This window comes from Girardinichthys multiradiatus, chromosome 11 (assembly GCF_021462225.1).
Source record: "Girardinichthys multiradiatus isolate DD_20200921_A chromosome 11, DD_fGirMul_XY1, whole genome shotgun sequence".
In the NCBI taxonomy this organism is placed as follows: Eukaryota; Metazoa; Chordata; class Actinopteri; order Cyprinodontiformes; family Goodeidae; genus Girardinichthys; species Girardinichthys multiradiatus.
This window is the reverse complement of record NC_061804.1, coordinates 1,000,771-1,115,762: the sequence shown is the minus strand read 5'-3', so window position 1 is coordinate 1,115,762 and position 114,992 is coordinate 1,000,771. Positions and strand designations below refer to the sequence as shown.

The 114,992-nt window shown below is 41.4% G+C and overlaps 5 protein-coding genes and 2 pseudogenes across 5 annotated transcripts; 4 read left to right on the top strand and 3 right to left on the bottom strand.

Annotated features, from left to right (window-relative positions):
• Nucleotides 1-12,141: 12,141 nt before the first annotated feature.
• On the top strand, nucleotides 12,142-17,981 carry serpinf2a (serpin peptidase inhibitor, clade F (alpha-2 antiplasmin, pigment epithelium derived factor), member 2a). Its single transcript, XM_047379431.1, has 9 exons — nucleotides 12,142-12,285; nucleotides 13,455-13,523; nucleotides 13,609-13,840; nucleotides 13,950-14,093; nucleotides 14,185-14,227; nucleotides 14,692-14,837; nucleotides 15,019-15,161; nucleotides 15,263-15,458; nucleotides 16,965-17,981. The coding sequence occupies exons 2-9, from the start codon at nucleotides 13,470-13,472 to the stop codon at nucleotides 17,474-17,476; spliced, it is 1,470 nt and encodes a 489-aa protein (XP_047235387.1). The 5' UTR covers nucleotides 12,142-12,285; nucleotides 13,455-13,469; the 3' UTR covers nucleotides 17,477-17,981.
• A 7,129-nt stretch (nucleotides 17,982-25,110) lies between these two features.
• Nucleotides 25,111-30,461, top strand: serpinf1 (serpin peptidase inhibitor, clade F (alpha-2 antiplasmin, pigment epithelium derived factor), member 1). The gene is made up of 8 exons (XM_047378361.1): nucleotides 25,111-25,207; nucleotides 26,683-26,743; nucleotides 27,503-27,698; nucleotides 28,109-28,264; nucleotides 28,580-28,783; nucleotides 29,352-29,491; nucleotides 29,571-29,781; nucleotides 29,959-30,461. Exons 2-8 carry the CDS (start codon nucleotides 26,684-26,686, stop codon nucleotides 30,207-30,209), a joined length of 1,218 nt encoding a protein of 405 aa, XP_047234317.1. The 5' UTR covers nucleotides 25,111-25,207; nucleotide 26,683; the 3' UTR covers nucleotides 30,210-30,461.
• A 6,079-nt stretch (nucleotides 30,462-36,540) lies between these two features.
• On the bottom strand, nucleotides 36,541-66,145 carry slco2b1 (solute carrier organic anion transporter family, member 2B1). Its single transcript, XM_047379094.1, has 15 exons — nucleotides 66,013-66,145; nucleotides 64,394-64,518; nucleotides 62,624-62,761; nucleotides 61,670-61,832; nucleotides 61,314-61,529; nucleotides 55,805-55,903; nucleotides 49,983-50,113; nucleotides 45,173-45,266; nucleotides 44,698-44,862; nucleotides 42,367-42,556; nucleotides 41,491-41,635; nucleotides 39,962-40,125; nucleotides 38,856-38,920; nucleotides 38,526-38,646; nucleotides 36,541-37,697 (listed from the first exon to the last, which is right to left on the bottom strand). The coding sequence occupies exons 2-15, from the start codon at nucleotides 64,478-64,480 to the stop codon at nucleotides 37,520-37,522; spliced, it is 1,956 nt and encodes a 651-aa protein (XP_047235050.1). The 5' UTR covers nucleotides 64,481-64,518; nucleotides 66,013-66,145; the 3' UTR covers nucleotides 36,541-37,519.
• A 9,551-nt stretch (nucleotides 66,146-75,696) lies between these two features.
• LOC124876069 lies at nucleotides 75,697-78,920 on the bottom strand (annotated as a pseudogene).
• LOC124876068 (olfactory receptor 146-like) lies at nucleotides 78,702-79,889 on the top strand. Its single transcript, XM_047378560.1, has 2 exons — nucleotides 78,702-78,800; nucleotides 78,908-79,889. The coding sequence occupies exon 2, from the start codon at nucleotides 78,918-78,920 to the stop codon at nucleotides 79,860-79,862; it is 945 nt and encodes a 314-aa protein (XP_047234516.1). The 5' UTR covers nucleotides 78,702-78,800; nucleotides 78,908-78,917; the 3' UTR covers nucleotides 79,863-79,889.
• Nucleotides 79,890-87,321: 7,432 nt separating this feature from the next.
• LOC124876766 lies at nucleotides 87,322-93,010 on the bottom strand (annotated as a pseudogene).
• A 7,045-nt stretch (nucleotides 93,011-100,055) lies between these two features.
• On the top strand, nucleotides 100,056-102,899 carry LOC124876645 (putative gustatory receptor clone PTE03). Its single transcript, XM_047379584.1, has one exon. The coding sequence runs from the start codon at nucleotides 101,041-101,043 to the stop codon at nucleotides 101,974-101,976; it is 936 nt and encodes a 311-aa protein (XP_047235540.1). The 5' UTR covers nucleotides 100,056-101,040; the 3' UTR covers nucleotides 101,977-102,899.
• Nucleotides 102,900-114,992: the final 12,093 nt, after the last annotated feature.

Sequence of the window (114,992 nt, the reverse complement as noted above, 5' to 3'; positions counted from 1 at the left end):
CCCACTATATTCTATGTTTTAGTTTTGTATTTCATAAAAATAAGAACAATGCTTTATTTATAATACTCTTGGTTTCCTCCCTATCCCCCCTCTGTTCCTAATATTCCTTTTAGACTGAATTATCTCCCATTCCGGCGCTACGTTTACTGGCGGTAAGGAGTGTGACGGCGCATGCGCGACACAAATCGACTAACTGTGCTCCACTAACCAGCCTGAGATCACGTGACACCAAGTCTCTGATATAAATTCGTATTCTCAAAGAAAATAAATCGTATTCATAAACTGTTATAGCATATTGTATTCATAAAGAATAACAACTGTAAACTTAAACTTTGTGTTTGTAATTTCTTGAAGCTGTAACATTTTATTTTGTATTCTTATAGAGAAAATATACAAAACCTCTTTTGGATTTTACGTATGCACAACTATTGACTAATATGCACACATTTCCATCTTTATATACACATTGTTTTTGACAGCGTTCTTACCCCATACAGGGCAGCCAGCACTTCAGTGCCTGAGTGTTTTGCCAATGTGGTAACTCCCTACCAGCCAAGCTACCGACTTTCTCTATCTCCTGAGGTGTTCTCTGGCTTCTTGTTTTGCTCCTTCCCAGGTTATTTTCTAGCCTTGGCTCCAGTTCCTGTGAACGTACCAAACCAAGTGCAACAAAACCTAAAAACCTTCCGGATCAAGAACCAGCTGACTGCCCTGGGTTCTCAACTCCTACCAGCTTCTTGTGAATCCTGCCCACCCTCCAGCAACCTCTCTGGCACAGCACCTAAAGGCTCACTCAAGGTGAAGCATCTCGTGGATTAGATTACTGAACCACTCCCTGGACCAAGCAGCAGCTCCTATCTTCCTCTTCAGGCTCTGAATAATCCCCTCCTCGAGCTGGACTCTTCTCCATCATCCGTAAGCATCGAGCTAACACTCAACATCAAACTTTCCACTCACAGTTGCCATCAATTCACCAAACCTCAATTTCTGTGCAGAGTGACCATTCCAGTTCCAGATCAGTTTACTATCTTCAAAATAAACTTGTTAAACTTCTCCGTCTCTTGAGTGTTCCTCTGCATGTGGGTCAAAAGGGTTAATAAAATGATGACAAAAATATGGAGAGTAAACATGACCAAAACAACCTGGAACATATGAGTTAACAGCACTTACTATTTAAATGTCAGCAAAAAATGACATTTAAAGAAAAATACGATTTTAAAAATGCTTGAAAAACCCTGAAGTAAAGAAATGTATCTGTCTCCATGCTTTGCTGTCTTGGCTTTAAAGTTCATGACCTCTTAGATGACTTTTATATTCATTTGAAACTTATAAACACTTATGCTTTAAATATTCCAGAGTTTTCTTTTATATAATAGGATTTAGCTGGCTGCGCTGTGGTGCAGTTGTTGGCACTGTTACCTTGCAGCAAGAAGGTCCTGGGTTTGAATCCCAGCTGGGGTCTTTCTGCATGGAGTTTGTATGTTCTGTCCATGAATGGATGGGTTGTCTCTGAGAACTCTGGTGTCCTCTCAGTTAACTGGACTCCTGTCCAGTGTGCACGCTGCAGCGACTCCATATGGATGGAGTTTGATGGATGGTTTTTTTCCCCAGAGGTAATCTTGTGAAGATTTATTTTCTTTGCTTTGGAGCCACAGTGATTTCCTTGCACTAATCGGCTCAATGCTGAAGTAATGTTAGTTACAGGCTTTTTTGCAGTAGTTCAGATGATCTAATTTGGCTCCCAGGCTGCAGTTTATCTTGTGCTGCCACCCAGTGGACACAATCTGGTGGTAATATTTCTTTATGGATTTATTTTTCAATCAGTACTATGGGGAATGAATATTTAGGTATTTTAAAGTTCTCGTATTTAAGTTGACTGTATGTTATCATTTGGTAGATCGGGAGCACCATGTGCAGAGGCGTGGTTGTCATTTGTCTTTACCTTCCTTCTCCACCCTCTTTCCATTCAGGTTCCTGATCAATAAAGGCCACTAATGTTTCAGGTTTTATTTCAAAGGCTTATGACAATAGAAAGCATGAACATTTCTCCTCATTGCTAGCTTCTCTTTACCGGCTACCTGTTCGTTTTAGAAGTAACTTTAAGGTTTTATTGATCACCTAGAAGACCCTGAATGGGCAACAGGCTCCTGTATACCTGTCTGACCTTCACAGCCCTATGACCCCTCCAGATCTCTTCAATCTTATGATTATTTGCTTCTAGTTGTCCAGAGGTCCAGGCTGGTCCACAGAGATGAGCTGGCCTTTTCTGTTGTGGCTCCTAAACTGTGAAACCAGCTCCCCTTCAGATCAGACAGGCTTCAACTCTAGTTCTTAAGTCTCTTCTACAAACACATTTGTACTTGCCTGCTTTTGTCTGGTCATGATTTTATCTGTTTTTAACTATTGCTGTAATTTATTGCTTTGTTGTGCAGAACTTTGACAAACAGCCATTGTTATTTAATGTGCTGATGTTGCTTTAACATTTCCTTCTAGTTTGCAGTAAAACCACTTCCACAACATGATGCTGCGCCGACCCCTGTGCTTTACTGTTGGGATGGTGATCTTCTATACATTTCTTCAAATGTAACGATGGTTGTTATATTTAAACACGTTGGTTTTAGTTTCAGACCACAGGACATGTGTCCAAAAATGAAGCTCTTCGTCCCTGAGCGAATTTACAAACTATAATCTGGCTTTTCTTGTTGCTTTTGGAGTAATGGCTTCTTCCTCTCTGAGTGGCCCTTTAGCCCAGAACACGTTTCCTTCCTGAACCATGATGGCTGGACATTCGCTCAATGTTTATACGAATATAAAATAGTTTAAACACATGAACATAGGATCAGGCATCCTAGACTGGACCTAAGGCTGGACCAGACATGTGGAGGTCCACATTTCTCCTGCTGATATCTTGGTGGATTTCTTTTCCATAATGTCACTCAAGGAAGCAGAGTGATTAAGTAGTTGCCTTAAAAAACATCGATAGGTGAGCCTTCCTGGTTACTTGTTCATTTCATAACTATGGTTGTTGCTTTTAAAGCTCTTCAGTCAACCCCCCTCTGAAATCTCTGACCTGATCCTACCTCACATCTCTGACCAAGCATTAAGATCTTTGATTTTAACCCCCTAGATCAATCCTTTCCAACATGAAGACATTTTATTTGCTTACATATCTTTATTATTTTAAAACGCGTTAACAGAACAACTATTGTAGACTTTTTAAACCAATGACACTTATTCTTAGTAAATGGTGGAGACCATTATGCAGACTTTACTGAAACTCAGAAAGTTATGTGAATAAGATTTGCATGATGAAAACTGTAGAATATTAACTATCTATGTGTGTAACCTGTGTGCAGATATAGGGGAGTCAAGCTTAGGGAGTGAAGCATAGAAAATGCAAGGTCATAAATTGGTGAACGATAAGGGAGAAAGGCCAGAGAGAGGGCAAGGTCGTAAATAGATGGACGATGAAAGAAGCAGAAAGAGGATGAGTTTGCCAGAAGGAAAGAACCAGAAGCACTCCTTATTTGGACCTAAGGAACGGTTATACTGTTGCTGGGGAGACATCCACAGACAGGATGATTGTGTATGTGTACTGCATAGCATCGAGGGGTATAAAATGTAATGTAACGCAGCCCCCAGTGAGACGACACACAGACGTTTCCAGGTACCAGTGTAAGTGTGATGTCTCCTCTCTGAATTCAGACTGGTTTTAATAAACTTGTGGAAACATACAACTGATCTCTGACTGAGGATTGTCCTTTAGGTGCCAAATAAAAAGAGTTGATGAGAGGTGAGGAGTAATGTAAGAGTTAACTGACAGCCAGTAAAGTTTTCCTACCTCGACAGTTGGTGCCGTGACCCGGATTTGGCACTAACTAAAGGATAATTAATTGACTACGAGGCGGACGTCGTTCTACAACACCACAGGGTCGACCCAAAAACAAAAGGTAAGGAGATCTATATTTATTCTCCTTTTGCCTGCTAATAATGTAGGTGGTGTTGAGGAATAGATATCTGTTTTCTCTTAAATTTACAGTCTTGATCAGTTTTGGGTAAAATATTTGTTGGTTGAAATAATGGATTACGGTAAAGAAATGATATATTGCATAAAAATATTTGTTGATTGACACAAGATAAATTTTAGCCGAGATACTTGAATGTTGAGGCTGTAACATACTTTTCACCGAAGATACTTAAATGGTGACGGTGTTGAAGTAAATAAGTTCCGGATTTGGCAATCCAAACTCAGTCCTGACGAGGATATTAGGGGTATTTAGGCTGGGGTTAGTAAGAGCCTCCCCGAGGGACTGAGGACGCCTCTAAGTGGCCAGGGATAGGACCCCGAGACCCTGAACTGGCAGGTGAGGGAAGACAGTTGAGATACTTAAATGATACTTAAAATCAGTATCCGCCCCCGTTGCAGTCCCTCAATTTGATTGGGACTCTAATCAGCATCCTAAAGAGCACATTAGTGCTGCAGTGGACATGAGGATGAGACACACAGGAGTTAATCCTAAGGGTGACGGGACAGGAATGGGACAGCTGTTTAAAAAGCCATATTAAAAGGAGTTCCTGTTGACATGTGTCAAAAGATGAAAAATAATCCTGATTTGCAGGGAACAGACTTCACAAAGTGGGAAAAACATTTAATTCACCATTTACATACAGCTCAGGAGGCAGAGAAAAAGAAAAGAGGAGAAAGAGCAGCTACAGAAACAGCTCCTTAAATTGCTGCTGCAAGAGGCCAAAGACAAATTAAATAAGAGAAAAAGTGATATAACTGAAAATGTAATGTTAGCTGCATCTCCAGCAGCACACACCCTACGTCTGTGACTAATCAGTGCCAAGGAGGAGGTTACCCCCTCCTCCACCCTATTTATTTAATAATTACAGGTACAGTGTCCCCGGTGGTGAAGGCGGATGGCATGTTGGTGGTCGGCTGGTCTGGTGGATGGTGTGGAGCACCCAGAGGACGGGGTGGAGCCAGCAGGGCACTGGGAGATGTTTGCTACAACTGTGCTGCGTGGGCACAGCAGATCCCATGTTGCCTGCAAAGGTGGGAGAGAACTGTCTGAATATTTTAGTGGACACTGGAGCTACTTATTCCACCATAACACAGCAACCTCCTAAACCACTGCTCTCTACCAAGACTGTTTCTCTGATGGGCTTCTCAGGGGCTGCATAAATTCTTCCTGTTCAGATTGGGACTCAGAGAATAACTCACCCTTTTGTGTGTTCACCCAGCACACCTGTTAATTTGCTGGGCAGAGACTTATTAGTGAAGCTGGGAGCATCAGTGCTGTGTGGTACTGATGGGTTAATGGTAACTTTTCCAGATGGTTCCTCTTTGGCATGTGGACAAATGCTTCAGCATGGACAATATTTTTACAGCCAGTTGAAGAGGAATATGCTGACATCTACTGGACACTGTTGACCACACCTTCTTCTCCAAGCAGCATCTTCTCAGTGTATCAGCTGTGGAAACCCTGGATTCAAAGTCTCTGCCCCTACACCTCTCCGCCTGACCCGCCCCATGTCACTCTGTTCTACAACCGTTGTCACACTGAATGGTACCAGATTTGTTTAATGAAACAGTAGAAGGTAGGACATGGTTTATTTCATCCAGAAATGCTTATGTGGCTCCTGAGGGTGTGGCTGCAGCAGTTGATTTAACAGATGACCAAGCAGAATAGTATTTACTGTCAGATGAAGCTGTTCCTCATGTTTCTCTTTCTTTGCATCCTGAGCATCAAGTTAAGGAATTGGGAGGAGTGGTAAAGCGCTCTCTGGCAGCTGGGAACTGGCAGGACACCTCAATCACCAACTTAAGGTATTCTAAGAGCACAGACACATACTGTATAAATGTACAGCTACTGATGAGGTTCTGTTGCAGCATGAGATGCTCATACATCATCCTGGAAGAGAAAAAGCAGATCATCCTAAAGCTGCAGCTCTTTTGCAGAGCCTATCTTATCAGTTATGGGCTGAAGGGCCCACAGATGTAGGATTAACCCCCTGCGCCCCAGTTTCTTTTCAGGTTGCATCTCCCTCGCTTATTTGGGTTCCACAGTATCCGCCCAGAAAATAAGCTCAGGAAGGCATCAGAGACATCTGCATAAACATGGATTCAAGGTTGAAAGACATGCTGTCATTTTTGGGCCTTACAGGCTACAGCAGGAACTACATCCCAGGTAACACCGATCTCACACAGCCCCTCAGAGACCTAGTCAGAGAACAGGGCATGTGAAATCTCAACAATGTCCTTAATTGGACACAGGAAGTGGAGGAAGCCTTTATTGTGTTAAAACAGCTTCGCTCCAACGCAGCAGAACTTACGCTCCCAGACTACACCACACCATTTTATTTGGATGTTTCTGTAACAAAACATGCAGTAAATGGAGTTTTGTTTCAGACAAAAAGGGGGAGAGAGGAATTGTTGAGAATTAAAATCATGTAATTTCATGTTATTAGTTTAGTTTGCATGTGAGAACATTAAACTGAGATTTAACATGAGTGAGCCTTGAAGAGAGATCACAGCAGGGGTCAGGGTGAAACAGGGGTTAGGTTCTCGGCAGCTGCAAGCTGTAAAAGCTGGCTGTAGGGACAATAAAGCAATAAATGTCAACTTTTGGTCGTGGTATAGATGCCACAAGGAAGCTTGGCTGATTGACAACACCAGAAGGAAAAAGGGACAGTCAGTAAGCTTTGAAGTCCACAGTATAAAGATGTACTGAAAACTTGTAATGACAGAAACATCTGGGTAAAGAAAGCCATGCTTTGCTGAAAATCCATCTCTCTCTGTAAGGGCCCTTATATAACTTCTCTCTCCTTTTGTAAATTCTCTCTTTTATATGTAATTTTCCTTCAATATGTTATTTTGTATATTCATTTTGCATTAGAAATCATTGGACTTATTATCTTCCAAATTAAACTTGTGTTAATCTTAATTTCCTGCTCTTCATCTGTTCTTTCTCACGACATCCGGACTGGGAGAGGTTGAGGCCACAAGAATATCAGTGATAGCATTATTTTACCTCAACAATTTATGCTGATGTACATTTCATTAATGATTGATAACATGGAAAAACACAACATGCAGCAGGGTTGGCTAAATTAATTCAAAAAACAGCTCACTTAGTGATGGGACACCCTCTGAATGTTTTAACAGTGTGGTGGCATATGTGAACTCTCAAAGTTTCACCATGACAGCTCTGAGACAACACAGGCTCAGCAAAAATCTTGGAGGCACCAACATAACCTTCACTCACAAGGGAATCAACGTGGCGAATGGAATAACACAGGAGGAACCACATCAATGTGAAGAGCTGGTTAGCAGGACAGAAAGAATAAGACCAGATTTAGAAGCCAGCCCCCTTGAGGGACCTCAGGTGAGACAGATGTTCACAGATGGTTGTTGTTTTAGGGATGATGCTGAAGGACTTAAGGCAGCATACCGGTGGTGGAAGACAGAGGAACTGACAGACGCACAATCAGCGCAGAAAGCAGACGTTTTGGCAGTAGTAGCTGCTCTGGAAATAGGAGCAGGACAGAAGGTTAATATCTACACAAATTCTGCATACGCTACAGGAGCGGAGTTCTATAAATCAGAAACACGGTTTAACTCCACATGAGCTGCAAACAGGGAGGCCATTTCCAGGCCCACAAACAAGGTTATAGTTTCTCACTGAGTGTGAACAATCTATGTCTCATCGTGATTATTACAGATCTCTCCACAGTCTTGTTACAGCTTTCTCCAAACAGATCCCAGCAGAACCAGAGACCAGGGTCGGAATTACTACATCAGAAGCCGAGTGGGTCCTCCTGAAAGTCATCAAAAGAAAGTGGTCAGAGCCAAGGTGGACCGGTCCATTCCAGGTCACAGAGAGGACAACCCATGCAGTCAGGCTGAAGGGCAAAGGCGCTACTTGGTATCACTGGAGCCAGTGTGCAGGAGCAGAACCACCTCAACGATCCCTTTCTCAGGTCCAGGAGGATCTGAGCGAAAACACAGGAAAAGATCATCTCACTTCTCTCACCCAAGAAGGGGCAGAATAATCCCCAGGTGAGAGAAATTAGCTCTAGGTCAGTCTGCACCTGAGAGCTGAAGAGGAGAAAGAACAGCAGAAGAAAAGGCAGAAGTGATTGAGTTTTTCTCACTGGGAGTGGTGGAGCTTCCCTCCCACCCCAGAAGACACTGTTTGGCAAACATTTAATATTTTACATTACATTTTGATGTTTCTGTATCTTTTTCAGGTTATGATTTAACTTTGTGTGGATGACAGGCATGTTTGGACACTGGAAGGGTTTGATAATGTCTTTAATGATTTCTATTGCAGTATTTGTAGCGATAATGGTGACCTGTGGATGTTGTTGTGTGCTATGCATTCGTTCTCTGATGGTGCGCCTCATCACCTCCACAATTGAGCAGAAGGATCCAAAGATAACGATGCCACTGTTGCATATTGACTATAACCAGGATGAGGACTCAGAGTGAATTCATGGACGCATAATAAGATGGATGCATGCTTTCTTAATGATTTTCTCTTTTACAGGTGGTACAGTAATATTTTTGCTTATTTCTACTTATTCTTAGAAGGACATTTTAGATTGTGAACTCTTTTATGAGAGTTCAAAAGGGGGATTGTAGAATATTAACTATCTATGTGTGTAACCTGTGTGCAGATATAGGGGAGTCAAGCTTAGGGAGTGAAGCATAGAAAATGCAAGGTCATAAATTGGTGAACGATAAGGGAGAAAGGCCAGAGAGAGGGCAAGGTCGTAAATAGATGGACGATGAAAGAAGCAGAAAGAGGATGAGTTTGCCAGAAGGAAAGAACCAGAAGCACTCCTTATTTGGACCTAAGGAACGGTTATACTGTTGCTGGGGAGACATCCACAGACAGGATGATTGTGTATGTGTACTGCATAGCATCGAGGGGTATAAAATGTAATGTAACGCAGCCCCCAGTGAGACGACACACAGACGTTTCCAGGTACCAGTTGTGGAGATATATTATGTGTGTGCATTAATTATTATTATGTTCATAACCAGTGTGTTATAAAATGTATAACCTGTGTGTGAGTATAAGACATTGTGGCCTGCAGAAGTGTTGTTGCACAAACTTGGCCTTGAGTGTGATGAAGTAGAGAAATAATGAAGAACTGGTGGGAAAAGGATGGGACAAGATTAACGGCTTGGTACTCCCTTCTCATATCAGCAGAAAAGCAGAGTGCAGGTGCAGGAAAAGTAAGCAGGACAATAGCTGTCCAAATATGGTAAGCCGGAAGAGTCTGTATGAAATCATATGTATGAAAAAAACTGTGGACAGGGTGCTGCCTATTTTCATGTGTGTTTCAATAAAAGCAATGGCCCCAATGAGAAGCTCTGAAGTCGTCTCGGTGTGTGTTGTGTTACCACATGACAGAGAGCTTCCCTGGTCCAGGTATCTGAATAACATACAGCTGTCTCCGTGTGATTTATTATAATGTCTTGTGAATTCTTTCAGCTTACGGTGAATAAACCAACACGCAGAACACCCCTTGGAGGGGTGTTTCAACACAGTGTAAGTGTGACGTCTCCTCTCTGAATTCAGATTGGTTTTAATAAACTTGTGGAAACGTACAACTGATCTCTGACTGAGGATTGTCCTTTAGGTGCCAAATAAAAAGAGTTGATGAGAGGTGAGGAGTAATGTAAGAGTTAACGGACGGCCAGTAAAGTTTTCCTACCTCAACAAAACTAAGCAGGTCACTGTTTGAGTCTCCTGCTGAACTGTTTTTAGTGTCTAATTTTCATTAAAACATGAAGAAGCTCGATAGTTTTGTTCTTTATGAACCAGTGATTGTCTAACAGGCCTACTTCATGAGTTTCTCCAGAGGATGAGCGGTCATGTTCTGGTCAGCAGTCTGTGCTGTCTTGTAGCTGCTGAACAAACTTGTTTTTTACTTTTCTTCCAATGTTCTGTCTGCCTGTGTTACTTTGGATTGATGTTCTTCAGTCTTTTGGGGTTTCCAGGATGATTGAGATGATGAAATGCAGAAAGAGGACGCTGTTTGTCTTTGAGCTGCTTTGTTGGGAGGTAAAGCTGGAACATGGCGGTTAGAACAAGACAAACATCCTCCCACTCGCTTAGCTCTGAATGTTTGTGAAAAGCCTTATGGTGCTCCAACAAAGTCAAACTGAGTGTAGAATAAGTTGGTGTTCAATGAATTATTCATGAAGGTTCTCTTCCGGCTGTATTCATTCATCTCTGCAAGTGATTTTAGAAAGTTCATATGTTACGTGAACAACTTTGACAGTAAGCTGACAGAAAAGGGGTGGAAAGGGGAAGAAATGCAACAAAAGTCGCCTGGACCAGGAGTGGAACCCGTGACGACTGCATTGAGGACTGAAGCCTTGGAAAATGGGTCGCCCATTTTAACGCTGTGCCACTGCTGCGCCCATGTGAACAAGTTTTAGCTGAAATCATCCATTACTTTATATGTGCTGCATATATAAAGGTTATCTTTGTCATTTTCTATTTATTCATTTTTGTTGTCAGACTTTGTTGTTGGATTTGTAGTTAACCTTCATTAGTTTAGCTTGTTGTTTGCTTTAGCTTAGTGTGGAAATATAAATGCATTATTATTAGTAGCTAAAACTAAGATATATTTGGGACTTTGCTGCTTATAGATTGATTATTTTTAAGAGTTTTTAGTTATGATAGTTAGAAAAACATAAGAGTAGCCTCTAGTATTATAGAGTCCAGTTTTTACACAATGAGTGTTTATTATTCAAGGTTAAAGGTTAAAGGTTGCAGGTGTTTTCTGTCTGTATCGTGAGAAGCTGGCAGTGGATTAGGGAGGCATGGTTCTCCTCTCACTGAAGATTCCTGAAGACGTGTGGGAAACATTTCTTTAATTAAATGATGAAATATATCTCTGTTTCTTTGATATTGTTGCTGGGGAGACATCCAGAGACAGAAATGATTGTGTATGTGTACTGCATAGCAGCGTGGGGTATAAAATGTAATGTAACGCAGCCCCCAGTGAGACGACACACAGACGTTTCCAGGTACCAGTGTAAGTGTGATGTCTCCTCTCTGAATTCAGACTGGTTTTAATAAACTTGTGGAAACTACAACTGATCTCTGACTGAGGATTGTCCTTTGGGTGCCAAATAAAAAGAGTTGATGAGAGGTGAGGAGTAATGTAAGAGTTAACGGACGGCCAGTAAAGTTTTCCTATCTCGCCATTAGCCAGCATGCTTAGCTTAGTTTGTGGTTTAAGCTGTAACATGCTTTTTTGTATCCTTATATGGATGTTTTGGGTTCTGAGTTTCCAGTCGGAAAACAGCTGAAGTTGGATTTCCAGCATGGACATTCAGTGAATATCTCTCCAACACACTGGCTGCTGCACATGTAAACACAGTGAGAGTAAAACTTAGGTTTTTTTTTACAGTTTTTATCATTAAATCAGTCACACACAAGGTACTGTCCAACATTTGTTAGTAAAAAAGTCAAATGTTATTGTTTGAACATAAAAAATTCAGAAAAACACACAATTACTTTGTACTCTGAGTTAGCCTTGTTGCTATGCACAACCTTACTGGTTTTCTGACTTGTAACTGGGACACAGGTCTGTTGGGTTAGACCTGTTCCGAGTTCTGATTGCTCAGGTTTGTAATGTACTTTTAAAATAAAATTTATCTTTGTTGTTTTATTATTCAGCACCAAGTTACCTGTTATGTTTTCTTTTTTTAGTCTTTCGACCAATATTTTATTTTAAATTGTCTCTTTTTAGCCAGTTTCGACTTTGATGCTTATGTTTTTCTAGTGAATATTCACTAACGGATTTTAGTTTTAGTTTTATTTATTGAGATATTTTCCCACTCTGTGGAATACTGTGTTATTATATAGTTTATACATACTTGGGATTTCCACCATGCTAAATTCAGCTAGAGTTATCAAACCAGAGTTTAGAGTTGAATTCAGACTGACTGCTCAATAAAATACTAGCCAGAACAAAGATGATATGCTGGGAGTAAATTATTGAATTTAATTAGATCTGGTTTCTCCCTGTAGATCATTTGGTAAACTTTACCTTCATCATTTGATTTTAACGTATAGCAGTGACCACAGGCTAAGCTACAATCCAGTCAGAGTTAATTATTAACCACTAACATGGGGGTGGCAGTTGTTGGGTCCGCACACTACACTGAACAGCCTGCAGAAAACTGACCACATCTGGATTTACTTTTTTTTATTCTCTGTTTTTAGTCTCCTCTTCTCAAACTAAGTCCAGGTGAGTTTGGATCAGCTTTTATTTCATCAGAACTTTGTCTGATTTGTTGTTTTGGGAAAAACATTTGTGCTTTTAAAGTCCTGTTTCTAAAGATTTATGGTGAGTGTTATACATTTTGCCACAGTGGAATATCCGTTTCTGGGTGCAGAATATGATCATTAAGGTTAACCGTAACTGTTATATAGTGTTTGTGTATTCGTGCTCAGTTCAGTGTTTTCTGAGTTGTGTTTATTCAGCATATTGCAGTTCAGCCAAAAAGGTTCTGAAACATTAACCTTTAGTCTCCTGGTAAACACAGCGGCCATATTAACCATCCACTGGATCCAACATGGACCAATTCATCTAGGCTGTGGACAAAGTGGATATTTACACCATCAGTAGTTATAAACACTTTGGTGTAAAACAGGATGTTTGGAAACCCCCTGGTTGTTCTCAAATCTAATATGACAAGACCGAATAGAACTTTAGAGAAAAAGTGGGGATGGACTTTTGTATGAACCCAAAACTTTCAACCTAGGAGTCCTTATCGTTACATAATTGTTACCCACGTGGGTTTTTGTGCTATATAGATTCATTACACCCTCTGATATAATTCAAGAGTTAGGTTCTGTTAATTTTCATGATTATGGTTTACAGTTATGGAAAATCTAAATCACAGTTTTTCACAAAAACATTACATCAGACCGATAGAAAAAGATCCTACTGTGCTATGCAGAAGACTGCTGACCTTACAGGTTTCCAGCACACAGTATTTTAAAGAAAAGTTTAGTGGAAGGAAAATATCTGCACAATCAACATAGATAACTGGTTCTGTAAGAGGATTGTAAAATAAAGCCCATTCAAGACTTGAGGGAGATTCACAAGGTGTGACCTGCACCTGGAGTCAGAGATTCAAGAACCACCACACACAGACAGATTCAGGGCATGGTGGATAGATGCATGGATGGATGGACGGACGGATGGATGGTTGGATGGATTTCTGGTGTTCATTTGCTAAAAGATAATAATATTTTTGATGATATTCTGATTTATTATGAAGCAGCTGTACTATGATAAACAATTAGAAAACCTCCTAAAGGAATCTGAATGCTCTTTCATGAAAAAGATTAGATTTGTAAAATCTACCCCTTTACTCAATGTTCAGTCATGGTTGGTTTCTCTGTTTTCAGGCTGGACTTCTGGAAATGAAGCTGTGCGTTCTTCTACTGCTGCTGTGTCTCAGTCGCCTGGGACTGACTGTAAGAAAACTCGCCTTCTTGTGACGTTCCTTTCATTAACGTCTGGTAGTCTGTAAGTGAATCCTGTCTATGAATGTGTTTTCAGGAAGAACCCACTACAGCAGCTCCTGAAGTCTCTGTGGTCACAGAGGAAGAAGAGGAGAAAAATGTTCCTAACTGTGGGAGAACATTCAGCCACGAGGAACACAGGGTGATAGGGGGCATTATAGAGCAGTTGGGGTTGAAGATTCTGGAGAAGCTCCCTATCAGCTCACAGCAGCCCAATGTCATCCTCTCCCCTCTCAGCCTGGCTTTTGCCCTTGCTCACCTCAGCTTAGGTTCAGCAATATTATCCAGATGATTTAATTCAGATTTAAACTGAATTATAATGCTGCTGATTATTGCTACTATGCTAACATAGTTCATTTACTTACATGGTTTTTTCAGGTTCCCGCAACGAAACAGAGAAGCTTCTCCTGCAGAGTCTTCATGCCCACAACTTGCCATGCTTTCATCATGTCCTGGGAAGCTTTCTACCTCATTTAACCCACACGTCACTGGAGGTGGCAGCACGCATGTACTTGAGGCCAGGTATGAGAACATGAGTGTTGGTTTGCCACATCAGCAGAAGCCTCAAACATATACTTACTCGTGTTTTTTTCTTTCCTCTTTCTGGCCTCAGGATTTGAAGTGAAGTTGTCGTTTGTTGAGGAATCTCTGGCCAGGTATCGGCTGTATTTGGGAAACAAACCCAGACCACCTTAGAACGATAATATAAGAGGAAACTGAAGTTCTTATCTGCTCCTATATGTTTTTACTCAAGCTTCAGACAAACTGCATCAATCTTTGCCATGAAATATATCCTGTCCTTAAAATTAATTCATCACTCCGGTCAATGTAATGTCTAGTTTGATGCATTAGGAACTATTAGGTATCTGCTCCCTGTAAGGGATGGGTTAAATGCAGAGGACAAATTTCGTTGTAATGTACATGTGCAATGACCAATAAAGATGGTTATTATTATTATAATTAGATTTTGAATCAGTCCTTATCACGGTAAACAAACAGGCATGTTTTCTGTTGTCTGCTCCCTGCCAGATCGGTTCTTACATTTCCTTAAAAGCAAACTGTGCTTCTGTGTTCCAATTTAAAACTTCGAAAATCTTGTTGTGACTGTTTCACCATCCAGGTACCGGTCCAAGCCTTTTCCTCTGGTCTCAGTGGACGAGGTCAACCAATGGGTGGAGAACGTCACCAATGGGCACATCCCCAACTTCCTGGAGAGCATTCCACATGACGTGGTGTTAATGCTCATGAATGGTGTTTACTTCAAAGGTGAACCATTCCACCAAACACCCGATCAAAGGGGTCCTACAGGGCTTTGGGAGAGGAAGTTCTCTTGGTTTAAAAATCAAACCTCAGGAGTCGTATTTAGAAAGTAAAGTTAGGGAGCTTTCTGCAACTTGATTGTAGTTAAAAGTTTGTTTTTCCAATTTCCTCAATATGTGTTTGTCAGGTGAATGGAAGACCCAGTTTGACCCTCAGGTGACCTCAAAGGGAGTGTTTTACCTCGACAGCCAGAATTCAGTTTCAGTGGACATGATGAAGTCTGTCCAGTATCCTCTACGCCTGATGGACGACCCTCAGCTGCAGGCGCAGGTAACACAACTTTCATTAGTTATGAAGAAGTTTGGATTTCACTCAAATTTGAGTCTTGGAGATCCAAACAAAATGAGAAACAGTCTTTATGTCTCACCCAGGTTGCCAGCTTCCCCTTCAAAGGAAACACCAGCTTCCTAGTCGTCCTTCCCAGAGGAAATGTGTCATCCGTGCTTCCCAAATTAAATATCTCTGACCTCTTCAGTCGTCTACCTCAAGAAAAATCAATGCTGGTCAACTTACCCAAGGTGAAGCTCCAATATCGGCAGGAGCTCAAGGAGGCGCTGACCAGCATGGGTGAGGGCAGAAAGCCTCATGGCCACCTTATTGTTTAGTTAGAGAGGTAAACAGGTGTCGATGCCTGTTTGAGGATCTGAGTTTTAACTGAGGTTCTTCTGGTCAGCAGAGGTGTCAACACTCAGTTCTGAATCTATATCATGGTACAACCAATCATCTCTTATTTGTCCCAAAGCAGGAACATCTGCCTCAACAGAAGGTGAACAGACCAGATAGTAAAATGATTAATTCATCTAAATTATTAATCTGACGATATAATCATCTTTTTCCTCTTTGGCTGACTGAACATTGAAGTTTTCTTCAAACATCATGTTTCGATATTTACTACCAAGACCTTCACTGTCCAGATGATGTCCAGTTCTGGTCCTAAAGGTCTGGAGTTCTGCAGGTTTTAGACATGTCACTGCTTGAACACTGATTCAAATGAATGGATCATTAGCTGGGTCCTGCAGAACTTAGAGACAGAACCAGGACACATATGGGACATGCAGGTCACCGGCCAATGAGGACCAGAGTTGCCCACCTCCGTGACTGTGTAGGGACCGTTTATACATCAGTCAGGCATAACATTATGACCCCTAACAGGTGATTAAAGTTTCATTATTCCAGCTGTCAAAAGTGGGACATGTCCAGCAGCAAGTCAAGATTTTCTCTTCAAAGTTGATGTCTTAGAAGCAGGAAAAGTGTGCAGCATTAAGCTTTGAGTGGGTTTGACAAGGGCCAAGCTTTGATGCCTGGGTCACAGCTCCAACATTGGATTTAGTGTGGAGTGTTCCCGGTCTGCAACAGTCACGATTTCTAAAGTGATTCAAGGAAGGAACAGTGGTGAGCCATGGCTAGAGTCATAGCTGGCCAAGGCTCGGTGATGAACATGTGGAGATTGATTGTGCTCCGGGAGATGAGCTATGTTCGTTCTGACAGAAAGGTGTCAAAACACAATGCAATAGTTTGCTATGTAGCAACCTGCCCATGCTGACCCCTGACCTCTGCCAAAATAATTGACAATGAGCTTGTAAGCATCAGAACTAGACCATAAAGCAATGAAGGAAGGCATCTGGTCTGATGACTCTAGTTTTCTTTCATGTCACATGGACGATGGGTGCAAGTGCGTTGCTAGCCGAGAAACTCAGCCTGTCACCTTACAGGGCAGGTGTCACCCCAAAAGGTAACATTTATCACCTAGCTAAACATTTTTACAGCCTTTGATGGAAACTGTATTCCCTGAATGATGAGGTCCTCTAGCAGAATTATGCACATTATATATAAGACAACATATTATTTGGGAGGTGGTCATAATGTTATGGCATACTGGTGTAGAATGGACAGGAAAACATTGATCCAGTCTCTGAATACTGACAATCAGCTGGTAGTTGTCTGGTTTCCTACTACTGAGGATCTGGTGCAGAGCTATTTTAGTAACATGCAGAGTCTAGAGGATATGATTGGGGTCATTAGATTATTAAAATATTTACTGAGATTCTTTCTCCTGTTATCTCTGTCTGTCAGGCCTTGGTTCCCTGTTTTTGGGTCCGGACCTCTCTGGTATTTCTGACCAGCCCCTCAGGGTCTCGAGCGTCCGTCATGCCACCACCATGGAGCTCAGTGAAGAAGGTGTAGAAGCATCCGCCACCACTGTTGTGACCGCTATGCGCTCCATCTCCCTCTTCTCTGTAAACTCCCCTTTCCTGTTTGCCCTTGTTGATGACCTCTCTCTGGCCCCTCTTTTCATGGGCGTTGTCACAAACCCCGCCCCAAACAATGACCCCATGCCTAACGACGACCCCAACGGTAACAACACCATGAACGACCAACCTGCAACTGAGACAGCCACAAAAACAGACCTAAAGGTTGAGCACAACAAGTTGCCAGCAGGGGGCAGCACTGTTCATTCCTGCAGTGCCCCTGGTGGTGGAAAGGAGCAGTTGCAGCAGGTCAGTGAACAAGATGGCAGCAATAGTAAGCATCAGACACAAGCAGATGAACCCTGCTCCAAACCAGACAACTTTGTATCAGCCTGAAAAATTAATATTAAAGAAATTATGCAACATCTGTTCTGATAAAGCTCTTTGCTGACTTAGATTAGAGCACTGACACCAATGTCATTTTCTTAGGTCAATAGAACCAACAACTGGTTAGCTACTGTTACGAGATAAAAGACTGGATGACAAGTTCTACCTTGTAAACTTTCTAAAAGCTCACTTTTTAGCACTTCTGTATAACATTTGTTTAATTTCTCACTCTGTGAGACAGAAGATGGACTCATGAAGTGGTCCAAAAATATTGTAGTATTAGCAAAAAACACAATATCCTGCTTTTATACAGGTCAGTAAACAGATATTTTTTATGATTTACATTTTCTGTTTGTAGTATAGTTTGTTCCTAATTAAATCTCAAAAATAAAAAACAGCATCTGAGACAAATATTGTGCAGCACAGATTTTTTAACTGCTGAGGTTTTATCTACCATGTTCACGCTTTAACTGGATTATCAATAAATGTGAAATAAACTTACTGTTGGAAACAGGATTGGATAAATGTATCTGTGTAGAGCTGCAGCTTTCAGGATTCTACCTGCTTAAATTACACATAACCACAGAGATGGGCTCAATATGCATCAACTGTGAAGTCTTATGAAAACATAAATATCTGAAAATTACGTGGCAGCTGATTGGTCAGCCTTTTAACTCATTAATAAAATGATTTAAATGTTACACTTTTTGCTAAATTGAATAAGATTTGGTTTTATTCGTCTGGTCGACAAGAGGAAGATTGCAAATATTGGACCTTCGGTACCGGCCAATATAGACTCATTTATAATTGAAGTAAATAGTTTTTTCATAATTGTGGAGTGAAATGCACCTGCAGGTTTTAATTTCTTTTTATAAATTAAAATTTTAAAAATTTGACATGCTTTTGTATTCAACCCACTTTACTGCAATACCCCTAAATAAAATCCAGGGTAAATGACGACGTGATTGGTAGACAGACCCAGCCGTTGTTCAATGTGAGTTCTTGTGTTTCTCTACATGAAGAGTTTTGGTGTTTTCACCATCTTACAGTCTGGAGGTTCTTGTCTTCCGGTTCGCTGACAATGTTTTGGATGACTCTGTGTTTGGCTCCTACTAGTCCACAAATTCTGTCAGAATAATCCAGCTATGCACTGGACCCAGCAGGCAGAAGGATGATCTCACACCTCCTGAGTGTCTGAGCTGAGAGGCACCAGAAAACAAGCCAAGGACTACCAAGGTCAAGGTCGACTCTTCTGAGCTACTAGAGGGTGCGATTAACCCCCCGTCCATGGTGACTACAAGTCTGATCTATGTAACCCATCTTCCTAGTCCTGAGCAGAGACCCCCACATCACAACCACAGATGCTGCTAGCTTCAGGTGATTTGCAGGTGTTTTCTTTGATTATTTCAGTCCCATCACCACGTTTCCCACAGGTGGGTTCCCCAGGAAGGCAGCAGCAACCATGTTCCTCCAGACAGGAACAGCCATCATCCCCAGGACACCAGCCCTTGTGTCAAGCACCACCTGCTGCCTCTTCATCTCCAGCACAACCCTCTGCACCTCTTCAGCATCACAGATCCCAGTGCTGACATCATCTTCACATGGTTCCCATCATCTGAACCGCCACCCTCCTCTGTGTTCCCAGATTCAGCAGTGGTTGCTCCTTTACCCTCAGAGTCTGCATCCCCTTCAGCTTCAGCTCCAGCTTCATCAGAACAACTTTCTTCTCCTGTGCTACGCTCATCATCATCTTCACCATCTCAAGAGTCTTCCCTTCCTGTCACCTCACCATCTTCCTCTCCAGAACACCTCTTCAAAAGTCATTAGTCCAGATCCCTCGGTTCGTTAGTCATGTTCCCTGCATTGTCTCACATTCTGCTAATTAAGTCTTGCCTGCTCCTTTTTCAGGAATCGCCCCCTCTGGGTTTAAGCCCTCTGTTTTTTTTTGCTCGCTGCTTTATCTTGCTGTTGTTCTCTCTCTGGTCTCCAAGTTCAGTTTATTTTTTCAGCAAAGCTTATAGATTTTCTTTATGTGAATGTCTTCCCTTGGATTTCCTGTAAATCACTTTGGATTACCTTGTGTATGAGTGGTGCATTATAAATAAATGTGCCTTGCATGTTCCTCATGTGTTAGGTCATCATCCACTATACACCTGCCTTCAACCTGTTTGCATTTGGCTCTTTTCCTTCACAACCCTCCTTAAACATGACCGACAGTCTCCACAGTCTCCCCTGCAGGGATTGCTGGAGTTGGAGTAACTATCCGTTGGGCTATTTAAGGTTTTTTTTTTTAGTTTTCTAGTTAATCTGGTGTTCCCTGGTTTACTCAACAGTTTCCCTCAGAGCCTTGGGTTTGTCGTCTCACCCACAGCTGTTCCTCATCTGTTCGTTCGCTAACCAAAACTTCATAGTCAGATCCTATGTAGCCTTGTTTAGGTGCTATGTTCCTCCCTAAATCTGTTTTCATCATGTGCCTCCCATCCTGGCCTCTGGATTTGGGTCCTCGGGGAGACATATGCCCCTTTTCCTCTGGCTCGATTTGGCCCCACTCGACTCCACTCAAAGCGTTTCATTACTGTTTTTCCATGCTGGTACCTAGGTTTTTGATCCCTGCTCCTGAGCAGGTCCGACCGGGGCTAAGTAGGGACTACATGTGGTTGAACAGACTGCTGTTCACTGATTGGCCGTGGGAGGAGGACAAATGAGAAGGTTTTCCAAGAGGTAGTGCAGGGAGAAGACTTCAATAATATTAAGGACCACAGTGGCCGGAGCGGGCCAAACCCAAATATAATTTAACTGTGTATAAATCAGGCTGCATGGTGGCACAGTTGGTACCACTGTTGCCTTGCAGCAAGAAGGTCCTGGGTTTGACTCCTGAGCAGGGGTCTTTCTGCATGGAGTTTGCATGTTTTCCCTGTGCGTGCGTGGGTTCTCACTGGGTACACTGGCTTATATAAAGACTGTTAGTTTAATTGGTCTCTGTAAATTGCCCTTAGTGTGCATGGTTGTTTGTCTCTGTGTTGCCCTGCGATGGATTGGTGACCTGTCCAGGCTGTGCCCTGCCTCTCACCCCTAGACTGCTAGAGACCAGCTCCCCTGTGACCCACTACAGAAGAAGCTGTATAGAAGATGAATTAATCTTAAACCACACCTGAAGGGTGAAAGAAAAGAAAAAGGACACATCAGCTTTCTGACTTACATGTAGGTAGGGGGCGCTGTAATTAATGACATCCTAAGCCAGCTGAACACACATAAAATCAGCTGTTCAGACGCACAAACATTCCCCCAAAACACAAAACAAACCACCATGAAACAGCAGGTTTGGTTCTGACATTTATTGACGGTCCTTCAGAGAACCAGCGTCTGCAGGAGGAGGGAGCAGGCAGAGAGCAGCTGCCCGTAATCAGACTGCCTTCATCGGATCAAACTGGAGGAAGACCTGCTGAATCCATGGAGCACGAAGATCCAACATCCAACCCAAAATTAACTTCACTGCGGTCAGAAGTCTGTGGTTCTGGGCTTTAAAGTCCTGGTCCTCGTTGTTGTCATGGATGAGACAAGAACTTCCTCATTAGGCCCAAAATGTTACCTTCTTCAGGCAAACTTTGGAGCTTCAGCATCCAGACAGCAGCATTTCTCCTCTCTGCTTCTCCTGTCACCCCCCCCCCCCCCCCCCGCATCAGAACCCCTGAGCCTTGTTTTATACGTTCTGGATGCGCTGTGGTCCAGATAATCAAGAATCATCCGCATCATTTTATACATGAAAAACATAAATAAGGCATTCTTGCATATACATTAATACAAACGTTATTAGTATTTAGTTTCTATTTTCTATTTATTTTTTATCATTTCACCCAGATTACTTTAATGTGAATTAATGTAACACAGTAACAGTAATCGCAGCACTGCGCATTACACTGACAGCTGGAGGCTTCAGCCGTCAGCGCGTCCCACTGGGAGGAGGCACAGTTCCTCCAGCGCGTCCTTGCTGTCCCCTGTGCCTCCTCCCAGTGGGACGCGCCTGAAACACCTCCCTAGGCAAGCTGCGTGAAGCTGACACCCCACCCACTTGAAAAATTCCAGCAAATAGACAGAATGGTTAGTGCTTCGTTTGTGCCGTTGAAATTTTTGTTTGTGCTGTTTTGGTTTCTGAGATATTAAAGATTATTTTTTAGGTCATCCAGAGGTCACCATCCCCCCATTTTACTCCGAATTGAACCGGAGCGGGCTCATTTTTTAGTGCTTCGTTTGTGCCGTTAAAATTTTCGTTTGTGCTGTTTTGGTTTATGAGATATTAAAGAATATGTTTTTTTAGGTCATCCAGAGGTCACCATCCCCCCATTTTGCTCCAAATTGAACCGGAGTGGTCTACCTTTTTAATGCTGTTTGTGCCGCTTTTATGTACAAGCTATATAATTTTCTTTCAGGCGATCACTGATGACTTAAATCGATGACGTCTATGGCCTGCGCTGAACATCATCACCACAAAGCAAGCAGTTATTAATTTCGTGTTTTTCTTTCATCATGCAAGTTAAATTGTGTTTTTATCCGATGTTGTAATGGTCCAAGCACTGTGATTGAAGAAGCTTTGCTATTGCCCTGACAAAGAAATCTTTGACACGGTGTGACTTGTTTTTCAGGCAGTCCCACTGACAGATCATCTTTATGCAGTGTGCCACATCAACCCTGATAAAACAAGGAGGACGTTTTGCAGACTGGTTCCCAAGTAGCAAACGGAAGCATTCGTTAATGTATGTCTTCAGATCGGGGTAAGGAGTGAAGGCCTTCACCAGAGCACCAAGAATAGCCAGAGAAAAGTAACTCACGGCTTCCTTTGGTATAGCAGCACCTGTACGAAGCCATTCTGTCAGCCATGTTGCATTAATGTCGTGTCTCTCTGACAGCATTTGCACAACTGGGACTGAGCAGTTGTCCCCTGTCAGAACACCTTGATATAAGAAGATGTGGCCAGATGTACCATCTGGTCTCACCAGTCTTCTCACAACTGAGCCAGTTGCATCAAAGCAAACTACTGAGGGGCATTTTTTGGACAATGCCTTATACACATGTAGCTGTGTTTGACTCCAATAGTGGCAGAAGAACTTGTCTAGACCAATGTCTCTTATACTACCACTGTGAGGTGTGCTGACCTCCATACAGCTGGCTCCATCCTGCCCTCACACAGCTCTTTTGAAATCTGTGCACGAAGGTTTCCAGACATGAACCTCTTGGATTGCCCAGTGTGCAAGGAGATATCAGTGTCTTCGATGGACCACTGAAGCAGCATTGGGCTGTTGACTGTTGGCTCTCTAACACAAGTCATTTGAATATGGCCTTGACACTCTTTACAGAAGCCTTTGATATCTATATATTTGTTTGTGACAGTTGGATAAATTTTTGCTCTCTGGAACACAAATGTACATGTGCTTTTGATCTTTTTCCAAATCAGATGGTTAATTACATGACTCCAAGTGCCAGGCTTCAAAATCATATATTCCCTTTTGCCAGATGATGAAAACTTGTCATTATATTCCACTTTCTCAGGTACAAATTTGATCCATTCCTCAAAAGGAACTTCAAGCTGAAAACCTGAGCAGTCGTCTTGTCCAGGAGAAATGGAGCCAGAGTCAAACTCTGTGTCCACACTGCTCTCACGATCACTTTCCTGCTCACTGATCTCCAAACATGACCAGATGTTATGTCTGTTAGATTTTACAAAAGTGTACAGGGCTTTTGGAGACATCTTGTTTTCCAGCTGCTGACTTCATTCTGTCCAAATAGTGGCAGCTGGAGTGGCTATTTTCCCATTTAGAAGAACAGCCTCTTTTGAACTGCAGAGAACTGCAATAAGGGAATCCCTGTCTATTGATGGCTGTCGAGGCATCTAGTTAAAGAACGAAAAGGCTTTGATTAGCATTAATCAAAATATTATTCTGGCCTAAATAATCTCCCAGAAACCACAAAACATTGATATTTCAGCATTCTATCACAACTCAAAAACTCAGTTTAAATTGTTCTCTCAAATCTGTAAGCCATTTATGCTGTGTTGTAATTATAGTATGTTTTTATTTTATTTTAAATGTTGAATTTTTTACTACTACTTGTCTTGTGAATTTTCAATTGAAGTATCTGTTCAACTTTAAAAATGTGTCTTTGTGGAGTCTACTGATGTGCCTAAACATCGATGACTAAAAATGAATGGAATAGCTGCAAAATGAAGCCTTGCAGAATCTTTGTTTCAACATTTTTTAAAAGTCCGGACTTAAAATGTCATTGAATTGCAGGTTTACAGAAATATATATATGCAAGGCATGCAACCATGAATCCCTCTCTTCTAATCAGGGACTGGATTGCAGTGGCAACAGTGTTTTATCTAAAACCTCAACATTATTAGTTTACTTACCTTGAACAAATGTAGTAAAACGTTTAAATTACGGCCAAAACAAGGTCAGTGGTGGGGGTCAGTACGTGGGTGGATAAGAACACAATTTAACTTGCATGATGAAAGAAAAACACGAAATTAATAACTGCTTGCTTTATGGTGATGATGTTCAGCGCAGGCCATAGACATCATCGATTTAAGTCGTCAGTGATCGCCTGAAAGAAAGTTATATAGCTTGTACATAAAAGCGGCACAAACAGCATTAAAAAGGTAAACCACTCCGGTTCAATTTGGAGTAAAATGGGGGGATGGTGACCTCTGGATGACCTAAAAAATAATCTTTAATATCTCAGAAACCAAAACAGCACAAACAAAAATTTCAACGGCACAAACGAAGCACTAACCATTCTGTCTATTTGCTGGAATTTTTCAAGTGGGTGGGGTGTCAGCTTCACGCAGCTTGCCTAGGGAGGTGTCCAGAGGGCGTTAGAAACAAATGGAGACACCTCAGCTGACTCCTCTCAATGTGGAGGAGCAGCGGCTCTACTCCGAGCTCCTCACCCTATCTCTAAGGGAGTGCCCGGCCACCCTACGGAGGAAGCTCATTTCAGCCGCTTGTATCCGGGATCTCGTTCTTTCGGTCATGACCCAAAGTTCATGGCCATAGGTGAGGGTAGGAACGTAGACCGATAATTAAGAGCTTTGCCTTTCGGCTCAACTCTTTTCAGGGGATTCTGTGAGGATGCCAGACCGGCCGTAAAAGCCTGTTGCCGCTGTTTTTCCTCACAGAACCCCCTGGTTCCCTCCAGCATGCTGTCTTCTGGGCCTCAGCCACGAACTCAGCTCCGCCCTGCTGTCCCAGCGCCGCCCCACAGATAAAACTCCGCCCCCTCATTTGAATATAAGAAATAAAAAGAGCTTAAAATGAAAAAAGGGGTTTTAAAGTAAAAGTCACTGAAATACGTAAAGTAGCTTTACAAAATAAAAGTGTCACAAAATAAAACTGCATTATGAAATAAATAAATCAATAAATAAATAAAGTAAATTAAGTAAAATAAGTAAATAAAATAAGATGAAAATGTATTTTAACATAATTATTTTTGTTTTATTTCATGCGGATATTTATTAATAATTTATCAATAGCAGTATTTATTTATTGATTTACTTTTGAATGAAAATGCAGCTGCAGGGTCGCTAAAAGCGAGAGGATTGAAGTAAAATGTTTTTTATTCATTTAAAGCTTCCGGCCGTCCTGCGCGCCCCCGCGCTCTGTTTGCGCGCCGCTGTACGCGCGGCCCCGACAGTCTCTTCAGCAGCCAGACCGAGCAGCAGCGACGTGGACCGTCCGGAGCAGAGAGGTGAGTGAACTTCTGCCCCTTTTTTGGCGTTCTTCAGGAAAGTGTCCGCAGCTGGCTGGAAATGCACAAACTGGTTCTGTTACTGAGTGAAGTTCGGGCCGCGGTTCGGGCTGCACGTTAATCCAGAGCTGTCAGAAGAACACTCCATTAACATTTAGATACCTTTAACCCTCCTGCAGTCCTGGGTAAGCGGGAGGCGCCAGAAGGAACTGCATGCGGGGTCGCTGTGACCCCCGCAGGACCAAAATCTAGGGCCGATACATTCCAAGATCCAGATCCAGTATTCCTATTTCTCCTAAGAGTTCTCCTGAAAACCCACTTTCCATCTCAGTGCTGCGGTGCGGTGCCAAAAACCGCAGACAGCTGCAGTTGTTTTTCTACTGCACAGTTTATATAATGGCTCTGACTGGAACAGCAGCCCGGTCGGCTCTGTTCCAACTTTAACCATCAGAACCGCTCCTCTGAAAACACATATTCTATATCTTTATGTCTGGGACATCTGATGATTTTATGAACTTAATGTAACACTAAATACTGATTCCACATAAAGAAAAATATCTGACATGAAATAACTTCAGGATTTTCTGAGTGTAAAAACCAAAGAGAGTTTTTTCCTTTCAGTTAGTTTAGGAAAAACCAGACAGACAAACAAGCACGGTGGTGGAGGACTAATGATATGGGCTTGTTCCGCAGCAACAGTGAAAGTCAAAGTGAAGAGCAGGGAGCAGTGGAGAATCATCACTTAAATGAAGAAACACTGGAAAGAAGAGCGGCCTAAATCCGTCCTCGATGGCGTGGGATATGACTTAATTCAGACGATAAATCAGAACTTCAGGATGAAAACGGCTCGACCCAGAAGCTCATCTGAGAAGACCATGAGATGTTATTTGTTTGTTTCTTCCTTTTTTCCATTGGACTTCCAGTAAAACGTTTAGGAACCTTTGAGTCATTTTCTTCTTCCTCCACTGCTGATGTTTTTGTTGCGCTCGCTGAGCTTCAGGAGTTTTAAAGGAAATAGTCTGCTGGACGGCACCATCTGGGTTTCCCATCATTCCTGTGTGTGAGGTCTGAGGTTAGAGCTGCTGATGTTTTCCTGTGAAACCACAGGAAGATCCAGATGTGTGGAGAAGAAAGCAGTCATTGTGTGCAGACAGACGGAGGCAGAGCTGTAATCAGAGCTCCACTGAGGATCTGCAGGGACAGTTTGATTGGAGATGCGTCTGTTTGGATAACTTAGAGGCGTTCTCGTGTCTTTGGCTCTGAACGCCACTTTACAAACACTGAATGTTTTCAGTTCGTTTTCTCACTGAAGACAGATTTATATCCAGTAAAGTCCTGTGGTAGGAAGAATCACAGTTAAAACTCACCTCTTGAGCCTTAAAAAAACCCTGATATAAGAAGGACATAACAGGAAGTCTCATGGCTCTGCTCTCTGCACAGTGAAGGAGTTATGGTGTCTATCTGCTTGTTTTCAGGATGAAGCAGACAACTTTCCTGCTGGTGTTTACGGTCGTCCTGAGCTTCTGCTGGGCTCAGGTAACCACAGAACTTCTCCATGTGTCATGATGTTCTACGGGCTCCTGTTTCCTAATCTAACAAGGTTATGGAGCAAAGGTTCTTTTCATGGTTCTGATTTGGGCTGCACGGTGGTCCAGTGGTTTCTGCTGTCACCTTTCAGCAAGAACATCCTGGGTTCTAATCCAGGTCTGAGGTTTCTACATGGAGTTTGCATGTTCTTCTCGTGCATGTGGGGGTTTTCTCTGGATAAGTGGACCTTCTGCTACAGTCATGTTCTGCATGTTCCTTAGAGGTAGAGTGTGTGTTCTTGGTTGTGTGTCGACCTCGCCCGATGACTGCTGGAGAGATGCACCAGTCTGCCCCTGTGACCCTGCAAGGTATAGACCATGGATGAATGTTTCTGATTCCAGATGAGAAGACAGCGGCTTTTAATAGTTGAACTTCATCATTTAAAGAAAAACTGTGAGAACTCCACTGTTTCACTTATTCCGAACACTTTATAATTTAGTCAGCGGTTTTACACGATGCCCACTTTGCCTGGTGTGATCAGAAAAACCAGTATGAAGGGAGGAGTCCCAGGAGAACATCACCAGAAGTCAGTGTGATTTAGAGGTTTCTGAAGGTACTGAGATGTTCCTGCTCTCACTGCATTAACTGTGAGCTTTTCCTTCATTCAACAGCCGGTTGTCCTCCAGAAAACCCAGGATGGGTAGTCAGAGTTGGGGAGTAACGGTTTATGCCGGTCCATTTTGACAGTTATGTCTGGCCTCTCTCCAGTCAGACTCAGAAGGTGAGGAGGCAGGTGTGGAGGAGGAACACGTGGAGCTCTTCACCACACCCATGACGAAGATGGGCTCTGCCACCTCAGACTTCGGCTATAACCTTTTCCGGGCTCTGACAAGCCGGGAATCTTCAGCCAACATCTTCCTGTCGCCCATCAGCGTGTCGGCGGTCCTGACCCAGCTGTCCATGGGTGAGTGTTTACTGGATCTAACTGGGCTGAAACCAGCTTGCTTTGTCTGCTGTGAAGTGGACCAAGCAGTGTCGGAGAAGTGACTGTTCCTCATGCATCAGTTTAAAAAAGATGCTACAATGACAATAATATTAGCGACCTTTAACCTCTAACTGTCTTCTGTTCTAGAGCCCAAAATGTCCATCTGAATGTTTCCTCTCAGTTAGGAACCTTCAGTCGCAGTCATCTCATTCTCACTCTTGGCAGAAGCAATAGATGAGAGATTTATGATCTTACTGTGAAATTCTGGAGGCATGAATGTGACCTCAGTGGAAGAGCCATCAGTCTCCTCTGATGTTTTAGATTGTTCCTCCTCTGAAGCAGATGGACATCATAACCAGCAACCTTGCACTTCCCTTCCTGTCCTGCAGGGGGCTCTGAGAATGCCCAGAGGCAGCTGTACCGGGCTCTGAGGTATCACACCCTGCAGGACCCTCAGCTCCAGAACACCCTGAAGGACCTGCTGGCTTCAGTGAAGGCTTCGGGGAAAGGCCTGAGCACCGCTGCACGGCTCTATGTAACAAGACGTGAGTTCAGATTTAAAACCGGAGTTATCTAAAAATAAGGTTATCTTTACTAACCGAAAGAGTTCAGACTTCAGGAAAATCTTATAAAAAATAAAACATAACCTTATTCCTTATATGGAAATACACAAAGATCAGCTGAACATTAAGACCTCCTGAAGATTGTAAGTCCAACATCCATCCATCCATCCGTCTTACTGATCCTACTGATAGGTGCCATGACACTCACACCATCGTCTGCCGCTGGTCATAATGTTGGCGTAATGATACAGTGAAGGTATGCACATGGAGCAGGTCCATTAATCCTTTGGTTTTCAGGTCTTCGTCTGAAGCAGGACTTCTTCCAGCTGGTGGAGCAGCAGTTTGGGGTTCGTCCTAAAGCATTACTGGGAGGAGCCAAAGACATGAAGGAGGTCAATGATTGGGTGTCTCAGCAGACAGGCAGGAAGGTTCAGCAGTTCCTGACCAAAGCTCTCCCTCGTACCGCCGGCGTTAATGCTGTCAGTGCCACCTACTTCAAAGGTATCATCTGTTCATGGAGGTGAAGGAAAAGCTTGGTTTATTGTTGGTGACAGAGGTGGACATCCCTGCTACGACAGGCTGGAAAGGTTGTGACTTACATTCTGATGGCAGTGGCTGACCAAAGAAGTTCAGTACCAGTAAAATAGTCAGTGACCCAATCACTGGTCCATAAGACCAGTAATGGGGTGTAAAAGATTTGATTTTCAGTTAACTAGAATGGGCACCAGGGGGCATAAGTGGTGGTTCAGGAGTGAAACAACAGTGTTATGAGGAAGTCACCAAAGCATCTAACAGTGAGTCAAAAGGTTGCAAGCACTACCGGCTCTGCAGGCTGGAAGGAGGCTTGGTGGACACATTGTGGAGACAAGGCGTGATGTGCCCACCATGCGTCCATGATTGCCACAACATACGGATGTGATGGTTCCAACATCAGGCCGCTGAGATGGCTGTGTAGCCCACATGCTTTCAAATAAAATTAGGAAGGTCCAAAGTCTGAGTGAAGAAAAACATGGTCTGAACAAACTGAAGGAACCTGAACCTCAGTGAAGTCTCTGTTTTCTTTGAATAGGTGGATGGCTGACTCGCTTCAGTCAGAGTGGAGCTCAGGAGAACTTCCAGGTGGAAAATGGGGTTCCAGTCCGTGTTCCCATGATGCAACAGGATAACTACCCTGTAAAGATGGGCGTGGACTCAGACTTGAGCTGCACTGTGAGTGTGGTTCAGTTTGTGGCCAAAGGTCTGTTCTTTCCAGAGATCTCAGGAATGTTCTTGGCTTCCCCTCCTTCAGATCGCTCAGATCCAGATGCAGAACGAGGTCAGTATGTTCATCTTCCTGCCTGATGACGTGACGACCAATACGACTCTGCTGGAGGAGAGTCTGACAGCTGAGTTTGTTCAGGACCTCTCCATGGCGCTCCAACCTGCTCGGGTGTCCCTAACCCTGCCTATCCTGACGCTCAGTTACTCTACAGACCTGCTGCCACTGCTTAGCGACCTCGGTGAGTCTGATTATACTCAGAAAAGCATAAAAACATGTTTTATTTCAACTCAGTCACAGCCATGTCTTTACATCTGGCATTCTTGTCTAAAAATTAGATGCAAATGAGGAGCTATTCTCAGAACCGTCTTACAACCCCTCATCGATGACCTTTCATTCTCCTCATTCCTTCCTGCAGGCCTCTCTGAGTGGCTGGGCAACCAAGAACTGGAGAAGATCTCTGCTCAGCCAGCCAAACTGACCAGTCTTAATCATAAGGTTGTCATGGAGACCGTACCCGAAGGAATCCAGTACCCCAGCGCCACCTCGGTGCCCTCTCACCTGACATACCGGGTGGACCGGCCCTTTGTCTACCTGATCCGAGACGAACCGTCAGGAGCGCTGCTCTTCATCGGGAAGGTGGTTAACCCTAAAGACCTGACAATATAACACAAACACACACACACACACACACACACACACACACACACACACTCAGCAGGTCCTAGGAGGGGCTTCAGCTGTTTGTGGTGGCAGATGGTTGCGAGGATATTTGATTTTATTTTTCATGTTGAAACATGGTTGGATCATGCTAATCTGACAGAATACTCCTGAAATAATCCAAATAAGAAATATTTTGTAAGAAATCAAATATCGTCATTTGTTTCAATAACAATAAACTTGACAATGTACTCAAGCACACATTTCTTGTTGAGTTTCTTGAAGTTTGGAGCAGGATCTCACTTCTGTTCAGGTCTTTTAAAAGAGATTCTTAGCAACGATTTTCCTTTTTGGACAGTTGGACTCTTATGGACTGGACTGGAGCTTGGGGAATTTAGAAACTGTTTTAATTCTTTGGGCTCCTTGTTGTGTTTCAAGTATCTGAACTGCAGATGATTTGTAAGAAACACCAAAACATCTAGAGAGTGAGTGGTCCTGTCATACTGCATGAAGACCCTGCTGTGATCTGGACCAACTAAGGCTTTGCACAGTCTTGGTGTGGCTTGCGGTGGGCTGTTCTCTAGGTGAGTGTTTTGAGAATGCACAAGCAGCAGGTTCTGTTCTACTGGGGTTCTGCCAAGACTCCGCAGACAGCAGTTTCTCAGTACTTTTAAATAAATATGCTTTAAAAGCATTGCAACGTGTCACCGAAGAAACCTTCAGTCATGACCACAGTGGTCACCATGTAGCACACCTCCATCTCCACCAGAGGGCGACTGGCACCCAGTAAACTCAAACTGGACCAGTAGAAAGAACTGTTTTTGTTACTTCATGTAGTTTGTTTTTTTATCTTCACCATCATCTGTTTTTTGCAGCTAAAATAATAGAAATGATAGAAAACAGTTTTAGTGAGACATGTGGTCAAAATGTTTCCCGAAAGATTTAACAACCAAAAAAAGCATTTAGCAGATAAAAGAACAAAAACAAGTTCAAACAAAAGAAGAAAAATAGAGAAAAGTTTCCAGTGGATGGGCTCTACATGTAAACTTTATTTAAGGTTGCTAAACAACCATAATCAACACAGGCAATAAAAAAACACAGGATCAATTTCCTGGATGACCTGCATCATCAAAGCCAGTTGAACTCTTCCAGATCCCTGGACATTTTGTTTTAGGTCCGATTTAAATGTTATTTCTGCAGAACCTTTTCTTTATTGATGTGGTTGGGGGTGGTTTTGGAAGACAACATGGCATGAAGTGACATATGGGTTGCCATGGAGAATTACTTTGCAGAGTCATCCTGCTCCAGACCAGACTTAAAGCCAGATTTAATCGTGGAGTGTGGTTTTATTCTCTGCCTGTTTTCTACATGCATCTTCTCCAGGTGTTGTGTCCAGTCTGATGTCCTGCAGATGTGCACTCAGCAGAATTACACAAACCTGGCATCACTTTGCTCTCCTTGCACTTGATTCGGTCTTCTGCACAGACTCCAGATGCTCAGACAAGCCCAGTGTTCTTCTTTTCTTCCGAACTACTCAGTTCTACTTTGTGAAACAGCTTTAAAACACACCAGATGTTATTTCATCACTAATGTATCAGATTTGTTACCATGTCAGCGGTGGATGCTGTTCAGGTTGAGGTCACTGCCAAATTCACCAGACCAGAAGGAGTACAGAAAACCTGGAGCTTCATGGTCAGATGTGCTGTTTCCCTCCTGTTGGTGAACCAGCTGTGATACACAGAGACATCTGTCTAAAAAAATCCTTTCCTGTTGTTGCAGCTGACTGTCTCATGTCTCTGTGGTGAAAGTGACCTTTCCACTCAAACTCTGCTTCCTGTGTTTGAGCAACACAAGTCAAAGTCTTAAGTCGTATTCCTATTCCCAGGAAATGAACCTTTGGCCTGTTAAGCTGTTTCACACCAGCGGTTTCCTCTGATCAGTTGTTTCCACAGAGATGTTTCGTTTCTTTTTGGAGGAAACCAGCCAGAGAAGATCAACACAAGCACGGCGGTGGAGGAGTGATGGTTTGGGCTTGTTCTGCAGCCACAGGAGTTTGGAACCTTGCAGTCATTGAGTGGAGCATGGTCTTCTGTGATGACCAAAGTACTCCAGAGTCATCAACAGAATCATGACCATAAACACAACAGCATGTAAACATTAGAATGGCTGAGAAAGAAAAGAATCAAGGTATTCTAGTGGCCTAGTCAAAGTCCAGATCTGAACCTGATGGAAATCGGGCAGCTGGAAGAGGTTCTGCTGGTTCATTGAGTGGATTAAGTTTCTTTCATAGCCTTTCTATTTTTGACAAAAACAATATTATTAACTCATGTTTTGTCATTTTTTGATGTGGATGCTGAGTAGATGATGAACCATCCAGCCTAAAACGGCTCTGTGCTCCATGAAATAACTTCAATTAAATCCATGATGGCATCTTCTGCAGCCCAGATCCTGTTTTCTGAGTATGTGCTGATCCTGGATGTCCTCCTGTGGACTCATTAAGTGAGGTCAACCCAAACTCCCGGGCCTAGCCTTCAGTTATTAGCATACAGAAAATAGAAATATGGAAAATATTCAAACAACCTAGAAAACGTTTCTGTAAATAAGTTTCATTGATGTTTCTGATAAATTCTATCAGCTATTAAGGATAAATTATAATTGTTTTTCTGTAGGAAAAACTACAATAAAAACATTAAATTCAATATAATAAATAAAACATGTAGTGTGTAAGAAACTAAATAATAAAATAAACAGAAAGGTTGTGGTTAAATAAATCTACATTAACGGAATATTTTATTTTCATCATAAATATTTATTATTACTGAAAGTAAAAACTCAAACAACTTTTCAACGCTCATAATTTTTACGACCTTTCCATAAACACAGTTCTGAGTGAACGGATCAGCTGCAGTGAAAGTGACTGAGTCTCTGCATATTTGACAGGTGAGTGGTACCTGAGGAGAAGCAGCTCACGGGTCTGAACCTGCAGAACTGTTTCTTTAAACTGTCAGCCGGGTTTTTGCCTGAACCCGTCTGTCTCCCAGGAATGTTCTAACGTCATGCTGCGATGAACCGATCCGTTTATCTCTCAACAGGAAGACCTTCAGGCAGATTCAAAACGTTTGATTCTGAGAAGGTTTCAGCTGATTCTGATCCAATGAAGAGCAGTAAAAGCAACATGGAGACCGGAGGTGGAGGTTAATAATTAAATCAGACATGAGTAATAAAATTATTATTTAAATAAGTAATAAAATAACTCAGCTGGTCTAGATCTGCTGATATGATAAAGTTTAATATAATCCCACAGAAGCAGCAGAACAAAACCTCAGAACCAGCTTCTTTGGAACCAGCTTCTGGGGAACCAGCTTCTGAAGAACCAGCTTCTGAGGAACCAGCTTTTGGGGAACCAGCTTCTGGGGAACCAGCTTCTGAAGAACCAGCTTCTGGGGAACCAGCATCTGAGGAACCAGCTTCTAGGGAACCAGCTTCTGGGGAACCAGCTTCTGGGAAACCAGCTTCCAGAAATAAAATATTCATCAGTTCTGTTGAAAGTTTTTGGCTGAAAAGTTTCAAAACTTTCACCCAACAAACGCTCAGCAGAAGCAACAAATTCAAGCATGACTTCCTGAATCCGATCTTTAACCAAACTTTGACCACAGCTGATGTTGAACACCTGCTGCCTCTGTAGAGATCATCCCCACATCGAGTTCTCTCTGGTTTCATCTGAAGCATTTCACAGGAAAACTAAAGACCTTCTGTGGACATTGTGGAAGAACTCAATAAGCTGTAAAACCTCAGACTTCTAATGTTTAAATGAAACTTGATCCTTATGGGTTCAGAGTTGTAATCAGAACCACTCAGACCAGCTTGTGGTTTTTATGCTCTGGGCTCGGGGGCAGATTCATCGTCTCAGGCGGCTCCAGGAGAAGCCCGTGTAGTCAGACATCAGCCAGCAGACCAGGAGTCAAATAACACAGGTTTGCAGCAACAGTAAAAACCTTCCCTGCAGCACCTTCACCTTCAGCCAGAACTCCGTTTTCCACCTCATTTGGCAGTTCATTAGATTTAATGATTAGATTTAAACCAATGCTAGGCTGTTTTAAATCTTATCTGTCTGACAGATTCCAGTTTGTTCATGTAAATGATAAATCATCTTTAAACTCCAGGGTTAATTGTGGAGTACCACAGGGTTCAGTACTTGGGCCAATTCTCTTTACTATATATATGCTTCCAATAGGTCAAATTATCAGGCAGCATAGGATAAATGTTCACTGTTACGCTGATGATACTCAGCTTTACTTATCCATGAATCCTGATGAACCCAACCAGTTAGATAGACTACAAGCATGTCTTGAAGATATAAAAACTTGGATGACTTTAAATGTTCCGCTTCTAAATTCAGACAAGACAGAAGTTGTCGTCTTTGGACCGGAGTCTTTAAAAAAGAAACTTCTTAGTCAATCACTTAACCTGGATGGCATTAAATTGACCTCTGATAATAAAGTAAAAAACCTTGGTGTTAACTTTGACTAGGACATGTCATTTAAATCCCATATTAAACAGGTTTCTAGGATTTCCTTCTTTCATCTCCAGAACATTGCCAAAATTAGAAATATCCTGTCCAGGTGTGACGCTGAAAAACTAGTCCATGCATTTGTTACTTCAAGGCTGGACTATTGTAATTCTTTACTATCAGGATGTCCACAAAATGCAGTTAAAAGCCTTCAGCTGATTCAAAATGCTGCAGCAAGAGTTCTGATGAAAATTAAAAAGAGAGATCATATTTCTCCTATTTTAGCTTCCCTTCATTGGCTCCCTGTTAAATCCAGAATATAATTTAAAATTCTCCTCCTCACATATAAAGCCCTTAATGATCTAGCTCCATCATACATCAGAGATCTGATTGGTCCATATGTTCCTAACAGAGCACTTTGTTCTCAGACTGCAGGTTTACTGGTGGTTCCTAGAGTCTCTAGAAGTAGAATGGGAGGCAGATCCTTTAGTTATCAGGCTCCTCTCCTGTGGAACCAGCTCCCAGTTTTAGTCCGTGAGGCAGACACCCTGTCTACTTTTAAGGCTAGGCTTAAAACTTTCCTTTTTGATAAAGCTTATAGTTAGAGTGGCTTAGTTTATCCTGAGCTATCTCTGTAGTTATGCTGCAATAGGCTTAGGCTGCTGGAGGACATAATGACCACTTTCATTCTCTCTGCTACATTCTCCTACTACTCTCCAATTTTGCATTATTTGCTGTTATTTCGGCTTTTAACTTTATGTTCTCTCTTTTCTCTTCCTAGAAGCTACACCTGGCCTGGCTCTGTGTCTACCAGTGACACCTTTCTGGAGAGGAGAATCGTCAGAGCTTCTGCTGGCAACAACTTAATGCTCACCTTCTACAGATGATCCACATGGCTTCACATCTATCTGGGATCTTTCATGGCCGTGACAGTAATGATTTTCTAGGGATTCTGTCCCAGTGAAAGAATCAGAGATCAGGAGAGAAGAACCCAGCTTTGGACCTTAGATATTCCTCAGCTTCTCCCTGAGATCCAGTCCTGGCTGCTTTCAAGCTCTCTGCAGGAAAGAAGCTGTCAGCGATTTTGTCTCAGCCTGAATGGGTCACATTAAACAGGCTGCAGCTTGGATTTAACATCATTCAATCATCATGAGGAGGTTTGGTGAAGATCATTCTGACCTGCAGAAGTGAAATCTGTTCTGGTTCTCAGCACATCTTGTTTCTGAAGTGGATCCATGAAGCTGATTCCACTAAATACATGCAGATAGAAACACAACCAGCAAGTCCAGAACATTTGAGGTTTCTCTCTGATCAGAGTCAGACAGAACCTTCATCCAGTTCTGTTAAACCTTTGAATGTGAAGCATCTGTTGGAACGTTCCACTACCATAAAGTTTAGGTTCTTGATTTTAAGAACAATTTAGATGATTTATTTGATCAGCTGAATTATTTGCAGAAATACCTGATGGACCTCAGTGACAGAGAAGGTCAGCCCCACCTTCTGTGGCATCCCTGACCAGAGCAAGAACTCAGACAGGAGCAGGTTCTGGCATTCATCTCCTGAGGCCAGTCATTTTTTAGGAGGCAGCATTTTAATGTGTGTCGATATCTGATGCTGAAACATAATCAACATCAGTTACCATGGTGACAGACCCAAGGAAGAGGAGGACCCGCTTCATCATGGTGAAGAACTGAACCTGAGGTTACCTCCTTAAGATTCTGACCCAGCTGAGCCGTACAGAACCAACATGTTTTAATCATATTTTCTTTTGACCTGAAGCTCTGACAGAAAAACAAATGTTCAGCAGCATTAAAAATGAACAAACTTCAGTATTTTTAAAGATGTTTCCTTTAATTTCTGCAGTTTCAGCTCTGAAGTCCAGAGGTTTGTATCAGAAGACATGAGTAAAAAAATACATTCATACATGTATAAAAATAGTACAGTTGAGCCTCAAACTTTGCTTCAGCGCCTGAAAACGTGAAGCTGCAGCAGGAAAGCAGGAAAGTTTGCTCTGATTCTGTGGAAGATGAATAATTCACAGATTGTTCTTCTTCTGTTTGCGTCAGGTAGACGTCAGTCAGCCGGTACGACCCCCCACCCTTCATTTAAAGCTCTTTCGTTGACCAGCATCTAGTGGAGGGAAGCAGAAGTGCAGCCTCCTAATCCCAGCAGCCTCTCCGTCATATTAAAAAAGAGGAAAAAGTTCAGTGTTTTGAAGGAGGAAATCTGTGACTCGACATGATTTCAGTTTCTCTGTTCTCAGGTTAGCAGCTGCAGGTTTGGCTGGAAAAGTTTATTCCTACAGTCGAACTTAAGGACTGAGGGAAGAACTGGAGCACCTTCTCAGGCAGAGTTGAAGATTTCTCTGCAGGATGACCTGGGTTCAGGTCTGAACTGCTGTAAGTCTTGTTCTTTGGAGCTTATCTTCTGCTGTGATGCTTCTTTGTTCACTATGGAAACTGTGTTATAATTCTGTAAGAAAAGATCCTTAAAATCCATATAAAGATCGGCTTTCTGTTTGTTTGTGTTCTCCATCAGGTTGCAGAACAAACTGAGGTCTCTGCAAGATGGTCTGAAGTAAAAAGCTCTGCAGTGTTCTCTGTTGTCACATTTGTAAAAAACATTGTATGCACAAAAATTCACAGGAAATGTTAGCAGAAGATGTTGAGTTCTGAAAGCACATTTAGAAACAGGCAGACTGGATCTGTATACCAACACCAGGAGAATCACCGAGCAGCTTCCAGGTTCCATCAGGAACATCCTAACATTCCACTTCCTTGTTGTTCTCCTGTGTGCTCCAGGTGTCTCCTCAGGTCTTCACTTGGTTCTGCTCTTTTTCTGGAGCTTTCCGCTCTCCCACCAGCTCATAGCCTCCTTTGCTTCCTGGTGGCAGTTCATAACTTCCAGCTCCTCTCCTCAGGACCACCATGGTCAGCAAGAAGCAGAGCAGCGCTCCACAGACAAAGACCACCATCAGACCCAGAAACCTGCACACACACAGATTCTGCTCGTCAGTGTGTCATCTTACTCAGACTTTCAAACTGCTGTGAAATAATTAAAACTACTTGAAAATATTTCTTTCTTAGAAGTATAGCTCAAGCTTTAGTTTGGGTGTTGGAAGCACAGAAGGTCCTACATGGTCAACCTCTCCTACATCACAGAACCAATCAGACATCCTTAGTTTTTGAACTATTAAACCCATTTTTTAATAAAGATTAAGATTAAATAATTTTCCGAACAGATTAAAGGTTCCTTTTGCCCAGGAATCCCTCTGGACAAGACTTCTGAGCTTAGGTGAAGAGCCCACACATCCATGTTGTACCTTTGCTCAGCTGTGCTGGTTGCTGGGAGACGGAAGGAAGGGGAGGAGTTTTTCATGGTCACTCTAAAAGCAGCGTGTCCTGCTGTTAAAGAAAAACCCACGCATCGTATTTACTGACGCCTCCTTGGAGAATTAAATGGCGCTATATTAGGTACAGAAACTAAAGTCCAATTAGCCCAGAACGTTTAAGTGGAGAACTCTGAACATGAATGAACAATGGACAATACCTTTTAGACAATAATAAAGAACAAATGAAAACCCAACCCCCGGATCATAAGCTTAATGGGTTTGGAATTTCAGGGTTACAATCTGAACCATCCCTTTAGTAACAGGTCTTAAGATGCTGGATAACTGTCCTCTGAGCTGTACCAGAACCCTACAGATAAGAGTGGACCACTTAAGGACAGGCTTATTGATTGGTCTGGTTGTTGTGGTACCTTCAGGTTCTCCTGATAATCAGAATGATCTTCTAGAGGTGGATGGAGCAGTGTACCTATGTCTGAAGCTGTCCAGGTCATAGTATTGACAGGAGGTCTTCTGGCCGCACTTCTCACCCCACATGATGCAGGTGGTGTCGATGACGCTGCCATACAGAACCGGGCCGGGCATGAACGCTGCACAAAGAGAAACATTAGACACTTTTTCCTGCTGGTGGCGCCAGTGTTCACCTAAACAAGGCCAATGATAAAGATGTACATCCACAAACATCTGGTACCAGCTGGCTTCCTTCAGAGCTGACCCACTTTAGCCATGAGGTCTTTCAGAGCTTTAATGGTGCAACAGTTCAACATGCAGCAGATGCTGACTGTGATCCCTGACTCACCAAGGACTCTGAACAGCATGTACTGAACCCCCACTGCAAAGGACTTATCTTCAGCTGGTACGGTCCTGCAGAACCATGCAGACATGATGAAAAGATCAGGAAGGAAAACTTTTTCTTTATTTCATTAGAAAAACACAAAATCACCAGAGAGAAGAGAAATAAATGATTTTTAAAAAAATGTTAAAGTCCTGATTTCAACACAATTCCTGGAGCTCAAATGTCTTCAGAGACCTGCTCACTCAGAGTTACCAGAACCAGAACCAAACAAGGTGAGGCCACACTTAGTTTCTCTGGTCCTCAGCTCTGGAACAAACTCCCTGAAAACCTGAGAGATGTTTGGTTCCTTTAAATCAGGACTGAAAACACAATCAAAGAATCTGACTGATGAACTGATGAGGGGATGAAGAGTTAATTTCTTACTTTTTATGAAAATGTTTCTAAGATCTTAAAGCTTTCTGTTATTTAGTTTCTTTCATGGGATTTTAATTTGTGTCTGAATGGTGCTGACAGTATTTCCTGATTTCCTTCCAAGCATCCAGATTTTATCTTTAATCTCTCTGGTGAAGCATTCAAGCTAAAAAAAATACTTTGAAACTGATCGTAAGAAAAACATTTGGAAAATCTGGGTCGGCCGGGGATGTTCTGCTTGTTCTTCCTGTTTGCACGAGAAGCTCTTAGACGAGTCCAGACAGATCGGAGGTGCAGGAATGCTGCCAGCGAGGGCTAACAAACAGGTGTCATTCCAGCTAACTAACTAACTAACTAACTAACTAACTAACTAACTAACTAACTAACTAACTGAAGCTCAGATGTGAGTCCGTTCTGAGAGCTGGTTTGGGTTTCACTGAGATCGGATCTTTCCGCTCAGCCAAACAAGAACAGAGGAAGGACCACGTTTCATCCTGGTTTTGTTTTACATGTTGGAGTTTCTTCTGGTGGGTGGAGGACGAAGGCGCTCGTCTTTCTAAAGACTCTTCATCAAATGTTGGTTTCAACAATAAAAAAACGTTTCTGAGATTAAAAAGTCAAACTTTCAGGTTGTTGCTTTTATTGCAGCTGAAACATCGCCGTGGTGATGAACAGGAATCAGGAAGTGGTTTTCCTACCTGAGGATCATCATGTAGGACGGCGTCTGGGAGAAGGAGGTGATGAAGCTGGTGAGAGCCAGCAGGGCCATGAAGGGCAGCAGGAGGTGAGAACATCCGCTGCCGCAGGTCCCGGGACGGGCAGTTCCAGAACCATTATTGATGCACCGACAGTCGGTGAAGTTCTACAGAAAAAGACAAATGGTCGCTAAAATGTTAAGGTTTCCATGGTAACATTTGTTATCCTCATCAGCAGATATGTCTTAGAGCTTCATCACTGGTAATGCTCTCTAGATGTTTCAGACTTTCTTCATGCACCAGAAGGTAATGGACCCATAGCAGCAGAAGGTGCTCATCTTACAGAAAATTATTAATAAAAAACAAAAAGATCAGTAAAAAACATGACGCTTTCTAAAACGGAACCAAAGCTACAGAGACATGATCCGTTTTACACTTCAGAGGTTCTTTTAAACATCTGGGATGAAAAAGGATTTTTGTCATAATCTCCAAAGTTCTCATGGCAGCTGGTTCTGGACTTCTAACCGTTTCAAGCCTGACTGGACCCCCTGGCACCATCTTCCATAACATCCTTCTGGACAGACTGTCTTCTGTTAGCACCTCACCTCTCCTCTGGTTTCACTCTTATCTGTCTGGTTGCACACAGAACTTCAGCTCAAGACCTTTAAACCAGAATCCTTTTCAGAACCTCTTTCCTCAAGGTTCTGTCCTCAGTCCCCTCTTGTTTATCATGTAGATCTCGTTACTCTTGGGATATATTCCATAAATTCAAAAGTAATTTTCCACCCACCTTCCTCCCTCTGCGAACTCCAACTCCTCACATCACAACTGAACAGCATCATTTAAACCTGGGGTTAAGCTCATTTTGTCATCATAAAAATGTTATTATTATTGTTAAAATGAGTAACAGATGATCTTAGTTTTATGTATTGTAGACATGGAGCTCATTTTAGTTGTAGCAGTGAATCTGACAGATTTCTTCTACAAGGTAGGAATGTTTGGAAATCTCAGAATCTTAAAACTGGAGAATTTGGTTCATTTCTAAATTTGGATCAAAATTAATTTGATTGTATATCTGCTTCAGGAAGGACATAATTTTACAGATGTTATTATATTTTATTATCCCATAGTGAAGAAAATAATCAAATAAAATCAGTCCTCATACTGAACTGATGAACTTAACAAGTACGACAGCATTACTGCTGTTACCTGCTCCTCAGCCAGGCTGAAACTGACTGTGCAGGTGAAGAAACCTCCAACAGATGTTGGTCTGCAGATCATCACAAGATCATGGAGGCAACAGCTGATACCTGAGCTGGTAATTTGGGTCTAGTGTGGTCTGATCTCCTGGTGTGATGGTCGTGGTGATGTGTTGCTGACATAGTGAGTACTGTTAGGGGAGCTGCACTCTGAGAGGACGCTTCCCAGATTTGTTTAGATTGAACTATGTTCTGATGGTTTGGATGGTTCTGATGGTCCAGTGCGAAGCTGGAGTTACTGAATTAATAGCTGATGACATAACTACATTTTACCGTGATTTTATTGTTCCCGTCCGTTTGTCTGGACAAACAGCCAGCATGACAGGGAGACCTGAACTCCACACCATTTGAACCGCAGATGGGATTGAACGCATCCGCAGGACAGGGACAGTCTGAGCTGCAGGACAGGAAACTGGACCTGGAAACACAAAGACACAGAGACTGTTTCACATTTCACTCAGCTGGGATCAGCACAGCAACCACACATGGATGTGTTTCCAGATGGGAAGTGGGAATGCCGCGAGCCCTTATGGTTGGGTGGGGCTTTTACCATTCATGTGCAGCACTGATTACAGATATGGGACACCTGAGGACCTGCTAAGGATCTCAGTCTCTTTAAACCCTGACTGCCAACCAACCTCTCTCTGCTCTTCTCCACAGGCATCACAGGCATGCTGCCGTCCACTGATTTTATTGGCTTTCACTCTTCAGATTAGAAACCTTGACCTTAGTTTGTGTTGAATAAATGTTAGAACTCTCTCTTTTTGTTGTGGCCATTGAACCGGGCCCTAACAGAGAACTTTAGAACCAGCAGTAAAAGCCCAGAAAAACAAAAACAACAGAGTCTCCTAAACATGCATGAATAACGACATTATTCCAGTGTGTGGGGCCACATGAGTCCTTCATATTGTTCATTTCCTTCAGCTGATGGTTCCTTCATAAACTCTCATTTGAAGCCTGATCTAACAGTCAGCAGTGGATAATTTTCTTGGTGTTTTCTGTTAGTTTCTCAGTTCTGAAATAAAAATAAAACATTAGCTCGTAAAAACCTGCTAGATTACGTTCATGTCAGTTCCCTGTTACATGCCCTGCAGGATCTGATCCATCCAACCCTGCAGCCGGTCTCTTGGACCCTGATGGTGCAGCTACCTCTCAGGATAGATCCCGGCGACTGTCTTAGTAGAGCAGCCCATGAAGAGCATCGGCAGGGCGGAGAACATGCAGAGCAAAATGACTCCTGAACACAGCTTGCTGGCACCGCTGACCGACACGTTAAACCTGCGCATCAGAGCTCCACCCAGGACGATTCCCAGCACCGCCAGCGGGATCCCGACTCCTCCTGAAACAGGAAAGTCCACAGATCCAGTTACACTAGAAGCTAATCAGCTAACCATGGCTGATGTGATTGGACAGACTTGAAGGTTATAATTTAATTTAGAGCAATTCAAACAAAGTATTAAGAATAACGTTTCTGCAGTGACTCTGATGCTGTGTTTTGTAATGGTGCGTTCACACCAAACACGATTTCTGCGAATTTTTCTCCTCATTTGTGTGCTTTTGCCCGCTTGACATTCCGCGTGAACTCCGCGTTGGCATTCGGCAACAAGCGGCAACGCTTCGCTGCGTCTTCAAATAGGAGCAGCTTCCATCTGCTGCTTGCTGGTTTCAACTGAACATGCTGGACATGGATTTCACGGATAATCACGGTGTTTTACTTGTGGAGAGCCGAAAAACGCCGCCGACATCAATGTCCCTGGGTTCACCAGATTCTTCAGGGACGGGAACAGTTCGGAGAGTACCACCACCTACTCCAGGAGCTGCGTCTGGATGACGGTCGATTTCAGCGGTACTTCTGTCTATCCAGGACCCAGTTCGAAGATCTGCTGCCCCGCGTTGGGAGACGAATCGGCCTCCGAGACGCCAACTACCGGCGACCGCAGTGAAGCCAGCCCGAAGCCGGACACCCGACACTCAAGCTCCGCGGAGCCAGCGGCATCCAGCCCACGGCCGATCTGAGTCAGGCACCAAGATTTCGGCTAGCTGCTCTCTGTTGCTCCCTCTTCTGACACGCGGTGGTTCACTAAGGACCATCAATAAGTTTCCGTACCAAACAATCGTGGAAAATCTGAGTGCCTGAATCGGATCAACCGTGAGCTAGATGCCGCTAACTCCGCGGAGCTTGAACATCCAACTTCAAACTAACTTCACCGCGGTTTACCGGCACTGTATCCCCGCCACTGAACGCCTGTCCATCTGTCTTCAGTGAGTAAATAAATCTCAGCTCAGTAAAAAAAAACAGCCGATTTTTAATGTCCACATCTCCTAAATATAAGATATTTGTGCCTGAACATAACCAGGTCCTTTCTGTACTTGTCTCAGTAAAAGTAATTAGTTGAATCAAACAACTCTGGCTTGCCGCACACCGCCACTATGATCTGGTCCTCCATCATTGACAACGGCTTCTTCTCCGCTTTGGTCCTTCACCCTACGTCACAGCCACATCCCTGTCCCTGATTGGTTGACGCGAAGCGAATTTAGGAAAAAGTTCCGATTTTTCAACTCGTCCATCGCGCCGCCCCGCTCCCGCTTCGCGTGCCGCGCCTTCCACGCCGCACCCTCCGCGTCCTTTGCACCGCGCCGCTCCGCTCCTGAACGCGCCTCTACATAGGGATAACATGTAAATTGGCCGCTCCTTTCGCAGAAATCGCGTTTGGTGTGAACGCACCTTAACAGTTATGTTGTTTCCAGGAGAACATTTTAAATGTTTTTATTAGGAAATCCATCTGGTTGAGGATCTCCAGCTAGGTTCCTCCTTCCTAACTCCAGTAAGTCTCTCTGTCCTACTGGAAATCACCTTCTGGACCAAATTCTGACCGGTGACCCTCTTTTATCTTCTCAGTGCTTTGAGGTGATCATTATGTCCTCAGTGGAGGTTAGGATCTGAGGATTTTCCTGACCACAGGTTAAACACAACCACGTTTGTTCTGGTGACACAATGCTCCACCATGCTGGAAAATCCCCAGATCATCGTTGTTGGAAGAACATACTCTTGGAGGACGTTTTGATCCCACGTTTTGACCACAGCGGGATACTTGAAGGGAAAGCCACCCCACACATGTATTGGATCAGGTTGGCACCACACTGGACTCATGGTAGCTCTCAGCTTTTCTTCTCCAGATGTCCAAACCAATCAGTAGGAGGACCTCATTGGAGCCTCTTGGACACCCTGCAACTACAATGTTCCCAGCTTCATTTCCTGCATGTGAGGCCGCTCTGTTGCAGCTTTATTGGTATCACACAGAGACATTTGCTTCTGTTTTATAGGAACCAGTGTTCTGATTGGACCAGTGGATCCCTTCACAACTTCACCTGAGCTGACAGGAAGCTCATCCTGGCGAATTAACCTGCATCTGATCACTGCAGAAAAACCTGAAAACATGTAAATTCACCCCAGACGGACATCTGCAGAATTGTGCTCACCTATCATCATGTTGGAGAAGGAGATGGTCTGGCTGAACTGTTTCTCGATGAACTTGGCCATAAAGGTGGCGAGGCCAGACAGCAGTGCCGCCAGATTGACCTGTCCCAGGACCACCAGCAGGTAGATGGGGCTGCGCAGCGTCCGCAGAGCGATACGGGGGAAACCTAAAGAATCGCATCGTCTTTAGTTTCATTTCTCAATGTTTGACCGCTTATGTTCCTGCTCAGAATCACATGTGAACTCCTCTGATTTCATTTCTAGGCCAGTTATCTGGAAAATGTTGATTTCCCAACAAATCTCAGCAAACCGGCACCATCTGTGGTTGTTCTTTGTGTTTATTGGTTCTTAGCCAAACTGCATGATGGTTTGAGCATTGAAGGAAGCATTTAGCAGCTGTTGACTTTATGTCAGCAAGATGAATCAGACGCTGACCTTGAGTCAGACAGGAAGCAGAAGCAGAAAACTGACTCTTACTTTTAAGGAACTGAACGAGGGAGAGCTCCCTTATTGGGTCCTGCTGCTGCTGAGGTTTGCAGTCCGATCTGGACTCCACGTCGTCCGCTTCGTTCTGCACAAATATAGAGAGGAACATTACATGATGGAGCAGTTTTGTTCTGCAGGATCTGAAACCTCCTGCTCTCACTGCTTTAAATAAATCTCTCTTGTCTCTGAGTGTGAGGTGGCTGCTTCCAGGAAAAGTTTGGATTTATTTAGTCTGAGTCACCGAGTCCAGCTTTGAAGATTTAGATCTTTCCTGTTCAACTTTATGCTCCTCTGTTACTGAAACCCAGCAGATGGTTTATGAAGACTGACTATTTTGATACATCATGTAGCTAAAAGTATTCACTCCTCTGCCTTCACAGACACACAGGATGAATAACAATCCATTCTCAATCCAGAAGGTCTGGTGCGATGTCAGCCCATCTTTGCAGCTATAACAGCTTCAGCTCTTCCTGGAAACCAGCAGCAGAGGCCAGAATCCAGTTTATCCAGCAAATCTGATTGTTTACAGTCCGGTCCAAGGTCCAATTGGAGAAACTGCCTAAATGTTCTGAGGCCAGAGAGCTGAGTGAGGCCTTCTGCCAGTCTGCGGGTGACCCTGCTGGTACCAGCTGTACGTCCAGATCTTTCTGGTCTGCAGAGTCAGGAAGGTGGGCGTGTGGGAGCAGAGTTTCATCTCAGAGGTTCACAGCTAATGGACCACTGGTGGCTGAGTTGGAGATCATTCCTCTACTACCTTCTTCTCCAAACTGTACCTCAGGTTGGTTATGTAGAAGTCCAAATAATGTAGGAGGACCTTGAACTAAACCTTGAACAAAGACCGATGAGGTTAAAGCTTTAATCAGCTTCAATTAGTTTGATTTCCTGTTTATTTAGGTTTTGTTTCTTTAATGAATGAATCATTAAAACATGTTTGTGGGATTAATAATGAACAAATTAATGGTTGGGTTCTGGAAGTTCTAAAACATTCTTTCACTTTCAGCTGAAACGGCGATGTTGTGATTCTGAGAATAAATATATTTACTATTCGTCTCATTTCTTCTTATAAAGCCTGAAACTGATAATCAAAAACTTAATTCTTCAGATTAACATTCAAAGAAAAATATATTTTATTTAATGAAACAGATAAGATGCAATGGTTCTGATCCATTAACTATTCTCTACAAGTCTATTAGTTTATCTCTGGAAAATAATTGGGCCTGTTTGCCTTGTAAAGCTCCTGGTATTACATGGGCTCAGACACATTTCTCTGAAGGTGGTTCTGAACAACCAACTGGATCTCTGTCAGTAGTACAGAACCACAGCTCATAGAACAGCAAACCTGCTGAGCGAAGCCAAGACTTTCTTGGTTTCAGTTTTAAAATCAGGTCAGATTTCAGACAATAAATAAATCTCTGAATCAAGCATTGAGTTAATTTTCATTAACAGCAAAATTATTATAAAAGTGTTTGAACAGGAAAATCTACATGCAATGAACCAACAATGGGCTAGAAGGCTGATCCAGACCCTTGTTCTGGTCTGACAATCTGATCAGAACATTCCTGAAGACATCCCATCCACAGGTTTCCTTTGCTCTAATTTAAACAAAGAAGGCAGAACTTCCTTCCAAAGACTTTAAGCCAACCTGGAGGCTTCAGATTATCTCGTCCAACGTGAACATTGAACATCACGTTTAGTCACTGAATCATCAATATTGTTGAAAACCAGCTCATTTTGATCATTTTAGGACTAAAGCCCCATAAATGATCTGTTATTAACCCTGATTCTCTGAAATGTGTGTCTGCTACTATGAAGTGAAAAACCTCAGAGACTTTATTTCAGGTCAGTCCTTCTGAAAACCTCTTCACTGATAGTGGAGACCACACCAGGTTCACTAGAAGCAGATCCTTTTCTGGCTGGAGTTCTCAGAGTCTAAAGGAAACAGTAAGCTACCTCATGCAAACAAGAGGAACTGTTTCCTTCACAGAGGACAAAGACCCCGCAGCACTCTCCTTGACCTTCATGACCCTTCACGACCCACCATGACTTCCACCTCTTAGGACTTCCAGTAAAAAAAAACATTTCCAGTTCTATTTTCCACATCCTGAAGTCGTCATCCTTCAACCTCGCTACACTTTATACAGAAGGTCAGCACTGATCATGCCATGCAGACCTGTGATCATGCCTGCTCCAGCTCAAGATGCAGCTACATGCTAGCATGATGATACCACCATGGCTACCATGGCGTTGCTCCTGCTTTAAATTCTCAATGAACTAGCCATGCTGATTGATCCACACTGGGCCCGCATCATGGAGCAACTACCACCATGCTCCAGCAAGGAACTTGACATGCTCCCCCCTCATGTTGAGGTTCTTGAAAAACATCAGTCAGGAAGTTATGTTCAGGCATAATAATTGATCATCTCTGATCAGTGAGGTTCAGGTTATATTCTGAAAATCAGAAATATTCCAACTTTTTCCTGTTCATTGAATGCATCAGGTTGTTACTTTCTTCAATCTACAGAAGCTTAAACACTCTGTGTGTGTGTGTGTGTGTGTGTGTGTGTATTGACACACTCTTATTTTTAGTAAAAATGACATACATGTTGGAAACATGAGTCCTGATGAAGAAATTGGATCATCTTGTAACTGAACCATTTTCTGCTGGATTTAAACGACCTTCTCTGTCATGGGACCTCCAGAACATTTTCCTTCCACGGATCTTTTTTGTTATGTTTTACTGTTGAACTGAAACATCAAGACATGAGTTTAGATGTCTCTTCCAGTTAAGAAGATCTAAACCAGCAGATCAGACCTAAAAGAAAACAAGAGATTCTGGAGCCTGATCAGTACTTAAAAGACTTAGAGAATCTTCCTGGTATGTTTAATGAGGAGGCCACCATGATCTCAGGAAAACCCAGAAGATTGTACCACAGGACATCCTTATTCTGGCAGATCTTTTTGCCCTGCAGCAGGTCTTCATTCAAAGCTTTTAGTTATTGGTTGATTTTTAAAGATGAACTGAAGTTTTATTTGTTTGCCATAATTTTATCTCCTGAACAGCTCATGGTCACACTGCAGAGGTCATTTATGTTGTATGATTCTTTTGGCAATAGTGGCCTTTATTGATAGTTAACAGACAGGAAATGGGCAGAGAGAGAAGCGGGAAGACATGCAGCAAAGGTCACAAGGTCGAGTATTGAACCCAGTACAGCTGGTCAAAGACTACAACCTCTGAATATGGGGCGCCTGCTGTAGCGCTACAGCACCAACGCCCCAGCGAGGTCATTTAGACAATAAGACTCAAACCACTGGTCTAAAAGTAACGCAAAACCAGAAATGTGGAATAAAAACGTTAGGACCCAGTGAAGCTCACTGTTCAATTACACAAACCAGCTCTTAAACTCTCCCTACCACGATCCAGGCCCCTGAAGAAGATAATAAAATGAAAAATTAGACTCCTTACTTTAAAAGGTGAAGAATTAGCTAGTTCTGATAGAGTCTCCCACTGAGATGCGACTGATCCCACCATCATTTAGATCTCAGGATCCTGAGGAGTCACCTGATTTATGGAGTTTACTCCTCCTGCCAAGAAGCTCTGCTGCTCTGGTAACTTTCTCCTGATGTTGGTGGATGTGCAACATTTTCAGGTTGGTTCTTATTTCTGCTCCCAGTGAAATACCCAACAGCTGATGCTTTTGTTTCCAAACATAAAGGCAATTGTTTGAGGTCAGTGAATGGAGAAGTTATGATCTTCAATGTTCCTAATTACTCTGTGCTGGTCTGAAGATAAAATGTTCCCCCTGGGTGCATCTTCCAAATTCTGCTCTGGAAGCTAAAGAAAATTGAAAGTTTGCCTGCTCTTTCTTTCCCTTGAGGGTTAAACTTAAACTCTGTGGAGCAGTCTTCTGGACATCTACGTCATTTAACAGATTAAACATGTGCAGTTTTGTCTTTTCTTGTTAACTGGGTTGGAGCCAACGCAAACCGAACCCACTTTACCTCAACAAGTTGCAACAGGAATGAGCTTCACAAACAGGAGGTTAAAGTCCTCATCAGATCTAATAACTTCACATCACTCTCTGTGTGCAGAAACATTGTTGCTCTAGAGGTTAAAAGTCCTTCATTTCCTTTTTTCAACAAACTTGACCCCTTCTTTTTCCTGACCTCAGCAGATCATCATCACTCAAAGACGCTCTATTTCAGATTAAGTGTCATCATGGAAATTGGTTCCTTTAAAATGTGTTTTAAGAAAGAAAATGACTCTGCCTTCCTGTCACTGACTGATGATCTACAGACTGCTCACACACATTACATGTACATTTTATTGTTGTTTGCTAGGAGTTCAGCAGTACTTGTATTCACTGTGAGCTATTACCATACAGAGGAAGCCCTGGTGGAACCGGATGGACGGGATAAGCCTTGAGCTGCTAAACCCTCTGGACAATGACGAGCTACATGCCTCTTCAGTGTCACATGGAAGACCGGAACAAAACCCATGCATTGACAGATCAGGGTGTAGGTCCCTATTATTTAGGAAGAGGACCAGAGAGCATGTTCCAACTATCAAAGGACCACATTTCAAAAAGGGAGAAATAATAAACATTTGCAGATCTATTTTGAGGTCAAAGATGAAACACCACCAACTAAGCTTTCTCTGCCCCTCATTGTTATAATATGCCAATACCAAGTTTATGGTTTGATGTGATGCAAAGAATATTACATAGAAGGCAGACATGATGTTAGGTTCTGAGATGAAGCTGCGGTGGTATAATTCTTCTAACATCTGGTAAGCCTGACTCACCTCTTTGGGCATCTCTCTGGGAAAGAACAGGTATGGCAGCGCAGTGAGGAAGAGGAGGCTGGAGGCCACCAGGAAGCCCAGCCACCAGGCCCCGACCCAGCGAAGGTCTTTGTGATCCAGCTCAATTTCATCTGAACAACAAAGAAAAAACAAAACTTACATCTAATTTTAATATCTAAGGGAGAGTTTTATCTTGGCAGCACTGTTTGTAAAGACCTTCTATGAATATTGGTAACCATATGTAGGAGCCTGCAACCGAAGATATTTAAACTCAAACAATCTGTTATTCTTATTTCACCAAGAAAGAGGCTTTCATTTATTCTCCCATATGATCAGTCAGTCACAGAGAAAGAGACAATATATTAAATGATGAGCTGTAACTTTAAACAGTGTTGGCGTCCCGTCACCGTCCACTGAGACTCTTAATGGGAACTTCACCAGATGATCAGAACCTGTCCAAACTCGTCCCGTACATAACAGAAACAACGCTCCAGGTTTGACTCTTTCAGGACCTTTTGTCTCTACAGAAATCAGATTTCTGTTCTTGTTGTGGTTATTTACACTCGTCAATCTGATAAAGAACATAAACCAGTTGTTTTTAATTCTTTGTATTTATCTATTGTTGACTACCAGTTGAATCAAATCTCAAGGCACAGTTAGTCCCTTATTTCCTCCAGTTTCTCTTTTAACATTACGGTTCCTGTTTGTGAATGCTTCCAGCTGAGGTGAGAAGAGCTTCTTTCAGGTAAAACTTTAAAAGCTTTTTACAAAGTCCTGTTTAGACGCCCTATTTCTATCTAAAAATCAGAGGCACTTGGACAGTTTGATTTCAAAGTCTAGGTTCTGGAGGAGCCCAACACCATACTGGATGCCATTGATCACAAACACAAGTTTTAAGGGTGGAAAAACAGATCATATTTAAACCAAGAGCTAGACAATTAAATACAAGCAGATCTGCATAAAGAACAACTTTAGTTATAAGACCTTTCAGTCACAGGTCAACAAAACAACAAAAAGAAATATTCTCAAAAGTTGGAGGCCGTGACAGTTCAAAGTCCCCAGTTCCTACTGACTCAAAAAGGGATGTATGGGCAGTTCTCCACAGAAAGGTTCTTGTATCAAGGGTAGCTCGCCATCATAGACTCCACAGGAATGGAAATCTTCCCCCCAAAAAAATCTGACCTTGGTTTTTAAAGTGTAAATGGTTCCAAAGGTTGTTTTTAGGATGCACATCAGGTGTGGTTGGTAGCACTGAACTATCACATTTGGCTGTATAACGCTAATTGTGTGTAGAAAGGGATTTTTTCCCAAAAGCTTCTCAAACAGTTTCAGTCTGATGGAGGAAGTGAGGAAAACAGGAAGTGATGTGACTTGCTGACATGAGCCTTGGATTTTGGACTTTGACCTCTAAGGGGTATCTGGTTCTTGGGGGAGTTCAACAAAAACAAACTGAAGAACTGGGGAACATTAGAACATTAGCAGATAATTGTGCAGAAACATTCACAGACATCAACAAGAACAAAAAGAAAAAACACATTGAAAGCCGTGGTTGTTGGTAGTTTTTCTCGAAAGCTTATGAGAAAAAGATTTCCTAATCATATTCAGCAGAGCATGATGCTTGATGCTTTGCTGAATTGATCAACTGCTATAAATGTACTTGTACTCGTCATCTTCTGCTTCATCGGAACCGGATCGCAGGGGTAGAAAAGCCATACTTCCCTCTCCCAAGACACCTCCTCCAGCTCCTCCGGGGGGAGCCGTAGGGGGAAGGGATGCAAGAGCCAGTTTAATTATCCGGAGATCAGATCGTCGAGGTCTCCACCTTCGTCCGTTGCCAGATCCTCTTTGCACCTGTCCCTCATGATTTCCCCTGCAGGTGATGGGCCCAATGTAGGATGACCTTGTGTCTCTCGTTCGGGCTTAGCCCTGCCGGGTCTCGCAAGGAGCAATCCAACCAACCGGGCGCTTACCCAGGAGTCCTGACCCCAGGCCTGGCTCCAGGGTGGGAACCCGGCTCTCTCCCTGCGTCTCTTTCTTTTATGTCTGATCCTGAACATTTTCTGCACCAGTACAGATAATAAATACGCTGTGGTTTGTCTGGACTGGGACCACATGTTCTATTCATGAAAACTCTGGATCTGCTGAAATGATTTTTACTAGGACTGATTCCAGTGTGTAATGCTCTTGCAACAAAAGTTTCCCTGACAAAGAAATTCAGAAAAACTCTGAAAGACTTTATAAAAATCCAGAACTGTGAGATTAGACCAGTTTCCTACAATTACAGAAATGTTTGGCTGCTGCAAAACCTACAACAATATTGTAGCAAATTAAGTAATGAAACATTTTAAAGCACAACAAATTCTGACGTTCAACCATCAAATTCAGACATAAAAACCTTTTAACAGCTGCTAGATCTTCAGCTCAAGACAAAGACTTTACCACAACCTAAAAACTAGGACAGCCATCCCTTATATTTTTTATAGCAAGCTGCAAATTAAATTCTCATCTAATATACATTGGTTTTGTTTTGTTCCAGTTTTCTCAGTGGGATTAAAACCTGAGCTGATATTTTTAGTTCCAGTGAAGACCTTCTCACATACCTCTACCATTTTTATCCTCTACCATTATAACAGAAACAAGCTCTAGATGACAGGTTTTATATAGGCCATTTCAAGAGACATCATTGATTTCCCAGCCTGTAAAAGTAATTTTAAAATGACTCATGGTTTGCTTCAGTTTCACAGTGTTTTAAACATGTGGTTAGGAAGCGTTACTGACTCTGCCAAACAATGTTGAATCATCTCATCTAATGAGATTGTAACATTACTGTAAATCCAAGCTGAGCTCATTGATGGGAGGGAGGTCTCCAAACACACGGCTGTATGAGTGAATCGAACACAATGACTGAGAGGTGAATAAAATATCAGTTAATTTAATGTTAAATGTTTGCATTCCAGATGTAAACATTTATCTCCTGGATTTTTGCATATGCTTTAGTCCTTGTTTCTACAGGTCCTTCTCAAAAAATTAGCATATTGTGATAAAGTTCATTATTTTCCATAATGTCATGATGAAAATTTAACATTCATATATTTTAGATTCATTGCACACTAACTGAAATATTTCAGGTCTTTTATTGTCTTAATACGGATGATTTTGGCATACAGCTCATGAAAACCCAAAATTCATATCTCACAAAATTAGCATATCATTAAAAGTGTCTCTAAACGAGCTATGAACCTAATCATCTGAATCAACGAGTTAACTCTAAACACCTGCAAAAGATTCCTGAGGCCTTTAAAACTCCCAGCCTGGTTCATCACTCAAAACCCCAATCATGGGTAAGACTGCCGACCTGACTGCTGTCCAGAAGGCCACTATTGACACCCTCAAGCAAGAGGGTAAGACACAGAAAGACATTTCTGAACGAATAGGCTGTTCCCAGAGTGCTGTATCTCGGTGGAAATGCTTTCTCTCTCTCCCTCCCTGCTGATCCCTGCTTCTGCTTTTTGTCTGTATTTTTCTCAGAGCCTCGCTTTGCATATCCTCCAAACTTGTAAATTATGGATTTGATCAGCTGGACTCTCAACGTAATTGATCAAATTTCTTTTCAACAGGAAGACAGGGTAAAGGAGAACCTCTTGTCCAGACGGGACGTTCTTCTCTGGAAACACAATGGATTCTTGGCAGCAGTGGAAGATTGTGTTCCTGACTATGATGTCGGTCGAGGACGTAGAAAATGTGTACATATTTGGACTTTTGACAACAGGTTTTCTGCTTTCTGGAGTTGGTGGTTACTTGGCTTATCGAGTGATTTGCAGAACGTGGGCGACTGTTCAAAGCTTTCTAAAGCTGCCTGCGATGTTAGATGGAGTCTGTAGAGCGATCAACACTCAGACTGAAATGTTAAGAGAACAGAATCGCAAGCTGGACACGATTCTTGAACAGAATCACAGCCTGGCAGCGGTTGGACTCAGAGGTTAAAGGATATAATCTTGGAGAAGTTGTACGTTCCAGATCTGCAGAAAGTACCAGAAATTTGGCTATTTGGATTCACAATTGAGACACACCAGTAAAACTCTTAAGTTGGTTGGAAATTCACAACTGCCTGAACCACAACATTTATTGTTTTTCTAAAATCATCATGTTAAATGTATGAAATAATGTTTGCTCTGTTTCTTGGTGCCCTGAAGTAAATAGTCATCATACTGCTGTATGGAAGCAAAGCCTGTTGCAGATAGATGCCAGGTTCTTTGACAAAATAACAAGGAAAAGATAAGGAATGAATATACTCAAATGTGACACAGAGTTATAAGTAATATGTGGTTATTCATTGGAGGGTTTTCCTTCTTTTAAAATTTGTTGACCAGATTATTTTATAGCATAACCAACAAAACCTTTGAACTGAACCTAGGTGGTGCAAACTCTTTGTTTACAATGACTGCACATATTTTTTAGAGCTGTATTCAGAGATATCTCTATGCAGCAGCACTCCTTCTCAGACACACCCACCCATATTAGGAAATAAGCTTTAGTTCAAACACGTCAGAAAGAAACAGATCTATTATTAATCTGAAAGACGTTGAACTGGTGGAACACCTCTGAGAAGATCAGAATGCTTTCATAAGAACCACCTTCTGTTCACAGAGAAGAAGGTCTCTAGATCTGCAGATCTAAAGAGAACTCTGGGAACTGGAAATTTGACTTCCATAGGAAATTAAAACCAAATGAAATAATAATCTAATAATACTGAAATTAGTTATATTTCTTATTTTATCAGATTTTCTGAGTTTTCTTTCTCCTTTTTGATGTGTTTTTATTGGGGGCAGGACTGACTGTTTCTATACTTAAAGTATTTGTTGTTGTTTTCTGTGCATTTTAGGATTTATTTGTATGTTTTTGTCTTACTAGATACTGAAGGAACATTTCAGTGTTTTTCATACATTTAATGGACTATAAAGTGTCTTTTCATCAAATACAATAGAGATTAAAGAAGCACAGACACAGCCCCTGTTGTGATAACAGCAATGACGCATGTCTTGCCAAGTGACCTAGATTGTGAACTTTAGTCTCTGCACCAACAACAAGGTGTTGCTTGATGTTAGTGCACCTGTTACGGTGTAAAATGTTAGCCATCTCCCCACAGGAATATAATTAATATTGAACAGTTTTCAGTGATAGATCAGTCCAGTATTGCCTGAACATAGAGATCTGTAGGCTTTATACTTTTTATTCTGATGCCGGTTCCTCGTGAACCAAACAGAACCAACTGATTGTTGTGACTTGTCTTGTCGTGAACATCCTGAGGGCTCAGCGTTGCAGTTGCATGTCTGTTTAGCAGCAAGAACAAAAGTAGGCCGCCACGGTGGGAAGTCACTGTTTTCTTTAGGAGCTCTTGCATAAAAATTCCAGCAAAGAGGTCACAGCTCTGGTGTGTGCAGAGGTTCTGATTAATGGAGCTGAACTCAAACTGAGACTGGGTGTTGCTTCACTTTAGCATCTATCCTATTTTCTCTCCACTCCCATGGTGGTCATAATAAATATGATCATATTTCTGCAGAAATAGAAAACACTGCGGCTTTCACTTTACTTGAGAAGAAAAGCTTCAGTAAATGCCATATATTTAAACGAATCATCTATGTTTTGGTTCTCGCAGCTTTAACATTTTGTTCAACCTTTTCAGTTGTATTTTATTTAAGTGGCCCACTTCAGCCTTTCAGTGTTTTCACTTTGAATGGCTGTTTTTAAAAGGAAGTCCTCCCTTTTCTGTCGTAATATTTAAAACAATCTGGCTGGGACCCATAAGAAGAGCGTTTCCTTACCTTTGGACAGTTTGTCAAAGTCAACATAGAAGCGCAGCATGAAGGAACCAGTGAGAAAGCCAAAAGCCGGGCCGATGGAGGTCATGGCGAGGAGGATGCCTGCAAGATGCAACAACAAATTAACTTTGAAACAAGAATAAAAACAGATGGCAATGATGAAAAAGCTAAATATCACAACTCTACTTTTATATACATTCTTAAATAAACACAAAAAATCTAATTTTATTGTTTCTACTCAATCAGGATTATTTAAAACCTGAATGCCACAGAAATATATCCGCATTAACAGACACCAACCTGTTTTCTGACTGACATTAAATCAGACTAAACATCTCGTGTTTTGTGTCAGGACTGACAAAATTCTTTCTTTTTGCTAAATACTAAATGATGAGGAAAAATAAGTTTCAAGATATTTTTGCTTTCTTCATATTCATATTCATATTCAGAATTTTAAATGTAATTACCAGAATATTTCATAGCATTGCCTTATAAACTGTATAATTTGAGTCAAATGTTTTGGGTTTCCTTCCACATGGTTCTAATCAGAGTTTGGTGGGATTTTGGCCCATTCCTCCTAACAGAGCTGGAGGAACATGTGTGTGATGTTCACTCCAGAACACTGGCTTTGTGTCCTTAAACCACATTGTTACTAATATGGTGGTATGCTAAGAGACATTGTTTATTGAAAAGACACATTTCTGTCTAAGTTTCCACTTGGTGTCCTGAGATGTTGCTATATTTCCATTTAATGCCCTTTCCTTTTGATGACATCTAAAATTCACTGAGCTTCTACTGTAACTAACTCTATGTTCTCTCTTTCAGACTCTAACCTTGAAAACTGGATCAGAGTTTATCTGTTCTTCTCTGTTCTCTCAAACCTCCAGTCAGTCGTGGTAGATGGCCGCTCACACTGAGCCTGGTTCTGGTTCTGCTGGAGGTTTCTTCCTGTTAAAAGGGAGTTTTTCCTCTCCACTGTCGCTACATGCATGCTCAGTATGAGGGATTGCTGCAAAGTCAACGCCAGTGACTGTCCACTGTCTCTACATGCTCATCCAGGAGGAGTGAATGCTGCAAGTCACTGACTGGATGAAATCTGCTGGGTTTCCTTAGATAGAAAAAACTTTTTATCCAATTTGAATAAATAACTGAACCTGACTGTTGTGAAGAGCCTTGAGACACCATGTGTTGTGAATTGGCGCTATAGAAATAAAACTGAATTGAATTTACATGAATTTTGTGAATTGCACCAGTCGTCCTAACAGATGTAAAAAACCCCAGCAGCATAATGCCCCCCTCTGTCCTTCACAGCTGGGATGGTTTTCTCAGGCTTTGACCTTCCCTCTTTCTCCCAGTAATAGTCATCATGTCCAAACACTTCAGTTTTTTACGTGCCCTTTCTTGGTACTTCAGGCATACCACATTGAAAAGCTGGTTGCCTACATGTGCCAGGGCAGATTTGCTCTAGATAAAGATATCTCAACATGAAATGGAGACTGGATCCAGCATCAAAGTATACGGGCCACATTGGTTCCTACATTAGTTCCTATTCAGCGTGGTTGTTCTCAGGTCAGGTCTACTCTACACGGTTAGGTTTGTTTTCTATTACAATTGAGTATCATCTCAAGGTGGATGGGTTAGCCAATAGCAAAGAGGCCCTAAGTCCAAAAAAGCAATGTGAAAGTGTGAGCCTCCTCTCTGACAGCTTGGTGGGAATATTTAAAAATGACAGGGTCCTCACTAATCCCACGCAGATGCAAACCCATCTGGAACAACCTTGACATCCTACAAAAAAAATACTATGATTGTCGGGGTCTGGGAGTTTCTGTTTGTTTATGATAAACTTTCCAGATTGGAGGAGTAAAGGAATTGAACATGAGGAACATATATTTGAAGGAATTCAGTACATCCCATTTAACAGATTAATTATACAATACAGGATGGATAAGAATACATTCCTAGAATAACAAATAAAATCTATAATAAAAATCAATGTAGGCTCAGTAAATTTAGGTTACAATTGCCGTCAAGTGTATTAGAGTTCCTTAATCTCAACCCTCCAAATGATTGTCTAAAATATACAGGACACTGTCTAAAATAGATGAATCAATGTCCCTTCCTATGCAATGGAAGGTGGATTTATGAGTCAACTTTGAAACATTCTGGTCGCAGATATGTCTAAGAACGTTTAAAATGACTAATAACCCCAGTTCACAATTAATACAATAGAAAATCCTTCATAAAGTTCACTGACAGTGGAAGACCACAATGTAGCCACAGCTGCCCTGGGGCAGACTGACAGAAGCGAAGCTGCCATACAATCAGTGCCACCGGGTTCTCTGACCACCATCAGCAGGCAAGGCGAGTGAAGTATCTTGCCCAAGGACACAATGACTGAGATGGACAGAGCGGGGGTTTGAACCAGCAACCCACTGGTTACAGGACGAACTCCTACCACCGTCGCCCTAAAAGCGAGTAGTGCTGTGCCGAACTGCGCTGAGTAGGGAGTTGTGGAAAAGGGGCAGTTGACATAATAGTAACCTGTGTATGCGTGACCTTCAACCATTTAGATTATCTGTGTGCTGGTGTGTGTGTGGGTGGGCGATCGTACATGTAGGAAGAAGTGTGTTTGTGTTGGGAGGGTGTATGTGAGTGAGCTTGTTCCCTTCAGGTGCACAGTTGTTAGTATGCTGTTCCTATTCTCACCTATGGTCAAGAGCTTTGGGAAGTGACCGAAAGAATGAGATCAGGGATGCAGGCAGTCGAAATGAGTTTTCTCTGCAAGATAGCTGGACTGTCCCTTAGAGATAGGATGAGAAGTTCAGCTATCTGGAAGGTTGTTCGGAGTAGCACCAGTTGATACATTTGTTAGTTCTGGATGGTTCTGTGCTTTGGCCGTCACTTTCTCTGTGAACGTCCATCGCTTTGTTCTCATATAGAGTGTTTTTCAGGCCTGATAAAACTACATGAATGTCTTCAGATTGTACCTGAAGGTCTAGATGACTTCCTTGTTTGCTTCTAATGGAGGTAAAACTATGTTAAAAAGCATCTCTTCATCAGTGTTTTCACTAGAACTGTTCACTCTCGTTTTTCTCTGAATTTTAAGCAGCAAACATGAAACAGAAAAACTTTCGGAAGGGAGTGTTTATGACTAATATGTAGTAACTACTGACCAGACATGTTGCCCAAGTGTCACAGTTGAAAACCAGCAGATTGTCTGATTATTGGTTAATTTGTGTATTTTCATCTATTCTGATTACTCTGATTAGTGTTTATATAAAAAACATAAAACAGAATTAAAACATTAGAGTTCCTATGAACAAAATGTGCATTTTATTCAGCTACTATTCAGCAGACAAACCTGGTGAGTTGGAGTTTTAATCATTTCTTCTGAGGATCAGATTCAGTTCCAGGAAACCAGATAAAGTAGGTCAGTTATATAAGTAGAGTTTTTTGCTTGGTGTTTCATTTCAGTTCTGCTCTCAGGATGCTGGAGTTTCTCAAACATATGCTGTCTTATCAGTGTTGCTTGCTGACTAAAGTAAAGGATTCATAAATGTTTGCACATTGTTCTTCACAATGTGGACCTTCACTCATGATGTTGGAATGTGTTCCTGGCACCTCAAAGGCTGATCTCATAATCTTATGACTCAGAGGAAGGCTTGTTTACCATCCATTGCTAATACCAGCCTTTAGGTTGTTGCATCTTTCTGAGGAGTCCAAATCAGCACTCTCTGGATTGGCTGCCCTTTTGAAAGAAGACCTCATGTTGAAACTAATCCTGATTACAGCTATCCAGTAGAAAGATGATGGAGAACACAAGATCAGGAACAGTTAATGGAGTATCAGGTGGGGTGGAGTGTCCCTGACATGAGGACTATGTGAACTGGCATGGGTTGGTCATTCAGAATTTGGACCAGGTCCTGCCACTTTGACCTCTGCCTATTCTCCAACCACATTACACCTACATTGTGCTAGAAGCTCTCTCTAGAAGCCCCTACAACCAACACTCCTAGTCCAAACAAAGGTGCCACCTTCTAATATTTAGCTTTTAGCTCGGAATACTTTAAACATGTTTGTTGTTTCTGTGGCATCTTTCCAAAAAAGATTCTGCAATCTCACAACATTTATCTTTCATCCAGAGTTGCTTTCATTTTTCACCAAGAAGTTGTAGAGATGATGGGGAAGTCGGACAGCTGAGCAGATGTTTGCTCCAGAGTCCAATATTTTTGATCCCTTGAAGCTTTTGTTTCCTGATCAGCCTCACCGATGACTGGTTCCTTAAGGATATGCAGCTGTTTAGTCCTGGTTCCTTGAGATTGCTTCATACAGTGGGTGTGGAAATGCTCTTGCTGTCACTACTAAAACAAGCTGTGACTTCTTCTGTTTTTCTGCTAATCACAATAATTCAAATTTTTTCTGACCAAATTTCCTCCACAAATACGATGTTCCCACTGTCCTTCCAGTTTTTATCAATGTGATGTACAGTTTGCTTTGCTTGATCCCAATGATTTGACCCTTCAGAACCAGAGCAGTGTTTCCATGACCTCAGGATCTGTCTTCTCTCATAATTATTTAAGAAATGAGAAACCTACAACCTTCTGATTAAAGACTATATGAGCAATAGTCACACTTAGAGCACCAAAATGACTAAACCGCAGGAGACCATCTGAGAACACAATCACAGTAACCCTTTCAGGAGCACACAGATTTATCTAGATGGATTCAGCTTCTGCTGAACATCTATGGTGAGTAAACTGGACAGTTTCCTACGGAGGTGAAACCTGTCTCCTTGAACCGTGTAGTTCTCATGCAGTTCTCAGTCACATTCACTTTTGTTTGCATCCATTTTTCAGTTTTTTCAGCCTTGACTTGGTCTGCTGTGCAGGGATGACTCAACGGAGGCGACTGTGGCTCAGTGGGGAGAGCAGTCGCCTTGAAATCTGAAAGTTGGGAGTTTGATTCCAACGTCCTCCTGCTACTTGGCTATGTGCCCCTGGGCAGGTAACCTAACCTGCAGCTGCCCACTGATCTGTGTATCGGTGTCTGAATGCACATGAGTTGCTGAGTGAGACTGGGTGAATGTGGCTCTAGTGTAATGCCCTTTGAGTGGTCGTTATGACTGGACAAGTGCTATATAAGTTCAGTCCATTTAGTGTATCTGGGTGTTTGTGGGACACTTTTTTGAATTAGAGAAACTGTAGAGGGTGTGTTTGGGTCTAATTAGCTGTCAGGTTTGCCCAGACTGGTTGGAAACTACCTGGTTACCTTGATGAAGGTAAAAGTGTTTCTCTGGTTCGAGTTTCCAGTCACAGCTGTGACCTGCTGGGTTGTTTAGGTAAAGAAGACCCAACAGTGAGATTTATGCTTCATCATTTCTTTCTGCACTTCTGCAAACACTCTCTGAAGTAAAACACATTGTTATATTTGCTCAGTATTTGAAACAGGAGCTACATGGTTATAGTTTATATGATGGAGTTTAAACTTTGTGGGTTGATCTTCTGTCTCCTACCAAGGTAGAGTGGAGAGTTCGTCCTACTGGCATAGTCGTCAATGTAGGAGATGCCGAAGGGCTGGATGGGAACGGCTCCGATGCCCAGCAGCAGCTGACCCAGAAGCAGCAGAGGGTAGACCACCTCCTGGGTGGAGTTTCCATGCTCCTGACATGTCTGGTTAGAGGAGGAGGAGGAGGAGACGATGCAGAGACCTGAGCTGTTATCACTGGAAACTGTTGGAAGACAGGAGAGTCTATCTTAAAGCAACAAATCAAGCTACTTCTGCCTCTAAGGGCAGGAGGTAACCTTCAGCGTCAGCCTGGATAGGAGAAGGCTGAGGTTAAAGCAAGTCAGATGGAGCATAAGGTCTTACAGCTGATCTGGTCTGTGTAGGTGTACTTTCCGCTCAGGAAGTGGGGCATCGCCATAAGCAGCGAGGCTAAACATGCCAGCAGAGCTCCACCCCCAATGTACCGCGGCCGGTGGACACGACTCCCAAAGAAACTCACAAAAATGATGAGAACAGTGTTCCCCACCTGGACACAAGAACATGGGAACCAATAAATATCAGGAACATCCAGCATCCACCCCAACAGAACCCAAAACAGAGACATCTTGTTTTTATTAAGATCATAAACTTCCATTTTAAGGCTTTGCTTGTTTATTAGGATTTTATTTGATACAATAATGCAGAGTGTAACTGTGGAATTTAGAGTAAAACATCAGTTATATCTTTCTTTTACAAACAAAACTCTGAAAAGTGTGGACTTTGACTAGGCCATGCTAACACATGCTTTGATCCAAGTCATCCCTTGTATCTGGCTGTATGTTCAGAGTGGTTGTCTTGCTGGAAGGTGAACCACCACCCCAGTCCCCAGTCTTCTGCAGCCTCTACCAGGATCGTCCTGGATTTAGCTCCATCCATCGTTCCATCAACTCTGGTCAGCTTCTCTGTCCTTGCTGAATACATTCTCCAACCTCAGCAGTGGGTCTCTGCAGCTCCCCCAGAGTAACAATGGTCCTCTCTTTTAGGACCTAACCCTACTATAATCTTCTCCAGAACTTTCTCCCGGCTGTGGTCATTGGTCTTAATGTATCATGATGATTATTTCAAATACAATTTAATACAAGTTTGTAATGATATAAACAGTTCATGAGGACGTTGTTAAGAGGATTAAATCAGACTCAGTGGCCCTCAGCTAACTTCATCCTGAGTTATTTTTGATTTTGTTTAAATAAAGGAAGTCACAAAATGAAATCTATTTTTAGGTTTTATGAAGATTTCAGTTAATGTCGACATGATTCATCTCCCAGCTGCTGAACTGACCTCGTTGAAGGCAGCCAGGATCCCTGACTTCTGGCTGGAGAGGCCGTAGCGCCTCTCGATGGTGGAGATGGAGCTCTTCATGTAGCCTGATACTAAAAGCTGAGCCAGCTGCAGCAAACTGTGGCAGAACACAAAGACCTGCAGAGATAGACAGAAGGAAGTCGGTGAACAGATGAGGAATCAACATGGCAGCTTTTATTCTCTGTCTGCACTGATCATCATCTGTCTCCGTTAGGGTTTGAAAACTTTTCTTTATCACTCATGTCAGCTCTAAGTGCTTTTCCCTCCTTTCATGCCACAGAAAGAGAGATGGGGAGACGAGTGAGTTATGCTACTATCAGCAACATCTAGGGACTGTTACCAAGTCCTCACTCCCTCTCTGTTTAAAATCAAGACACGTGAACCCTAACCTTTCTGACCCCACGCACACACACACACACACACACACACACACACACACACACACACACACACACACATACACACACACACACACACACACACACACACACACGCACACACACACTGAATATTTGTTGAACTGTGTGTGAACCAGCATGTATAAATAAAGAGAGAGGGGTGCCAACACTTTATTCTGACAGTCTCAACAGAAGAGGCCATGGTAGGCCCTGATCCAGTCCTCATTTCTTTATATTTTCTTCCCACATCTGGAAAACCTTAAGAATGCCTGGATATCTATTGTTCATTCCCGGGAAGTCCGGCAGCTTGGAAGGAAAATAGAAAGTCTGGAGGGTTGGTTCAGGAGTTTGAGCGCAGAAACATCAAGGGTATTAACAGTCACTAGAAAAAGCTCATCTGGGCCTTTTAACTTGAAACTTCCACATCTGACACGATGGGAAAAATCACTGGAAGAAGTTCGTAACTATTTCATTAATCCTTCTTATGTCAATACACATGTCTCAGAAGGCAGCAAAATGTTCAGGTTCTAACCTTAACACATGATGTCCAGAGTGTTTTCAGGCTCTATTTGGTGATAACGCTGTCCCACTTTCAGCCCTGTGTTTCAGTAGCAAAGGAAGAGATGCTGCTTGAGGTAAATAACAGTCCAGCATTATGTTCCTGTGCATCTGATACTGCACCATGTTTTCTTCCATTTAACTTCTGCATTCCTGGACATGTTAATAACGGCACACAGGCACCATCTGCCACAGAAATTACACCAATGTTGGTCAAATATTGTAGCAATTATAAGATTATTTTATCTATGGTACGCTCTGCAGATGCTCCGTTCACACTGGTGAAGATGGACTCACCATGGCATGATAAATGCTTGAAGTTGCAGACGACAGTCTGACCTACTTTCTGATTAATATAGCTAATTATTATTTGACCACTTTAAAGTGCTCCTAGACTGTGAATTGGGCATTAAACCTCAGATGATCCTCAAATAAGGATAACAAAACGAGATGTTCTGACTTTAAAGAGTTTTTAAAAAAAGTCTATTAAATTTTCTGTCATTATTCTGATACATGGAAACAGAAACAAAAATATTTTAGAATCTGGACTTAAATCAGAAAAGTTTAGTCTTATTTAAAGACGGAGAAAAAAAGTTGGGTTTCTTTTGAAATAGTAAATGTTGGTTTAAGCTGGACCTGACAGGATCGATGATGAACATCCAAAATGTTTTCAGAAACACCAACATACATGTCAGCAGCTTCTACTACCATCAAACCATCTCTTCCTTTGAGCTCATCAGGGGTGGAACCAAAGTCAGAAACCACCAAAGATTTAATGTGAACCCAAACAGACCTTGATGCTGTTGAAGGGCCTCCACCGTCGCACAGCTGCTGGAGCCCCAGAGGGGTTAGAGTTCATGTTCATGTTGTTTGCCACCATCTTTTATCTTCGACCGCACCCAGATAGAAGAACAGAACCTGGAACACACAAACAACGATATTGCCGACCATTACCAGGGAGTTTTTACATGCAGACTGCCACCATGGTCCTGCTCTGTCATTAAGTCCTGAACTGGCACGCTGTGTCATGCTCTGCACACACAGCACATTTCTGGAAACCTCAGAGAAAACAGAGTCAGGCAGGAGTTAAAGCTGCTGGAAGCTGAAGGAAAAAATCTCTGCCTGCTGCCAAAAGCAGCACAAAGACGACAGGACGTTGCACAACCTCCTAGTTATCTGGTTACAGCACATACACTGAGGAGAACAATGCAAAACATTTACACAAGCTTCACATACGTCCATGAAGGCTTTCCTTCAGAGCCACAGTTATGGACGGAGGGTACCATTTCTGGACTGGCTGCGAAGGGTTTTTATTGTGAAGGAGCAGGGTGGGTGACAGAGCTGAGCTCGAGCCCAAAAGCAGATTTTTAACTCTTTAGGCCTCCATGGTAGATGATGCTGAAAACAATAGCTTCTCTGAACTTCCTTAATTCATCTGTGGATCTTTTTCTATGTCTAAATATAACAAACAGGTTAAAACTGAGAGTTTCTGTCATCAAGTTCAAAACTTGGTCCATCTGGTGTATTTTTGCATCTATTTCTAGTTTGATTGATGAAATATTTACTCTTTTTGACTCTTTATTTCTGATCTTGATTCAGCTCCATCAAACATTGTTTCTTGTCTTCTTCTCCTCCATGTTTGTAGCATATTTTGATCCCGCTGTCAGATGGTTTCAGAGCTACCTGAACACCAACCCTGAATACCTCCATGCGTTAATCAGTAACCAGGTCACCAGGCTTTATCAGGAGGCTTTTTATAGCATATCATCAACCAAATGTTGCAAACATTAATGATCTGCTCCAGTAAAAATGGAGATAGCTTCAGAGTTCAGATCACTTGCAGCGGGACAGTGACCAGAACAAGAGCAACAGATGAAGCAGAGAATAATTTATTAATCCTGTTCTAAAATTAGTGCATCAAACCTGTGACTATATATCACCAGAGTTTGACAGTTTATAAATTGTTTGGCGGTGATGATTAGAGATGAATGTAGAGTTTATTCATCTGTGTTGTGGAACATTTCCAGCAAAAGCAGAAATGAAGAAACCAGCCTGAATTTCCATCAGCTTTCACTCTTTTAGGATTTGCTTTGTTTTATTTCATGTAGAGATGCCTGAACATTAGCATGTGTTCAGCTGGAGGTCTGTCTCCAACTAAACGTGATGCTGCATCAGTCTGAATTCAGCTCAGTGCAGTGAAAATGTCTTAAATGAACTCCTCATGGGTTTGGATTCTTCAGAAACAATTCATCTGAACTGTGTTCTCCTTGAAAACTCATAAACTCTTTTATGGATAAAACAAGTGCAGAACAGCGTGACTCCCTCTGCTCCTGTGTTTGCCTTCACCCTGAAGCGTAAGAAGAAAAATAGCTGCAGCTCTGATAAAACAGAAAGAAACAGACGAAGACTTACTGTGATGACTGTAGCTCCGCTCAGATCCTCAGCAGTGGTGGTGGAGGTGGCTCTACTTCTCTTCTTCTGGTCTGACAGGCCACATCCAGCTGCAGGAAGAGAGGGGGTGGTGGTTTCAGGAATCTAAATCCAGGAAGTCTGAACTGCTGAAGATGTTTTAAAATAAAGAGGAGGGGTCAGATTTAGTTTGTTAGATGCAGCAGGATCTTTGCTTTGGTTTTTCTGAGCTGATGGCTTCATGTGACAGAGAACCGAAGATCATCTGGCAGTTTGTGATTGGAAATCCTAGTGCTGCATTTTTCATCCTGTCTGGTTGGACCTGTTCGGTGAGTGGTAGAACCTTTTAAATGTGATGAGCTTTTTTCATTGTGCATTCAGATTGCATTTGATTTCTGTCAGTTCTTCCTGTCCAGCAGAGCTCAGATCCTGGTTCTAGATTAATCTGTTTTTCCTCTCAGGAGGTCTTTAAGGTGAGGCAAATGGCCCAAATGTGTCTCAGTAGCAGCAGCATTAAGAGCTCTTCTCCTGTGGACCCAGCTTCCAGTTTTAGTCCATGAGGAAACTACTCCAAACCAAGAGAAAACCAGACAGAGGTATAATAAAAGTACTGAAGTATCCACACACCTTTTCCTCATTTTGTCCCATTCCAACCACAAACCTCAAAGTAAAGTATGGCTGTGAAAAGGGAGGGAAATGATTTGTGGCTCCGAAGAGTGTGGCATGCATATATATTCATTCCCAATGAATCCAGACCTTCTAGAAGCCTCTTTTACTGCAAGGCTTTTGGGATTTTCCTATTTTTGTTGTTTTATTCTTTTATTTTGTTGTAAGACAGAAACTCTCCCTCAGCAGGAACGTTATCTGCTCCACATCCTCTTCCTGTTTGTGTTTATTAGTTGCTGACATCTTCTCTGTTTCCTGTTGTTCCTGTCTTCAGACTGCACTTTCAACAGTGTTTAACAGTTTGGCCTTTTAAAAAGGTCAAACTGTTTTCCTGACATCTCATTTCTAGTATCAGTGGCATGTCAGCTCTAACAGCTGGGTTTCCTCACTGAAAGAGGTCCATTAGCACCTTCAACAAACCTTCCTCTGCTTATTATAACTGACTCATAATCATGGCTCATTTGTGGAAATGATGCACATTCCTGACTCAGGACTCAACTGAGTGTTGATGGGAACAAATGACGGGAAAGGAGGACAAAGTAGGCAAAGAGAACCTGCCTGCACATATAAATATATGTACAGCGCGGCACCACCTCCCCAGCAGGAATGAAAAAACAAATCTGGTTCAACTGCACAACACATCCAGTACCCATATGGGTCCCATATCTTACCAGAGTAGACCCGCATCAGACCTGTATAGCCAGTTAATATGGGGCCATTAAATAACACATGGACCATCACATCTGAGGTAGTTTTCTCACTATGGCTCTCAGATGTAAATGTTGGTTTTGTCAGGATGAAATCCAGCCTCATCTTTATCCTACCTAAGTTTAACTTCACATCAAGCTGCATTCTCTGAATCCCAGAAAGGTTTCTCTCACCTCCTCCGGACGTTACAGATGCCAAAACGTCTTCTGCAGAGAAAAACTGATGAATCCTACATAATAGCCTCCTTCCTTAATGAAAATAAAATGTGTTTTTCAGATCAGTTTGTGGGTTGAAGCAGGAAGAAAACAGAGGCAAGAGCAAAAAAGTTATCTTTCCCCACAGGAAAATGAAATTAGAACTGATGAAGTCTTATTAAAAGGGGAAAAATGTTCACAAACGTTATTGTAATTCTGCAGCTGAAATTAACTTTGGTAACAACATCTGATTGTTAAGTGTTATGGGAGCAGCAGAGGGCACCACAGTCCAGTGAAGCCTCCGATGCCACATTCATTATTTCAGTACAACAGGTTTAGGATGAGGAATTAAGAATTTGTTGTTTTATTCAATGAAAAATAATAAATGTTTATTAATTCAACACGCAACGTACATCTAAAGCTTCCATTTTTGGGCACGCTCATAAAACACATTTATGATCTATGTATTAGAGAGAAGAGCTCTAAATCATCTTGTTCATTATTGTCTACATTGGAATTTAAAATCTCTTTAAAAAGATAAATTAGTCTTTTTGAGCACAGTAGTCCATGTATGAGATGTAATGAACAAACCAGACTTGTTAGGTGACCTCTGACCTAAGTAACATTTTATTAAGCAAAGGTATGGCTGACAGGTTCATGACTTTAACAACTAAACCACAGTATCATCAGATTAAATGTGAAAAATTACATATGCATTGTAAAATAAATATACCTTTTAATGAAAAATATATCTAATGTATGATATATTTAATTGTTTCTTTTCATCAGTGAATTATGGCACTTTTAGACTTCCACACAAATGAAGATTGATGTTTTCCATTTTCCACCATAGTGACTCAAGAGAAGGTTCAATAACTTAGTTACAAATTGTCATACAAACCGATTCACACATAAAATAAAACTGTACTAATGTAATTAATTACCAAACATCCTTCTTCAAACTCTCAAACAAATTTTCTAGTATTTATGTACAAACTCACAATATAACATCTTTTTTATAATTAGAAATAAAAAACAAATCTAACTTGTCTAACATTTTAGATTTCAAAACAAAATATTTCTCTTGTAACATTGAAAGTGTGGACGCCGCAAACTATGGAGCACCAATCCTGACAAAATTAAAAATAAAAGCAGAAATATATATATTTTCTTTTTCCTTTTCCTTACACATGCCTTTGTTCTTTTGACATTTCCTCGTCTCTCTTTTTCCTTTACCGTATGCATTTCTGCTTCATTATGCAAATGAAGAGGGCTGCCTTCTTCTCTCCAGCTCCTCTCCTATTGGTCAATATACAGGAAGGAGGAGGATCCATGTGCAGGCCGAGGGTGTGTCCCAATTCAGGGGCTGGATCCTTCCAAGTCCGTACTTGTGGGCTGATTACGTCACAGCGCGGGGCGTAATGTCTGTCAGATGCTGCCGACAAATGTGTCCTTCTTTTGCCCGATTTGAAGGATACGTTGTGAGTATCCTTCGCGGTCCATCTTTTCCCATGATTCATTGCGGGTCGAAGCGGTTTGGTCAAACAGGGGAAGCCATGGCGGACCACAGTGGCAAAAGCTGTGAGTAAACTGTGAAAAATTACACTTTCTGTGACACAAATGAACTTTTACAATGTTTTAGTGCGGGAATATAACTGTGTAGACGTGAAATATCTGCTTGATTTATCTAGACATCGTTTAATTTCAAACGTGCTCCAACGTGTTCGGAGTTTTCCGCTCCCACCGTAGTAACTGCCGGCTTGCTTCGCCAGTCCTACCGGCGGTGGAGCGAGCTAGACCCGGTAGAGATCTGACCGGACTATCGGTACTGAGCTCCTGCTGCCAGTCATCACAGTGAACGTTAAACACAAGTGATTTCTAACAGTTTATGTTAGTATTATTTTAATGTATTGTGTCATTTGTTCATGTAAGTCGATTTAACATTACAGGTGATATTAAAATTAACCTGAATAAATGGACGATTTTATATAATCTTACCGTATCGCTGGAGAGTGTGATTGAGAATAAATAAGCTTTTAAATATTCATTTTTGATGAAGAAATGTGCTATATGTGTTTTTAAAAGTATATTTATAATTCAGCTAGCATTATAATTCGTGATTCCAGGTACAGATGAAGAGAAATACACTTTCAAATGCAAGCAAATCTCAGTAAAGAAGTGAAAAGTTTGAAAGAGCTTCTTTTAGACATTTGCATAGAAATATTTTAATATGTTCTGCAAATTAAGACAAATGTAAAATTAAAAAATACTTTTTTTACACTGATATTAAGCAAGATGTTTTTTTTTGTTGATTTTATTGTTTAGATACAAAGCAGCAGACGGGCCAGTTTATGAAGCTCAGGGGTGAGAATCGCCACCTTTTTACTGGAGCTAAAAACTCAGCCATCGTGGCTTGGAGGTACAATAACTACATTCTTTACAGTCAGTTTCTGTCCAGTTTTAATAACTTCTATCTTTCTAACTTTCATAAATATCCATCCAGTGATTAACATACTTCTTTTGGTTTTCCCTCTTTCTTTTTGCTTGTTTAGGACAATTCTGGAGAAGATGGACCAACAGGGGAAGGTCACCCACTTGCAGGACAAAAAAAAGTGGGACAATATGAAAAAGAAATATAAAGTATGTTCAGAAGTTCTCATGTCACACACAAATAAAAAATATTTCTAAAAGTCTTGTTGGTTTCTTTGTTTAGTCAACTCTTCTTTTATTCCATCTAACTTTAGGATTGTAAGTATCCAGGGTCAGGAGAGGGAGTCAGTGAAAAGCTCACTGCTGCTACTTGGCCCTGGTTTGTCCTTATGGATGAGGTGTTGGGTCAGAGGTCTTCCACAACACCTCCTGTCCTGATTGCCTCCATCCCTGAGGACACTCCAGGGCCAAGCGGAGCGGTGGACAACCAGATGGAGAAGGAAGACAGTGAGCCAGCAGGAAGGGGTCAGAAAAGAAAGAGGAACAGAGATGATGGAGTTGATCAGGGAGGACATGAGGCTACAGAGAATGGACAGACTGTTTTCCATCTTAGAAAGAATGGTACTGAAATAAGGTGCTATATAAGAAATAAATATGTTTTGTTCAGATTGTTTCTTAACGTTTTAAGCTGTTGTAATAAATTTCAATATTGTTTTTGTCACCAATGTATTTTATTTCTATTTGATCTAACAATACATCAACTTCATTTAAATTTCTAAACAGAGTTTATTTTGAAAATTACAAATAGCATTTTAAACAGAATGAGGGAAGAAAACATTCAAACAGATCAAGATTAAAAGACAAAAGACATAAAATAAAACTATGTACAAGTATTTACAATGGAGACAGCAGGATCAACCTGAGTGACCAGTTCCTGGAAAAACCTCTTCAACAGAACAAAGAGGCAGATGTCTTTCTGAACAGAAAGTCTCTGGAGATGTGGCTAAATCTCTCACAAGGTCAGAGACTTGGATGGACGCTGCAACTGAGACCTTTGGTCTGTCTTTTTGGATGGTGAGCGAAGCATCACACAGTGGTTCCAGCTCTCTTTAGGTCATTGACCAGCTCCTCCCATGTAGTTCAACATTTCTTGATGAAAACGCATGTGTAAGGAAAAAAAAAACAAAAAACATTTGCATTTCTTGATGAAAACGCATGTGTAAGGAAAAGGAAAAACAAAACATTTACATTTCTTGATGAAAACGCATGTGTAAGGAAAAGGAAAAACAAAACATTTGCATTTCTTGATGAAAATGCATGTGTAAGGAAAAGGAAAAACAAAACATTTACATTTCTTGATGAAAACGCATGTGTAAGGAAAAAAAAAAACAAAAAACATTTGCATTTCTTGATGAAAACGCATGTGTAAGGAAAAGGAAAAACAAAACATTTACATTTCTTGATGAAAACGCATGTGTAAGGAAAAGGAAAAACAAAACATTTGCATTTCTCGATGAAAACGCATGTGTAAGGAAAAGGAAAAACAAAACATTTGCATTTCTTGATGAAAACGCATGTGTAAGGAAAAGGAAAAACAAAACATTTACATTTCTTGATGAAAACGCATGTGTAAGGAAAAGGAAAAACAAAACATTTGCATTTCTCGATGAAAACGCATGTGTAAGGAAAAGGAAAAACAAAACATTTACATTTCTTGATGAAAACGCATGTGTAAGGAAAAGGAAAAACAAAACATTTGCATTTCTTGATGAAAACGCATGTGTAAGGAAAAGGAAAAACAAAACATTTACATTTCTTGATGAAAAACGCATGTGTAAGGAAAAGGAAAAACAAAACATTTACATTTCTTGATGAAAAACGCATGTGTAAGGAAAAGGAAAAACAAAACATTTACATTTCTTGATGAAAACGCATGTGTAAGGAAAAGGAAAAACAAAACATTTGCATTTCTTGATGAAAACGCATGTGTAAGGAAAAGGAAAAACAAAACATTTACATTTCTTGATGAAAACGCATGTGTAAGGAAAAGGAAAAACAAAACATTTGCATTTCTTGATGAAAACGCATGTGTAAGGAAAAGGAAAAACAAAACATTTACATTTCTTGATGAAAACGCATGTGTAAGGAAAAGGAAAAACAAAACATTTACATTTCTTGATGAAAATGCATGTGTAAGGAAAAGGAAAAACAAAACATTTGCATTTCTTGATGAAAACGCATGTGTAAGGAAAAGGAAAAACAAAACATTTACATTTCTTGATGAAAACGCATGTGTAAGGAAAAGGAAAAACAAAACATTTACATTTCTTGATGAAAACGCATGTGTAAGGAAAAGGAAAAACAAAACATTTACATTTCTTGATGAAAACGCATGTGTAAGGAAAAGGAAAAACAAAACATTTAAATTTCTTGATGAAAATGCATGTGTAAGGAAAAGGAAAAACAAAACATTTGCATTTCTTGATGAAAACGCATGTGTAAGGAAAAGGAAAAACAAAACATTTACATTTCTTGATGAAAACGCATGTGTAAGGAAAAGGAAAAACAAAACATTTGCATTTCTTGATGAAAACGCATGTGTAAGGAAAAGGAAAAACAAAACATTTACATTTCTTGATGAAAACGCATGTGTAAGGAAAAGGAAAAAGAAAACATTTACATTTCTTGATGAAAAACGCATGTGTAAGGAAAAGGAAAAACAAAATATTTGCATTTCTTGATGAAAAACGCATGTGTAAGGAAAAGGAAAAACAAAACATTTACATTTCTTGATGAAAACGCATGTGTAAGGAAAAGGAAAAACAAAACATTTACATTTCTTGATGAAAACGCATGTGTAAGGAAAAGGAAAAACAAAACATTTGCATTTCTTGATGAAAACGCATGTGTAAGGAAAAGGAAAAACAAAACATTTACATTTCTTGATGAAAACGCATGTGTAAGGAAAAGGAAAAACAAAACATTTACATTTCTTGATGAAAAACGCATGTGTAAGGAAAAGGAAAAACAAAACATTTACATTTCTTGATGAAAATGCATGTGTAAGGAAAAAAAACAAAAAAACATTTGCATTTCTTGATGAAAACGCATGTGTAAGGAAAAGGAAAAAGAAAACATTTACATTTCTTGATGAAAACGCATGTGTAAGAAAAAGGAAAGACAAAACATTTACATTTCTTGATGAAAACGCATGTGTAAGGAAAAGGAAAAACAAAACATTTACATTTCTTGATGAAAACGCATGTGTAAGGAAAAGGAAAAACAAAACATTTAAATTTCTTGATGAAAATGCATGTGTAAGGAAAAGGAAAAACAAAACATTTGCATTTCTTGATGAAAACGCATGTGTAAGGAAAAGGAAAAACAAAACATTTACATTTCTTGATGAAAACGCATGTGTAAGGAAAAGGAAAAACAAAACATTTGCATTTCTTGATGAAAACGCATGTGTAAGGAAAAGGAAAAACAAAACATTTACATTTCTTGATGAAAACGCATGTGTAAGGAAAAGGAAAAAGAAAACATTTACATTTCTTGATGAAAAACGCATGTGTAAGGAAAAGGAAAAACAAAATATTTGCATTTCTTGATGAAAAACGCATGTGTAAGGAAAAGGAAAAACAAAACATTTACATTTCTTGATGAAAACGCATGTGTAAGGAAAAGGAAAAACAAAACATTTACATTTCTTGATGAAAACGCATGTGTAAGGAAAAGGAAAAACAAAACATTTGCATTTCTTGATGAAAACGCATGTGTAAGGAAAAGGAAAAACAAAACATTTACATTTCTTGATGAAAACGCATGTGTAAGGAAAAGGAAAAACAAAACATTTACATTTCTTGATGAAAAACGCATGTGTAAGGAAAAGGAAAAACAAAACATTTACATTTCTTGATGAAAATGCATGTGTAAGGAAAAAAAACAAAAAAACATTTGCATTTCTTGATGAAAACGCATGTGTAAGGAAAAGGAAAAACAAAACATTTGCATTTCTTGATGAAAACGCATGTGTAAGGAAAAGGAAAAACAAAACATTTACATTTCTTGATGAAAACGCATGTGTAAGGAAAAGGAAAAACAAAACATTTGCATTTCTCGATGAAAACGCATGTGTAAGGAAAAGGAAAAACAAAACATTTACATTTCTTGATGAAAGCGCATGTGTAAGGAAAAGGAAAAACAAAACATTTGCATTTCTTGATGAAAACGCATGTGTAAGGAAAAGGAAAAACAAAACATTTACATTTCTTGATGAAAACGCATGTGTAAGGAAAAGGAAAAACAAAACATTTGCATTTCTTGATGAAAACGCATGTGTAAGGAAAAGGAAAAACAAAACATTTACATTTCTTGATGAAAACGCATGTGTAAGGAAAAGGAAAAACAAAACATTTGCATTTCTTGATGAAAACGCATGTGTAAGGAAAAGGAAAAACAAAACATTTACATTTCTTGATGAAAACGCATGTGTAAGGAAAAGGAAAAACAAAACATTTGCATTTCTTGATGAAAACGCATGTGTAAGGAAAAGGAAAAACAAAACATTTACATTTCTTGATGAAAACGCATGTGTAAGGAAAAGGAAAAACAAAACATTTGCATTTCTTGATGAAAACGCATGTGTAAGGAAAAGGAAAAACAAAACATTTACATTTCTTGATGAAAACGCATGTGTAAGGAAAAGGAAAAACAAAACATTTGCATTTCTTGATGAAAACGCATGTGTAAGGAAAAGGAAAAACAAAACATTTGCATTTCTTGATGAAAACGCATGTGTAAGGAAAAGGAAAAACAAAACATTTACATTTCTTGATGAAAACGCATGTGTAAGGAAAAGGAAAAACAAAACATTTGCATTTCTTGATGAAAACGCATGTGTAAGGAAAAGGAAAAACAAAACATTTGCATTTCTTGATGAAAACGCATGTGTAAGGAAAAGGAAAAACAAAACATTTGCATTTCTCGATGAAAACGCATGTGTAAGGAAAAGGAAAAACAAAACATTTACATTTCTTGATGAAAACGCATGTGTAAGGAAAAGGAAAAACAAAACATTTGCATTTCTCGATGAAAACGCATGTGTAAGGAAAAGGAAAAACAAACATTTACATTTCTTGATGAAAGCGCATGTGTAAGGAAAAGGAAAAACAAAACATTTGCATTTCTTGATGAAAACGCATGTGTAAGGAAAAGGAAAAACAAAACATTTACATTTCTTGATGAAAACGCATGTGTAAGGAAAAGGAAAAACAAAACATTTGCATTTCTTGATGAAAACGCATGTGTAAGGAAAAGGAAAAACAAAACATTTACATTTCTTGATGAAAACGCATGTGTAAGGAAAAGGAAAAACAAAACATTTGCATTTCTTGATGAAAACGCATGTGTAAGGAAAAGGAAAAACAAAACATTTACATTTCTTGATGAAAACGCATGTGTAAGGAAAAGGAAAAACAAAACATTTGCATTTCTTGATGAAAACGCATGTGTAAGGAAAAGGAAAAACAAAACATTTGCATTTCTTGATGAAAACGCATGTGTAAGGAAAAGGAAAAACAAAACATTTACATTTCTTGATGAAAACGCATGTGTAAGGAAAAGGAAAAACAAAACATTTGCATTTCTTGATGAAAACGCATGTGTAAGAAAAAGGAAAAACAAAACATTTACATTTCTTGATGAAAAACGCATGTGTAAGGAAAAGGAAAAGCAAAATATATATATTTCGGCTTTTATTTTTAATTTTGTCAGGATCGGTCCTCCATAGAAAACAGCCGTCCCTGTTAGAAATATATTTCTCTGTGGTTTTTCTGAGATAACCACAAAATTTATCGCAATGAAAACCAAAGTTTCTATGTTTGAAAAATATTTTTAGAACAGCATTTGTAAAGTTTATCAGTTTTGTTACTAATCTTAATGGAAACTACAACAAGGTTGGTCTCTTGATAACAGGAGGTTTTGCCAATTTAGTATGAAATATTTAGTTTACGAGTGGTACTTAAATGCACCGTCCTGGCCTCTAGCTACAGAAAGCTCTCCAGAAAAAAGGCCCAACACCCTGTGAACCTGTCCTATAAACAAAGCACTTAAACATTTAGAGATGGTGGCTGCTGGGTTCTGTAGAAATCAGACTGGTGACAAAACCTTCTTGGAGTGAAACAACCTGAACTGAATCTTTTTGACCTCCTTTGACTGAACGCCATAGATGATGGGATTGAGGTTGCAGGGAAGGATGTGATATAAAATAATGGCCAGTTTCTTCTCCTCGGCGTACTGAGGGAAGCGATGGAGTATAATGCTGACCTTCCCACTGGTGAAAATAATGATGTAAACAATGAGCTGGGTACTGCAGGTCCGTAAAGCTGTACTGTACAGAGATTTGTTTTGACGGGTCAGATGCGTAGATGAGAACCATGCTGCCCACTGAAGCTATGGACAGAACCACGGTGAAGGTCAGGCCGTAGATTAATCACCACATTCTCACAGGACAGCTTCAACAACGATGCGTTGTCACAGAACAGAAAAGTGATCACAGTCCTGCATCGACTCAGCCGGACCGTGAGACCCAGCAGAAACCCGACTAGAACAAAGGCCACCCCCCAGGCAGTCACAGTAAGCTTCAGCAGCATCTTATTGGTCATTATTGCAGAGTAACGCAGATGATTACAGATGGCAACATATCTGTCAAAGGTCATGATCATGAGCACCGTCTGTGTTGTGGTGCTGAACATGTGAGACAGGAATGCCTGAACCACACCCTCACAGTAGCTGATGAGACGTTCAGACGGAGGCTTCAGAATATCGGACATCATGCGAGGCGCTAAAAGACAATTCCCTAAAATATTGTTGAATGCCATGTTGCAGAACAGCAGATCCATGGGCTGATGGAGGTCTCTGTTAATCAAAACCAAGAGGATGATGCTGATATTGGAGATCAGAACAAACAGGTAGGAGAAAAGGAAAAAGAAGAACAAGGGGTACTTGGAGGTCTTTGTGACTTTCCGCCCCTCCAGCTGGAGGGTGTAGTTGTTGAAGGTGTAGTTTTCCATTCACCTGATACAAAGCAGTCCAAATGAGGAGAAGCAGATTTACACACATTCAAGATGTTTTCAGAATAAACTCAAAATCCAAGCAACTACTGTAGCAGATGTGTTTGAAACACTAAGTCTGTTAGAGGTTATCGTTCATGAAGTATTACTGAAAACCATTGTACCTGCTGCTTATTTTCCTCCTTCAGTTCCAGGTGATCCAAACACTCACAACCAACCATCTGGCAGGACAATAAGCCTCGGCCTTGTTTTTAAAACTGCAAGTATTTATCTGAGAGAGAGAAGTCAAAACAGTGGCCATAGAAACGTTCATAACACATGAAATCATATCTATTCTTGTCTATCAGATGTTAGTTTATGTTGTAGTTGAAGTAAACAAAGGGCCCTATAGACTGAAGGTGTAATCACTATGCCTCAATCTTCTGCAGCTTTAAAAAGCAGAAGTCATCAACCTATTATAAAATGTCGTTTCAAAAAGAACCTTTGGATCCATGCAACATCCAAAGTGAAAACAAACTTCCATATATGGATGAGGATGCAAAACTGTCAGGAAGCTGATGGTACCAAACTATTGTGAGCTATCATGAAAGTAGAAAAAAGTCAGAGAAATGGATTTGCCTTAAAAAAATAATAAATAATAAATATGACATAAAATATGATAAATCCCATCCATCCATCCGTCCGTCCGTCCCTCCGTCCGTCCATCCATCCATCCAGTCAGTTTCTGGATCTGCTCCAGGTCCTCTTGGCCTCTTGATCAGAGGACCAAATGATGGACCTCCTCACAGTACCTCTAAGGTAGAGCCTTGCCTCACTACAGAGGAAGCTCCATTTAGCCACTTTGTATTTCTGTCAGGGACCATATCTCATGAACTTAGGTGAACGTTTAGAACATAGACGGAGTGTTAAATTTAGATCTCAGCTCTTTCTTCCCTGCAACAGACCAGAGCAGACCCCACATTACTGGAGATGTGGTCCTAATATGTGTATCCATGTCTTGCTCCTTCTTCACAAGACATCAAGATACTTGAACAATGGTCAGAACCTGTTCTCCAACACCCTAGAGTACCACTGAGCCATAGACAACCTTGAACCAAAGGGGCTTCTGACAATCCTGTTTCAGGAGTCCCCTAAGACAACAGGCACTGAAGCCTCCTTCTTCAGTTTGAGAGATTCCATCACTACTAGTGTCCACCAGCAGGTCCTCTGGATGCCAGAATGGGCCCTGAAGGCTCCCAGGGCACAGCACAATCCAACCTAGATGAGCCCAGCAGGGCAGGATTACCTGAGCCGCTGTTAGGCAAACATTAACCACTTTCAGAACTCCTGCTTCAGAACCCTTACTGCTGCAGGCTAAGAAACAAATTGGTGAATCTCTGACAGTGCTCTCTCTACGGGTCAGGACTGTCCCCAAACCTGCCCAATGCCGCCCTGTTTGGCGTTGGCAAGTGAACCATGTGAGTCCAAGTAACTACAGTTAACACTTAATAGTTATCTAGTCTATGAGAAGGTGAGGAAGGGAACTAATTAGCCCAGAGCCCACAATTGATTAACCATAAAATGAGTAAAGTTTAGCAATGATGCAACCTTTCTGTCTGCTCAGTGTTGCTAGGACCATATAGTTGGCATAACTCCCTGATGATTGGATGTCTTTATAAAACCGACAGAGGTTCAGCTCTGTTGCCTCATGGTTCAACAGTAAATAAAGAGGAAGATCCAGGTAACATTTACAATCTACTTTGTGACAGTTTTAGAGGTTTTAACTGAATTTATTGACCATTTTAATATACATGTGATGACTGAGGATCAATTAATCTGATGCTTTAGTTTCAGACTGATGGAAAATTCAACGTTCAACAGCTTCCTCCTGCAGATGGAAGGAATCAGCGTTACATCGGCTTCAATGTATCCTCTCTTTTTCTTCTTTCTTTTCATCTACCTGTTTATCGTGATATCAAATGTAGGCATAATAATCCTGGTTATCATTGATAAAAGCCTCCATCAGCCCATGTACCTGCTGTTCTGTAACCTGCCTTTTAATGATATTCTTGGTAACTCGTACATGGTGCCTCGTCTGATGTTTGATATCTTGCAGCCTCCGTCTGAGCGCCTCATCAGCTACAATGAGTGCGTTCTTCAGGCTTTCTTCTCTCACGTGTTCGGCACCACTTCCCACACGGTGCTCATGATCATGGCCTTTGACAGATATGTTGCTATCTGTAATCCTCTACGTTACTCTGCAATAATGACCAACAGAATGGTGATGAAGCTGACGGTCTCCGCCTGGGGGGTGGCCTTTGTTCTGGTCGGTGTTCTGCTGGGTCTGACTATACGGCTGAACCGATGCAGAACTCTCATCACTAATCCATACTGTGACAACGCCTCGTTGTTTAAGCTGTCCTGTGAGAGTGTGGTGATTAATAACATCTACGGCCTGACCTTCACCGTGGTCCTTCTTACGTCCTCAGTCCTCAGCATTGTCCTCACCTACACTAGGATCACTTTGGTGTGTTTAACCAATAGGAACAAATCTCTGAACAGTAAAGCCCTGAAGACCTGCAGCACTCACCTCTTTGTCTACATGATCATGTTTGTTTGTGGGAAATTCCACATCATTCTGCATCGTTTCCCTCAGTTTATAGACTACAGGAAGCTGGTTGCTATTCTTTTTCATATTGTTCCCGGCAGCCTGAACCCCATCATCTATGGAGTTCAGTCAAATGAGATCAAGAAATTCTTCTCAAAGTTGTTCCAGTCCAGAAAGGTTCTGTCTTCAAAATGATGGATATCCAAACACAGAACATGGGTCAATTTCTTATTTTGTTTTAAAATATTTATTCCACTAAGCTTGCATTTTCCTTATTTTTGGGGTTTTGGGGCATCTGATACAGACAAATATAATAAAACAATAATCATCTGTTGTCATTTGACCCAAACTGAATTCTGTTTATAGATGGTAATGTTAAAGTCCTTGAAAATAATAACTTTATGTGATGTTTTACTTCTAAAGCTAAATTATTTTGTTTGGTAAATGTGGAAAATAATGTAGACAATGTGACGTCGGAACAAAGTTCCTGTTTGTTAAATCATTTAAAAAACACAAAGAATAAAGTAAGGTTGTTGTTCTCTGTGAGCTTTTTACATTAGAGTCATTCATTTAATCAGTTCACTTCACTGCTTTGTTTAGTTATTTTCTTGGCTAAATGTTTTTCCACCTCTCAGCTTTACTCCTCAGATATACCACAGCAGATTTCATGTATGCTTGAAAACTAATTTTATGACAGAATTTGCAGGCCAAGAGCATCATTAATGGATGATTTACACAGTACGGTTTTTGTAAGTTGAACTGATGTCAGTCAGATGCAGATTTCAGCAGCCACCCAGTTCTACAAAGCTCTAATCACCCAACTATTAGATTTTAGATGGTCCAGAGTCGTGGGTCTTCTCTGATTCTGTCTCCTCTTCAGCTCAACCATCACGTTTTCTGCAGGATTTAGTTCTGGGGGCTCAGATGGCCATGAAAAAAGGTTGATTTGGTGTCTGCTGAACCATGTCATGGGGGCAATGTGGCCAAATGCTTTGGACCATTATCCTGCTGAAAACCTAAAAATTAACCATCAGTGGTTTGGAAGAGGATGCCAGATTTCTTTTTAAAATGTCCTGATGTGTTGGAATTTAAACTTATTTTAATATTGTTTACCTTTTTCCAGCTAAAAATGAAAATAAATCTTTGTAGACAGAATCCTATGTAGAAGCCGATACTCCAACAGAACCTATTTGTGTCATATGGACATTCCATAACTCAGCCTACATCCTGAATCTTGTGTTCGGGCCATGTCTGGGACTGAGCCAGATATGTCAGAGTTTGTTAAGATAAGGCTCAAATCTCTACTCTTTTAGAGTCTCTAGAAGTAGAATGGGAGGCAGATCCTTTAGTTATCAGGCTCCTCTCCTGTGGAACCAGCTCCCAGTTTTAGTCCATGAGGCAGACACCCTGTCTACTTTTAAGGCTAGGCTTAAAACTTTCCTTTTTGATAAAGCTTATAGTTAGAGAGGCTTAGTTTATCCTGAGCTATCTCTGTAGTTATGCTGCTATAGGCTTAGGCTGCTGGAGGACATAACGACCACTTTCACCCTCTCTGCTACATTCTCATACTACTCTCCAATTTTGCATTATTTGCTTTTATTTCAGCTTTTAACTTTATGTTCTTTTTTTTCTCCTTCTAGAAGCTACACCTGGCCTGCTTCTGTGTTTAGCTGTGGCACCTTCCAGGAGGGGGACATCGTCCAAGCTTCTGGTGGCAACAACTTAATGCTCACCTTCTACAGATGATCCACATGGCCCTGTCTTTCAGTGTTTAACCCTTTCTCTCTTCTAGACATGGCTACTGACTGAGCTTCCACTGTGACTAACTCTATGTTCTCTCTTTCAGACTCTAACCTTGAAAACTGGATCAGAGTTTATCTGTTCTTTCTTTCTAGGTGAAACGCCTAAAGGAGCTACATCCATTAACATTTACTTTTCCTTCCCATAGAAAGTACTCCTGGATCAGTGCTTCTTTGTTCTCTTTGTGTCTCTGCTCTGTTCTCTCAAACCTCCAGTCGGTCGTGGCAGATGGCCGCTCACACTGAGCCTGGTTCTGGTTCTGCTGGAGGTTTCTTCCTGTTAAAAGGGAGTTTTTCCTCTCCACTGTCGCTACATGCATGCTCAGTATGAGGGATTGCTGCAAAGTCAACACCAGTGACTGTCCACTGTCTCTACATGCTCATCCAGGAGGAGTGAATGCTGCAAGTCACTGACTGGATGCAATCTGCTGGGTTTCCTTAGATAGAAAAACTTTTTATCCAATTTGAATAAATAACTGAATCTGACTGTTTGATAGTTAGGATTAATTGGAATGTATGAACCTGACTTGAAATCTGGATGATTTGATTAAACTGACTTTGTAAAGAGCCTTGAGACGACATCTGATGTGAATTAGCGCTATAGGAATGAACTGAATTGAATTGTTGACCTGGGTCCTTTAGGTCAGTATCTGACAGACTGCTACAGATGTGGGTGTAAGACTGGACATTGACCTTAACTTTATTGCTCAGATTAAATGTTTGGTCAGGCCCAGCCTCCTACTGAGACAGAACTTTGACCATCTGTGTTGTAGTTTAAAGTGTTGTGAGTTATAAATAAACTGAATTGAATTGTAAACTGAATCTCGCTGCTATCAGGGGAACAATTCCACGCATCACAATAAAACATTTATGTCCAGTGGGAGTGAATTCTGGTGGGTCAATGGCCTAGACTTTCTCCCTCAGGACTTCCCTCCCTCCATCTTCTAAATGTTATTTGTGTTCTTGAATCATGTTTGCGTTAGGCCGTGACAGCTGACACAAAATACTCCTAAAAGTATTGGGTTACTTGCATTAACAAACCCGTGAATGGGACGCCATTCTTAGAGTTCAACATGATATCGGCCTACCCTTGCAGCTGTAACAGCTTTAGCTCTTCCCGGAAGGCTTTCCATAAGGTTTAACAGTGTTTATGGGATGTTTTGGTCATTCTACCAAAACTGTATTTGTTGGGGTTAGACACTAATGTTAGATGAAAAGGCCTGGCTCATAGTCTCTACTTTAATTCATCCCAAAGGTGTTCCTGGATCGAGGTCAGGACTCTGAGCAAGACAGTAAAGTTCTTCCTCATCAAACTCACTCATCCATGTCTTGATAGACTTTGTTTGAAACTGGAAGGGGTCATCCAGAAAACTTTGTTCCCACAGAGTCAGGAACATGTAACTGTTCAAAATGAGTTCCTTTCACTGTAACTAGGAGGCAGACACCAACTCCAGAAAAACAGCCCCAATGTCACGATATCTGGTGCTTATGGATCCAAATGCAGAGACCAGGGCAGAAGGAGATCATTGGACATTTAATGAGACACAGAACTCAAAAAAGGTGACTGGGTGGCATCAACAACAGTAGATCTGACTAAGAAAACAAAGAACTCCAGTATTTATGCAGGAGAGCTTGATTACTTAGGCTGGTGAGTTAATGGGCAGCTACAAGACAAGCAAGTGAGTGCAGGGAGCTGAAACACTGAGGGAAGAACCTTTGTAAATCAAAAAACATTATTAATAAAACCCAGTACACACTAAAACAGAAATGCAAACACAGGAATACATAGAAACTCAAGATCCTTCCGATGATGAAACCCACCCCATTATCCTCTCAACACCAAACTTTACAGTTGACACAATGCAGTCAGGCAAGCACTGTTCTCCTGGCAACAGCTGAAGCCAGAATCCTCCATTGGATTGACTGACACCAAGGCATTATTCATCAGTCCAGAGAACACGTTCTACTGCTCTGGAGTCCACTGGAGGTATACTTTTTACCCATCCACCTGATTCTTCAAATTACACTTGGTGATCCCCAGCTTCGATGCAGTTGCTTGGCCATGCAAACCCATTTCATGAAGCTCTCTACACACTGTTACTGAGTGAATCTGAAGGGTGCATGAAGTTTGGAGATCAGTAGAAAGTTGGCGACCTCTGCATGCTTCAGGATCTGATGGCACAACCCTAGGATTTAACTTGCTTTTTCATGGCTGAGTTGTCATGGTTCCCAGTGGCTTTGACTTTGTCATGATACCACTAACAGCTGAGTAATATTTACTTCTTTAGATCCATTCCTTCACAGATATTTTTGTTTGCAGGCTGAGGTGCTGAGTTTTATACACCTGTGGCCATGGAAGGGTCTGGAACACCTGAGTTTAATGACTCTGAGAGGTGACCTCATACTTTTTGGGAATATACAGGTCCTTCTCAAAATATTAGCATATTGTGATAAAGTTCATTATTTTCCATAATGTAATGATGAAAATTTAACATTCATATATTTTAGATTCATTGCACACTAACTAAGGCCTTTTATTGTCTTAATACGGATGATTTTGGCATACAGCTCATGAAAACCCAAAATTCCTATTTCACAAAATTAGCATATCATTAAAAGTGTCTCTAAACGAGCTATGAACCTAATCATCTGAATCAACAAGTTAACTCTAAACACCTGCAAAAGATTCCTGAGGCCTTTAAAACCCCCAGCCTGGTTCATCACTCAAAACCCCAATCATGGGTAAGACTGCCGACCTGACTGCTGTCCAGAAGGCCACTATTGACACCCTCAAGCAAGAGGGTAAGACACAGAAAGAAATTTCTGAACGAATAGGCTGTTCCCAGAGTGCTGTATCAAGGCACCTCAGTGGGAAGTCTGTGGGAAGGAAAAAGTGTGGCAGAAAACGCTGCACAACGAGAAGAGGTGACCGGACCCTGAGGAAGATTGTGGAGAAGGGCCGATTCCAGACCTTGGGGGACCTGCGGAAGCAGTGGACTGAGTCTGGAGTAGAAACATCCAGAGCCACCGTGCACAGGCGTGTGCAGGAAATGGGCTACAGGTGCCGCATTCCCCAGGTCAAGCCACTTTTGAACCGGAAACAGCGGCAGAAGCGCCTGACCTGGGCTACAGAGAAGCAGCACTGGACTGTTGCTCAGTGGTCCAAAGTACTTTTTTCGGATGAAAGCAAATTCTGCATGTCATTCGGAAATCAAGGTGCCAGAGTCTGGAGGAAGACTGGGGAGAAGGAAATGCCAAAATGCCAGAAGTCCAGTGTCAAGTACCCACAGTCAGTGATGGTCTGGGGTGCCGTGTCAGCTGCTGGTGTTGGTCCACTGTGTTTTATCAAGGGCAGGGTCAATGCAGCTAGCTATCAGGAGATTTTGGAGCACTTCATGCTTCCATCTGCTGAAAAGCTTTATGAAGATGAAGATTTCATTTTTCAGCACGACCTGACACCTGCTCACAGTGCCAAAACCACTGGTAAATGGTTTACTGACCATGGTATCACTGTGCTCAATTGGCCTGCCAACTCTCCTGACCTGAACCCCATAGAGAATCTGTGGGATATTGTGAAGAGAACGTTGAGAGACTCAAGACCCAACACTCTGGATGAGCTAAAGGCCGCTATCGAAGCATCCTGGGCCTCCATAAGACCTCAGCAGTGCCACAGGCTGATTGCCTCCATGCCACGCCGCATTGAAGCAGTCATTTCTGCAAAAGGATTCCTGACCAAGTATTGAGTGCATAACTGTACATGATTATTTGAAGGTTGATGTTTTTTGTATTAAAAACACTTTTCTTTTATTGGTCGGATGAAATATGCTAATTTTGTGAGATAGGAATTTTGGGTTTTCATGAGCTGTATGCCAAAATCATCCGTATTAAGACAATAAAAGACCTGAAATATTTCAGTTAGTGTGCAATGAATCTAAAATGTATGAATGTTAAATTTTCATCATGACATTATGGAAAATAATGAACTTTATCACAATATGCTAATATTTTGAGAAAGACCTGTATTGTATCTCAGTGTATGTGTGAACTAGAAAGACCAGAAATTAGTGAAACTTGTCGACTTTCCTTGAAGTTGTTTGTTTCTTGACTTCTCAGTGTAGGCAGGCAAATAAACAGAGGCAGACTGAGAAAGGATCAACATCAAGCCCACATATGGACCTGATTTTGAAAATACTCAATGTGAAGTCTATACATTTCTCAGTGGTGCACCTTAACATTATCATCATGTTTAGAATAGAATAAATTTAGAACAAGCAGCATAAAGAAAAAACCCTTCTTAAAGCCTTCTTAAAGGACATCAGACTGGGAGAGTTGATAGCTCTTCTCCCTGGATGAAGCAGATGAATCAGATAAATGATCTCTTATTTTCTCATGAACCAGGACTAGATTTCAAGGAACGCTCAAATATCCTACTCTTTCAAGCATGCATGGTACAGAGGACCGTGGTCCACCAGATCCACCGTCTTGAAGAACCTTCCTTTGTTCTGTCACTGCAGCCATCTTCTACCAAGACCAGACCGACCACCACATGGTATGAGTAACCTTTTGGGAAATGGTTTCATTCATGTGTTTACTGCTTTACACACACACACACACACACACACACACACACACACACACACACACACACGCACGCACACACACACACATTCTTGTTTTGCTATATGTAGTGAGGACCATGTGTTGATTTCCATTGATTTTCAGTCATTTTCAACCCTAACCCTAACCTTAACCTAAAGTCAATTCACACCTTAGTCCTAAACCTAACCGTTAGCAAAATAGGTCGTGAGGACCAGCAAAATGTCCTCACTTTGGTACAAACGGTCCTCAATTTGATGGTGAAATCGGGAAAATGGTCTCACTGTGATGCCAAGACAGGAACACACACACACACACAGAAACTGCAGAGATTCCAAAAGTACTCACATTCTTTACTTAAGTAGAAGTACTACAATTAAAAATACCTTTTGCCTTCAATGATATAAAATAACTTTTGAAAAGTTGAAAAATAGAAAAAACATTTCCAGGCACCAAATAGGTTAGCTTCCTCTTTTGCTCACAACCTGCACTGTGTTGGCAGAGAGAAGATCAAAAAATGATTGACTCTGTCTAGTTTTGTTGCTAATTGGATTTCAGACAGGGTGATTTAGACTGAACTGAAGTCCTGCATGAGCAGCTGGATACTTTCTTTGGGCTTTGTTCTTTTCAGCACTTAAGTTACATTACACATAAACTTCAAATCTAATAAAGTATTTTTTCTTTTGCTAGAAATTCACACATCTCTTTAAGAATACTAAAATCTTTTATTAATCGTCAGCAGAAGCTGTTTTTCAAAGTTTTTGAAATCAAGACTTGTCCTGTTGGGTCTGAAAATGAGTCCTGCCATTCTAAAAAGCCTCTAACAGGCAGCTGAAGTAGGAAGCGGCGTGGCGAGCTTCAGTGATAAACTGCACACTGCTAGGAAAGTCTTCAGGACATCCATAGTATCGGCTGGGTTCGTATGAAACATTACAGTCTTCAGATGAGGTGGACTTCATTTCCATCATCAAAATCCTTTAGAAAAAAATAAAAATAATAATCCTTTTGTTGTTATTTACCCAGTTGCTTGTTTCCCTTAAGATTAGTTGTTCTTTCTCAGCCTTGCTCTTTAGTATAGTTCCTCTTGTCCCTGCTATGTCTGGTTAGTGTTCCTTCCATATTTAGCTTTGTGTTTTTAGGTTTCCTTAGGTCTGTTTTCCATTAGTTTAGCTTGTCCCCATGCCCCTGTTTAGTTCTTCATAGAATTACTATCTATGTTAGCTTATGTTTCTCTTCCCTAGTGTTATCTCTAGTTTAGTTTAGTTTTCCGCTCCTGTCTCTGCATTCTCTAGCTCCCGTTTCCTTAGTAACATATTCCCTCGGTTCCCTGCAGCCTGGACCACACCTGTTTCAGCAAGCTTGGCCTGACGGTACCCGTCAGCTGCCTCAAGAGTCCCACAAGCCAACCACAGCCGATAGGACGCCTTCTTCAGCTTTACAGCATCCCTTACTGCCGGTCCCCACAACCGGGTTCGGTGATTGCCGCCGCGACAGGCACCGCAGACCTTACGGCCACAGCTACGAACAGCAGCATCGACAATAGGTGCAGAGAACATGGTCCACTTGGGCTCTATGTCTCCAACATCCCCCGGAATCTGGCCAAAGCTCTCCCGGAGGTGAGAGTTGAATACCTCCCTGGCCGAGGACTCTGCCAGACGTTCACAGCAGACCCTCACTATGCTCTTGGGCCTGCCATCTTATCTTATCTTACCCGAGGGCTAACTGGAGCTAATTAGCATTAGCTCAGGTCTATTTGCTGATAATGTCATCATAATAACGTTCTCATTTAGCATTACCAACGTTGCAAACTAACTAACTTGCTACGTTAGCTTTTAATATGTGTTTTCTCAGATTTAACAGAATTCTTGAACTCCAGAAGCTCGTAATTTTTAGATAAACACAAAACACTTTGTATTCACCTTGAGTAATTTTTGGAGCCAACAACATCGAACAGTTTTCCTGAATAAGGCCATGGATGGGGAATGTCTTGCTTTGTCCTTGTCCTTGGCATTAGTGTTTCTCTGTTACAAACCGAATGACTCAAGGTGAATACAAAGTGTTTTGTGTTGATCTAAAAACTACAAGCTTCTGGAGATCAGGGATTCTGTTAAGGGTTAGGGTTAGGGTTGTAGAGACATTGGACAGTAACTGGCGTTGACTTTGCAGCAATCCCTCATACTGAGCATGCATGTAGCGACAGTGGAGAGGAAAAATTCCCCTTTAACAGGAAGAAACCTTCAGCAGAACCAGAACCAGGCTCAGTGTGAGCGGCCATCTGCCATGACCGACTGGAGGTTTGAGAGAACAGAGCAGAGACACAAAGAGAACAAAGAAGCACTGATCCAGGAGTACTTTCTATGGGAAGGAAAAGTAAATGTTAATGGATGTACAGAGGTTGGACAATGAAACTGAAACACCTGGTTTTAGACCACAATAATTTATTAGTATGGTGTAGGGCCTCCTTTTGCAGCCAATACAGCGTCAATTCGTCTTGGGAATGACATATACAAGTCCTGCACAGTGGTCAGAGGGATTTTAAGCCATTCTTCTTGCAGGATAGTGGTAAGGTCACTACGTGATACTGGTGGAGGAAAACGTTTCCTGACTCGCTCCTCCAAAACACCCCAAAGTGGCTCAATAATATTTAGATCTGGTGACTGTGCAGGCCATGGGAGATGTTCAACTTCACTTTCATGTTCATCAAACCAATCTTTCACCAGTCTTGCTGTGTGTATTGGTGCATTGTCATCCTGATACACGGCACCGCCTTCAGGATACAATGTTTGAACCATTGGATGCACATGGTCCTCAAGAATGGTTCGGTAGTCCTTGGCAGTGACCATCTAGCACAAGTATTGGGCCAAGGGAATGCCATGATATGGCAGCCCAAACCATCACTGATCCACTCCCATGCTTCACTCTGGGCATGCAACAGTCTGGGTGGTACGCTTCTTTGGGGCTTCTCCACACCGTAACTCTCCCAGATGTGGGGAAAACAGTAAAGGTGGACTCATCAGAGAACAATACATGTTTCACATTGTCCACAGCCCAAGATTTGCACTCCTTGCACCATTGAAACCGATGTTTGGCATTGGCATGAGTGACCAAAGGTTTGGCTATAGTAGCCCGGCCGTGTATATTGACCCTGTGGAGCTCCTGACGGACAGTTCTGGTGGAAACAGGAGAGTTGAGGTGCACATTTAATTCTGCTGTGATTTGGGCAGCTGTGGTTTTATGTTTTTTGGATACAGTCCGGGTTAGCACCCGAACATCCCTTTCGGTCAGCTTCCTCTTGCGTCCACAGTTAATCCTGTTGGATGTGGTTCGTCCTTCTTGGTGGTATGCTGACATTACCCTGGATACCGTGGCTCTTGATACATCACAAAGACTTGCTGTCTTGATCACAGATGCGCCAGCAAGATGTGCACCAACAATTTGTCCTCTTTTGAACTCTGGTATGTCACCCATAATGTTGTGTGCATTTCAATATTTTGAGCAAAACTGTGCTCTTACCCTGCTAATTGAACCTTCACACTCTGCTCTTACTGGTGCAATGTGCAATCAATGAAGACTGGTTACCAGGCTGGTCCAATTTAGCCATGAAACCTCCCACACTAAAATGACAGGTGTTACTGTTTCATTGTACAACCCCTGTAGCTCCTTTAGTCGTTTCATCTAGAAAGAAAGAACAGATAAACTCTGAGCTAGTTTTCAAGGTTAGAATCTGAAAAAGAGCACATAGAGTTAGTCACAGTAGAAGCTCAGTCAGTAGCTATGTCTTGGAGAGAGAAAGGGTTAAACACTGAAAGACAGGGTCATGTGGATCATCTATAGAAGGTGAGCATTAAGTTGTTGCCAACAGAAGCTCGGACGATGCCCCTCTCCAGAAAGTGTCACAGGTAGACACAGAGTCAGGCCAGGTGTAGCTTCTAGGAAGAGAAAAGAGAGAACATAAAGTTAAAAACTGAAATAACAGCAAATAATGCAAAATTGGAGAGTAGTGTGAGAATGTAGCGAAGAGGTGAAAGTGGTCATTATGTCCTCCAGCAGCCTAAGCCTATAGCAGCATAACTACACAGATAGTTTCAGTTCAGATTATTTAGTTAAACGGCGCTTATTTACAACAATGTCGTCTCAAGGAACCCCACAAAGGGTCCCAATGATGGTCATTGTTATACTAAAAACCACAAGGATTGGGATACCTCTCTCTGTCAGACTAATTATAACCATTGGAAAAGAGAAGGTGTCACACAGGTAGCAGAAATGGAGGGTGTGTTTGCACCTCAACCATAACTGAGCCGGTTTAGACTAAACTTGACTCCCCCTTACTCCAACCAACAGGGAGGGAAGAAGACAGAGGTAAAAAATAAGGAAGATAGCTCATCATAAACTAAGCCACTCTAACTATAAGCTTTATCAAAAAGGAAAGTTTTAAGCCTAGCCTTAAAAGTAGACAGGGTGTCTGCCTCACGGACTAAAACTGGGAGCTGGTTCCACAGGAGAGGAGTCTTATAACTAAAGGATCTGCCTCCCATTCTACTTCTAGAGACTCTAGGAACCACCAGTAAACCTGCAGTCTGAGAACAAAGTGCTCTGTTAGGAACATATGGAACAATCAGATCTCTGATGTATGATGGAGCTAGATCATTAAGGGCTTTATATGTGAGGAGGTGAATTTTAAATTATATTCTGGATTTAACAGGGAGCCAATGAAGGGAAGCTAAAATAGGAGAAATATGATCTCTCTTTTTAATTTTCATCAGAACTCTTGCTGCAGCATTTTGAATCAGCTGAAGGCTTTTAACTGCATTTTGTGGACATCCTGATAGTAAAGAATTACAATAGTCCAGCCTTGAAGTAACAAATGCATGGACTAGTTTTTCAGCGTCACTCCTGGACAGGATATTTCTAATTTTGGCAATGTTCTGGAGATGAAAGAAGGAAATCCTAGAAACCTGTTTAATATGGGATTTAAATGACATGTCCTAGTCAAAGTTAACACCAAGGTTTTTTACTCTATTATCGGAGGTCAATTTAATGCCATCCAGGTTAAGTGATTGACTAAGCAGTTTCTTTTTTAAAGACTCCGGTCCAAAGACGACAACTTCTGTCTTGTCTGATTTTAGAAGCAGAAAATTTAAAGTCATCCAAGTTTTTATATCTTCAAGACATGCTTGTAGTCTATCTAACTGGTTGGGTTCATCAGGATTTATGGATAAGTAAAGCTGAGTATCATCAGCGTAACAGTGAAAATTTATCCTATGCTGCCTGATAATTTGACCTATTGGAAGCATATATATAGTAAAGAGAATTGGCCCAAGTACTGAACCCTGTGGTACTCCACAATTAACCCTGGAGTTTAAAGATGATTCATTATTTACATGAACAAACTGGAATCTGTCAGACAGATAAGATTTAAACCAGCCTAGTGCTGTTCCCCTGATCCCTACAGCATATTCCAGCCTTTCTAAGAGAATATTATGGTCGACTGGATCAAATGCAGCACTGAGATCTAACAGAACCAGAACAGACACAAGTCCATTATCTGAGGCCATAAGAATATCATTAGTGACTTTCAGCAGAGCTGTTTCAGTGCTATGATGAGCTCTGAAACCTGACTGAAACTCTTCAAACAGGTCATTGCTGTATAAATGTTCACACATTTGATTAGCAACTATTTTCTCAATAATTTTAGATAAGAATGGAAGATTGGATATAGGTCTGTAATTTATTAAATCATCTCGATCAAGCGAAGGTTTCTTAAGTAAAGGTTTAATTAGAGCTAACTTAAAAGCCTGTGGTTCTGATCCATTTACTAAAGATAGATTAATCATATCTAAAATGGGGCTGGTAATCAGAGGGAACACTTCCTTAAATAATTTGGTTGGGATTGGGTCTAACATACAAGTTGAAGGTTTAGATGAAGCTAATATTTCTGATAACTCAGGAAGCTTCACAGGATCAAAACAGTCCAAACACAAATCAGGTTCTGCAGTTATTTCCAATGTTGTCTCACTTGCTGAGGATGAAGTAATCATCTTCAGGAGTATGTCAAAGATTTTCTTTTTAATAGAATCCATTTTATTTAAGAAGAATCCCATAAAGTCATTGCTGCTGAGAGCTAAGGGAATGGATGGTTCAACAGAGCTATGACTCTGTGTAAGTTTAGCAACTGTACTAAAGAGAAACCTATAATTATTCTTGTTCTCTTCTATTAATGATGAGAAATAAGCTGTTCTAGCTTGGTGAAGTGTCTTTTTATACAACAGTAGGCTATTTTTCCAGATTAAGTAGGAATCCTCTAGGTGTGTAGAGCACCATTTTCTCTCCAATTTTCTAACATTGTGCTTTAAAGCACGCAGCTCTGAATTAAACCAGGAAGCTAGCCTCCTATTAATGATTACCTTCTTTTTCAAGGATCACCACACTCTCACAGGACAGCTTAAACAACGAGGCGTCACAGTATGGATTTGTAATGAGAGTCCTGCATCGGTTCAGCCGTATAGTCAGACCCAGCAGAACCCCGACCAGAACAAAGGCCACCCCCCAGGCGGAGACCGTCAGCTTCATCAGCATTCTGTTGGTCATTATTGCAGAGTAACGTAGAGGATTACAGATGACAACATATCTGTCAAAGGCCATGATCATGAGCACTGTGTGGGAAGTGGTGCCGAACACCTAAGAGAAGAAAGCCTGAATAACATCCATAAGAACACAAGGCAACTTGACAGAATTTCCAAGAATATCATTAAAAGGCAGGTTACAGTACAGCAGGCACATGGGCGGGAGGCTTTTATCAACGATAACCAGAACCACAATGGCAATGTTGGAAATCATGATAAACAGATAGAAAGAAAGTAAGAAGAGGAATACAGGGTACATGGAAGCCTCTTCAACATTTAACCCTTCGATCTGCAGCATAAAGCTGTTCAAAGTGTAGTTTTCCATCAAAGCAGCTGCCAAAAAACACCAACAAACAATACACTATTGAAAGGTCAAAAATTTGTGAATAAATATAATGGCAGAATCTGCCTGTAGTTTGTCCTGACCGTCTGTAATGGTGTTTAATTATTATCTAACTGGTACTGCAGCCAATCACCACAACTTTCTTAAGTTTATAAAGGCATGGATTCAAGGGAGATGTGGAAATGGGAAGTCCTTACACTCAGGTGGTGCCAATCGAGAAAGCTGTTAGCTTTTTTCATTTCAGGACCTGAGCACTGACCATTTGAATTGGAAAACTGATTCTAAACTATTATCAATCATCAGGTGGAAATTATACAAAAAATAAGCACATAGTGGAAACTCAACTACTGTTTTAGACAGAGTTGGACAGTAAAACGTGCAAACGGAACTGCACCAGGTCACCTTACAAAAACAAATAAAAAAAGATAGAAAATTAGTGAGGGAAATATCAAATGCTAGTATGAACATGCACCGGCAATGCGGACCAAACTCCTGCTCCGCTTGTACAGGGACCGGATGGCCCCTAATAAAGGGCCCCCGACTCCATAGTCCTGGAGCACCCCCCACAGGGCATCACGAGGGACACAGTCGAATGCCTTCTCCAGGTCCACAAAACACATGTGAACCGGTTGGGCAAACTCCCATAAATCCTCGAGTACCCTGTAGAGGGTATAGAGCTGGTCCAGTGTTCCACGGCCAGGATGAAAACCACACTGCTCCTCCTGAAGCCGAGGTTCGACTATCGGCCGGACTCTCCTCTCCAATACCCTGGCGTAGGCCTTACCAGGGAGACTGAGGAGTGTGATCCCCCTGTAGTTGGAACACACCCTCCGGTCCCCCTTCTTATAAAGGGGGACCACCACCCCAGTCTGCCAGTCCAGAGGCTCTGTCCCCGACCGCCACGCAATGTTGAAGAGGCGTGTCAACCATGACAGCCCAACAACATCCAGAGACTTGAGGTACTCAGGGCGGATCTCATCCACCCCCAAAGCCCTGCCACCGTGGAGCTTTTTAACCACCTCGGTGACTTCAGCCTGGGTGATGAAAGAGTCCAACCCCGAGTCCACAGCCTCTGTTTCCACCAGGGAATGCGTGATGGCAGGATTGAGGAGATCCTCGAAGTACTCCTTCCACCGCCCAATAATGTCCTCAGTCGAGGTCAGCAGCCTCCCACCCCCACTATAAACAGTGTTGGCGAAGCACTGCTTCCCCCTCCTGAGTCGCAGGATGGTTTGCCAGAATCGCTTCGAGGCCAACCGGTAGTCCTTCTCCATGGCCTCACCGAACTCCTCCCAGGTCCGAGTTTTTCCTCTGCCACAGCCCGGGCCGCAGCACGCTTGGCCTCACGGTACCCGTCAGCCGCCGCAGGAGTCCCACAAGCCAACCACAGCCGGTAGGACTTCTTCGTCAGCTTGACAGCATCCCTTACTGCCGGTGTCCACCACCAGGTTCTGGGATTGCCGCCGCGACAGGCACCGCAGACCTTACGGCCAGCTACGGGCAGCAGCATCGACAATAGATGCGGAGAACATGGTCCACTCGGACTCTATGTCTCCAACATCCCCCGGGATCTGGTCGAAGCTCTCCTTGAGGTGGGAGTTGAATACATCCCTGGCCGAGGGCTCCGCCAGGCGTTCCCAGCAGACCCTCACTATGCACTTGGGCCTGCCAATTCTGTCCGGCTTTCTCCTCCTCCAGTGGATCCAACTCACCACCAGGTGGTGATCAGTGGACAGCTCAGCCCCTCTCTTCACCCGAGTGTCCAAAACATGCGGCCGAAGGTCTGATGATACGACAACAAAGTCGATCATTGACCTCCTGCCTAGTGTTGGGACCATACAGCCATGGATTTCAACACTAAAACTCCGGTACATACTTTCCTGGAACTTTTCAAAATAAAGTGCATTAACCTTCTTCCAGCACAGCCAGGAAAGGGGGTAACTGCGGACTTCCTGTGGCGCCAATACCCAAATAAAAGCCCCCACCTTTCCACAAGTCTTTCTCTTCCATACGGCCTTCCAGAGGGACCGGTCAGGAGAGAAACACAGCGCGCTGATGTCTTTTGCTGGCAAAAAGACATAAATTCAACTGGATCCAAGGAAGCCATACGATCACCGATCATATGCAAAGTTAAGTAGAATGAAATACTGTCTGTGTATCCGGTATTTTCATTCATGAACGGGGAAATTAAGGTGTAAGAGTTGCTTACATTTTCTCTTCGAGGCCCCACAGAAGCAAACGGTGTTCGAGAGAAGCCCCGGTGGAGAAGCTGTTTCTACAAGCCGAGTCTGGAGGAAAGACTACGGCCCGCAACCGTGTTTACGGTAACGAACAGCTGGACAACGTTCGTTCTTCATCCACACCTGGAGGCTAGCGGGAAGCTAACCTTTGTTCACAGAACGAACGCACCTTCTGATCGGAAGAAACTGAGGAAGTTAGCGGGAAGCTAACTCTTTGTTCACGACGGATATCTTCTTAAAACTTTGCCCTTGGACAACATTCCCTCAACAGTTTCAGAGGTTGGGTTTGGGCAGATTAACTGATTAATAGTTAGGATTAAATGATCTAAACGTTTTCATGTTATGAAGTTGTTTTGTGGAACTCGGCTATCTTGGTGCTAGCATGCTACCTGTAGCACCCAGGCTGGTTCGTGTTCTTTGCATGTTTTAAAGCTAAGATAAACTTTATTAAAAGGGTGGTTCTAACCAGAACATTGCTCATAATGCGCCGTCAGCGCTTATGCATTTTAACCCTGGTATTTTAAAGGTATGTGTTAGTTCTGGCGCTAAGTTATCTCTAGCTTAGCACTTTAGCTAGCTTCTTTGTTAGCCCAACGGCCAGCCGGTAAGAACACGTGTGCTAGCATTAAGGCTAGTCAACAGAAAGGTTGTTGGTTTTCAAGCTTGTGAATAATAGTCCCTGAACATCATTTACTAAAGTTGATAACTAAGTAAACACTATTAAGCCCCATTTCTCCAGAAAGATTTGGCTCTTTTCCAAAATACTCAATAATATTTCTTCAAATATTATTTCAATAAATAAAGGCAGTTAATTAGACACCGTTGAGAATTAGTCATCCAGGAGGTTGGTTTTATTCAGCAGATCATTATTTAAAACATTATTTTATTAAAATAATATTTTATCTGATCTTACATTGTGAATGGTTGTCTAAAGGTTTGCTGATTATTGTCTAAGTTGGTTCCAAGACTAACTTAACTTAATTTCCAGATTCTTCAAGATAATCCTTGGTTCTCAAACATAAACATTGCATGGTAATGTTGCATCACTCTTTTTGGTCATAATTTCTAATCATCTTTAATCAACTTGTTTATATTGTACATAGTCCATTAGTCTTCATTATTCTTTAATTCTGCTTGGTAGTTTAGTTGGATTGTTTTAGCAAAGTAAAGAGTTTGTTGATTGAAATATGTTTGACTTAATAATGCCAGAGCTCGTCTCACACCTTTCTATTCTGTCCTAATACCATCGCTTTAATGGGGCTGGTATTCACAGGACAATCCTTAACAGACCGGAATATTATTTGGTAAAATATTAATATTAAAATATTAATATTAAATATTAAATAATATTCTCAGATTCATATTTCCAATACTAGGGTGTCCTAGTGCCAAGTGCACTGATGGACACCCTTATGCCTGAACATGGTGTTCATTATGGACAATCCATGACTCGCACAGAAGTTCAATAACAAAACACCACTCAGATTCAGATCGGGGAGGCCATTCCTCCCGATCACGCCTCTCCAGGTGTCACTGTCGTTTCCCACGTGGGCATTAAAGTCCCCCAGCAGAATAATGGAGTCCCCTGGAGGGGCACTATCCAGCACCCCCGACAGGGACACCAAGAAGGCCGGGTACTCCGCACTACCATTCGGCCCGTAGGCCGAGACGACAGTCAGAGACCTATCCCCAACCCAAAGGCGCAGGGATACGACCCTCTCATCCACTGATGTAAACCCCAACACGAGACGGCTGAGCTGGGGGACAACAAGCAAACCCACACCAGCCCGCCGCCTCTCCCCGTGGACCACTCCAGAGTAGAAGAGAGTCCAACCTCTCTCAAGGAGATGGGTTCCAGAGCCCACGCTGTGCGTGGAGGCGAGCCCGACTATTTCTAGTCGATATCTCTCAACCTCCCGCACAAGCTCAGGCTCCTTACCCCCCAGTGAGGTGACATTCTACGTCCCTAGAGCCAGCCTAAGCATCCGGGGATCGGGCCGCTGAGGTCTCCACCTTTGTCCGCCACCCAATCCTCTTGCATGTGCCTCTCTATGTGCTCTCTTTCATCCTCTAGACTTGAAAACTGGATCAGAGTTAATCTGTTTAGCTGTTTTTCTCTCCTAGATGAAGCCTCTAAAGGAGCTATAACCAGTAATGTTTAACTTTTCTTTCAAGTAGTCCTGGATCAGTGCTTCTTTGTTCTCTTTGTGTCTCTGCTCTGTTCTCTCAAACCCCCAGTCAGTCGTGGCAGATGGCTGCTCACACTGAGCCTGGTTCTGGTTCTGCTGGAGGTTTGTTCCCATTAAAAGGGAGTTTTGTCAGATTTGGTGTAGCAGAGGACCATGGAATGCAGACGCATGGGTGGTGAGTAAATTATTAAATAAATTAAACTCACTTCAAAAGGTGATGACAAAAACAGGCATGGACAGGCTTGGCATGAACTGACTGAAAACAAGGTGACATGATCCAAAATGTTTCCGAAAAGAAAGAACAGATTGAAGGTGCATAAATGGAGCATGGTACAGGTGGAAAACAAAACATTGACATGGTACAGGTGGACCGAATGAAGCTAATTGCAAAGAGAACAAAACATGACTGGAGCAAAACAGAAATTCAAAGATACAAACTAATCAGGAAAACATAATGTACAGTACATAAACTAGAACACAAGAAACTAAAGCACAGCCAGGAAAATTATAAACAAAAACAAGATCCAAAACGTAAACTGAAAACAATAATAACTAGAACCCAAACGAAAATCCAAACACCCTCAAATCATGACAGAATCCCCTCCTCAAGGGCGGATACTAGACACCCCAAGAGTCCAAACTAAAACCAAAACAACCCAAGAAGGGAGGATGGAGGGGGTCTCGGAAGGAGGGCCAGAAACAAAACAAAAAACAGAGACAAGGTTAGTCTCTGTTAGACCGTAGAGACAGTGGAGGCCAACAGAGGTGTAGAGACTATGGAGACTGGTCCAGAGGTCGGCGACGAAGGAGCAAGAGTCTGGCCGACCGCAGATGGACAGCCGGCGGTGGCGATGAATGCGAGGACCTGCAGGCCTGTCATCCATGACCTTCACAGAGACGAGGCCTGGCGAACCCTCAAAGGCTGAAGCTGAGCCGGCGGGACCCTCAGAGACAGGAACAGAGCATGGCGAACTCTCAGAGGCTGAAGCAGAGCCAGTGGGAACCTAGGAGAAAGGAACGGAGTCTGGCGAACCCTCAGAGGCGAGACCATGAAGAAGATCAGGCGGCGGTTTGTCCTCAAACCCTTCGTAGAGACGAAGGGTTTGACCTAGTTCAGGAACTAGGTCAAGGACCAGTCTCTCACTGAACCCCTGGAAGGCCTTGAGACCAGGAGAAGGACCTGCGTTGCTGACACACTCAGAGGCAGGAGCAGAGGCATCGCAAAGACCCTCAGTGGTGTGTGTGCAGGAGCTGAGATGTCGCCAAGACCCTCAGAGGTGTGAGCAGGAGGTGAGGCACCCTCCACTGTCACTACATGCATGCTCAGTATGAGGGATTGCTGCAAAGTTAACGCCAGTGACTGTCCACTGTCTCTACATACTCATCCAGGAGGAGTGAATGCTGCAAGTCACGGACTGGAGGAGATCTGCTTTCCATAGATAGAAAAACCTTTAACCAGTTTGAATAATAAACTGAATCTGACTGTTTGATAGTTAGGATTACTTGGAATATACGAACCTGACTGGGAGTCTGTTTGATTAATTGAACTGACTTTGTAATGTGACTTGAGACGTCATGTGATGTGAATTGGCGCTTTATAAATGAACTGAACTGAATTGAATTGTTGACCTGGGTCCTTTAGGTCAGTATCTGACAGACTGTTACAGACCTGGGTGTTAAACTGGACATTGACCATAACTTTGATGCTCAGATTAAATTTGTGGTAAGGTCCAGCCTTTTTCTACTGAGACAGAACTTTGACCATCTGTTCGTTCGTTCGTTCGTCGTCTCCCGCTTATCCGGGACCGGGTCGCGGGGGCAGCAGACTCAGCAGAGACGCCCAGACGTCCCTCTCTCCAGACACCTCCTCCAGCTCCTCCAGGGGGAGCCCAAGGCGTTCCCAGGCCAGCCGAGAGACATTGTCCCTCCAGCGTGTCCTGGGCCGTCTCCTGGGCCTCCTCCCGGTGGGACGTGCCTGGAACACCTCCCGAGGAAGGCGTCCAGGAGGCATCCGGTATAGATGCCCGAGCCACCTCAACTGGCTCCTCTCAATGTGGAGGAGCAGCGGCTCTACTCCGAGCTCCTCCCGGATGGCCGAGCTCCTCACCCTATCTCTAAGGGACTGCCCGGCCACCCTACGGAGGAAGCTCATTTCAGCCGCTTGTATCCGTGATCTCGTTCTTTCGGTCATGACCCAAAGTTCATGGCCATAGGTGAGGGTAGGAACGTAGACCGACCGGTAAATCGAGAACTTTGCTTTTCGGCTCAGCTCTCTCTTCACCACAATGGACCGGCACAGCACCCCCATTACTGTGGCAGCTGCACCGATCCGTCTGTCGATCTCCCGCTCCATTCTTCCCTCACTCGTGAACAAGACCCCAAGATACTTAAACTCCTCCACTTGAGGCAGGAACTCCCCTCCAACCTGAAGAGGACAAGCCACCCTTTTCCGGTCGAGTACCATGACCTCGGACTTGGAGGAGCTGATCCCCATCCCAGCCGCTTCACACTCGGCTGCGAACCGCCACAGCGCATGCTGTAGGTCTTGGCTAGAGGGGGCCAGCAGGACCACGTCATCCGCAAAAAGAAGAGACGAAATCCACTGGTCCCCAAACCAGACCCCCTCCGGCCCTTGGCTGCGTCTAGAAATCCTGTCCATAAAAGACCATCTGTGTTGTAGTTTAAAGTGCTTTAGCAATGAAGCTGAGTTGAGATTTTCTGCTTCCAGCCAATCAAAAAGAGACATTTAATCTTAGAAAATTGACTGATAATAAACATGTTTAATATAGAAATGTGGGTTTAATAAAAAGTACGTTTAATATCTACATAAAGTTTATTTATAAGATGCTTTTAATCTGACAAACGAGCCTCATCAGAATGTTTAATGTAATTTATTGAATATGACTGTAAATGCATTTAGTTGCTGTCATGTGGCTGAATGATTCAGTTTATCAGTCTGTACTAGATTTATCATAGCTATATTAACCAAAAGGTAAATGCTGCCAATATTACTCAATACTCCACATAATTGATGATGTTCCTTGTTTATTATGATAAAGAAATAATGTCAGAATTCAGTATTTAAATGAAGAAACATCACGAGTCATCCATCACCAGCCTTTATGAGCCATGCTGCCGAACACAGTTGGAGTTCATTGGTGTGGCCATCTGGTCTCTATGACGACCAGCATGTTGTTACATCTTTTCTTCGCTCTCAGATGAATAGATCTATTTATATAAAAACAAGCCCAGACAGAGCTTTGCTCCCAGACAGTCAGGTGCTTCATCCTTGCAAGCCTAAGAAAGTTAGAGATACCAACTAAATGTTCAGGTTATAGTAAAATATATTGAATTTATAACAGTTTGAAATGAGTCTACATTTGGTGTAGAACGTGTCTTTGTTCATGGCTCTAGACAGGTAAACTATCTCACCCAAAATTTATGTCACTCTTTCTGAGGATGGTCTTTGTTTTTTAAATATTTCATGAAGAACAGATGTGTCACCCTGATATTATTTGCCATCATTGCTTGACCTGGTGTAAGAAGGAGTCTTCATGTCCCCTCACTTGATCTTTCTTTCAGGATGATGGTAAATGACACCTTCAACAGTTTGACCCTCCAGCTGGAGGGTTTAAGGATCGAGGAGACATCTGTGTTCCCCGTCTTTTTGTTTTTTTTCTTCTCTTATCTGTTCATTATGATCCTGAATGTTGGGATTGTGGTTCTGGTTTACATTGATAAAGGCCTCCATCAGCCCATGTATTTGTTGTTCTGTAACCTTCCAGTGAATGACATCTTTGGAAATTCTATCGTTTTACCACGTTTGCTTTCTGACCTACTGAAGCATCCCTCCGAGTTACTGATCAGCTACTATGGGTGCGTTCTTCAGGCCTTCTCCACACATTTGTTCGGCACCACTTCCCACACGGTGCTCATGATCATGGCCTTTGACAGATATGTTGCTATCTGTAATCCTCTACGTTACTCTGCAATAATGACCAACAGAATGGTGATGAAGCTGACGGTCTCTGCCTGGGGGGTGGCCTTTGTTCTGGTCGGGGTTCTGCTGGGTCTGACTATACGGCTGAACCGATGCAGGACTCTCATCACTAATCCATACTGTGACAACGCCTCGTTGTTTAAGCTGTCCTGTGAGAGTGTGGTGATTAATAACATCTACGGCCTGACCTTCACCGTGGTTCTGTTCACAGTCTCTATAGGCAGCATTGTTCTCACCTACACTAAGATCACGTTGGTCTGTCTGAGGAATAAGAACAAGTCCTTGAACAGTAAGGCCTTGAAGACCTGCAGCACCCACCTGGTGGTGTATCTCATCATGCTTTTCTGTGGAATACTTATTATAACACTGCATCGTTTCCCTCAGTACTCAGACCAGAGGAAAATATCTGCCATCCTCATCCATATCATCCCTTGCAGCCTGAATCCCATCATCTATGGAGTTCAATTTAAGGAAATAAAAAGATTCCTCTCTAATATCTTTAGGTCTAGAAAGGTTTAATCTTCATATTGAAAACAATATTTTTATAGTTTACCAATGTAGTCGAGCAGATTTAGAAAATAAATATTTTCTTTAAACGTAAATAGCTGTTTTTTATTTATTTTTTAACCCAATTTTTAATCCTCTGAATGTAATCTAAATGTTTGAAATGTTTTCGTTTCTTGTGCTTTATATATTAGTTATTCAGAATTTTAACTGGTAGTTTTTATGTTTATAAAATAACACCAAAGAAAAGAAAAAAAATCAGCAGATTGAAATTTAAATCATGATGTACAAACAAAGCTTTTCTCTGAAGAAGATTTAATGTCAGATTTTGGACTCTATGAATGAAGATTTTAGCAGCTTGCATTTCTCTTTCAGAAGAACTCAGTGACCCAAAGGCCCACTTTAACAGCAGTTTGTGCACCAGTTTGAAGTGATTTTTCCCATACAAATTACAACAATGCTTCATATTTTTGGCCTTGGGGTCAGTTCAGTGAACACAGCTAACTTGTACAACATAACGTATCTGGAAAACCAGAGAACTTCTTTGTGCTGAAACTGAAAAACGTTCAGCTGGTCAGTTTGTATTCAGGTGCTGGGCGCTCAGGGACCACAGCGACCCCTGGTGGGCAACAGGTTTCATCAGTCTGGGTTCTATCAGCAAGCATGTTTCCAGAACAAATGAATCCCACTGTGAGCTGCTCCATAGAAACACTTATTAACAGTTTCTGATGAAAATTAGTCCTGTGGGAGGAAACCAGAAGATGTCTATTACAGCTCAGACAATAACACTGATTACAGGAGGTGTGGAGTTCTCTATGGGCATTCTCAGGTTGTTAAAGTCTGACTTGAACTGAATGTCACACGGAGTGAGAATTATATTCTATAAATTGCTTTATTAAAACCTTTAAAAAATGAAATAATAAAAGATTTCATCTTCATTCAATTTAGTCAGTCAGTCATTTTCTACCGCTTCTTCCATAGTGGGTCGCGGGGGAGCTGGTGCCTATCTCCAGCAGTCTATGGGTGAGAGGCGGGGTTCACCCTGGACAGGTCGCCAGTCCATCACAGGGCAACACACAAACAACTATGCACACACTCATTCATATACCTAAGGGCAATTTAGAGAGACCAATTAACCTAACAGGCATGTCTTTGGACTGTGGGAGGAAGCCAGAGTACCTGGAGAGAACCCACGCATGCACAGGGAGAACATGCAAACTCCATGCAGAAAGACCCCCGGCTGGGAATCAAACCCAGGACCTTCTTGCTGCATGGCAACAGTGCTACCAACTGCACCACCATGCAGCCCACCTCATTCAATTTAGTTTTATTTATATAGCGTCAATTCACAACACGTCATCTCAAGCCACGTTACAGAGTAAAGTGGCTTTCACAGAGGATGAAAGAGAGCACATAGAGTTAGTTACAGTAAAAGCTCGGTCAGTGGCACTTCTGGTCGGAACATCATGTCGATGGCTGCGTGGTGAGAGAGCTCCCGAAAGAACCCGAGTAATTTCATGTGAATCCCCCCCAAAAAGGAAAAATTTCTTTAAGCTGTAAGCGACAAAAACGAGGGGTGAGATGTTTGGTTGGATATCCGTGTGTTTTTGCCATTGGACGACGAGGCAGGAGGGAACTGTCGTCAAAAATGAGACTAAAATCTATGAATCCATTGAGGAAGCTACGGTGGACATGGCAACCAGAGGCTACGAGGTGAGGATCGTCAGGCCCCAAGAGACGCTGGTGGAACAGATCCGACGACTAACCTGGAGGAAAGCGGATAGGCGCACAAAGAGGAAAACAACCACCTCCAGTCGAGACGACAGCTATAAGGAGAGGTTGAGAGCTTACAGGCGACCATCATCCGCTCCATCTGCAAATCAGTAGGCGGAAAGCCGTAGCTGTGCAAAGCATCCCATCTGCAGTTATTCCACTTTGTGGGTTTTGTTTTGACCCCCTCCCCCTCAGACTGGTTATGGTCATATTTGAGAGGTGAGTTTAATTCTAGGCCACGGATGTCCCACTGAAATACAGATCTACTGAGCAGTCAGGTTTGGGTTCACTTTCATCAAGCATCCAATAAGGGCCCCTCACACCAAGGACATGAAGAGGGATCTTCCCTTAGAGCATCTTCCGGGATGCTCAATAGGGTCTAGTTTACAGACCCCTACAGTGGGAGTTAAACTGAATATGCTTTGTTCGAAGTTGGTTCATGTGTTATTTGTTCAATGTTTCTAGTTCATTTCTTAAATTTTTTTTTTAGCACGAGGCTTACTAAAATCTGGGGTGAAGTGGTGGATGGGTTTACATAGATGAATAGAACAATTAAAGTGGCTTCCTTTAACATCAATGGCGTACTCAACCCAGTTAAGAGAGAAAAAATACAATCACAATTAAAAAGAGACCAAATTCAAATAGCTTTCTTGCAAGAAACGCACCTTGATGATGCTGAGCATGCAAAACTAAATAAATCAGGAGGCGAAGAGGGGTGTGATTCTTATTTCTAGAACAGTAAACTTTGAATACATTTCTAAACATAAGGACAAAGAGGGTACATTTGTTTTGGTCAAAGACAAAATTGATGATATTGAGGTTAATTTGCTAAATGTTTACGTTCCTCCGGGTAGCAACTGGAGTTTTTATAGATCCATCTGTGAACTGATGATAACAAAATGTCATGGGTTCCTAATATGTGGGGGTGATTTTAATATCAGACTGAACCCAAAAAATGATTCATCCAATGGTAAACCTGATACAAGTAACAACAGCAAAAAAATTTAAACTCTAATGAATGAAGCGGGAATAGTAGATGTGTGGAGGGAGTTAAATCCCAGTTCACAGGGCTTTATTCACCAAGCCACAGTGTTTATTCCCGGATAGACTATTTTTTTATCTTTGGGAAAGTTTTACACAGACTTGTAAAATGTAAAGTATGTTCTAATACATTGTCAGACCATTTTCCTTTGATTCAGACAGTTAACCTAGAGAGCAAAAGGAAATTCACTTCCTGGAAGAAGAACTCAAATATTCTAAATAACGGTACAATCAAAGAAAAACTGCAATTTGAAATTGGATCCTACTTGGATCTTAATGATAATGGGAAAGTGACACCACCAATACTGTGGGATGCGTTAAAAGCTGTGACAAGAGGCAGGATGATATCAATTTGTTCTTATGAGAAAAAATCTAGACAGAAGAGGTTCAGAGAACTGGAAGAAGAATTGAAAAAACTACAAAATGAACACTCATTAAATTTGAAAAAAGAAATTAAGACAAAAATTTTAGATGTAAAGAGAGAAATAGATTAAATAAATAATGTTGAAATACAAAAAAAGCTTCTTTGACTAAGCAACGCTACTATGAGTCAGGTGGGAAATCACTAAGACTCCTAGCATACAAATTAAGAAAGCAACAGGCAGACAGAAATATTCATAAAATATGAAACCCCTCAACAAAACAGTTAGAAACAAGTCCTGAAGGAATTAAACAATGTTTCCAAAAGTTTCATGAACACCTATACACTCAACCCCATGCAGCAGATGATCGACAAGTCAATACGTTTTTAGACTCAATACACCTGCCTAAGGTTACAGATAACCAGAATAGTCAATTAACAGGCAAGATAACATATGAGGAGGTAAAAGAAGCAATCAAGAGATTGAATGGGGGGAAATCTCCAGGACGGCTTCACCCCTGAGTGGTATAAATCCATGCAAGACCTCTTAATCCCAACTCTGGTCAGGGTGTTCAATACACAACGATCAAACAGGTTTCGTTAAACAAAGACAAGCCCAAGATAATATTAGGAAAATGATGCTTATCATGAAAGAGATAAAAATGCAAAAAAACGTTTCTTTGATAATCAATTTGGACGCAGAAAAGGCGTTTGATTCGGTGAGATGGTTTTTTCTGTATAAAGTTCTCAAAAAATTTAACCTCCATAATACCATTATTAATACGCTAGAAGCACTATATGTTAAACCAAAAGCCCGAATTAAAATCAATAGGGACTTGACAGACTCCTTTTGTCTGCATAGAGGAACAAGACAAGGATGCTGCGCTTCGCCACTCATCTTCGCCTATTCATTGAAGCTTTGGCCCAGTGGATTCGACAGAAACTTGACATAAAGGGAGTAATGACCTTAAATGGAGAGCAAAAATTTAATTTTAACCCAACAAAAGAACTGAAAAATTAATATAAATGGAATTGGAGTAGTGACTATATTTGGTATTTATGGATTAAACTACATAAAAATAATTCTCAGATGTTTGAGGTTAATTATCGCCCACTAATGGAAAGCATAAAATCTGTATATAATTCCCTTTCTGAACTTGAGCTCTAAGATACAGTCAATTCGAATGAATGTTCTCCCACGCATGCTCTATTATTTTCAATGCCTTCCACTGAAAATACCTCCCAAACAATTTCAGGATTGGGATAGATTAATTTCTAGATATCTATGGCAAGGGAAAGGAGCTAGGGTCAAATACAAAACACTACAGTTGAGGAAAGAAAAGGGGGGAATGGGTCTCCCATGTCTACGGGATTACTATTACGCCGTCCAGATGAGGCTACTAGTTTATATTGGTTCAGCATCCTATACATCAGGTTGGAAGGAATTGGAAGGTACCACTGTGAGGGGTATTCCAATAATGGCCCTCTTGACAGATGATAAACTCCAGAGTGAACTGAGGGCTTCAGAAGACCCCCTATTGGACTGTCTATTTTACCCCCTAAAAAACATAATTAAAATATGTAAACTAGATGTCGCATCCAGAATGTTGAGATGGTGCGGCTACAATTATGAATTAGAACCCAATAAAAGTGATGACGGATTTAAGAGGTGGTCTTTTAGGGGCCTCACATGCTACAATTAATTTCTTCACAAACGGTAATTTAAAAGTTTTGAAGCATTACAAATAGAGTATGGTTTAGAAAAGGCCGACTTCTATAGATACCTTCAAGTCAGACATTATTTCAACCAAATTCTGAAACAACCTTTGGGTGATAGCAATGTTGGATTTCTGGAGGTCTTCCAGTCATTAATGAGTCTGAGACAGTGTAAAAAAGTGATTTCCCGATTGTACAATGGAATTCAGCTTTCAAAACAAGGGAGTACTGACTACATCAAGAAAAGGTGGAAGGCTGAGATAAAGGAACTGATCTCAACTGACACTTGGGAAAACATATGCCAACTTCAGTGGACCTTCACGGCATCAAATGTATGGTGAGAGTTTTCCTGAAAAAACCTTATGAGGTTTTTCATCACACCAATCCAGAAAAGACATCTGGGCAGTGGAGATTCATGTTGGAGACTGTGTGGGACTGGGGGAGCCACACATGAACATCTGTTTTGGGTCTGCCAGGTTATTAGACACTTCTGGAAGGAGGAACACTGTCACATAGAACATGTTTTTGGACTTAAGATTCCTTTTAAATGTATCACTATGTATATGGGTGATGTACAACAAAAGTTGGATAGAGAAGATAAAAAATTATTTGGTTTACTTATTGCAGCCAGTAAAAAGGCTATCACACGAAGATGGCTGAAAACGGAACCAGCTACCATTGAGGAATGGATTGCTATTGTGCAAGACATTTATATCATGGAAAAGATTACATTTCTCTCAAGATACAAAAAGATACATTTTATAGGATTTGGTCAAAATGGTCGGAATATGTAAAGCCTGTAAGGTCGGACTTCATGTAGAGCCAAATCCTTCCACCTATTACCCTTATTTTATGACACGGTAAGGTATTTGTACCAAGGTATCTGGTTGTCAACTAAGCCTCTATTGCTTTCTGTTCCACTTTAATATGTTTTTCAAAAAAATGTTTTCTATTTACTCACTCCTTTTTTTTTTTTTTTTTTTGTAATGGAAATCCTTTTATTAAATGTTCCAAAGTGTGTGACCTTTAGGTTACCTTCATCCTCAGAACATCTGTTAGAGGAGGAAGCTGTAAAACCATTATCAGAAGTTTAATGGTTAAAACTCATGCTTTAGGATGATGTCTCAGGAAGGACAGATGGGTTCCTAGATAACTTTGTCACCTCTGAACCCGAGAAGGGTCTGGGGTCATAAAACACAGACTCTTTGAAGTTGAGATAAAACTGTCATGTTCTGGTATAAATACTGTGTGTAAATGTTGATTGGGACTCTGCTTCACTGACTAACCTCGGTGTCAGGGTCTTCAAACGCTGAATGCCTTTGAATAAAACTTATAAAGACAAAGTCTGGATTTTCTCTTGTTGTGAGTCAACTTCTACCCACTTTGATAAGAAAATTTCACAACAATTTTAGCGTCACGAACAAGATCTAACGTGCCAGAGGAGACCGCAGGATGGGACACGGACGCCTGGCCAGCCTGGAGACGTTGTTCTCAGTCCACCTCCATTTTACGGAGGGGAGTTCTGGTGTCCGCCAGCGGCTTCTGGACGATTGGATCCGAACTATTTGTCTACAAATATATCTGGGTGAGACGTTGCTCTGTATGATATAATGTATATTATTATTTTTATTACACATTAACCATCATCTCCTAACTAATTAATTAGGTTCCAGAGTTGCGAGAGGGAGGACATCAGCTGAGGGCCCAGTTACCCTATTAAGGAATGACAGGGAGGTTCTCATTGGTTACAATAAGATAAAGCAGAACACAGGGTTTTGCGGGTGGTTTTTAGCAATTTTCTACACCTCATAAAGGAGAAAAGCCAGACGGCAGACGTGCCGCTGAACAGGTAAACAAAATATGGTTCTGGAACCTTGAGGCATCAGGGGTGTCTCCTTCTTCAGACTCTGATTTATAAAATAATGAAAGGAAAAAGTGGGGATGATTGTGTTAAATGTGCTTTAATTTGGGAGGATAAGTTTGGTTTTTCACAGCGTGAAAGTTTGAGTGTAAATAAGTTAAATAGTTTAAATAGTTTAAAGTAAAACAGTTGAAGGATGGAGATGAGAAAAATAAAAAAACATAAGAAAAGATTAAAAAGAACAGAGTGCATCAATTAAGGTGTTAAAGAGTTAAACTTTCCTGCAGGAAGTTTCGTTTGTCTTAAATATTGCAATCAGTCGGAAAAGAAAGGAGTTTAGTGAATGTTATGGTGGACAACTGACTGAATGACTGATAATATTTCTGTGAGCAAAATCTGAACCCATACTAAACTTTTCATCTGTCTCACACACACACACACACATACACACACACACACACACACACACACACACACACACGCACACACACACACACACACACACGCACACACACACACACACACACACACACACACACACACACACACACACACACACACACACACACACACACACACACACACACACACACACACACACACGCACACACACACACACACACACACATATATGGGATTTAAGTTCAACATCTGTGTTTTTGAGTCTGGACCTTAGAAACCTGCCCTTCTCCATGGCTACTCCACCAGAGATGCTTCTTCATCACGGCCTGAAAGGGAGAGGATCTGCCTGCTTGCTGTAAATCACAGTGTGAGTTTCTACCAGAACGAAACTCAGAAGAAGTCTGGACCCACTGAGATGGACAACGATCCATGCTGTTTGCAAGAGCCAGAAGAGTGATACACTGGATTTATATTGAAAGCATCTTATGCGGGCAGAAGAGAAACAGGAGCAAAGTTTCTTCTTTCTCCCTCCTGGAGAAGTTAAAGTGGACAAAGAATGATTGAATGTCTCACCAACAGACCTGAAGGGCCTGGTTGTTTTTTGGACTGATAGAGGACTGTGTGCCTGACAGTCTGACTCTGGAGCGATTTAGAAACTGATGGAGGTAACGTACAAACACACACACATTTGCATAAATCTTTTCCTATTTTCTGCAATGAAGAACGCTTATTAACCGCTGCTCATGTGACGCTTGCTTGACGTTGACAGATATAGCGGGTTAAAATATTATTTTAGGGTTAGAAAAGTATCTTTAAAAGGGTGATAACTTAACTCATTTGATACTTTCCAGTTAATTCTTTTAGAGAAACAAGTTCTCTTTCATCGTGGAATATTCAGGGTCAATTATTCTAGTTATTAAAAGTTATTAAAAGTAGAGGAAGTTATAACATCTCCAAAACTCAGCAGTAACCAAGTGTTTCTATGTTATTCTCAGGACAGATCTCATGAAGGAGCATTTTTATAAAACCCAGCGCATGTTTAAAACCTGATGGGTTTCTCCTTCAGGTATTATTTTCTGTTGTCAGATTTTGTATTCCATAAATCTAATGGGTAGAGACCTCATTAAAACAGGCTTAGTTCTACTGCAGATGGTCTTCATACAGTTTCTGACACAGTATTTACAGTTTGGTGCAGTTTTTGTCCGCAAGTGCTAACTGACGCTTATGGAAAGTACAAATTCATTGTTTTTCACAGCAGCTGCTGGGAAGAGGTTATATTAGGTTTTTTCTTCCTCTTCTGATTTATGCAGCGTGTTTATTTATACTGTACCTTATATCAGGTCCTGATAAAAAACTATGAAAGGTTTGGTTCTGCAGGTTCTTTTTTCTCCCTTTGGAGAAGGAAAGGACACCTGATCAGTTCTGTGCTGCATAGAAATATTAAAACACTTGTTGTTTTCTAAGATATCAGCAGCTAAAAACTTTTAAAACTTTTGAGAGTAATTGGTTTTGTTAAACACATTTTCCTTGGTAAAACAAACCTTTAAAATGAGAATGAAAAATTGGGTTATTTAGAAAGAATCTGATTGGACAGTGGTACCACACAAAAATTAAACTAATCTCATGTTTCCTAAAAGACTCTGCATGAAAAGGCCTTCAGAACCATGGAGTTATTTTCCACCACAGTATCAAGTTTTTTTAAGCATGTTTTTTCTTTATTTTAAAACAGATCTGGTTTTTGTTCTTGTTTTTTTAACATAATGTTTGTCTGAAGCTTCTTATGAACTGTGTTAGAAGCAAATATGATCTGAGGTAAATTAGGAGCTGTGAACTAATAATTTTAAATCTGATTATTGTCCAAGCAGAAATAATATATTTAGCCAATCCTTCAATCTCTGCAGAAAGTTAACACCATTGTTCAATGCAGTAGTATTCAACCTGTGGTTCCTGGACTCCTGAAGCCCGTGAGCCATAGATTTTGGGTCCATGAAATTATAATATTTAATTAAAGGTAGAATGATTACTTATTAAAATAGATCTAAGCCAATGATGAGTTCCAGTCATTTGGTGGCTTTGAAATGCAATAATACTCAAAATTTCTACTCTGGGGACACAGATTGGGGTTGAAGAGTTTAGTTTTGGAACCAAGGTTAGGATTTTTATAACAGAATCAAGACAAGTAAAATCCTTCATTTTAGGAAAAGAAAAGAAATAAAGGCTCTCTTAACAGTAAGAAGATGGTCGGCTTAAACTCCAGTCTCCTTGTTTGATTTCTTAGGGTTTAAGGATTAAAAGAATACATAGGAGTACAAAGATACACAAGGTGATTTCAGATTACTAAGAGATAAAATATTGGAACATTTATCAGCATTTAGATTATTAAAGAGGGGTTCTAGTAATAATTTTCTCCCCAACTCTCAAAATTTAAATAGCCCAAATTAAAGAAAATGATGTTTGTTCTTTTTTAAACATTATGTGGGAAAAAGTCCAGTTTGGAGACAAGTTTCTTATCTTAATTTCTGATTAAATCAAACACTGCAGTTTTTGTTTAGTTTGGATATACCATAAAAATGTCATCGCCGGTTTAAAATACTTCTTTACATTTAACCTGAGCAGAGAAATTCTTGAATGCAGTTGCTATTAAATTGAGCCAAACAAAAAGAGAATTATAACAATAACTCTCAGGATTGTAGTTATTATTATTATAGAGTTACATTACAAAGAATTAGCAAAAGGTTTCAGCATCAGTTAATTTGGATTAATTTAAGAGAAAACTGTTGCTGTGCTTCTAAATAGTTTGTGCACTCATTTTTTAAAAGGATCCTGAAGATTGTCATAATGAAATTGATCAATTAAAGCATTAAAAGATATGGTTGAGAAAACATATTCTGAAAAGAAATTGTTAAAAATTTCTTTGAATTCTTGAAGCTTCAAATTTGGCCATTTGTTTGTCTTTGATGTTTTGTTTGTTTTGTTGGAATAAATGTTTGTTTATATGTTGCATGAAACAATAATCCATGTTTAGAATAATGTTTCTAAATCTCAGATTGATTAAAACTTTGAGTTTTCAGGAGAGTTAAGAAGCAGCTTGTTTCTGAGGTAGGTTCATGTTAACAGTTTTGTAGTTTAAGGTTCACTAAGATGGGTTGGGATGAAGAAACTGTGGTCCTGCCCATAAGCTGCCAATCAGAGGTTAGTTCTGCCTGACTCCGCCCACCTACCAGGTTGGTTCACACCTTTGCTGTCATGGTAACGCTCAGCACCTCCCTTCTTGAGTTTTAACATTGTTTAAGAGACAATAGAATCAAAATGCTTGTAGTGATTGTTGCCTTGAAAACATGTTTTTATGGATGTAGGATGACTTTTAGATTTATGTGTTTTATTATTAAAAGGTTAATGAATTAGTTTAAACTAGTTTGAAGAATTAGTTTTACATACAGAATCATTGGTGATTTATTAGATTGAAAGTTTCCCTGGTGCCATTAAACTAGCTGACAATTCAAGATGTGCAAAAGTAAGGAATATATTTTTGATAAAGAATCTGAGTCATGACTTTATACTTGGTGGGAATTATTTATTAGATTCAATTTGTAGAGTTTATGCATCTGAATTACATTAGATGTCCATTAATCTAATACTCATCTTTGTACAAGACAAATCAGGATGATATGTGACTAATTTCTAAGTGAAATATTGATGAACTGAATAATTAAAGTTTGTGTTTAGTTGTTAATGGAACTGAATTGCAGTTAAAAACATCTGGATTTTCTTTATGTTGCTTTCATTAAATTCATAGAGACACATAGTTATGTCAGAATTCATTTCTTTGGTTCTATGTTATGTGATCTTGGTTATTAGAACATTTTTGTACAAACTTTTTGCTGGATTGTCTCATGGGTTGGACCCTGCGCCAGAAGAGGGGAATGTCAGAATAAAGTAACATGGGGTTCCAAAAGTTTTAGCACCCATGGGAAAAAGGGTAGCTCATACCTCCAGTGAGGACTTAGTGACAATGTGAGAGAAACGTTGTACTTTGTTTATATAAATGGTGCATAGCTCCCTAAGACCACATTCTGAAAACCTCTCTGAAATTATGGTGTTGATTTTTTGTGAAATTTTACATCTCCACAGATTAGACCATTTTTGAAATTCTTTTTGGGTTTTCTGAAACTATGAAATATTGACCTGTAATCAGACCTTCCTCAAACATCAGGTCACATTTTTGATAAAGAATATTTAGCTGATGGTCACTGCTTGTATATCAGGTGAAGTCAGAAGATTAATTCTTTGGATTTTGTTGGATGTTTTGATGAAGTTCATGTAGTTAAGTACTTAGGTTTGAGAATGGGACTTTGAATTGAAAATTAGCCAAGTGTTGTGAAGGCTCTACCTATTGTTCTCACTTATATGAGATTGAGACAAAGGACACAGGCAAATCTCAGTCCTTTTGAAGTGCTGTGTAGCAGGTCTCCTAATTTGGACATGGGGATATTGCCAAGATCTTTTTCTTCCACATCTTTGTGTGAAGATAGGATGTTGTTTTACTGTCAAAACCTGTCCACTGTGTTTTCTCAAGTTTCACAGACAGTGAAGGCTGCATTACCAGAAACAGCCACTTCCACCCTCCAGTCCTTTATTCCTGGCGACTGGATTCTGGTCAGAGAATCTAGGAGAAAACACAGGAAGTCCAGGTGCTGGAATGGCCCATATCAGATCCTACTAGACACCCAGGAAAGCTGCAGGAAAGCTGCAGGAAAGCTCCAGCTCCTCCAGCTTCATCTGGCTTCCAGGACAAGTCATCTTCTAACTGGATCATCCACGGCCTGAAAGGTGTGAGGACAGCGGACCACCACAAGACAAAGAACTGTAAGCTGATCACTGGCGAGTGATTGAAGAGGTGGTTGAAGAACACTGTTCTTACAAGGGCACAATAATCTCTTGGGCAGTGCCACGTTATTTCAGAATCTACTTAAGGCCATCGCATTGCCTGAAAGTTAGAAATCATAAGGTCATTTGCCTCACTGCACACACACCACAGTGAGAGATTCTTTCCTCTCACTTTGACAGCAAGACTGACTCTGAGGAGGAAATCTCTGATGTTTTTATCTAACTTTCATGTTTATTGCTTGATATTTATCATTATGGTATTATTACAAATTTGAATGTGTTCATTTTCACCGTTGTTTAGTTGGACTATGGAAGCCTAACTTCCAGCAGGTTAGAGTTCCTGTTTCTAAATATGTTTCTAGAGGAGCTTCCTACGACCGCCCACCTGTACCAGACTGGTAACACGGCAGCTTGAAGCCACTCAGGAGAGTCAGCAGGATTTTTAAGTTTTGTTTATGATTTGTTTTCAGTACCAGAAGAAAGGACATTCCTCTTCAAGGTCACGATGCAGTTAAATGGAAGATGGTCTCTTCTGATGCTAATGATTGGTACTGCAAGTATTTTTATTACTCTTGTGTTCATTTTGGAAAAGGTACAGCAAAGATAATGTAAGGCTAATCTGAGTAATTATGCTAATAATACTCATCAGCTGATTCAAAGAGAGATTCATTACTTTTCTGACTACTATGATCATGATGATAATATCTGGTAGCAACTGATGCATCAAACTGTGAGGAAGATAAGAAATGATAGTTGCTATGTTTGTTGTTTGATTCCACGTGTTATTAATAATCAACCATTTTTAGTTCCTGTTCCTATTGATACTACTTTCTTTCCAGATAGGCAACATAACCAGCTGGTGGAGGTTATTTTTCCTTGGGTGAGGAATTATACTGTAAGGCAAAGCAGAAATGTTAGTAGATTTTCTAGTGAGACTAATTTAATATTTGCTACTACAGGAACTCTTTATAGATTTTGGGTTAATAGGAA

What these genes read in the sequence shown, in the direction of transcription:
- serpinf2a (XM_047379431.1), top strand. Translation starts at nt 13,470, where the DNA reads ATGAAGCTGTGCGTTCTTCTACTGCTGCTGTGTCTCAGTCGCCTGGGA. An exon ending in CCTTGCTCACCTCAGCTTAG is followed by an intron (nt 13,841 to 13,949) that starts GTTCAGCAATAT and finishes TGGTTTTTTCAG; the next exon opens with GTTCCCGCAACGAAACAGAG. An exon ending in GAATGGTGTTTACTTCAAAG is followed by an intron (nt 14,838 to 15,018) that starts GTGAACCATTCC and finishes TGTGTTTGTCAG; the next exon opens with GTGAATGGAAGACCCAGTTT.
- serpinf1 (XM_047378361.1), top strand. Translation starts at nt 26,684, where the DNA reads ATGAAGCAGACAACTTTCCTGCTGGTGTTTACGGTCGTCCTGAGCTTC. An exon ending in ACGGCTCTATGTAACAAGAC is followed by an intron (nt 28,265 to 28,579) that starts GTGAGTTCAGAT and finishes TTTGGTTTTCAG; the next exon opens with GTCTTCGTCTGAAGCAGGAC. An exon ending in ACTCAGACTTGAGCTGCACT is followed by an intron (nt 29,492 to 29,570) that starts GTGAGTGTGGTT and finishes CCCCTCCTTCAG; the next exon opens with ATCGCTCAGATCCAGATGCA.
- slco2b1 (XM_047379094.1), bottom strand. Translation starts at nt 64,480, where the DNA reads ATGGTGGCAAACAACATGAACATGAACTCTAACCCCTCTGGGGCTCCA. An exon ending in CCTCGTTCAGTTCCTTAAAA is followed by an intron (nt 44,863 to 45,172) that starts GTAAGAGTCAGT and finishes GCGATTCTTTAG; the next exon opens with GTTTCCCCCGTATCGCTCTG. An exon ending in ACGGGAACAATAAAATCACG is followed by an intron (nt 40,126 to 41,490) that starts GTAAAATGTAGT and finishes CTTTTTCTGTAG; the next exon opens with AACTTCACCGACTGTCGGTG.
- LOC124876068 (XM_047378560.1), top strand. Translation starts at nt 78,918, where the DNA reads ATGGAAAATTCAACGTTCAACAGCTTCCTCCTGCAGATGGAAGGAATC.
- LOC124876645 (XM_047379584.1), top strand. Translation starts at nt 101,041, where the DNA reads ATGATGGTAAATGACACCTTCAACAGTTTGACCCTCCAGCTGGAGGGT.